Source organism: Eretmochelys imbricata, chromosome 1 (genome assembly GCF_965152235.1).
Source record: "Eretmochelys imbricata isolate rEreImb1 chromosome 1, rEreImb1.hap1, whole genome shotgun sequence".
Classification (NCBI taxonomy): Eukaryota; Metazoa; Chordata; order Testudines; family Cheloniidae; genus Eretmochelys; species Eretmochelys imbricata.
Window position 1 is genome coordinate 157,921,235 of NC_135572.1, and position 130,086 is coordinate 158,051,320.

The window sequence follows — 130,086 nt, forward strand, 5'->3', positions numbered from 1 at the left end:
CAGGCAGCCCCTTCTGACCTATGGGAAACCTGTGAATAGCTGGCACTTAGACCTCCACCAAAGTTTTAGCCACTTCCCTAGAAATCGTTTACTGAAGTGCTGCATCTAGTATAAAGGAGCCGCCCTGATGCTGGGAATTACTAGCGGATACTTTTAAAGAAACCCCAATTTCTAATTCCACATTTTGAACTCTAGGTAATCTGATCCATGGCTTTATCCAGTATGTTATCCTCCTTCCCCAGGAGGTTATGAAGTTCTCCCGCTAAACCATTTATAAACTAGTTTTTCACAGAGGATTCTCCCATGTCTTGCCATTGGGCATATGCCCTCTCTGCATTGCCAGTTCCAAATTCTGCTTCACTCAAGCCATCTTCCGGATAGGGCGGCACAGGGAAAGCCCCATCAAACAGTCTCCTTAATGAACAAAAATAACTATCCAGAGATTTCCATTCCTGCCTCCTCCTGGCTTGCCATTTCTTCTGGTATTTCAAGAGGGCTAATCCCCCCTCATAGCTGTCATATAAGTGTTTGCATAACTGTCTATAAAGACCCAAAACCTGCACTGGGAAGTAATGCTTTGGCATCACCATCCAAGCACACTGCTAGGTACTGGGCTGCTGTCTCATCAGTCCATTCATTCATAGAGAGCAACAGCCACTAGTTGCAGTATTGCACTTTTAGGATCACAAAGGTTTATTTGGACATTGCAATTACCAGCTCCAGAACACACCGGCAAGACTGAACTCCCCAGGTCAGATCCACAACTTAACACTAAGATAAGGATATAACACCATCTACTGGTGGAGGGGCTGTCTACAGTGAACATTACATGGATTTAAAATTTTTCTCCACTGATTTCCTGTCTATAAAAATTAGCACTTTGGTGCAGTGACAGATTACAGACCATAAGGCTCAAGGGGTTATCCCCCAGTGTATTGTTGGTACTATAGGGCCGTGACTGCCTCACTTTCAAGGGGACTGTTTGTAACAGAGTGCTCTAAACTTGTTTGGTCCCTGTGTGAAGGGAATGGGGTTTCCCTAGCTACCAAGAAAGTGAACCTTCTTCCCACAAACTCTCTTGATCTGACTACTGCTATTAGGCCTCATGCTCCCCTTCACTAGGAGATACAGGGGGGAGCAAAATGGATTATAAAAGCTGCTCCTACTTTCCATGGTTTGGGGGCAACTCCACCGTTAGCCTCCCTGCCCCCATGTCCAGAAATACAAAGGCCTCACCATTCCAGCTCTGTGGCTTTTGAGGGAATGAGCTGTGGCAAAGACAGAGGGCATCCACACATTAGGGGTGGTCTCCCAGCTAACTGGCATTTGCAAATGGAAACCAACTCTGTAGTTATTGCTGGCATCAGGGAGTAAAGAGGAACACACAGACCCGCCGCAAGGATCTGCAGATTTGTCCTTCCTTTCCCCTGGCATCCCCTATGTAAGCCCTTCACACTTATACCTAGGCCATACCCTTAGCCCCTTCCATTGTTACCACCAGATCCTTTCCTTCTTTGAGAGCAGAAACTCAATGGGTTGGATTCTGCTCTCAGTTTACACTAGTGTCAATCCAGAGTAACTCCAAAGTCGCACCACTTTTATACCAGTGTGACGGACAGCAGCAACTGGCCCAGGAAGTTTCAACTTGTGGAGTTTTCTACTGGATTTTGAACCCCCTGAAGGTTTCTCCCCAGCAGGGAAAGTAGAGTTGCCAGAGTTCCTTAATGCTAGGTCCCTGCAGACACTGGCATTTCTCCGAGTTCACTGTTGACCTTCAAAAGGGCTCTCGTACACCCTCGTGAACTAGCTTCTTCAAACAACATACAATACACAATCCTTACTTAGCATTCCACAGAGACAACAGTATCAATGTATATTTTATACATGCCGTCCTGCACAAATTTAATCTGGTACGGTGTGGGACAGTAGTTTTCAATTAATTAAAATGGCTCCTTGAAAAAGAGACATCTGAATACAAGGTATTGTACATTATTTAAAATTGTTACAGTTTAGAAATGAATGCTACTTTAAACATCTAACAAAAGAAAGTGTTTAAAATAAATGTTGTGTAGATTTCTGAGTTTCTTAGACGCCTACTGAAGTTAAACCCCCAAAGTCTCACCTCTAAGAGCCAGACTGCAGTATCTGAATTTTCACCTGTTTGTTTCTGCCAGATTTTAAAAGTATTGCCGTCTGTAGAGACAGGCCTTAGATGCAGAGTGCGGTACTGAATCCAGATCCTAAATTTCAGAGGGAAATTCAGATCCAGAATTTTGGTTCACCCCATGACAGAATTGCAGAGTTCAGATCTAGATCCAAAGTTGAGTGTTCAGATCCAGATTCTGGCTCGGGCCCAGACACAAGGCTTGATTATCTTGTCAGTTGTATTCATGCAACTCCGATTCACTTCAAATCCCTTCCCCAACCACACACACACACACACACACAATATGGACTTGTTCTTTCCACTTATATAGTTCTAGTCATTCAAAGACCTCAAAATGCAGGACACAGGAGATCAAGTATCAATATGCCCATTTTACAGATGGGGAAAACAGAGAGAAAGATTAAGTGACTTGCCCAAGATCACACAGTGAGTCAGTGGCAGAAATAGAATCCCCATCAACTGACCTTCAGACCTGTATCCTGTCCATTGGCCTATGCTGCTTCCCTTTCACTGAGCAAAGCTACATACATTCCAAAATACTGAACGAACACAAGTGCTTCAGCAACATTTTATCTTGATGGGGTAAGCAATGAAAGGCTTCTTATATTGAATCAGCATATTGGATAGCATTTCAGAACTGCTAATGTCTTCAGACACTATACTTTGCACACAATTTCAGATTAATTCTTGCATAATGAGGGACACAGCTGACCCTGTCTTAAACCATCAGCTGAGCCCTTAATGGAAGCAATCAAAACAATCTTATCCTTATGGCACAATATCAGGAGAAAGTTCACATGGAAATACCTTTGGCAATTATACTGTTAACTGTAAAATATAGTTTCCCTTGCTTCAGAAATGGTGCTGAAAATAAATGTGTAATGCAGCAGTATTCAGCCGAAGAGTCACTGAACATAGTAACCATGACTCCCAGAACACTTGCAGTGTGACAGCCTGACATTGCATTTTGACATGTGCACCTTTGCATCACAATAGATTATGATGACTGTAGGAGTGCGTGGCCATCCTTCCCCATCAAGCTCAGCAGGAGGCCATGCCCCCTTGCTCTCAGGTCCCTCTCTAGGCAAAGATTGTTGGGGGATTAGTAGTTTCTAAGACCCTAACCCTCTAAGCAGGGCCAAGTGGCAGGTAGTCCAGGGCCCTAACTACAGGCAGGCCAGAGCAACAGTCTAGGGGCTCAGGCCCTCAGGCAGGGCAGAGCACCTAACAGTCTCTCCTAGCTTTGGCAGATGGAAGACAAACTCAGGCCTCCTGGCCTAAGGTGGGGAGGCTGCCACCCCAGGGATAAGGTTGGCAGCAGCGGGTAGGGAACCCGGGCCTATCTTACTCCACCAGGTCCCAGCCCAAGGCCCTAACAGTGGTGGAGGTCTCTGCCACTGGGTCAGCGGGGATCCCACCACAAGACGCTGACCAGGGTTCAGACACCAACACAACACAACCTGGGCTACTTCCTATACTCCCCTCACAGTGTACCTGTAGCTCAGGGCCGTCCTCCATTTCCCTGGGGTACACTGCTAATTGCAGTCCTAGAAGCTCCTTGGCGTCCCTGAGGGCAGGCAGCTCAGGCAAGTCCTCAGCACTGCAGGGATCCTCTCTGGGCTCCAGCCCCAGCAGTGGGTGGGAGGGGTCTGTCTCCTCCGGCGGCTCCAGCCCAACAGAGCTGCAGTGCCCACCTTTTATACTTCCTGTCCCACCCTCTGCTTCTGGCGGGGAGGGCCTGGGTGTCCTGGCTCCATCCAGCAGGGGGTGGGTGGGGGTTCTTCACCATCAGTCTCAGAAGGAGGCCACGGTCCTCACTACAATGACATTTTATTCCATGTTAATGGAACATCGTGACACCTCTCCCACCTGACACCTGAAAGGGAGGAAGTCAGTCTAATTAAGCAATCAATTTGCGCAAACCTAGAAGATAAGGTGATACATGACAATCAGTATGGATTTATTGAGAACAAATCACGTCAAACCAACCTAATAGCGTTCTTTGACAGGGTAGCAAGCCTTATGGATAGGGGGAAAGCGGTAGACATGCTATATCTTTACTTTTGTATGGCTTTTCACCTGCACATCCAACAATGTGATATATGCCATCATGTGCCAGCAATGCCCCTCTGCCATGTACATTGGTCAAACTGGACAGTCTCTACATAAAAGAATAAATGGACACAAATCAGATGTCAAGAATTACAATATTCATAAACCAGTCGGAGAACACTTCAATCTCTCTGGTCACACGATTACAGACATGAAAGTTGCGATATTACAACAAAAAAACTTCAAATCCAGACTCCAGCGAGAGACTGTTGAATTGGAATTCATTTGCAACTTGGATACAATTAACTTAGGCTTGAATAGAGACTGGGAGTGGCTAAGTCATTATGCAAGGTAACCTATTTCCCCTTGTTTTTCCCTTCCCCCGCCCCTTCCTCAGACGCTCTTGTTAAACCCTGGATTTGTGCTGGAAATGGCCCACCTTGATTATCATACACATTGTAAGGAGAGTGGTCACTTTAGATAAGCTATTACCAACAGGAGAGTGGGTTTGTGTGGGGAGGGAGGGCAGAAAACCTGAATTTGTGCTGGAAATGGCCCAACTTGATTATCATACTTATTGTAAGGAGAGTGATCACTTTAGATAAGCTATTACCAGCAGGAGAGTGGGGTGGGGGGAGGTATTTTTTCATGCTTTGTGTGTATAAAAAGATCTTCTACACTTTCCACAGTACGCATCCGATGAAGTGAGCTGTAGCTCACGAAAGTTTATGCTCAAATAAATTGGTTAGTCTCTAAGGTGCCACAAGTACTCCTTTTCTTTTTGCGAATACAGACTAACACGGCTGTTACTCTGAAACCTGCTTTTGATATTGTCTCGCATGACCTTCTCAAACAAACTAGGGAAATGCAACCTAGATGGAGTTACTATAAGGGGGTGCATAACTGGTTGGAAAACCATTCCCAAAGAGTAGTTATCAGTGGTTCACAGTCAAGCTGGAAGAGCATATTGAATGGGGTCCCACAGGGATCAGTTCTCAGTCTGGTTCTGTTCAATGTCTTCATCAATTATTTAGATAATGGCATTGAAAGTACACTTATAAAGTTTGTGGATGAGATCGAGCTGGGAGAGGTTGCAAGTGTTTTAGAGGATAGGATTAAAATTCAAAATGATTGTGAGAAATTGGAAAAATGGTCTGAAAGAAATAGGATGAAATTCAATAAGGACAAATGCAAAGTACTCCATTTAGGAAGGAACAGTCAGTTTCATATATACAAAATGGGAAATGACTTCCTAGGAAGGAGTACTGCAGAAAGGGATCTGGGGGTCAGAGTGGACCACAAGCTAAATATGAGTCAACAGTGTAACACTGTTGCAAAAAAGCAAACATTGTTCTGGGATGTAGCAGGAGTGTTGTAAGCAAGACACTACAAGTAATTCTTCTGCTGTACTCCGCACTGTTGGTCCTCACCTGGAGTATTGAGTCCAATTCTGGGTGCCACATTTCAAGAAAGATGTGGACAAATTGGAGAAAGTCCAGAGAAGAGCAACAAAAATGATTAAAGGTTTAGAAAACACGACCTTTGAGGGAAGATTGAAAAAAAATGGGTTTGTTTAGTCTGGGGAAAAGAAGACAGAGGGGAATCATAACCTTTTATGTACTTGAAAACTGTTATTACAAGGAGGAGGGAGAAAAAAAATCTCTTAACCTCTGAGGATAGGACAAGAAGCAATGGGCTTAAACTGCAGCAAGGGAGGTTTAGGTTGGACATAAGGAAAAAATTCCTAACTGCCAGGGTGGTTAAGCTCTGGAATAAATTGTCTAGGGAGGTTGTGGAATCTCCATCATTGGAGATTTAAGAGCAGGTTGGACAAACACCTGTCAGGGATGGTCTAGATCAGTGGTTCTCAAAGCTGGTCCGCCGCTTGTTCAGGGAAAGCCCCTGGCGGGCCTGACCGGTTTACCTGCCACATCCACAGGTTCAGCCGATCGTGGCTCCCACTGGCCGTGGTTTGCCGCTGCAGGCCAATGGGGGCTGCAGGAAGCAGCGTGGGCCAAGGGACATGCTGGCCGCCCTTCCCGCAGCCCCCATTGGCCTGCAGCGGCAAGCCGCAGCCAGTGGGAGCCACGATCAGCCGAACCTGTGGACGCGGCAGGTAAACAAACCAGTCCGGCCTGCCAGGGGCTTTCCCTGAAAAAGCGGTGGACTGGCTTTGAGAACCACTGGTCTAGATAATACTTAGTCCTGCCATGAGTGCAGGGGAACGGATTAGATGTCCTCTCAAGGTCCCTTCCAGTCATATGATTCTATGATTCCTCCCTGCCTGTTGGAGGCTCCTTTACTCTTTTGCAGTGGCTCTCCCATGGGCTTGTTCATCGTGTCACAGTTTCAGGGTAACTGCACCTATATTCCTGTTCTGTGGTCTCTCAAAGACACTCTAAGGTTTCAAAGAGTCCATGGCACCTTATAGACTAACAGACGTATTGGAGCATAAGCTTTCGTGGGTGAATACCCACTTCGTCAGATGCATATCGTGGAAATTTCCAGAGGCAGTTATAAATATGCAAGCAAGAATCAGGCTAGGGATAACGAGGTTAGTTCAATCAGGGAGGATGAGGCCCTCTTCTAGCAGTTGAGGGGTGAACACAAAGGGACGAGAAACTGCTTTTGTAGTTGGCCAGCCATTCACAGTCGTCGTTTAATCCTGAGCTGATGGTGTCAAATTTGCAAATGAATTGAAGCTCAGCAGTTTCTCTTTGAAGTCTGGTCCTGAAGTTTTTTTGCTGCAGGATTGCTACCTTTAAATCTGCTATTGTGTGTCCAGCGAGATTGAAGTGTTCTCCTACAGGTGTTTGTATATTGCCATTCCTAATATCTGATTTGTATCCATTTATTCTTTTACGTAGGGACTGTCCAGTTTGGCCGATGTACATAGCAGAGGGGCATTGCTGGCACATGATGGCATATATTACATTGGTGGACGTGCAGGTGAATGAACCGGTGATGGTGTGGCTGATCTGGTTAGCTCCTGTGATGGTGTCGCTGGTGTAGATATGAGGGCAGAGTTGGCATCGACGTTTGTCGCATGGATTGGTTCCAGAACTAGAGTTACTATGGTGCGGTGTGTCGTTGCTGGTGAGAATATGCTTCAGGTTGGCGGGTTGTTTGTGGGCGAGGACTGGCCTGCCTCCCAAGGCCTGTGAAAGTGAGGGATCATTGTCAAGGATGGGTTGTAGATCACTGATGATGCATTGGAAAGGTTTTAGAGGAGGACTGTACGTGATGGCCAGGGGAGTTCTGTTGGTTTCTTTCTTGGCCTTGTCTCACAGCAGGTGGCTTCTGGGTACACATCTGGTTCTGTTGATCTGTTTCCTTATTTCCTCATGCGGGTATCGTAGTTTTGAGAATAACTGGTGAAGATCTTTTAGGTGTTGGTCTCTGTCTGAGGGCTTGGAGCAAATGCGGTTGTACCTCAGCGCTTGGCTGTAGACAATGGATTATGTGGTGTGTCTGGGATGGAAGCTGGAGGCATGAAAGTAGGCATAGTGATTGGTGGGTTTTCGGTATAGGATGGTACACCAGAAGTACTAAGAGAAGTTATTTTTATTCAGACTGATTAAAACACTCAAGTTTTGGTTTTTGCTAACACTTGGGAGAAAAGCTCAGTGAAGATTTCATATCTCTCTCATCAAGAAACAGGTAGAAGAGGATATAGTACATATCTGAGTCCTCCAAGATGATCAGCAGCAAAAAGAAGGGAAGACGAGATGTGACAATACTGATATTTTCTAATGTAAAACAAAAAGCATAGACAGAAAATCCTCCAAACCCCAAAACTTTTAGCTTTCTTCATGAATCATACAGAGTAAAAAGAGTACAAATACAGTGCTGTATATTTAACTCTGCAGGCTACCTAGCAGATCTTTCACATAGCTAGAGGGACCAATAAAGGCCAGAACCTGCTCTCACTGAAGCCAATGGTACAAATTCCATAAACTTCACTGGGAACAGAATCAGATCTTAAATAGAAACACAAGTACATTGTTGCCAACTCTCATTATTTTATGCAAGTCTTGTGATATTTGGCCTTTTCCTTAAAGCGCAGCTCCTGGTATCATGTGATTACATGAGAAACTCAGCTTTCATTTTTTAAAATAGTAAGTTTTCTAGCTCTGTGGCAAGTGACCCCCCTTTAAAGGCAGAAAAACCCCCTCAACACCTCAATGTATTATTTTTAAAAATCTCATGATTTTTAAACCAAACTCATGATTTTTGGGGCCTGACTCATGACTGTTGATACTACAAATGCCTACAAGGTAAAGCAGCAGCTTTGCATGGTAAAAGTGATTCATGTTCAAGATCAGCACAAAGGTATACTGTTCCATGAGTGCTCCCTAGAGTTCAGTGGGATACATCAGCCTCTTGCTGCACAGAGGAGTTCCTTTCAATGCCTTCTCCAAACAGAACATAGGGGAAGGCCATTAGTTCCCAGTTATGTTTATTCACTGAAATAGGCTCTGTGCAGAACATGATCAAAGCAAGAGACAGGAGGACATCCCCTCTGAGACAACTGAATCATGCCTCATTCGTATTAAAAAGGGAGACCTTCTTCTGAGAGAAAAATCTAGGTGCTGAATTATTGCCAGCAAAGTCAGAATGAGTGACGAGACAGAGAGCGACTTTTAAAGTGAGGAACAGTAGGAAAAAATGCTGCAATTATTGAACTGGAAAAAAATCATTTTTTTTCACCCAGGCCAATTAATATGTTGTGCAGCTGGAGTAGCACGAAGAAATAGTCCAATTTCCCTTCCACTTCCAGCTTTGGTCGGCTATTTATAGCATCTCTGTTTTCAAGAGCACACCAATTACATCCATTCTGCTGTGGCCTTTACATTTCAGAGCTCTGATGTAGGTGATTAGCCAAAATGGTGGTATAAAGAAGTTTGTATCTTTTTGTTTGACTCAGACTTACTAATAGAATAGCAGAGGTTAAAAGTGATGGGCCTATTTAAGTCAATACTTCTCCAGAATTAGACAGAAGCGACTATGCCTGATCCAAAGCCCAGTGAAAGCAGCGAGAGTCCTACCATCAGACCCTTTATGAATAGCCCTAGTTGTGCCATACTAGCAAATCTCACTGTTCCTAGCTGCAGAACATTGCCTATGCACAGGGAACTAACTCTGACATCATCAGTGCTGCTGCCAGCAGGGCAGGGCACCCCCACCCTCCAGGCTCTTAGTCTCACTTCCTGGACACCAGCATACCTGTCCCAAATTAGTAGCCCTTCCTGTTAGATCAGTTGAGAGGCATGTCTCCCAAACACTGTAGTCATGCTGGATGTTAAAGCACCTGCTGGGACTCTGAGCACTCAAAAGGTGCTTGGAAACAGTTCTTTTAAATAAACAACCTTTTTTAAAAAAAAGACTGATGCGAGTTTGGGGGTGCCAACCCCCCCAACAAGACCTTTGTGGTTTTTCTCTAACCCTCCCCAAAGCATTACTGAAAAGGCTCTGTGAAGAAAGCTGAAAACAAAGAGTTTATTTATTAAATGAATTGTCGCACACACACACTATGCAATTAACTCTGTAAGCATGTTTCTCCTTCAGACACAAAAAAGGTACATATGCAATATGCGCAAATAAAGGTTTCCTTGAGGACTTTTAACTTGTGTTTTTCCTGACTTTTGCATGCTTAAGACTGTAACCATAACAATACAGAAGGTAAGAAGTTGACTGCAGGACTGTTTGATATATATATATTTTTTTTAAACAGCAGAGACAATCCAGTAGTCACTTTTGTTAATTTTCACAGGGCCGGGACCCCTGCAGAGCTGACAGACTCCAGCAAGAGGTCCATGCAAGATTAAAAACTGCAGGTGGCTGAAAGCACTCTATTCTCCACATTCTGCTGTGTGAAAGACACAGTGTAAAAATATTCTGTCATTGAAAATATCTAATTGTACTCTCTCTCTCTCTCTCTATGTGTATGTCAAGAAAAACACAACCCTCCCGTCTCCAGCCTCCCTTCCCAATTATTAAAGCCTTTAAAAGAGTGACATTCATCCTCTGCTGCTGCTTGGGTTTGCCTTCCTTTTAAAGATGTGTTTGGTAAACCCCACCTCTGGATATTCTAACTTAAGATCATTCCCAAATCTACACTTAGCAGTATAATGAACAGCGTAAAGATAACCGTGTTGTATGTAGAATGCTGTCATAAATATAAAGAGAAGGGTAAACACCTTTAAAATCCCTCCTGGCCAGAGGAAAAACCCTTTCACCTGTAAAGGTTTAAGAAGCTAGGATAACCTCGCTGGCACCTGACCAAAATGACCCATGAGGAGATAAGATACTTTCAAAAGCTGGGGGGAGGGAGAAACAAAGCCTCTTTCTGTCTGTGTGATGCTTTTGCTGGGGACAGAACAGGAATGGAGTCTTAGAACTTAGTAAGTAATCTAGCTAGATATGCGTTAGATTCTGATTTCTTTAAATGGCTGAGAAAATAAGCTGTGCTGAATGGAATGTAGGTTCCTGTTTTTGCGTCTTTTTGTAACTTAAGATTTTGCCTAGAGGGATTCTCTATGTTTTGAATCTAATTACCCTGTAAGGTATTTACCATCCTGATTTTACAGAGGTGATTCTTTTACTTTTTCTTCAATCAAAATTCTTCTTTTAAGAATCTAATAGCTTTTTCATTGTTCTTAAGATCCAACGGTTTGGGTCTGTGTTCATCTACACAAATTGGTGAGGATTTTTATCAAGCCTTCCCCAGGAAAGGGGGTGTAGAGCTTGGGAGGATTTTGGGGGGGGAAGACGTTTCCAAGCGGGCTCTTTTCCAGTAATATACCTGTTAGACGTTTGGTGGTGGCAGCGATAAAGTCCAACGGCAAAAGGTAAAATAGTTTGTATCTTGGGGGAAGTTTTAACCTAAGCTGGTTAAAGTAAGCTTAGGAGGTTTTCATGCAGGTCCCCGCATCTGTACCCTAGAGTTCAGAGTTGGGAAGGAACCTTGACAAATGCGTTCTCCACTAGATGCTGGTCTGACATCTGGCATCCAACCCTATTAACATTCAGCCCTTTTCTGCCACAACAGGCTTTGAAAATTGTCTGCTTCTTCCAGGAATTAATTATTGATTTAATATAGCTTTGAATGTTCAGCCCATTCAGCATTTTGCATGCTATTTACTTTGAAATTATATTGTTCTGCAGCTGGCAGATTAAGGAGGATTGTATAGTCAAATAGTTTTGGATATTATGCCAAATTATTCTTGCTCTCTTTCTCCCCCCCCCATGTCCTTTCTGGATTGAAATTTGCTAGGAATGCACAGGTTGGGAGGATTTTTAATTTCACAATATATTGGAAAAATAAAAATGTCTTGGTATAAAAAACGAGTATATTACATCTCAGCATCACATGAAACAATACCTTTTATCATGCAACTTTTCATGCCAACCTCTGTGCATGGAGTGCCCACCACCATCCTGGTTCACCAAACTATCACCCCACTACATTCAAGTCCTTCCTAAAGACTCACTCCTTCTGCATGGTCATGCAGAGTAAGCCAAAAATAAATCAAACCTTCACAGTATTTCCTCTTCTAGGCTTTTCCAGTATGCTTTGTCTTCTCTCTGACTTCTACATCCCTCTATGCTTGGCATGTGTGCTTAACTCTGATGGAATGGATTGCACCTTAAAGTTAAGCACGTCTGGAAGGGTTTTCAGCGTGAGGGCCTTAGACTGTAAGGCCTTTGAGTTAGGCACTGTCTTAATTTGTGTCTTGTATGGAGTACTGAACATAGTATAATTTAAGAAATGTCAGTAAGTTGGGAATACAGCATCACGGCTCTCATCATGCTGAAAGGAACAAAGGGTTTAAAGGCAAGTTTTGAGTTAAAACCTTTTGACATGATTAGGCCTGATCCTCTGCTGGTGTCAATCAGCATAGCTCTATAGAAGAGAATGGAATTACCCAGATTTACACCTGCTGAGGAATTGGCCCTGTGTTGTTATGGGTTGGACCCCCCCGTCTGAGAGGCCACCTGATGTGCTGGATTTCCACTGCACCCACCGGTCCTACCAGCCTGGGTTTCCCCTGCACTGGGTTGCTGTGCCAGGCCCTCAAGCCCCTTTCCACTATACACCCAGGCAAGACTACACCTAGCTGCAGACACAGACTGAAACCAGCTCTGTGTAGGAGGATTCAGCTAGGGGAATGGCCAGCACTCTGGTGCGCACACCATCTGGAGGGTAAACCCCCAAATAATATGGTCTTGCAATGTATAGAAAGATCTGTATTACACAAGCTCAAAAAAAAAAAAAAAATCACTCTCCCCCTCAATGTGACGAGAGAGATGCACAGCTTCTTTCCCCTCCTCCTCCCCCCCCGCCCAATATGAATTGCACAATCTGGCTTATTTTATAAAAGTAGTAAGTTTATTAACTACAAAAAGTAAATTAAGTGATTATAAGGGATAGTAAACAGAACAAAGCAGATTACTGAGCAAATTAAACAAAACACATAAACTAAGCTTAATACACTAAAGAAACAAGTTACAAAATGTAATTTCTCACCCTAAATGTTGTTTTAGGCAAGTTGCAGAGTTTCTGTAGCTTAGAGTTCCAGTTATTTCTCTTTACAGACTAGACTCCTCTGTCTTAGTTGGGACTCAGCCCTTGCCTTTCCCTCAGCTCAGTTTTTCTTCCAAAACCTACATTTTATGTCAAACTTCAATACAGACAAAAATAATTTAAAAATGAACCAAACAAAAACACTTTGAACTTCCCAATTTAAAAAATTAAAGAATGGCAAAATTTCAATAGTTTGACAGCCCTGAAAACCGATGTTCTGATTATCCTCAAAACTGAGGCACATGGGCATTTTCCTGCCATGTAACTCAGTCTAGAGGTGGAGACCCCCATTCTCAGATCAATGGTAGTTCAGTGTAAAGCCTCCTCACACTTCTTTGCTGGCTACCTCTGTAGAATGACTGAAGCTAATTATGCAGTTTCTGTACTCCTGTGCTCCTTATGGGAGCTTGAGTCCCATCAATAGCCAGAGGAAGATTAAGGTCTCCTGGGGCCCTGGACTGGAGCAAGTTGGGGGTCCCTAGTGCCAGAACAGTGGCCCCACCCCAATCCTTCCATATGCAGCCCTGCCCTATTCTGCCCTGCCCCCATGGCTCTGTTCCCCCACTCACTCCTTCCCATCCTCCTCCCTGTAGCCCTGAGCCCACAGAAGCTCTGTGCCTCTGCCAAGGCCCATGGGCCCCATTGGGGAGCGAGAGCTCCTCCTGCTCAAGGCCACGGCAGGGGGAGATTTTTCCAGGGGTCCCAAATTGGCCGGGACCCGTGTGGTAACCCACCACTGTCAATAGCACCACCAGTTAGGAAACAGGGAGGGTAGTAGAGTTTTCCCACAATGCAACACATTCATAGGGCTAGAGTGTCAACATGGGGGAGTAGAGGGAGGAGCTCTAGGCACTCTGGGATAGGATTACTTTGACTCAGACCTGTGCATTGCAGTGTGGATGCCCGAGCCTAGGTTTGAGCACAGGTCAGGAAATCCTTAACCTAGGGTTAAAATGCAGTGTAGATACTGAAGGCCAGGGTTCCCACAGGTCTGCTGACTCAAGTCCCACTAAAACTTACACTGCTGTGTAGACATAACCTACATGGCTTGGGAGGGTTCACTCTTTAGTAAGAGTAGCTACAGGAGGCCCAAACCAGAGAACACACAGACATTTTGATGACATACATGCATGCAGCAGTGACACTTCTTCAAATAAAGTGACATACATTGCAATCTCTCATTTGAGAAAATTTGATGGCATGGGATGAAAAAAGCTGCAAATTAAAGAAAAAGCTTGATAATCTAAATGGAGGGGCAGATAAAAAGTGAAGTGAGGAAAAAGTAAAAGGGATCAAGCAATAAATGCGTCACTGACTTACACACATACACCCCAGCCAAGGGGGCAAGTCTGATGTAAGTGAGAAAAGGAAGCCATCCACTGCCACTTTTTCCTCTGACCAACGCAAATGAACTTACATGATTGATTATTATTAGCATTACAGTAGTGCCTAGAGGGTCCAACCTACATTGGAGCCCCATTGTGGTATGAGCTGTACAAATTATAGTTATAAGAGACTGTCCCTGCACAGAAAAGCCTATAGTCTAAATTGACAAGATGACAAAATGGTCAGAGAAAGGGACACAACACACAAGCTGGAAACTGAGTCAAAGAGAGTGATTGATTCGCCCAAGGTCACAAAGAGCGTGTGGCGGAACTGGGAATTGAATCCACATCTCCTGAGTTCCGGTCTGTTCCCTTAACCCCAGACCATCTTCCTTCCTTCTCTCCATTCAGAATAATATTGTATTGTACATACTGGAAGTGGCTCTTTCAACTATAATTTGGACACCTCTCCTACAGGCCATGCTCCAGCCCCTGGCAGGACACGGGCACTCAAATATTTGTGCCTTCCCAAGCCTTGGAAAATGTTGCCTTTAATCTCTCTTTGCTTCAGATCCCTCTGTTTAAAATGGGGATAACAATAATAATAAATAATTCTCTATCCCAGAGGGGTATTGTGAGGACAAATCCATTAGTGATTACGGGGCACTCAACTTGCCAGTGATGGGGCCACACAAGCCTGTTGGTACAATGCCCAGCACAATAGAGTGACCCTGTTCCATGACTGGAGCTCCTACATTTAATAATACAAATAATAATAGCAGCTATATAGAAAAGGGAAAAAAACCTGACTGTTTCTCTCTCAGTGGAGAGCCAATAAAAGATTGAAAAAGAGGAAACCACAAAGGAGTGAAGAGGGAGAGAATGAATGTTCCCTCAGCCCTTGCCAGCAATAATACCTCAGTATGAAATGCAAACAGCACTCAATATACACACAAGCACTTGCCATTCCTGTATGGACTCATACATTAAAAGGAAGCACCACATTTCATTGTAGTCCAATTCTGTTGTCAGTGGAACACACTATTCTCTCATTCAAACAATTTTTCTGCCATTTGTGAAAGGATGAATGAGTCAGTCTCCCTCCCTTGATAAGCTGGGTCACGTAGCAGATGGTGTGTGCTTTCAAGTGGCTGTTAAAAACAGAGAGAAAAGACATAAAAATATCTTCCCCGGGGCCCTTTTAACTAGAACATGCCAAATACCAGGTTAGGGTCCATGAACATGAGAAAGGACATTAATTTATTTCAGAAATCACTTATGGGAATTATTGAAGGATGTTGTCTTTGAGGCTTGTGCTGACACATTGATGAGAGGGAAATTTTGTGGATCTGTACCATTGGCTACAATAGTTACACAGTACAAGCTATACACAGTAGGAAAACTCCTGAGCCATTATCTTGGCTGACACTGCCTATGTCTGGTTATATCTATACTACAGCCAGACATCAATTGAACTTATCTTGATTTATTTATCTTAATGCAAGCTAATAGGAGGCAGTGTATCCACATTCAATTCACAATCCTGTGCGGCACAGTTGCTGTGACATCTTGCAGCCATGCTAGTGTTGTACTCCCTCGACAGCTGATCTTTCAATACTTGTCTGCAAAGGAAACCTTCTCACCACCTTCAAAAGGCAAGCTTGGGAGATTCAATTCATAAAACTTTTAGAGACTAAAAACCATGGATTTAACAGGGACACTGCTTTCATGGCTCCTTACAACAATTTGTAACAGACACCTGCCTATTAAGCTTAATGGCAGCTTCAACCCCCTTTTGCATAATAATCTAACCCTTATTGCCCACTCCTTTTCAAGTGGCCCTCTACAACAGACATTAGCCCTTATTCTTAACAATCTGTCCCAACTTGTATTTAAATCAGATACTCTGATTTCCTTCCCTTCCCCAGACCTGAAGAACTCTGTATAGTTCAAAATCTTGTACCTTCCACCAACAGAAGTTGGTCCAATAAAAGATAGGACCTTACCTCACCTGTCTTGTCTCTCCCAATGTCTTCTGGGCATCTATCTCAAGGTCCTATGCACTGCTGCAACCTGCAGCACTCTGGGTATGACTATGATGGGAATGCTGGAAGAATTATCCGAACCTTAGAAGAACTCCCACAAGGAATGCATGTAGGCTGTTGCTCGAAGCCATATTCCATATTTCATTTTTCACTCCGCCTCCCAGCCTGTGTCCATCCATGAAGTCTGCACTGGGCACTAATATGCTGCTATTAGCGGTAACTTCCATGGAAATCATGGTGTTTTGGCAAGAGTTGGCCGAAAGACTGTGGTAGGTGTTCTGGCAGTCGCTTGGAGAATGTTGAGGTGTGATGTAGAGGGGAGAATACACTGGCCGCATGTGGAACTGCACGAGAAGCCTGTGGACTGAACGGATGTAGCACCTCATGGTGAATGAAAGAGTCATTTTAGCAGTGGTTCTAGATCACAAGCACAGAGTGGTGGGATTATATGGTCATGGAGATGTGGGATGATCTGCAGTGGGCCCAGAACCACTGGGTGAGGAAGATGTGAGGAGCTCATGTTGACCTTGGAGAGCCATGACAAAAAGTACTAGTCCAGAATCATGTGCCTATCATCCTGTGGAAGCTGGCAGCCCCTAAGGGTTGCAGTTCTATTGGGAACCAGTTTGATGCTGGTAGGTCCACTGTTGGTGCTCTGCTGAGTTTGCAAGGCAATAATTGCTGGGCTGCAATCATGTGTTGTGAAGATGGCCAATGTACCAGAGAGAAATGCGAGCAGCCGGGTTTCCCAAACTGTGTCAGAGCCTTAGTTGGCACGCCTGTGCTTATGATCTGCCCTCTTTCCTCTGGGTCCAAGTCAGTACATCAACAGAAAGGGCTATTACTCCCTGAAACAGGGTTGCTGGAGGGCCTGGGACCACTGATCATTAGTGTGTTTACCTAAGGACTGAATAAATTAGACCCTAAGAAGGGGAATGTGTCAAATACTGTGGCGTGTGCAGTTCTTAAGGGGACCTGGATAGTAATACAGCTGGGAGGCTACAAAGTCACATCTGGCCATAAGTGAGTGCTCAGGAGGCAGCTGTCCTGTTTCACTTCTTTATGATGTAGACCTTGATAGGTCTCTGGGGGAGATTCATGACCACTCACCTAGAGACTCGGAAAGCTGTGACTGTGATGTATGTCAAAGCTGAATCATGAAGAAATTATTATTCCTGTGAATAATAGAAAAAAAATTTAAAATGTTCAGGTTACTGTCAAAAACCTGAGAACCAACTTTAAAAAAGGTTTAAATGGGAAACAAAAAAACTTTGGCCATCTCCAGACACTTCAGGAGCTACCAAACAGCTATGGATGATAGCAACTTTTGGTAAAATTACCGTACGTCCTGATTATTTTCATAGGATGTCCTGGGAATGTATTTTGGGACACTTGAAATGCTCCAGTTTTTCATTTCATCCATTAACCATTTGGCTCCTAAAAAAATAACTACAAAATGTTTGTTCAAGACACGTTGCTATGGCAAATATAATCAGTGCTGCCTTTACCTGGAACAACCCAGCTAGTGTGACAGAGTATTCAATGTGATAAACAATGCTTAAAGAGGAGAGTTAAAAATTGAATGAACCTAGACACCACCAAACCTAGTCTCCTGCTTGGAGTGAGAATTAGTAACACTTGAACACTGTTTCATGATCAGCTTATTCAGAACACTAAGTTACCACAAACTACCCTCCACTCCAAGAAATGAGCATTTGTTGCTGTTGAGTCAAAAGCTGTCAGTAAGGGTATTAGCACATATCTTAGAAACACAGGTTTCAGAGTAACAGCCATGTTAGTCTGTATTCACAAAAAGAAAAGGAATATTTGTGGCACCTTAGAGACTAACCAATTTATTTGAGCATAAGCTTTCGTGAGCTACAGCCGATGAAGTGAGCTATAGCTCACGAAAGCTTATGCTCAGATAAATTGGTTAGTCTCTAAGGTGCCACAAATACTCCTTTTCTTTCTTAGAAACACAGTCATTTATTCCTTTATATGAATACTTTGCCTCCCTGAAAAACATCCTGGTCTTTGATTTGGAAAATAGGGTCACCTTTGCTTTTGAACATAGCACATCCCTGGGCTGGATTTGAATCCACACCAAAGTTTTGAAAAGCTTTGTATCCCATTGCATCAGTGCATTTATAAGGTAGTTTAAAGTTATGACATCACCAGTATAATTCAAAGCACCGTCATCCCCCCTTTTATATACTTCTAGATGAAGACATGTCAAGGAGAACTACTCTATAGTTATATTGCCACACAGGTGTGTGGACGTCCCTGTGCATGGGTGCTCTGCCCACAGGCTCTCCCCCTGCAGAACAGCTGAGCCACAAGGCTTAAATTGGAGCAGCCAGCCTTGTGCAGATCCTCTGCACTAGATTGAATTTCCCACTCTACCCATATAAAACTTGATAATTTTATATCTGAAAATGTATGCAAAAAATCACATATGTTTTAATCAAAACATTAATCTGCACAGATCCCTGATGTACTTTGCATGAACTTAAGTCACAAGGGTGATTAACCAGTTTTCAGCTGAAAAGCTGACTGGCCACTAGGAGAGGGCTCCAAGTAACATTTTTCCACTGAGAATGCTTCCCCATCCACAGTTTGGGTATGGGCTTGGTTGGGGTTTCATGGGAATAATTTTGCCCTCGTTATATAAAAAAAGATGCCAACACTTTCCCCTCTAAATGTTTTGAGTTAGAAGTTCATTTATAGGAATGTATAAATACTAAATGTAAAAACTCAAAACATTATTGCAACTAACCTTAGCAATTGCATGATTCTGAAAAAATATGGAGACCTAACAAATATATAGACTTTTACGTAAATGTAATAGGGTTCGATAGAAGTTACCCAAAAATCCGACAGAATTTAAAAGATAATGATATTCTTTGTGTAAGTTTCTTTTCACCATCCTAATATAACAGGGATGTAATTCTTGATTAAATTTTATAGGACGCTTAAAAACCTATAGAAAGATTATCACTGTCTATTAAATTATTTCTCCCTTATGTTAAATACGAGTTTTCCACTATGGGACCTAGAGAGGATAGAAACATAAGACGACATTGTGGTCCCACTGAGTTCAATGGCAAAACTCCTATCAACTTTAATGGGGCCAGCATTTCATCCACAGACTGTCCAACCTGCAAAAAGCTAAACAGAACTATATTTTGGTTGGAGATTCAGTACTTGAAAACTCATATTTATTATTTGTATTACTGTAGCACCTAGGAGCCTAGTCATGGGCCAGGACCCCATTGTGCATATGTAATGAAAAAGACCTCAGAGCACTAATGCCCTACTAGTTATTTGCAGTGTAACATGGCAGTGAACAGTCAGTATCATTTGTGGACTGCATTTGAGGCCTGATTTTGCTGTACCACTAAAATCTTTGGGAGGCTTACCAGTAACTTCAGCGAGCACAGGATCAAGCTCCCTAGAAAGGAATCTTGTTACTAAACAAGAAAATGATGGCTGCACCTAACATATGGTGCACAGTTACGAGCCCTTTGATATCAGGAAGATATTGTCAAATGGGAGGGAATGTAAAGAAAGCAACAAAAAAGGATTAGCAGCTGGAAGGAGTGAATGGTGAGGAAATATTAAAACTAAGTACATGTAGCTTGGCTAACTGAAGACTCAGGAAAATATGAAACCCCACAAACACTTAATGTGTAAGCACCACTGAAAGAGGGGAAATTATTGGTTTTGCGCCAAAGGTGTATAATTAGGCATAGTACAGATTAAATTGACCAATGGAAAACTTACAGTAACAGTGAAGTCCCATAACACTCTCCCTAGGGAAGTTCTTAGCAGCTCCATTGTGTAGGAGGTATGCAAAACAGAAGTGGGCAAATGAATGGCAAATATGCATAGGTAACAATCTGTAGTGGCAGGGGGACATACTGAATGAGCTACCGAGGCTTTTCCTTGTCTGGTTATTATCCTATTGCTTTCTGCTGTTTACCTCATACTCTGTAGAACAGGATTTTTTTTTTTTTTTTTTTTTTTAAACAGCTAACATGCTGAGTGGTCTTTTTAAAGCAAGATGTCTGGAACTGGTTTTGAGCATGGTGCCCATGAGATTTCCTTATTAAAGATTGTCCTTGATCAAGGAATGGCAGGTCTAAAGATAAATTGTGTCCTATCATAAGGCCTCTGAAGATTTGTAGCTCTGTCTCTGTGATCAAGATACAGCTGAAAGGCAGAGTCTCTAAAGCTTATTGTTCGTAACTTGGCAGTAATTTGTGGTTTCTGGTAGGTAAACAAAACTCTTGCAGTTGGCAGCCCTCTATCAGGGCTGTGAAAGTAAGTGCTTTAAAAAAAACCCCCACTGTTTTCAGATCAGCCAAGAAAACAGTACTGCATTTGTAGACCAATTCCCACTAGCTCTGAGGTATGGAAAAGCTGCTTAAGAGTATCCTGAGAATGTCAGGATACGGAAAAATAAGAGTCTGGCTATAATTCTAAGGAAAGCTAATAGGAGTGGGTTGACTTCTCTGGAGGTGTCAGCCTACCACCATGAACAGTTTCTGTGGAGCTAGAACAAGATGAATGAGGGTATTATTGGAATTTAAAAATCTACAAAAGCCCTAAAAACTAGCTGAATTTGGTTGGAGCAACTTACAAAGGTGCTTAGCATTTTATATGGAGAGCAGCAAAAAAAATATTTCCATTTGATCACTTCATTTCAAGCTGATAGAGAAGTTACTCTTGCTAGTAAAGTTTGTTGAAACAGATTTTATGGAATTTGCCTTGGACATCTAGGTCCAATAAATTCCTTACAATCTGAGGAGATTTCCAGTGACCCTATAATTCCTCTGGTTTCCCCTCTCACTCTAAGCCCCAGCCTTCCTCTGGTGGCTAAGCTGTAAAGTCATCTGAACATACAATTCCGCCCCCCAATTTTTTTTTGTTCTGGTGGGAAAGGTTAGACAATTTCATTAACATTTGAAACTGTGGAAAACGTTGATCAGCTGTGCTGAGGGTGGACTGCTCAAAGACTGGTTATGATAATGGCACCTGTTAGCACTTGTCTTCAACAGGCTAGAGATGCTACTACTGAGAGATGTAGGACAATTATTTCCTCCTAAGAGCAGTGGGGCTGGAACAATTTTTATAATGGGGATACTAAAGGCAGAAACCATGTGTTTGGGTTGTTATTGCTCCTTCAAGCCAGGGGGTGCAACAGCACCCCCAGCAACCCCAGTTCCAGCACCTATGCCTAAGAGTGAACAGCATTGCTACTATATCACCCCTGGATCCTATTCTGCAACAGAGGGAAGGGTTGGATTGGAATCAGATGGCTGTGTACACGGTTCCCATTAGATCTTCAGGCAGGTCTAACTCACTTGTCTTTTAAGCAGAAGAGGCACTGGAAAGAATACATTTTCATACTCTAAAGAAAAAGGCTAGGTGCTCCCTTCAATACTTGTCCTCGAATGAAACTGATACACATGCATCAAAGGAAGAACAGACCTGTGCTTCCTTCCATGTTGATCACTATTTACTGATTAAAAGTGATTCCTTTCCCTCCATAATGGTGCACTGAAGGAAGGTTCTGTGCTAAATTAAATCTTGAGCTAAGTGATCATTAGAATGACATTAAAGTATGTCAGTAAAGTAGAATGTATTATGTCTAAATACATCACAGATGCACATTTGCATCATGGGAGGGATATATTATTTATTATGACACAAAGCGGTCATCTTACCCTTACAAACTTTCACTTTCTACTACGAGCACATTTAAATGGAAGGGGGAGATAAAGTTGGTGTTACAGATGCTGTTTATGACATGGACTGTGTTACATGCTCTTAAGTTTAGGTGAGATACAATATCTATTCAGATGTTCTTCTTTCTTTACCTGAAAGATCATGGACTACATTCTCAACTAGAGAGCAGTTTTGGTTTTTATCCTTTACACTACCCTTCCTTTGTCTGTTATCACTTGACGCTATATCTAAATGTAGACTGTAAGCTCCTCAAGGTGTGGCCCATATCTTATCTATGTTCTGTGAAGTGCAGAGTACACTTCACATACTGCTATGGAAACACCAGTCACAGTTCTATTGTCAAGATGGCATTGATTTTGTTTCCATTTAAAGTGGAAATTCAATCATTTATTTAAAAAAATAGCATCTCTCTCCAAAAATTAGTGCTTTGAGTGCACAATGAATTTTCTGGAAAAAAAACCCCTACAAATAAATGGCAGTTTGAGTTAAAATCTTTTAAGACATCAGTCTTCAAACTGTGGGGTATGCCTCTCGGGCGGGTGTGGGGGAAAAGCACAATGAGGTTATCCGGGGTGTATGTGCCCTAGGCCAGGATGGGTGAGAAGAGGCAGGTCCCAGGATCCCTGCCTCCTCTGGAGCCTCCATTGCCCCTCACTGTGTTGCCACCCTTCTGTCTGTGGGCACCAGTTTTTCCCCCACCCCCCAGCTGTGCGCTGCTCACACCAGGCACTCACCAGATAGTGTCTACCTGGTTGAAAACTGACTCAGCATCTTCCTGTGGGTCAGGCTGCCGGAAGTGACCTCATCTTCCAAGAGGGCATCCTGGGCACCCCCAGCTTTGAGGCCAGGCACAGCAAAGAGTGGGAGAATGGGGATCTGTGTATGGAAAAAATAGGCCAGCCAGGGGGAGCTGGGGGAACAGGGCCTGGGTAGGAAGAAGGAGAGGTTGGCACATGGTAGCACTGCTGGGGAGGAGTGAGGGCCGACAGAGAGGCAGTGGACTTCTGCTGCTGCCAATGGGACCCAGGCTGAGGGCTCCTGCCACAGAGAGGGGGCCTAGGCAGGGGGTTGCATCTGGCTGCCTGTTGAAGGGTCAGGCACTGGATTCACCTCCCCCAGTGGCTCTGGCCTCCCATGCATCCTAGGGAGTTCAGAAGCGGCTCTTGTGCTAAGAATGACCCCTCACCTAGAGTGAGCCCATGGAACCCACACACACAGGCTCCTCTCTCTTTCTGCCCAGGTGACTGAGCCTTCTCCATAGGGGAGGGACCCTGGATCTCTCTGGTGATATGGGGATTTCCTTCTCCACCCCCTCAAGTGTTCTGAACTTGGCACTATCTGGTTCCCCCCCTTCCCCCTGTGCCAAGAGGGGCGTGTGTGGGACATGACACTCCAAAGAGCACAGCCAGAGATGAAAGTAAGCCAGTATGCCCTGGTACGCCATACCGGTAAGAGCCAGTGTGCTGTATCAGGACCGGCTTTCCGAGAGGGCAATTTAAAGCCGTGGGGTAGCGGTGGCAGGGCTGTGGCGGGGATTTAAAGGGCCCCACAGCTCCAGCCACTGCTAACTCCTCCTCCCACCCCCCCCCCAAGCCCCTTTAAATCCCAGCCTGAGCCCTGCTGCCTGAGCCCTGGGGTAGCGGTGGCAGGGCTCTGGCAGGGATTTAAAGGGCCCCAGAGCTCCAGCCGCTGCTACTGCTCCAGGGCCCTTTAAATCCCTGCCTGAGCCCTGCTGCCGAAGCCCTGGGGTAATGGCGGCGGGCTCCAGAGGGGATTTAAAGGGCTGGGGCGGTAGCGGCAGCTCGAGCCCCAAGCCCTTTAAATCCCCGCCCAAGCCCTGCTGCCTGAGCCCTGGGGTAGGGGGGCTCTGGTGGGGATTTAAAGAACCCCGGGGCTCCAGCCACCGCTACTGCCCTGGCCCTTTAAATCCCCACCGGAGCCCTGCTGCCAAAGCCCTGGGGTAGTGGCGGTGGGGCTCCGGCGGGGATTTAAAGGGCCGGGGTGGTAGCGGCGGCTGGAGCCCCGGGGCTCTTTAAATCCCCATTGGAGCCCAGCTACTGCTACCGCAGGGCTCGGGCAGCAGGGCTCAGGTGGGGATTAAGGGCTCGGGGCTCCGGCAGCTGCTACCACAGCGGAGCCCCAGGACCTTTAAAGCTCTTCCAGAGCCCTGAGCCTTGGGGTAGCAGTGGCAGCCAGGAGCCCCCAGGGCTCCTCAGTGATTTAAAGGGCCGGGGCTCCGCTGTGGTAGCGGTAACTGGAGCCCTGGGCCCTTTAAATTGCCCCCGAGCTCCCAGCCGCCTCTGCAGCTGGGAACTTGGGGGTGATTTAAAGGGCCCCAGGCTCCCAGCCGCCACTGCTGCAACTGGAGCCCTGGCCCTTTAAATTAAGATTTAAAAGGCCCCGGGGATTTAAGGCCCTGCCTCTTCCGGTTGAGGCCATGCACCCTGCTCAGGACTCCGGCATACCGGTAAGTCCTCTAACTTAGTTTCACCCCTGAGCACAGCAAAAAAGTTTGGGAACCTCTATTTCAAGAAATTTGGGTATTTTATTGTCCTGAATTATCTCACTAACAGATGTATCACTCACCACTGAAACTCTCTGAATCCATTGCATTGGCTACATTTGGAGAATATTGTTAGGATTAATGGTCATGTTCTGCTGTGTTATCCTTTCTAGCTGAAAGGATCTTCTTCAGTAGAAGCTGATGAATAGTGTTCTTCTTCAGAGACATCTACAAAGCATTGTCCTTTTTGCAAGATGGCTGCCATCTTTTATTGCTTTTAATGGGACAGAAGCCTCAGGCTTCCCTGTGGGAAGATAGTGGTCCTTTTTTCAAAGTAGCCACTGCCTTCCCTTGGGAGCAATGGGAGAGAAGCCAAGCAGCTTCCCTCAGGGAAGACAGTGGCCTCTATGCTCTTAAGGCGTGTTTGTGTGTGTGGGCAGAGAAACGTGGAGGTCAGGAACTGGAGAAACTGGCCAGTATGGTCTGGCTGCTTTGTGCTACTTCAGAGTGAGGTAAAGCATCCAGGGTGTAGTGGCAAATCTGACTCTAAAAGTAAAAAACTTTAAAAAATTGTTTGACATTTCATATTTTCAATTCAGTAGAAATCTTATGGTAACATTCTCTGAGTGTCTTATTTAGTGTTCATGTATAAAAATTTAAAAAAATTAAGATGGAGTCCAAACTGAGAGTACATATTAGTAATTACAGGGATGTTGCATTATCGTTCTTCCTCCTGGGTTCAATTCCCAGTCCTGACACAGGAGGTCTGTGTCATCTTGGGCAAGTCACTGAGTCTCTCTGTGCTTCAGTTCCTCATCTGTAAAGTGAGGATAATAGCATTGCTGTACCTCACAGGAGTGTTATGAGGATAAACACACTAAAGATCGTGGGGGTATTCAGATACCATGATAATGGGGGTCCTATAAGTATTTAGGAAACAGGCACACAGTCATAACAATGTTATTTTATGCTGTTGCTACCAGGTGGTGTTAACTGTGCATTATCATACTGAAAATGTTGGAGTTTTTTTTTTTTCCAAGGTTACATTTATCTCTGAATGTCCTGGGTTTGTAATGTTTGGTTTAGGAATAATTACAAACAGCCCTATAATATATTTTACTTAAAGTACAATATGTACTCTCAACCTTAACTCCCTAGAACTTTAAAGTAATGATCAAAGTCTCTACAATTTTCAGTTATGTAACTATATTGCCTTGGGTAATTATTCAGGGTCCAAGGGGCTTTTTGCATTTGGGTGGTGGCAGCGTTTACCAAGCCAAGGTCAGAGAAAAGCTGTAACCTTGGGAGTTTAACACAAGCCTGGAGTGGCAAGTATCAATTTTTAAAATCCTTGCAGACCCTCACCTTCTGTACTCGAAGTGCCAGAGTGGGGGTTCAGGCTTGACAATACCTCTACCCAGAAAAGGAGTTGGGCACCCTTGACATAACAGGAAAGTAGTTGAATGGTGTTCTGTTCCGTTCTTTAGACTAAACCTTTTCTATCAAAAGAAAGATGTTGTACTTCCTGTCCAGGCTCCTGTTTTAAAGTCTCCTTGCCTGTACTGCTGGCAGGCTGCTTTTTTAAACACCCTCCCCCCCCCCCCCACACACACTTTATGAAATGCTTAGTACTTATTTAAAGAAATTAGATGGATAGCCCCTGAGCCAGAACAGGCTCAGCTGCAATGCAAGTTTCCCCACACACTGCCCCACCAACGTGCCTCGTCCCTGACCTGGAGAGACCACCTCTAAAGATGAGAGAGTAGTTCGGTGTCCAAGCCCATTTAATTCTTGGTCTCTCCACTAGGACTCCCCACAAGGGGATCAGTTAATGCCAGCTGTCTTGGGTGTGGCTTGTGATGTGGATACTTGCCAATTAGAACTGGACTGATGTGTTTTTCATGGCCATGAATTTGGTAGGGCCCTATCTATAGCACTTCAGTAGCAACACTGTGTTTTGCACACATATACAGAGATCTGTGCATTAGACTGATGATACATGCCCACACAATTTCTATCTACTTTATCTTCCTACCTACTGGCTTATAAAGAGACTTCAGGTTGATTCCAAATTCCTGAAGTGGAATAAGATTCAACAGAGAAGGGGCGGGGTGGAAGAAGGGAGAGAAAGCAGCAATTTAACAAAGCCTTAGGACAAAATTAGTTTGTACTGCTTGAGATCATGTGTTAACATCTTGAATTATGAGTCAATTCACCCTGAAAAGGGCCCCACCCCACTGTTCTTCCTTGTCCTTTTACATGCCCACACAACATATCACAATTAAACAATTAAAGCTGCACTCCTGAGGTGCAAAGAGGATCAAAAGGGCCTTTAAGAGGAAAGTTTTGTCTCTCTGCCAAATATTCTTATGTCTACAAACCAAATTGTGTTTTGACAAGGAGGCAGGCCTGTACAGTACCCTCAAGATCAGCTTCCCTTCACAGAGCTTTGAGACAAGCTACAGCATGGGAATGAATGTACTGTAAATATCTTGGCTGTGTAGCATTACTACTGAAATGTGTGCATTCTCAGAGTACCACAATAGGTCCCCGTCCGATAATGGGACTCACATACTGGAGATAACATAGATGCTGAATGCGTTGCTGGATTGGGGCCTTACAGCATAAACAGTTAAGTGTATATTTTAAGCATCAAGACAATCATTCTATATTATATATATAATCTTTGTCAAAACAAAGCTTACTCCTGTGCATCTCTTACAAAGGAAAGGAAGCTTTTTATCTTGTTCTAATTTTTCATTTATTTCCACCCTTCCCCACCTCTCCCCCCCAGATAACAATGACATTTTGCTATTTTTAGCCATGTTTGTCAGAATCTTGGACAATCTCTAGAGTCAGGTGTTTTGTATCTTCTGAGATTTCTATCTCTGGCTTTTAGGACTGACAGCAGATCTCCCAGGGGCCAAGAAAAATCTGTTATTCTTAAAGAGAAATGGTAATTTGTTTTCTCCTGTGAGAATATTTGAGATTTTGGACAAATTTCCAGCATAACTAGAAAACAGATTCATTTTAAAATGCTTTTATTACTCAACTTAGCCCTGCAAAATATGTAAATACTGCATCTTCTGTAGAGGGTTTTGTTTTGTGAAGAGCAGCCAAGTGGAACTTCAGTGAGCTAATTAAATGAACAGTTATGGAATAACCAAATGGATGAAATAGTGTCTAGCTCAGTCCACAACAGTTTCAAGACTAAATAAAGCATCTTCCAATAACAACCTTCCACATACAACCTCTAAAGGTTTTTACTTCACATTGCACTAAGGAGCCTGAGCTCCTTCTCTCTATACTGAAGTATCTGAGCATCTCAATCTTTAATTTATCATACCAACATCCTCATGTGCTATTAACTTCACATTGCAGATGGGGAACTGAGGCACAAAGAGGCTAGTGGCTTGCCCAAAGTCTCACAGGGAATCTGGAACAGAGCAGGGATCTGAACCAAGTCCCAAGCTAGCAACCTAACCACTGGACCCTCCTTTCTCTCAATGCAAAGACACCCATGGATTTCATTTGGAGGTGGCTCATGCCTGTTGAGTGCCCAGTTGAAGTCAAGGGGAATTTGCCTTTGTAGGAAATGAAGGAAAACTTAGTAATAACTTAAGAACTTGGCCCAAGAGGGGAACACTATACAGAATGAAGTTTCATTGGCAGCTTATTTTTGCCTTGCAGCAAACATGTGACTTTCCAACTCTGTCTTAAGGTCACATCTTCACTGGCAACGTTAAAGCGCTGCCACGGCAACGCTTTAATGTGGCTTGTGTAGTCGCGGCACCAGTGCTGGGGGAGCTCTCCCCCAGCGCTCTAAAAAAACCCACCTCCACGAGGGGAATAGCTATCCGCACCGGGTGTGCGACTCCCAGTGCTGGTGCATGATCTGCACTGGCCCTTTATAGCGCTGGACCTTTCAGCACTCGGGGAGGTGTTTTTTCACACCCCTAAGCAAGAAAGTTGCAGCACTGTAAAGTGCTGTGTAGACAAGCCCAATCTATCCCATACCAATCACCCTGGCATTTGAGCATCAGACAAAGCAATATAAATTCAGCATGCAAATTAGCTTTAGGTTCTATCCTGACATCACCAGCAGAGATGGAAAATTTCTCCCCACTTTTTCCTTCTCGTCTATTCCTTCTCCTCCTTCAGAGTTTCACTAATATGCTCTAATTTTACCACTTTCTTTTTACAGCTGTCGGGTATTGGGGAAAAAAAAACAAAACAATGGGAAATGATTAAAGGAACTTATGTTTTTCCAGTAATATTGTAAGACAGTGTTTGACAATCAGTGGAGGCTAGTGACATCTGAACAAGGATAGATAAAACAGACATGGAATGGTGTACAGTATTCAGAGCCATCTTAGCAGACAAAGAAAGATCATACTGTATAACAGCCTAAGAAAAGCCTGTCTTGAGGAGCTGCCACTGCTGATAGCTCTATGTGCTCACAGCTTGACAAAGTCTAATTGATAAATTGTTATAGAAGCTTTCTCTGTAATGACATTAGCCATGACTAATTCCTATCACTATGGATGTAATATAAAGTGATCAATTAAGTCCTAAATCACCAGTGGCAGATTAAACTGCCACACTAAGACCAAGGTTTTTCATTCATAGCTGGATTGTTGGTAAGTTTATATTATGAGATCACTTTAAAATAGATTAGGCCAGTGTTTCCCAACCTGAGATGAATCGGATGAGTTCATGGGGCAGAGGAGAGGATGAGTGAGGGTGGGGAATCCACTGGACCCCAAATCCATCCCAATGTTCTCCTCCCCATGCTGCCACATCTCTTTACCTATTTATAAAGGTCCCCATCACCAGCAAAGCTGAGGACCTCCCAAGCATTAACGAATTTATCTTCACAAACACGTCTACAAGGTACAGGGGGAGAACTTTGGCATGGACAGTTTTAAGTAATTTGCCTATGGTCCCACAGGAATTGTCTTCATGAGCAGACCCAGCAACTGAGCCCTGATCTCCCAAGTCCCAGTCCAGTGCTTTGACCACAAGGCTATTCTTCCTATCAGGTAAAGTGGCAGGGGGGTCCTGGACAGCCACTCCTGCTCCTTGCTCCCTGTCTGTCCCTTTCTGTAGCTGGCTGTGGGAACAGCTCATAACGTATAGGCCAGCAGACAGTAGCAGCTGCCTGCCAGCCCAATCGACTTTTCTGTGTTATGGTGCCAGAGAGCTCAGCCTTGTGTTGACCAATGTATGTCCTCTCCACCCAGCAGCATTTAGCCTTCTAGTGAGTGGGGGTTGGGAGGCAGGCACTGACCTGATAGAGAGGATGGGGTGGAGCAAGGGAAGAAGAAGAGGAAAAAAGAAATGAAGACTACCAGAACGAAAACAGAAAAGAGGGGCAGAAATTAGATGGCAAAAAAGAAAGATGGTGCCAGTTGTGTCAGGCTGTGGTACTAGCAAAAGAAGGCTGGGAACCACTGACAGAACTGGGTACTATTTATAGAATCCCAGTTCAATGACAGTAACTTTAAGAAATTCCTCTCATGGGAAGGGACCAAGATCTCTGCCGCTCTGACAGAAGTTGAAAAATCAGTGTGTCCGGCTACAGCTTAGATCCTGTAGACATGTACAGAACTATAAAGCCTGTATAATGGAAACCACTTCAAACCAGGGGGTGTGGCAGCACCCCCAGCACCTATGAAACCCACTTACATCAATGAGACTACTCATGTGTTTAAAGATTGCAGGACTGGGGTTTAAGAAAGCCATTTCTGCAATGGGAGGGTAAGGGTGGAGAGAGGGAGGGAGAGAAGGAAATGGCTATTACCTTATGTACATCTAACAAAGAGGAATGTGCCCTAGACGTGTTGAAAAACCAAACAGCACTGCCGCCAAGTGTCTAAAGTGAAAATATCTTGTTCATGGTAGTGAGAGAAATATGGATGAGAATTCCCAGTTCATATACACTTACAATGCTACAACTACATCCAGGGGAAATCACTTGGCTTAAAAGTACTTACGCTTCTCCTACATCCTTTATCATCAAAAGCCCTTAAAGAAATTACAGAGAGGGGGAACATTTTATTTTTTGAAAATGAAATTTGGACATTTCTGAAAAATGGCATTTTGGGGAAAATATTTTGATTTGAGATTTTCTTTAGGGGTTTTTTGTTTTGTTTTTTTGTTTTTGCAGGGACTTAGGCAGTAGCCCTGTTGGCTGCTTCAGCACCTAAGATGCTTGTACTGGCCGACTGCAGCAGTTCAGGAGTTACATGGAGATGGTTGGGATTGCAGGCCATAAAGTCTGAAAGCGAGTCTGTGCTTTCAGCTCTCACACAGAAGCTTTTTTTTGTGCTGCATTATTCAATATGTGTATATACATTATATATATTGATTCATCTTGAAGACAGTCGGAGGCATAATGGACACACACATATATATATATACAAAAAAGTAGCGTCCCTACCTAAGTGCCGGAATGTGTGCGTAAGTAACATCCACACAGTGCTTGAGTAGCATTGCTACACAATGAAGAGCCTATTTTTGTTGACAGGGACGCCCTCTAGTGTCTGTAAATAGAACAGTCCATAAAGGGTCATTTTAGTTAGCAACGAACAATCCCAGTAACCTTGTGGCATTAAAAATAGTAAAAGGCTACTCAGATTTCAGAACTGGGAGCTGAACTCTCTTCCTTCCCCAAGGAAGGTTTCTTTTCATCATCAGCTAAACAACTAAAATATTGCAACTACTAACCATTGCTCCCCACAGACTCCCTCTCAACACTTCCCTCTGACTCTGCTGGGTGGTGCAGTATTCATCTGCTTCAGGGTGAACAACAGAGGCAGGCTAAAGAAGATTCCCCGCCATTCATACATTAACAACACCACTTACCACCAGGCTCTGGGGCTATTTCTGTCTGTTTCTGGGGCCAGGCCCTTGTGGGCTGCTTCTGCGGGGGGTGTCATGAAACAGCTCCTCCAAGTATAGACACAGGACATGCTGCAGCTGCTCTGGCAGCAAAGCCTCCTCAGAGCAGTCTGAGCGCTAGCCTGATCCAGTGGCTGCTGGCTCCCCTCCAGCTGTATACTAGAAGGTCACCATCCCAGCTGACCAGGCTATCGTGAACCACTGAGGGCACAGTGCGTGGCGCAGTGCCCAGCACCCAGTCAGTATTTGTAAAAGAGGCAGGATGATAGGGAGATCTCAGAGCAGTGCTCATCCCTGGCTTTCCAGTAGTTGCTCTTGAGCCATGTAATCTGCTCCCTGCACTGGTCACTGGTCTATTGAATCCCCAATGCCATCAGCTCATCCACTATTTCTTGGGACACATTGTCATTCCTGGTACTTTTGCTGAAGTTAAACATCTTGCTCACCTCACACCAGAGATTGACCAGAATCTGACTGGGTCCTGTGACCAGGTAGCAGTGCTCATGGCAAAGGACTTCTTGTTGGTGGCCATAGCTAATGCAGGAGACGGTTCACTCTGTTTGCATCTCAGTGATCAGAATCAAATGGAAGGGTTAAACGCTGAGCAGCTGCACTTGAACCAGGGGGATTGTTTCTGTTTCCTGGAAGTTGATTGGGTAGACTTGGGATAGAAAGGCTAGAGACACTGTTCCAGGGGACCCTTGCTGGGTTGTAGGGCCAGCATCCAGAGGGCTTACTGACCCGAGTCAGATTTGTGTGGACAGAAGTAGGTGGGGTTTAGACTCAAGCCTGACTCTACACTGCAATGTAAGCCAGGGCTCAGACATACCCTTATTGTCATGTCTGACTGGAACTAGTGGCTGAAGGATATATTGCAACTAAAGCTGTCCAACATTTTTCGGGCAAATAGTTTATTTGCTGAAAAATGCAGGTTTGGGTCGACCAAAACTATTCACAAAGTTATGCTGAGTTCACCAAATTGTTTTGACTGAACCAAAAATGTCAAAACATTTTGGTAATGTCAAAGAGAAACACTGATGCAGACACAGCGGTGAAATGACAGACGCATGCAGGGAATTAAGCGGCAGGCTGCAACATTACTATTAAACTTTAACCCGGGGGAGGGGCAGTACCCGCACAACATCTGCGTTCTCCCCTACCTGGCATTTAATTGGTTCCACTGCAGGGGTTAGAGGGCTCCTTACCATACAACCCGTAACTTGGGGTGGCTCTCCTTAGCCTACCTGCCTCCCAGGACTCAACACTTTACGAGTCCTAGCACCCTCCCCCATCCCCTTTGAGGGGGACAGAGGGTGCAGCAGGGTGGGGACCTCTGTCCATGAGGGTCACAAGGTCTCACTCTAGCCCATGAGCCCAAGGCCCATCACCAAAATCCCAGGTCTTTGACCTCTGGAAACTGTTCCTTTTATCCTCTTAACTGCACTGGAAACCAGCCACAGGGAGGACCAGTGACTAGCTTGGTTGCTCTTCCCCAAGCCACACATCCTGGTGTCACAACTCCTGCCCAGTCAATTCCCTCACATTCTGTAGCCACGTGTCAACACCTTCATCTGACAAATATACGCCATCCTCCCTGAAAAATTCAGGCCAATTGTAATGGATGTCCCTATGCTGCATACTGAACCCTGTCTCCAGGGGTGTCTTGGTAAAACTTCCTTTCTAGCCTTGTCCACCTGAGCTGGGTCTGTGGCTCCCTGCCAAACCAGCCTTGTGGAGATTTCTGATCATACTAAACCTCACCTGTAGCCATGATTACCTGATCAAGCTAACATCCCTCTGGATTCTGTCCCCTAAATTGAGTCCTCTCCAGCCTCCAAGATCATTCTCCCCAAGGGAAATAACCAGGACATGAGGTGGGTCTATACCATTCATCAGAGATTGCAGAAGTAATATAAGCTGATCCAACTGTATGCCTCTTCTGCAGGCCCATCGGATGCAAACAGCTGTGGCCCTGATGCCCATCTGAGATCCAGCTGCCATCCTGGCAGTGATTAATCTGTGCCAGGGCTCAGCCCTGGCACCTCTGGGTTTGGCAGTTCATAGCCCAGGCACCTCTGGGCTTGCTGCATCAGTTATGAATGAAAAGAAGAAAAAAATGTGTTTGAGCCCCAGCACCTTTTTCATTACAAAGTAAGCACTACATCCTGGCCACCCTCTTGTGAAGCCTATACACGATAGTGCCCACAAATCCAACTCTCACATACGCTGTAGGCACCCTCTGAAACAAACAAGTGTATTGGGTTAGTTATGTTTTAAAGTTCCCTGCCATCTTTTCCTTGCTGCAGATGTAAGTCCTGTAACACCTTGATTTCCAGCATCCTATTGCCTGCACCCTGTCATGGGCCAAAACCCCCATTGCTATCCCAATCCTGAAAAAAAATGAGTACCAAATTTTCCTGGATCAAGACTGCAGCAGCTCGAGGTTTTGCTCAGCACCACACTGAATTGGTAGTATGTCAGGAAGCTGCCATCACTGTGTGCAAACTGCAGGTCTAGCTGCAGGTGCTGGGTTTAGTGTAAGGCTCTCGTGCCTTTAAGGGACACGAGTGCTTGTCTGTTCACTCCTTCAATGTCACGTAAGCCCCCCTTCATTCCTGATCTGTTTTTGCCTGGTCAGACATTTTGACAAAAGCAAAGGGTTCACAAAATGGCCAGAAGTGCGGGTGCCAGTGCTCCACTTGGGAGCTTTTGCCCAGCCATTAATCCACATCCCATGCGATGTGGGAGACCTGGTTTCACTTCCTCTGCCTGCCTGATGCAGAGAAGTGCTTTTAATTTGGGTCTACCATATTGCAGGAAAGAGGCGGAGCCACTGGGCTGTACTAGTATGGGACATCTCAATCTCTCTTCTTCAAGGTGTTCTGCTTAAATAGTCATTGGAACAGGTATTTGAACTTGGGTCTCCTATCTCCAGGTTAAGGACCCTGTCAGACTCTATAGTCTTTCTGGCTCACTTTCCCTGGTCAAATGACTATTCATTGTCATCATGAATGACTACATATTGCCCCTTTGAATAACTATGGATAGTCACCAGTCCAGGGCAAGAGCGCCTCATAATTAGCTATTCCATATTTTGTGCTTTATTCCGCTTAATAGGAAGTTAATTTAAACCAGGCATGCAATCAAATGCTAAACAGGGCTGCAATGGGGTCAGGACTCACCAACGCTGGCGCCTCCTTCTGGTTGCTCTGGGAATTAGCTCATCAGCTGTGGCACGGCCTCTGTGTGTGGTGTCTCATCCATTGTCTGCTCTGCTGATTTGGAAACCGCCTTGCTTCCTGCTCAGTGATGTCTGCTTCAGGACACTGCCCTCTGGCAGCACCCACTACTCCATTCTCACCCCCTTCCAGGGTGGGGAGGGTAATGACAGTCCTTCAGCTTGCACCTGCCACAGTGGCCAACCACAACCCCAAAGTCTAGCCCCTCACCTAAGGGGAAGTTGCAGTCTGTCTCAGCCACACTCCTCTGTGGCCAGGTGCAGTGCAAGTGGGGAAAGGAGGAACACAGGCCCACCCACTACTCTGGGTACCGACTCAGGGACCCTCTAGTGGTAGCCTCTCTCTCTCTGCCTATCTTCCCTGGGCCACTTCCCCTTTGGCCCTGTGCACCTTCTCAACCCTTTTTAGCAGGGGCCACAGCCTGGCAGGTAACTGGGCCAGAGCTCTCCTCTGCTCCCCCAAGCATGCCCAGCGCTACTCTGTCCAAGGTGCTACCTCCTTACCTCATGAGCCAGTCCTCCTCCATCACTAGTCAGAGAGAGACTGCCCTCTCTTTTGCTAGGCAGCCTTTATATAGGACCCAGCCCAGCCCTGATTGGCTGCCTCTTCCTGCCGTGATTGGTTCTCCACAGGCCTTTGTTGGTTGGCTGCTGGTTTGTGCAGCCTCTCTGGCCTGTTTCAGCCCTTTTTCTCAATGGAGTGGGGCAGGCGCCCCACTACAAAGGCACACAGAAGTACTTAAACCCAACATGCGCGCTCTGAGCTGTACCCATTCAGCCCTGGTAGGAGAGCAGTCCAAATGGACCTAGAACTGAGACTCTCATCTCTCCATGAATAAATGGTGGTTCTTGCATTTGAAAATAAGATAGCCCAGACACATCTGGCACTTATGAGCTGACTACTAGCTTGAAAGTTAAAAGGGGCCTCAGTCAAAACAGTGGATAAAATTTTTAAAAGATCCTAGGTCCCAGCTTATAATATGGACCTGACATCACGGAGATATACTTTCAGCAAGATGGCTCATGTGAGATATGATTGGAAAGGTAATGATTTACTGAACGTGATTATCCAATTTGTATGCCTGTATCATTTCTGTGTCTGAAGTAAGAATATTGACCATGCATCTGTATTTCAAATGTATTACTTTGGGTGTCATCCACAACCAGCCCTTCAGGTACAACAATGGAAACACCAGGCAGTGCTAATGGCCCATTTGCCGAGACAATGGACTGTAAAAGAGCTTAGTTTTCCTGTGGACGCTGGAGACAGCCTACGGGCAATGCAGAGACATGGGTCTGAGTCACCTTGTACTGGCTCCCCTTTTGGAATGCCAGTGGTTTTCCACTGGAAGACAAAGGGCTCCTGCCTTATACAAGAGCTGTAGAAGCAGAGGAGTGACATCATCATGGTTCTCTCCTCTGCCTTCCCACCCAAAGAGACACTGAAAAACACCTGGAAGCAAGAACTGAACTGGGGGAAGAAGAGTTGAGCTTGGCAAGCTGGAAGGGGGTTCAGCTTGTGAGTAACAATAATTGAGGTTTCAAGCTGCAGACTAGTGCATCTGCCTTTCAAGACTTTCTGTAATCTCCCTGAAACAATATCTAGGGTGAGAAATTACTATTAGTTACCAAATTTCTTTAGTGAAACAAGCTTAGTTTGTGTGCTTGATTTTATTTGCTTAGTAATCTGCTTTGTTCTGTTTACTATCTCTTTAACCACTTTAAATCCACCTTTTGTACTTAATAAACTTATTTCTTGTTTATAATATAACCCAGTTTGTGCAATTCATAATGGGGGGGGGAGGGGGACAAGAAGTTGTGCATATCTCTCTTCACATTGTATAGCTCATAAAATTCGCCCTCTTCCTCAGATATTTCTACACAGAGCAAGACATTATTATTTTGGGTTTGTCACCCAAAAAGGGGTGTGCACATGAGGGCTGGGGGAGTCCTCTCACACAGAGCTGACTTCAATTACATTGCTATAATTTATAATAATGTATTATATTATTACAATTTATAATATCATATTATTATATTCTAATATACTAAGCCCCAGACCTTCTTTAACATGCATGTGAGGTGAGCATTGGCCCCTCATTCTATTTTCCTCCTAGTGAGATTTGCATACAAAGGACTCCAGAGATAAATAGGTCATTAAAAAAGTCCAGGTAAGACGTTTAGCAAAAGAAACATTTTATTGAAAAAAAATTACATTTCACGTATACACCATGAAAATAATAATTTGTGTTTAATCTTCATAAGAAGAGGTTAAGACTTTCACAAAAATGTACACTCTGTATTACAGCATTACTCTATTTGATAACAGATTCTGGTGACCTCTGCCCTGTTCATTTACATGGGACAACAGTACAGCGGGACTAAATGTGCTACAAACAAAAGTCCTACACATTGGCCTCTTCCAGATGCTACCACCTTTTGTTAAGAAGAAAAAAAAATCACCAACTGGGTCAATATTTAAGGTTCATTTTATGTATTTTAAGTAAGGCCAAACTTTAGTTCTCCTTTTCAGAAATCAACAGCCTGGAGAAAACACCAATGGAAAACAATTCCAAACTCCCTTTTCTCCAGTGATTGAATAAGTGAAAAGCACAGTAAAATGGCATTTAGAAAATAATGTTTCTTCATTTTCCAAAGTGAAAGTGACATAAAAAGACTACATTTAAAATGGCGCCCACAGCAAATTGTAAGGTCACGATTCAATGGCATTAGAATATCCAGAACGTAAACCCTTCTATCACATCATCTCTCTCCTCTAATGACAAACCATACTACAGTTTCCCAATATACTAATAAGTCAGAAGAAAATATTGTTCAATCAGTATTGAACATTTCTTGTATAAATATCAATTCTGATGGAGCCACTTGGCACTTATGGACAAAGGCTTCAATCTAACAAAGTTAACTTTAAGCACATGAGTAGTATCACTGAAGTCAATGGAACGACTCACATGCTTAAAGTTAAGCTCATACTTAAGGGCTCTGCTAGACTATGTATATACATCTACAAGTGCTCTTTTACAATGGATCATTTATTAATAGGTTCTTCAGACAAAGTCGTATTCGGCTGACAGCTCACAATGACAACTAGTATTATACTGCCTATAAAACTAGGTCTTCTGGAACACCCTTCCTCATAGGGATACTAGTATTATTTTGGTTCAGGAAGTTTTTTTTTTTTTAATCTGTAAATAAACAACAATAAAAATACATATTAATGCCCCTTAGACTGGGAGACTTAAAAAAAGTAACCCATTAGATGCTGAAAAGTGCAGAACAATTCAAATCCAGCGTTTTCTACAGTGAACAGCAGGGTTTATTGGGTGCCTTAAATTTTTCTTGTGCAAAAACTATGAGTTCAGATAGTGTTTGCTGCAAGAACTACAATAATTTGTTCTACAGAAACAGCCTAATTTTTAAACAATTCTTGTCAGACCTGGATAACACTGACAATGTACAAGTACTGTGAAAACAGGCACTGTGAAAGCTACTTCACATTACTTTACCCACATAACTGTAGTTGTAAAAAGCAACCCGTATCCAGTTCTAGTGGATCTTCCAATGACAACGACAATCACTGTACTACAAATTGTGCAACTGTGTAGTGGTTTTGCAGTGGGAGAGAGGTACTCGGTTGAAACAATCAAACTGAATTCACTTGAGAGCACTGAGATTTCAATATTTGTTTGAAGTAGTTGCGTTTAAATACCAAAGTTCTTCATGAAATAAGTGGGGCCCACCACACCAGCTGGCAATTCAATATCAAGGGTATCAATTCTTTCAAAATGAGATAGCATTTGGGTGTGGAAGAGCAGATGATGCTAATTGTATCTTAGAGTGTTCTATTAGCCTCATACTTACTATTGTAAAAGTTAAGGAATAGAATTTAATACATTACATTACATCTTGCAAATGCATTCTTAACTTTTAATGCATGTGGATAGCCCCATTGACATCAATAGGACCTACTTGTGCATGTTAAAGGTTGAACATGCGCACGACTATTTGCAGGATCAGGGCCTAAAAGTTTTTGTTGCTCTTAGGAAAGCTGGGCAAAATCCTGCCCCAATTGTGTTATTGATTTCACTTTAGAAATATACAAAAAGAAGTGCAAATGATTGCTGTATGCAAGCACCTTCCATTTATTTCCCCTATGTGAATCTAAGGGCCCATGAAGACTATGTCATCGTTAGAAGTCTCATATGGCTAGAAAAACAGCAAGTGATCCATGAGGGCCCCAATACAGCAAAGCACATAAGCATGTGCTTTAATATCAAATGCATGATATGCTTAATCAGGCCCTGGGGGCTGTATTTGACAATAAAACCAAACAAACTTGGCACTCCCTGCCTTAAAGGATGTTGTCACTAAGTGAAAAGCATAGCCATGTACCTATACTCCTTGCTACCTTCCAAGAACTGCTGCATCTCCTCCTGAAGGTCAGTGCAGGTAGAGAAGTAAGTGCATTTTGATTCTGCCTCAGGGGCTCTATTCTTTCCTCAAGACTCATCACACATAAATTGTGCCCACAGATTCCAATGGGAGTCGGGTATGTGCACAGTAAAGCACAGAATAAAGCATACCCTCCTCTGTCCCGTGTCACATGATTAGATGCTCCATCAGGTTTTTTTAGTTCTTTGCTATCTCTACAAAGCCGAGTAGCACTTTGTCAGGCCTGGATACGAAAAAGCTCCCAAGAGAACACAGCTGATAAGTTCTTCCCCAGCTATTGCAAAAAGTGAGGAATTTATAAGTGTTTTTAGGAGACTGGACTCTTTCTTTAGAAAAATAAGAGAAGGGAAAGAAGACATTACTGTTTACTATTGTCAAATAATTTCTCCAACCCGTATGTATACATGGCTGGGATATGGATACAGCATCCAACATTGGACGCTAACCCAGTTTATCTGTGCAGGCAGCCCCTCGCCCTTGCATGGAGGCCCTGTAAAATAAATGTAAAAAAACCCCAAACCAGTTTCTTGATACTTAGAAGTGATTTGCTTTTCTCCTATTCTCCCACCCTGAAAATTAAACATAAAAAAAGTACATCAAGGTAAGAAATAATTGGTCTGATCTTCAAAGGTGCTGGAAACCCACAACTCCAACTGAATGAGATTTATTGGTAACTCAGCTCTTCTTAAAGTCAGGCCACATATTAAAAAACGTTCATAACACTTCAGATTACAACAACTTGCTGACCAAAAAAAACCCCTTCACTTTTCTCCATCCATACTGTTTGTCTATTTTTGCACTCCACTCAGCATGGGCAGCTAAACAAAGCCAGTCAACTTCACATTCAGTTTTAGTTTAGTCATGTTAACTTTGATTCTCTTGACTCATCTCCTCAGCACCTCCGAGACATGCTTAATTCAAAATCCATAAGTTTCTAACTTACCCCAGCTTTTTTTTATCGTTATTGTTAATGCAACTCAAAACTGAAATTTGGGACTACAGATGTTTAAAAAAAATCAATGCACAAATTACAGTGGGTAGGGCAGCAATATTTAGCCCTTTATCTACTGTACTACTGCTCCCCTCCACAATTAAGCATAAAAGCCTTTCTGTAGAAAGAACAAAATGCACGAGAGCCAACCAGAATATACACAAACACTATCAAAGCCGACATTTTCACCAGAAATTAAAACCATTACATAGCACTCTGTTTGTCTGGCATAGAATTCGTTTACTTATTTTATATGCCTCAAGGATGATCTTTAAGAGATCCAAACGTACAATAGGGTCATCTATTCAATACGAAACACCACACAAATGTCAAGTACATAGAAAGTTTACTTGTAAATATTTCTCTGTTTAACAATTTAGAACTAAAAAAATATTACTTCAAAGGCATATTTTATTTATTTGTAATCTGTCCAGGGCTGGTGGGGTTGTACTATCCCTACCATGTCGTAGCCACTTTCTGCTCTCCTCCCTCACAATGTTACGCTCCTGGAAGAGGCAGATATGATGTGACTGGGACCTGAAGCCACAGTGCTGTCTATAAAAATATAATTCGTAAGACTTTCTGCTCCCATTCTGAAGGCCTGCACAGCCAGCCCCCAAATTCTGCATTTTCCCGCCACTGCAACTAAAACGTTAACACATATACACAGTACATATGCTACATTCTTCTAGACACAGATTTTTCTAAATAGCAATGCAACAACAAAGGCAATATGTAATTTATACAGGTAATTTCAGTGATAACATATGGCACAGCCTTCAAATATTGTTGGTATTTTCTTCAATGTGCTACCTTATTCTCTACAAATTCATGGTTTTTTGCCTCAAGACCTGCAGCTGGTCCCGGAGGCACCAATTGAGGAATATGCATCCTTATTCAGGAAAGTATTTCAGACACATGCTTAACTGTACACGTATGTTTACATTCCATTTACTTAAAGACTCACTGAAGTTAAGCATGTAAGTGCTTTCCTGAATCAAGGCCAGAGGGAGCTTGGTAGCTGGAGCAACAAGTGCCAATTCATAGACTCTGTTTTTGGTGTCACTATCGAGGCTTGGGATTGGTTTCCTGGTTAACTGTATGGAAGTTGTGGGGCTGCTATACTGCTTATATGTTCTTCTCTCCTGGATAGTTTCTTTTTGACTCAATTTAAATGATGAGCAACTAGCTTGGGATCTCATTCTGAAGAAAACATATTAAAAACAACAGATTCCCTATGAGATCTGTGTTCAAGGCTCTTCTTTGGTAAAATAAGCACACACGTTTCACATTTCTGATAAGCATCGGGGCATCCTGTTTACCTTAAATCTTCTACTATAAATGTGCATAAACTCATTGATTTACCCAAATATTTAAAAGTAAGAGATTTCTAGTTTCAAAGCTTAACAACTATTGCAGACTTGAATGTTTAAGTTGCTGTGCATAGCATAATGTATTTCAGAATGCTATGGAATAGAAACTGTCCTTGAATGAAGGGTCTCATTTGTCAATAGTTAACACCAAGAGGAGAGGAGAAAGGTATTTTCAAAAGCCATTTTTCTTTTGAAAATATTCTACTCTAAATATTTAATTAATTATATCTGTTCCATTGACTCAAATAGGCATTTAAAGGTACTCCAACAATGAAAAGCTGCAATCTGATTTAAGAGAAATTATTTGTTTAATGTTTAAGCTTTGGTAAAGAAACATTTTGGTTTCCAAGTAGCTGGACTATGTGTTAGTTTTATACCAGCGTATAACTCAACTTTTTAAAGGGGTATAGGGGAGCCATTGTTTCATTTAATTAGGGGGCACCAATTTCATTTGGCTAAGTGACCAAAACAGCCTCTCTGACTGGCACAGGCATTTTGCAGAAGTGACTTCTTTAATAAAGGAACTCCCATGTTTCTCACTAGACTGGATGTCTGCCTTCTTCCACTCACAGAACGGCCGGAATGTGTAAATTATGCCATGTGGATATAGGCCAGGGGACCTGACCTGGCACTGCACTCCCTTCGATTTCACTGCTCAAGAAGCAGACCAAGGAATGAACTGTGGTTCTTGCTCTGGAGCCCCTGATCCCCAATGAGGGCAAAATACTCTCTCACCCTACGCCTTCAGTAACATGTATATGGGAATGGAGATGCAGAATGCCAGAGTCACTTTTCAATTGCAACATGTAGGTCTCTCATAGGCAGTTATGGAGCTAAACATCATGTATAAATCAGTCTAGCAACCTCAAATCACTAACTCCATCTCCTCTCCATTAGTGAGCTTTAACTCTTAACCTTCCAGCAAGTTTCTGCTGCTATGAAAGTTATTCAAAGAAATGCGCAGAAGATAAGCCTAGTATTGCCCCTCCCGCCCCCAATCCTGTGGTTTTATATTGGGATAATTTAGGTGTCCAAATGTGGGCTTTCCCCTTATCCACCCAATCTTTATATCAGCTACTAATAAAATCTTAACCAAATCCACATACTCAGGACCACTACCGAACTGTTCTTGTTTTGTTTAATTCTGAAATGGTCAACATATTCAAAACTAAGAGCTAACAATTTTTATGCACAATATATTAATGTAGACATTTTTATTACAATCTTTCTTGCCACATGTTGTAAAATAAAATAGACTATCACAATCACTGTAACAGTATCAGACAACGAATGAACATCGACCAATCCAGGTAGGTATGGGATACTCTTAACAAGGGTTTTAGCTAGAAACCTTGGTCCGCCAATTCTTTTGTATAGTATGTTGGTTATAGAGTTTTTGCATTTTAAATATAAATCAGCAAATGAACATCTCCATTACCAATTTTAATGCAGATTTTTTTAAAAAAGTGTACGTACGCCAAGCATGAATAAATTTCCACAACGCTTTTTTTTTTAAACTGCAAAGTGTTGTGATGTGTATATCTTCCAAGGAAGTCAGCAGAAATTTTACGCACAAAAAGGTTGGGTTCTGGCCCAGACGAGACGAGATAATTCATTTTAAAGAGAGTTTTGGTCCATTCTGCACAAGGGCTCCACAAATAAGTGAAACTATAATAATCAAAATGGCTGCCCACAAAGAAGTTCATCACAGAACATGGGGTCAAACACAAATGAATTAGCTCAAGTAACACCAGCCTTCCATTTTGTTGACCGATGAAAATCACTGAACAGAATGATTGAAACTGCTGTTCTCTGCCAAATTGCTTGTAGCTCTGCAGTCATTAGAGACATTCATTTTAGTTTGACAGCTTTTCTTTGTAGGAGGATCTGCCAGTGGATAAGACTTGACCTCTGTGATAGACTCATTTCCTTTAAAGGGATAATGAGCAACTGTGCTAAAGGCCAGAGTGAATACTGAAACGTTTCCTAGCTGCTCTGGAAGTACATGGAATTTCTGTATCAGTGGAACCTTCATGGATGTTACATCCAAGAGAAGAGAAGAGAAGGAGGAATAAAAGAATGATTGGATGGGATTGTTTTGAGTTTGTGCAGTGTGGCACACACAGTTTGTTCTAAAAACACTAGGAAAAAGTGCTACGTAACATTTCACTGCAAGTTACATGCATTGCTTTAACGTTGAAAAATACCTTTGTTCATATGTTGTGACCAGAATGTACATTGTTACAAGGTAACTACAATGTGCACTTACAGTCAGTTTCTCCATGCTTCTTCAATTATTAGACACTGAGCCTGATTCTGCAGCTGATGCATGGCCTGATCTAATTAAAGTCACAGAAATAATATAATTGACTTCAATGGGAGTTCATTCAGATATCATACGAGCATCTCCCACTGCCTTCAACAGAAGATGGTAGAATGCAGTGGCTGCAAATTGTGGCCAGTTCATAACTGAACTTCTCCAAGTTCAGTTCTGCATTTTCATGTCTTTATTTTCCCTCTGCTTTTTTGTGGGTATTGTGTCAATTCATCACAGATATTAAAACTAGAAGGGCATTAATGCAGGAGATGGGGGAAGAGGGGGGTCTCCCTTCCTCTGAAGCACCAGGCACAGGCCATTCCTAAGGTCTGAATATCTGATTTAGACCACAGGTCCAAGCTGCTATGGCAAGTCATAGGCGCCTCTTATTAGCTTGCCTCTGTTCTGCTTCATAGGAAAATTCATTTTGGCTAAGTTTTACAGATAAAAATTCTGTACTGAATTATTGTCATTTAATTTATTAACCACTTTCATGGAATCTATTATTCCATTTTCCATATTAACCCCTCCCTTTTCCTAGAAGCACAAACCAATGTATTTGCTCCTACGCACCAAAAGAGACTCCTTTTGTAGCATCTTATTGCAAGCTTGCCATCACTATGCTCTCTTGATGGCAAGAAGCTTGGATCTGTATGGTTACTGCTGCTTTTCAAAAAAGAAGAGGATTATGAACCTCTCTCTTTGACCCCCTGACATGAAGAACAGGAATTTCTCACTAAGCTATGGAAAAGTTGAAAATTCTGGATGGGTTAGTGCTAGAAGTTTAACACTGTGAGGATATTTAAAGAATCATTGAGTGAAGAGATGGAGCAATAGTCTGTTGATCAGAGCTTCCCAAGTCTATGGGAAGCACTGCAAATGTCAACATGAAATGTTATGAGTTTAAAAAAGTGAAACAAAAAAGGCTTATGCTTATAGTTATCTCTGGGGTGGGATACATGGCCACTAAGTGATTAGCACTTGGCAGTGGTAAAAATGTATTTGTGTTGAAAAATGAGTAGAAAGCCCTTGGAGTTGTATTACTGAAATATCATTTTTGTTTAAAAGCTACTATCTCTAATTTGAAAGTTGATTATGTTTCCCATGCAGCTTCCACAGCAAACATTGTATGTTAAAGAGGGCAGTTTTTAAAGTAATAAAGATCAGTTTTTAAACATATGGGAATTAGCAATTATCTAGAAGGAAAACAGCTTTAAACTGTTTAAAAATACAGTGCTGAGGACTTTGCTAACACTATGAATGTTGGACATCAGCCATAAGCTCATGCGCCAAAGGAGATTGCTATGCTTTATTCATATTACCAGAATTATTATTGCTAGGAAGTTATTTCATGGTGGAGGTTATTGTAAATTGTGGCAGTACAGTCAAGTTTACTAAGTAATTTCCAGATTCTTTTTTGTGTTTCCTATGTCAGCAGAGCAAATTTTTAAATTTTAATTGCTGAGTGCATTGGCGATGATAAAGGATTAGCCACTTAGAGCAAAAGCTGAGAGTTCTTCTCTTAAACTTATTGCAAAATGCATTAGTGTCTTATGGGTTATTTGCTTCAGAGATGCTGAAAAAGAGAGATTTAAGAAGTCTATTAGTTGGAAAACTTCCACTCTATTAAAAAGACAAAAATTAAATCTGTTTGGCCTAAAATTAGTGATACCTGGGTAAATTCTCTCCCTGGGTTCTGCAAGTCGAAACAAAATAGGGGCTCCAATGGCAGAAAGTCCACTCGGATAGTGGATGAACAAAGACTGCAGTGGCACAATCTACCTACAACCCAGGCACTGCTCAGGGACCTAGACCTAGCCAGTTGACCCAGCTTAGTAACTGGGCAGGGCTGGCCAGGAAGAAGTTTCTGGGAAGACACCCAGGAAACACACAGATCAAGTGCTTTTTCTTGGCAGCTTCAGAGCGTGGATGGAACTGAAACTGCCCTCCTTTTAGCATCTCCCTCCGTGCACAACTGCTTCCTGCTACTGCAAGAGGGTGCAATTTGTATCTCTGTGTGCCAGGATGAACAAATCAAGTTCACAGGCTGTTTTCAGGTTTGGGCACATAGAACACACTAAGACTCATTCTCAGAGGTGCAGAGAACTTGCAGTGCCTGTTGAAGTCAAGAGGAGCTGGAGGTGGTCAACATCTCTCAGGAATATCCCCAGTGCCTAATCAGCACCCAGAGTACAGAAGTTGTCAAGAAACCCATTCTGAGAACACTTCAGGGAACAGGATTCTGATACAAAAAGGGTTAACCAATAAAAATTCCTCAGCTGCCTCCATGGAAGGGAGGGGGGGAAAAAAAAAAAGAGACCAGGAGGAACTTTATACTGAAGTGCTTTGGTACTATGGAGGATAATAAGCAGTAGTATAGCTCCTTAGATACACTCTAACATCTTGCAACACACATTAAAAACAAAATCGCTATTTGTTTTGGAGAGGAAGCATAAAATAATTCAGTAAAATTCAGATCATGAAACTGTCTAAAGAGTGGCATTATAAACAAACGAATCTCTTTACTTATGTCTGCAGGCAAGGTAGGCAACTGTTCACTATTTAGTGCTTTACTGATGAACCTGTTGTACAGTGCTCATTTTTATTAAGCAGGTACATCCTCTAAGGTTTCCTAAATAGAACCATCCATAAAGGTTAAAATCCCCTCAACAAATAATGAATGTTGTCAGTATCCCAATGGCTTGCTATCCGTTGGAATACTAAGAGGGTTACTTTTACAAAAGGTAGCCATTTTATCTCCCTTTCTTAAAGAAGCTTTGTCTTGAAGTCTTAATAAAAAAAGGAATTAAATCTGGTTCCAGAGGTAGAATTATAAATTTCTATTTGGTGCTACTGGCTGGCTAATTAGATTAGTAACATTGGTCTTTTCTGGAGTGGAACATGGGGACAAAGTGATGTGGATACTTGTAGTCACAGGAAATAAAGGGATTAGCACCTATAGAAATTGGAATCACATATTCATTCATAGGCCAGAAACAGGAAAAGTTATTAACATGAAATGATACTTCAAGACCTCTGCAGAGCACCTAATGCTCAATATCTCCAAACTGCTCCCTATATGCAGCCTGAAGTTGTGTGCAGTTTCAACCCTACTGAATTTCATGGCAGTCAAGATAGTGAATACCACAATAAGCTCCCAAATGCCTTCAGTTAAGGGAGTAGGTAGCTAGTGAAATTGGCACTAGATGCTTTGCTACAGTATATATGCCAGTCAGTCAGTCATTCCACTAGCAAATTCATACCCAAAGTCTTTGGAGAGGCAGGAACCCGTGTATTCTCTTGCCTATGGTACACAGACTGAGTGAATGTGACAGCCATTTTGATACCTGTGAGTAAGTTTTACTACTCACTTTTTTTTTTTTTTTTTTTCCTTAAACCAAGCAAGGCCAGCACATATGTTTGATTGTGGATATCTGCCTACACAGGGAAGTCATGGAAGTCAGGTTTCTGTCACAGATCTAAGGCAAACATTACAATTTACAGGAAAGAAAAAGAGGACATCAATACATTGTGCGTTATTGGGAGACATACAAGCCTTTATAACTCAGTAGCTTTTATTATTATCTCCGGGTTTTCTATGTCCTTTTTGCTTTGGACCATTCTCAGTTCCAGCTGGGCTGGGCTAGGTTTGTTTCCTTTTCCAGCGTGTGCTAAAAGAAGATATTGAAGTGTCAATAATAAACAAACACCCAAGGAAAAAAAAAAGAATGAATATGTTTCTGTCCTGTCCCCATCATTACTTTTTTCCCCCTCTTCTCATCCACTGTGCTACCACTGCCCATTGCCTCCACCAGAGGGTATACAGCACATTGTTTTCCCTATCCGCCAGCTCAGGTACTTCTGCAGCTCCACCATTATTTAGAGACTGCTCCTGAGCAGTTCTGAGGGCCCTCAACTCCTCTTTGGATCTTACTGGGACTCGAGGGAGTTCAGCAACTTGTATTCTAGGTGACAGGGACCAGGCTGCATGGCAGTATAGTCAAACTAGATTACTTATGTGCTTCCAGCTGGTGTTTTTAATTCCCCTTCCCACGAGAAGACAGTTTGAAGAATAATTAATTCAGCTATCACAAGACAGAAATTCACCACTCATTAATAGTCGAGGAATCCATCCCAAGCCTAACATACACAGAAAAGGGTAACTGAGCCAGCTGGTGCATCCAAAATCGGAAAAAGGTGAGGCTCCCTTGTCCATTACATTCAGCATTTTCCTCAAATTCTCTCACTCTTGTTCTAATAGTAATGCAGTCCCACCGCAAATGCGGCACCTGTCGACTCACCAGCGCATTTTTACCACTGTCATCTAGAACAGAGTTAGAGGACACAGCAGTGAACACGCTGGTGCTAGAATTCCCTAGATTCTGTTTTGTGGGTGTAGTCTAATAATAGGCCACATTTAGTGCTGAAAACAACTTTCTAGAATGTTTGTTCTAATGAGGATGTGAACAGAGTAAATTCAGGAACAGGGTGTAAAATGATTACCCTTTGCACACTTGATGGTCCTTTGCAGAACATGCTGCATAGCAGATACTGTCTTTTCACATGCCACCTGAAATTAAATATACATATATGTTTAGGCTTACCAACATTCCAATCGCCCAAGTTAGTCGCAGTGCTTTTGACTAGAATGTTCAGAGGCCAACTTGATTGACCCGAAGGGTAACAAGAGTCAATGAGTTGTTTTTTCTCCACTCTATAAGGCACATACAAGTTGGCAGCTGAATTTAATGCATAGTGTAAAAAGCTGTAGAATCTTGCAATAACTAGGAGCAAAAGGATCCAAATTAAGGACACAGTCTCCAAAATTAATAAGTAAGAAAGAATCAGCGTGCAAAACACTTATTCTGATAACAAGCGCCACTACTGTAAAAATCAGTTATGAATCAAGGACAAAAAACAAATATTTTTAATGTATAGAGTATCTTTGATTTGGTAGAATCCCCAAATACTTTTACAGACTGTTCAGAGAAAGACCTCATCAGCCATCACTGAAATGCAATCACCAAAAATGAGTGGGTTTTTGTGGGGAGGGAACTATATCTATAGGGGACATTTTTAAGTTTGTATAATGTTAAGTGTCCCAGAGCTGAAATTTGGTCAGGGGAATAGCTCACACTCTTGCAAGAAGTAAAAACAAAAGGAGGACTTGTGGTACCTTAGAGACTAAATATTATTCTGTATTCCGGATATTGTCTCTCCAGCATTCTGTATCTATATTCTGAGGACTAACAATAATAAAATGAAAGAAGTCATTTATTAAAGCAGTTTCCTGCCAGAAAAAAAAAACACCACCTCTCTCACACACCTTAAGATTATTTGGATGTTTGTGTGTCCAGGCCAAGAGCATCGCAGCAAACAAGTCTCCAGTTCCAACGAAATCAGCATCCACTTTAGGAGACTCCATTCGAATTCTCTGGGTCACCTTGGTGCCATCTGCTCTAGCTGGAAGGCAGACATACACAGTTAAGAAATAGAACCTCTCCCTGCAATTAATACAATACTTACTAAAATTTAAAAGGCAGTTACCGTAGTGCTTGACACTTTAAGTCAGTAGTTCCTTAGGCAGATCTTTAAAAATTTGCAACTATATACAAGCTCTTTCAAACTATTTTTCTCCAAACTTTGCCCATTTGGGAGCCACATCTGCAGTGTGAGTGCTACACATAATTTGGAAGAGATAGCTAACACCATCATCTTCCATAAAGGAGTCCAAGCCAAGCATGCACAGGTCCCAGCATGTATTTCTCCATCTTGACCTATTGGCAGCTGGTTCAGTAAGTATGGTGAATCTGGAAGCTGCTCACACCAAGATAAGCATCATGTGCTGGAACACTTAGTATCTCTAGGTTGCACCTCGGTTTTAAATGTAAGGGCAGCCACAGGCCACAATGGAGAACACAGTCTGTACCTGACCCATGATTACAACAATAACGAAAAAACAGCTTATGGTCCATTTAGTACACTAGAATTTTTAGGTGGTGCCAAGGAACACCAATTGGTTCTAGATCAGGTTTGTATTTCTTAATTAGTAATCCAACTGTTTTTTTTTTGGCAGCCCAGCATGTAATCTCTACACTTACATCTCACTGGTAAAGAAGAAAGTGGGATTATTTGCCATCCTGCTCAACAGCACTCCTTTAATATGAGAGCATTCAACACCAATTTACCAAGCGTACACACAGTGCTTGGTGCTATCAGAAGGTGGGGGAGACGTGGAGAGAAAAAAGGCTTAGGAAAGAAACAAATTGTTCCTGTCCAGGTTGTTTACAATCTATTTTGTCAAGAAGACAGTGCAATTTTTCTTCTTCACTGACAAGCATCTTAAGTTTCCATCTTCCCACCCCACCATCACTGCAGGTGTCCGAATCCATATGATTGAGCTGTTCCCATGTACTCCAGGCGATTTTCATGGAGTGATTTATTTTTACAGCAACAGAAACAAATGGAGTGAGCTGTTCGATAAAACAAGACCATGACTTACTTTTCCTTTGGCTCCCTAGCGCAATTAGGAAGTCACTTCCTAGAGAACCCTGTAGGTCTGAGCTTGTGATCACCACTGTCTCTGGTCCCATAGCATGAAGCATATCCATTACCTTCCCATGCACAAAACAACAAGAACTGGTCATTATGTATTACTGATAAATGGTAGCAGTCACTGAGCACAGCTCCATTAATAATGCTGAAGAACAGTTTTGTGGAATACTTAAAAACTTCATTGCAACCCTCAGAAAGATTAAATAATTTCCCCTCAAACAACTAATTTAAAATATTAGCATTAGATTTAGAGATCTATAACATTAATGCACTTATTACAATATATTAAGTGTCTCTGTGTTATTTTCAGATCCTCTTCCTATACAGTCCAATACCATGAGTTCAACTGTACAGGCCTCCAAAGAGGAGAGTGAAACCATAAGTAATAAGAAATGTCTAATAATGTGGGGTGTGGGGCTCCCCTCACACAAAAAGTTCCGTGATTTAAGATCTTATTAGACAGGGGAGAGTGAATCCACATATACGTGTGTGAGCGCTAGTGTCTTGTAATAGTTAATAGGATTCTGATAACTTCTCCAGCAACTGAGGTATTAACACTGAACTATAAGGATAGAATGGCTTATATAGCCAACATCCTAAGAGAAAGTGAATAATAATAAATAATAATAATAATAATAATAATAAATTTAATAAGCCTCAAATAAAGGGAATTTATCTGAGCTTATCATGTAAATGTTTCTCAATCTCCTTCTCCTTTTGGAACCTAGGTACTGTATGTTTCAAAGGCATGTGTGTATCTGCAGAGGACGTGTACATGTCTAACATTATAGGTATATTCCCACCTCTACCATTTCTCACAAGAAGTCAAATCCCTATTTGTGACTCTACAATTGGCTGGTGTGGAAGTGATTTTGATTTTTACACAAAGAAAGGATGACTTCAGTACTGGATTTAGCATAAAAAGCAGATACAAAAATAAATTCCCCTAGAAGAAATCCTCTCGGCCTAGCTATGACTCATGAACAGCTGAATAATAAGGGCTTACTTCTCCTATTATTATTCTGTATCGCCTTCCTTTCTTGTCTGAGTTATTCAAAGTTATTTCTCAACTGTCAAACTTCCTAACACACACAGAGTTGGTCAAAATCAGTAACTCCACCCACTGTTGCCAGTGCAATGAATCTATGAGGTAATGGCAAGTCCATTTTCATTCCATATTAAATGTTTCACCAAGGTTTCTAATATTCTTGTACTATCTCAATCAAAACTTAAAAAATTGTGAAAAAACCTGAAAAGCCTCTCAAACAGAGACTTGGCTGTAGCCTATAAATAGATGCCCCTGCTCAGGAACCAGTCAATGGCATTACTGATGTTACCAGACCAGTACATACTGTGATCTCTCACGGTGCGCAACAATTCAGACACCATGGAATAGTAATTCTGAGAACTGGTTTATAAATGGTCTTTTAAAAGAGGAAAAGCAAGTGGATGGTATCTGTGGCAGAGCCGTTTCTAATAGAAACCTTCTTCATAATTTTCCATGAGGCATCCATTGTGCAATGCTTTTATTCAAGGTTATAACATGGTTCACTCCATGGTTTTCTAACAATCGTTAGTACACCGTTGCTAGCTGCATGGGTGTCCCGTTTCCACCCTACTTGGGCAACTCTTTATCTGATTGATGTAGCAGAGTAATAGAACAAAGATTTTTCTGTCTTTGAAGAATAAACGACCTAGCTTAGGGCCAGATCTTCACAACAAAGGAAGTCTCAACTATGCAGACCCAGCACAGTTAAACATTCAGGTTGGTGTTCTAGAGCAGAAGAGAGAATTCTGTTCCTAAGCCATGGCCCAGCCTCCAAATACAAGTGAATACAAGACTGTAGCATGGCCATGCCAAGGCAGGCTTATCTAAGACTCTAGCATGATTTATTCACCTCTACAATAACACCAGACCATGTATAATTGTGTTAGGGGATTACACAGTGTTGCAATTGATCTTGCTATTAGAGCTAGCTAGATAACATTAATTGCATTTTGGAAAAAGTTTCAAGATTTCAAAAAAAAAACCAAAAAAACAAACCTGTTTTCATTCTGCCTTTGAGCCTTGGGGGAAAAACATAAGACTCCTGCTCTGCTTTCCAGAATAGCAAATTGCCATGTGATTAAGGCACTCACTCAGCATGTGGGAGACTCAGGTTCAAGTCCCTACTCTACCTGATTTGAAACAGGGTGCCCTAATCACAAGGTATTTGGGGGTCACTCTCTTCCCTCCCCACCAACCTGAGAAACCTTTCCAACTCAATTTTCATGAAAATACACTTTTCACAAAAATGTTTCTTTTGATTAATTGGCATTTTCTAATGAAAAAACAAAACATTTGTCAAAAAATTCCCAACCAGCTCTACTTGCTCTGCACTTGAGGTAAAACCCTGGCCCTACTCTTGACTTTATTCCCATTGACTTGAGTGGGGCCAGAATTCCAGCCTTGGTCTTTGCTGTGCAGATGAGATCATGTGGAACAGACCCTGTATGCTGCAGGCAGCTGAGGAAAAACATGGCCAGAAGGAAAAGAAAATCCTACAAGAAACTAGTCTTCAAACGGGTAAGGTACATTTATTACCACATTGTCTCCTCCCTGGAGGAGACAAGATTTTTATCAGTAAATAAGGGTTAACATCCAGCAATCACACTGCTTGGTAGAGAATTCATTTGTAAAACAGTTACTCAGTAGCATATTATCACCATTCTTGTGTGGGACTGGAACGTACAAACTGAAAGCTAATGGCTTGTAAGCATGACTAGCAGCATAACCACTCCACTCTACTTAGGCTCTTGATTCCATTGATGAGAATAGCAAAGACACTGTTATAATTAGTGGTGAGTCACATGAGGGGTATTCCCTGGACAGGGCATGCTGGGGGATGCAAAACAGGAATAAAAATGGCTGAGATTTTTTGAGCTGCTTTCCACTGGGGAAAAAAAAACAAAACAATCAGCAAGCGACATTCAGATGGCTTTGCTGGAGGAAAAACTGCAAAGATCATGGCTGCTGTAGGTTCACTACTATCCTGGGTGTTAGCATGACCACTGGAATACAATTCTCAGATAAAACATTAAAAAAAGGTGAAAAATCAAATCAGGAGAAATAATTCCAGAGTCCTTTACTGAAGGAGTCAATTGTATTCACCAAAAGGAAGTGTGTGTTAGAACATAGAACTGAGCCCCTCAAGTCAACAATACATCAAATCCCTAGTTTTACACTTTACATTCCAACCCTGCAGACTTCAGCATATGTTCAGCTTGCGTAAGAACGAGAGGATTTAACCCTACAAGGACAAATCCTTACTGTAGAACAGGAAGTTTGTGAAACCTGCAGCTTCTGGCATTGTCAGATCATGATGCTAGCTTTCGCAGGACAAGGTTCAGGTTCCTCTGTGCCTACTATTTGGAAGTGCCTGAAGACCATAGTTGCAGCCTGGCTGCTAGTCCTCTGCACTTCTGGGGTGAGCACCACAAGCCCCATCCTGCTGACCAGCTCTCTGGATAGTAAGACACCCAGCCCCTCTAGAAGTTAAAGTTAAGAACCTTCCAGCTGCAGCTACCTACAGCAGAATAGGACCCTGAGCCCAACCCTTCCTGCACACACTTTCCTCAGTGCTGTTCCCTGCTGCACCGCAGAGCTTGCTGGTAACTTTTTCCTCTCTAGCAAGCCCTGTGGCAGAGTGAAAGCTGGCTGTGCTAGCCCTGCAGTCTCATCCTGGCAGCAGGGGGAGCAGCTAGCACACCACAACAGTCATTTGAATGAAGAGTATGGTTTTCATCCTAACTAGTGCATTTCTCCATGACTGGCAGTGTGATCATTTATAATATATGGGGGCTCCTTCACCCCCCACCCCATCCTTACATCTCAGTGGCATTAAGTCCACAGTGCTCTATTTAATATCATTGTTTTGGTTTTATTTAAGTCTTTTTAAAAGACTTTCCTTCAACAGTCCGACACTAACCATAAGAAGTTTTCTGTGCATGAAGTGTGACCTGAATCACTACAGCTTTGCAGAGACATTACAGAGAAGGTGACACGGGAGACAATATGCAAGCATTAAGGACACAAATTATAAACTGCAAAATTGCAGGCAAACCTCTGGACACACACACACCTACGTACCTCTAAAGCTTCTTTTTCTGTGTGAATCTTTCTGCCAGTGAGCAACCTAGCAGTCAAGAAAGAAGATTAAAAAGCATATATACTATGGACAATCACTGTTTGCTTTGCTCACCAGGATTAAATCTCTGAATATATGGTATCTTGTTTACAAGAGGGCTTGAGCAAACCATTGGCTATATTAAATAGCATGTGGTACCAGACTGTCTTTCAGTGTCTTTGCATACAATAGATAGAAATTTCTTATCTTATTGGCAACTGACTAAAATTTAAAAAGCTCTGTACGTGAAACCAATGGGTAGTCTAAGTTATGTTGCAGTGAATTGTCTGCATCACAAACATTTCCATCTCCCATGATGAACCAAAGACATGGGACTCCCTCAGTAAAAGAGGCAAGACCATGATGCATCATGGGAGATTTAAACTGATCTTTTGGGTAAGGATGTGGATAAATTGGAGAGAGTCCAGCGAAGGGCAACAAAAATGATTAGGGGTCTGGAACACATGACTTATGAGGAGAGGCTGAGGGAGCTGGGATTGTTTAGCCTGCAGAAGAGAAGAATGAGGGGGGATTTGATAGCTGCTTTCAACTACCTGAAAGGGGGTTCCAAAGAGGATGGCTCTAGACTGTTCTCAATGGTAGCAGATGACAGAACGAGGAGTAATGGTCTCAAGTTGCAGTGGGGGAGGTTTAGATTGGATATTAGGAAAAACTTTTTCACTAAGAGGGTGGTGAAACACTGGAATGCGTTACCTAGGGAGGTGGTAGAATCTCCTTCCTTAGAGGTTTTTAAGGTCAGGCTTGACAAAGCCCTGGCTGGGATGATTTAACTGGGAATTGGTCCTGCTTCAAGCAGGGGGTTGGACTAGATGACCTTCTGGGGTCCCTTCCAACCCTGATATTCTATGATCAGGGAACCCAGCCTAGGGGGGAGAAGGGAATCATGAGGTATTGCTATGGTATTTCCAAAGCCAACTATTTCAGTCTTCAGCCAGACTATTTGTGGGGAAAACAAAACAAAAATAAAAAACTGAAAAAAAAAGAATTATTTTTTTGCACTGGGAAGGTGGCGGGGGACAAATATTTTCCAACAAGCTCCAGAAATTACCTTTGGACACAGTCCATTAAAAGTAACTATAAAATTGAGATGTTTAAGAAAATGGGATATTTTTGGGAGTTATTTAAAAAGGTGAAATTCAAATAATATTTTTTTAAACAAGCAATCTTCAAGATTTACTAAGGAGCTCCATTTAAAAACAATAAAAAAAAAAAAACCACCAGTAACAAAACCCATAAACACAAACAAAAGCCAATTTACCGAATATAATGGGAGGAACAGAGTTCATTTGTTCCTCTTTTAGCCCCAGATTTACCAAGCGTACTTACTCAGCCTCAAACTGATTAGGAGTTATTATATCTGCAATGGGTACAACTTTGTCCCTGTAGACTGGGAGAAGATCCTTTGGCACATACTGAAAAACAATAGGAAAATGATAATGAACTCTGCCAGTAATTACTGTGGTAGTTACAGTGGTAATTTTCCTTCATTTAAATTTGATTTCCATACATTAACATACATTCTGTAACCTAGTGGACTACTCAGTTTCCAACCTGCAGGAATACTTAGAAGTTAGAGCAATAAATGGAGTCATAACTCCTGGCTTCTTTTCCTAGCTTTGCAACTGACTTGTTATGCGACTTTGGAAGAGTCCTTTAACCTCTCCGTGTCTCACTTTCTCGCCTCTGTTAAATGAGGAATTGTTCTCCAGCTGGCATGGTTGTTGTAAGAATAACTTCATTAATGTGGGCTGGGAGGGGACACCAAAGATTCCTGGCTCAAAACTACTCCCCCCCCCCCCCAAAAAAGTTACAACTGTTACTTTTTATCTTATACAGTGACTATTTGTCGTTGAGACGTGTTGCGCACATATACCTTCCACCGTAGCTGTTTGTGCACCCACTACGCTTGGCAGAGAGACTTTTAGTCAGCGGTCCTGTTGGGGTAGTGCACATGCCAGCTCATGTGTCCTTGTGCCTCCAACCAAGGGTATAAAGGGTGAGGGAACTCCAGCCTCCCTTCAGTTCCTTCTCACTGATAGCTTGGCAACATTAGCCTCCGAAGGAGCAAGGAAGAAGGGTGAGTCATGGGATATGTATGTGCATATCTCCAATAGTTACTGGACAGAGACGTAACCTTTTTTCCCTCCGAGTGGCTGTGCGCTTCAGGTGATTCCCAAGCACTGCTCCTTCAGGTGGTGGGAGTTTGGCGTCTACTTGAATAATGGACTGTAGAACGGAAGCTATTCAGACGGCATAGTGCTTAGCAAACGTGTCGGCAGATGACCACATTGCTGTTCCACAGAAGTCCACAATTGGGATGTTGGGAGGAAAGCCCGCCAGCCCCTCAGGTTAAGCGGTCAAACAGCATCAGTGCCACGGTCAGCACTGGAATTACTGACGGTATGAGGTCGGCATCAGCCAATGGAGCGGGTGTTGAGTGTGTCAGTTCAGACAGTACTGCGGAGCGGCCCGTGAGGCCACTCACTCTTCACTTGGTGCCAGACAGCTAGTGCAAGCCTGTACCAGATGAAATGCTGCAGCTGGAGTTCCTGTGTGAGCTCAAGGAGCCCTTCTTCCATCTTGATGCAGTCTTTACTTTCAGAAGGCTGGGAGTTATAGCAGCCTTGTAGTATAGCCTGGGAAAGGAGAATGACTTTTCTCTCTGGGGGTCTACAGGTCCCCCCCGTGAGAACTGGATGAAGATGGAAGAGCCAAAGCTGCCTGGAGGAGGAATACTCAGCTTTCTCAGTCCCAGAGGGGCCTGGCTCATAGGCTGGGAGCATGTTTATCCTTGAGGTACTTTGTACCTAAACAGACTAGTGTGTTCTCCTAGTCAAGGAGTTGCAGATGCTGCACTTGTCTGATATGCTGTTCATCATGTTGAATGAAGCAGCAAGTATGTCCATCGTTTACATTCATAACAGCTTCCCATGAAGGGCAGTATTTAAAACCTGGGGACAGGTAAAGCTAGTACCAGAGTATAACCCCAGGAGCAAGACAAACAGAAGTTATCCCTGCAGGGAGAAAAATCAAAGGAAACACTAAAACTACATATTTATACAAAGCCTAAACAAGTGGTCACCAACCGGTCAATCGCGATCGACTGGTCAATCCTGGAGACTTTCCCAGTCGATCGTGATCTGCAGTGGTGCAGCGGGGCTCCTGTTAAGGCAGACTCCCTGCCTGACCTGGCCCCACACTGCTCCCAGAAGTGGCCAGTACACCCCTGCAGCCCCAGGGAGGGGGGGCAAGGGTCTCCGCACACTGCTCCTGCCTGCGCGCACCACCCCCGCAACTCCCATTGGCTAGGAATGGCGAACTGTGGCCAATGGGAGCTGAGGGGGTGGTGCCCACAGAGAGGGACAGTGTGCAGAGCCATGTGTCACCCCCGAGGGGAAAGTTCTGGCTAATGGCTGTTGGGAAATCTATGTGAAATGAGTCACCCCAGATTAGTTGCTAGTGGGCAGGTGTTCAAATCACAACTGGCAGTTTTGTTGGCATTGTCAACGGAGAGGCCTTCGCAATGATAGATGGCTAATGCACTTTGAGTGGCATGGAGGAAATTTTTCCCTGACAGTCCGTATGCTAGTTGTTCTGTGGGTTGATAGGGGACCACCGTTCAAGGCTATCCATTTAGCACACTTCAGAAACACTAAGTTCATTGAAATAAAGTAAGAGCTCTATAAATGCGACACTGGAATTCAGACTCAAGTTTGAACAAGGTAGCTTTGTTCTGGTATAAGCAGCTTGTCAATCTAAATATGGTTCAAGCAGACAATTACCAACCATAGAGCCTTCTCCATTCCATTTGTCACCCATCACTGGATCACACACTGCAACAGAAAATAAGACCAACCTTAGAAACAGAGGACCCCTGCGTAGTCCCTGTGGGGAGATATACTTTTACCCAACAGTAGGAGACATGGTACAATACTGTCATTTTATAAACTTGTGTCATTTGACCCACTCTTGCAGTACATCGGAGCAGGAGTTTGTGATCCACGAAGGGAAAGGGTGGGAGGAGGATGTCAAAAACAGGTATCAGAGGGTTGTGACCACTCTGCCCTCTCCATATTGTTAAATTTTGGGGGCCGGATGTCCTGGTTAGAGGTGGAGGAGGGGGTGTTGTGAGATGGAAAATGCTGAGAACCACTGCCTCAGTTCAGAGCAATAAAAATTAGTGAAATCTGGGAAGAAAAGGGGAGGAGCTTATATTTATAGATTGTGTCACACAAAAGCCTTATTTTATTTTAATTAAGAAGGAAAACTCTTCTTCCAGAGCAGATTTTGTAGACACATACCAATCATGATAAAATTAGGATTAAGACAGACATTTATGGTGCAGTCTCAGGATCATCAATCACATTAATAGCCTATTCAGAGTGACCTTAAATTTCAAAATAAGAGTGGCAATAGTCCAGCAACTGGTGATGTGTTCTGGAACAGCAATGCTGTCCACAGTATTAAGAGAGTCACTGTCAAGATACAAATCATGGGACAAATCCCAAGGTTCTTATTCAATGTTCAGTCAGTCCTTGCTCAGGCAAATTTCTATTGGTGACAAAGGGAACATCTCAGAGAAACAACCTCGGCATTTGGCACCACATAAAGTTCTTAACCTCTCTTACCAGCACCAGTGTCACTCATTAATCTGAAAGAATTCTACAAATTAAGTTTATTTCCTGCTATTTTGCTGCCCACTTTTTATATTTCTTTCAGATGGTCAATGAACTACCATTAAGTGGATACATAATTGGTTAAACAACAGCAAATGATGAGTAACTAATAACTATTGATGGAATAATGTCAAATTGGAAGGAGGTCTCAAGTGGGGTTCCACAAGGATCTGTTCTGGGTCCACTGTTATTTAACATTGTTATTAATTATCTGGATGTAGGTATAGAAAGCATACTGATCAAATTTGCAGATGACACAAAGCTAGGGAGGGGTTGCAAACATTGTGGAGGATAGAGCTAAAATTCAATGGGGTCTTGATAAATTGGAGAAGTGGGTTATAGACAACAAAATGAAATTCAACAAAGACAAATATGAAGTGCTACACTTAGGGAGGAAAAACCAAAAGCACAAATACAGAATGGGGAATAACTGGCTTGGCAGCAGCACTGCTGAGAAGGATCTGGGAGCTGTGGTGGATCACAACCTCAACATGAGTCAGAAATGCAAATGCAATTTTTGGTTCCTTTAATAGAGGCATAGCATGCAAGTCCCGGAAGGTGATAGTATTGCTCTTCTTGGCTCTGGTTAGGCCTCAGCTGGAGTCCAGTGATCCAAATTGGGTATAGAAAGGATGCAGAGAAACTGGAAAGGATCCAGAGGTGAATGACAAAGATGATCAAAGGGATGGAATGCAAGCCATGTGAGCAAAGGCTAAAGGAACTGGGTATGTTTAGTTTGGAAAAGAGGAGAATGGGGGGGGGGGCACATGATAGTGGTCTTCAAATACTTGAAAGGCTGCCATAAAAAAGATGGAGAAAAGTTATTCTCGCCCTCTCTTATGGAGGGCAGGACAAGAGACAATGGGTTCAAATTACAGCATAGCAGATGTAGATTAAATCTCATGAAAAACTTCCTAACTGTAAGAACAGCAGGACAATGTAACAGACTGCCTAGGGAGGTCTTTGGAGGTTTTCAAAAGAAGGCTGGATAGCCATCTGTCTTGAATGGTTTAGACACAAGAAATGCTGCATCTTGGCAGTTAGGCTAGATGACCCTTGCGGTCCCTTTTAACCCTATAATTCTATAAAACTGAACTGGGTGGTTTCAGTTTCTGTTTATAGTCTATTTTCTGATTTCATGCTCTAGTACAAAGCTCTTGGGAGCTTCATAACATATCAGAGAAATATTTTCAATGAAGGTTTAAACAAAAAAAACCACCATCGCTCATGAAAAATATTTCTCTTCATATATGTTTCATACTTTTTTTTAAAAAACATAAAAAAGCCTGTTTGCTTTTAAAAAAAAAGTAAAGCATATATCCTGGGCCTAAATTTAAGTTGTGGTGTCTAACAAAAGACAGATTCAAATCACATTAGCCAGAGCCATGTTTAAACATTGTTCTTTGCTGTATAGTGCTGGCTTTAGGCCAGCTTACACAATAATTTTTACCACGTCAATACAGTGTTAGAATGACAGTCTTCCCAACCGTGTTATAACATGTTGCCTTGAAATGGTAGAAGCTGCTATGTAGACTGCTCCAAATCCTGGTATATATAGTACTAATCAGGTTACAAAATGGTTTTATAAAGCCATGGTACTGCCTGGCCCTCTTCTAGGCTATATAAACCAGTTCACAAAAACCACTGTAACACAATTAGACATTTATGCGGAGATTTGATACTATATAGGCATGTTGTTTCCATCATGAACTATTTAAACATGGTTTAATTGGAACTCCAGGATAGACAGTCTTTTAATGTCAGCAGAATTATTATGTATTTTGTGGTGTTCATAGAAGGTTGTTGATTTTAAAACTGTACCGCTGATGCTTTTATTTATTTCAACAGGAACTGTCTGCTACTTATAATACATTTGTAATGCCTACAAATCATGACTGAATGAGGCACTTATTTATGGGCTACTCTACACAAAACATCAAAGTGAATCTGAGTATTTTTCACCTAGAAGTTGTTGACATCACTGCTATGCTTTAGAATGGGGCGAACAGGAACCCCCTTCTTCTCTGCAATTTGGCACCCGGTGGACACCTGAGATTGGCCAACATAGGGTGGTTACAATTCTTCAGCTCTGCAGGCCAAAGTCAGTGACTGAAATCTAAGTGCTGCTGGCTCAAATGAGATGTACGCCAAAACCAATAAGAATTCTGTTAGCTAGAGGAACAGTTTAATAAATCCAGGATCTGAGTCATCTATTTCAACTGATAATTGCTTGTGAATCATTTGGGGAGTGTTCTGACCATGCAGCTCTACAGAATCTGAAGACCATTGGGTCAGGCCATCATTTGCAGTCCCTATTCATGGAAAGCTCCCACTGACTTGACTGTGCAACTTAAATAGGAGTTCTGCCTGATTAGGGTCTGTAGGATTTGACCATGGCCATTCAAAGTACCTACGGTGATCAAGGAACTGGATAACTCAGGGGACTAGTAATGGGAAATGCAGGTTTTCATCCCTTTATTGCTGGTTTGAGCCTGGCCAGCTATGGGCAGCAGAACATTACTGTCATCTGCCAGCCCTCATGAGTAATCTCAGAGACAGGTCCAGTACTAAATGGTCCTGGAGTCTGAACTGGCCTTTCAGAAATAAAAAGGCCAGGGTGCCACCTCCAGGATGTGACTGACACACCTTCACAGGACAACGTGGAGAAGTCTGTATCTGAGGATCAAGCGAAGACATCAGTTTCCAGTATTATCAGTACGTCTCACGCCCTCATTGCTAAGCAACAAACAGCAGCAACTAGATAGGATTTCACAGGACTTTGCTAGATAGAGAGGATCACTCCTTAAGGCATATCTTTCTTTGGCCGGCATGATGCAAGAAAAGCAGAAGAAGGCACAAAAGTAGAAAGAAAAAAAATAAATCACTTTAGCAACACTAAACTGACATTCCAATGGAGTCTCAGCAAGGTCAAAACAGGGCATTGTTGTGAAATTCAGAATAATGTCAGAGGACTGACTTCACCTGAAGGGATTTCAACATGTGCACAGAAAATATTGAGACTGAAAAACTTAAAAGCCATCAAGTCCTTACCGTACACTAGATCAGAGTTCTGTTGCTTCAACTCCTGAACGATATCAACCACCATTGCAAGGAATGATGCATCCCTCGTGTAACCTTTAGGCAGAAAAATAATTTTTAAGTTAATTTCAGAGAGCAACATTTTGTTTACATCAGACACATCTCTATGCAGAAAGGAATGCTGGTCATTTCCTCCCATTCCTGGAAAAAGAAGTGTTTAGAACTGAAGACTTCTTAATATTTTATTTAGGGATAAGCAGATACAGAACAAAGGCAAGATCAACACTTGCTAACTCACCCAATTAAACCTCTAAAAGAAAATAAGTCTTAGTAAATGAGTCTTTCATAGGAATTGCCCAATATGTGGTCTAAATGCTCAGAAATAAAAAAAAAATTTAAAAAAGAAAACACTCCCCTTTTGTTCAAAACACCAGTTTGAAAGTTCATAGTATAAACAGCATTGTTCAGGACGCAGCAAATGAGAAAGGGAAATATAAAGTTTTAAATTTCATTAGCATTTCTGAGACTTGTGCTGGAGGCAGCCTTCTTGTTGAAAACCAGTGTTATCTGTGAGGCTGCCAACGTCCTAACCTAACAGAAGAAAACGTAAACCCGGGTATGTCTACACGGCAATGACAGGGTAGGATTGCAGATTGTGTTCACATACCTAAGCTTTAATCCAACTAGTTTGGGGATGATGGGAGCAGTGAAGTCTAGGCAGTGCTGGCTGTACAGGCCGACCTGGAACCTTGAGTAATTACTTGCATGGATGGCTCACAATGACATGCAAATAATTATTCAGCTATGACATGCTGCCATAGCTTCACTGCTCCAGTACGCAAACTAGTTTGTGTGTGTTTACACAGGATGCAATCATACCCCATGACTGCAGTATAGACGTCACATGCACCCTGTCTCTAGCCTGTTTGGATAAAGGTTTAACCATAGAACTCATTTTTAATATATTGTACCTTAAGTTTTCTTCAGATGTTTAATACTAAAGCAAGTTGGAAGCTGATTTCATTTCATCCCACTGGGCTCTCATACTACTAGCATCACAAGTGATAGTGCTCTGTAGCAAAATGGTCTCCCCCAGCTTTTGGCTCAGAAATGCCAACAGTAACTAAATACTTAAGCACATTTCAGAGTTTTCATTAATTCATAGAAATGCTTCTTTCTTAGAAGCAGAGAAAAATGAGTGCAGTTTCCACATCCATGAAATCCGGTTTACTTCAGCAAGGAGGCACTGGTGTCAGATGGGAGAAGTGGATTTATAATGAGCAGCCATCATAAGCTGATCTCTGTAGATTATGCTAACAACTATTCACCTTCTCAGAGAGAGTGTGTTAGTAAATTATTGACACAAATATCTCAAGCATTCCACAGAACTGGGGCTAATTTTTCCCCTAAGGTATGTCTTGTCAAAGTAAGGTAACTGTGAAAAGATCTGGGAGCAACCTTTCACAGAAGCAAATGTAACACAATTTAGGTTCACACAGCAAACATAACACTAGCTCTTCTCCAGGTAAGCCAGCAAAACGAGGGATCCAAGTGACAGTCAGATCCATCTGCCCCCAAATTGACTTCATTTCACCGTTTGGTTTAATAGCAGGTGTGATCCAGGAAGCTCAAATAGCAGAGCAAGGCACAGAGTTTTAACAGGGGATTCCCTTGCTCAAGAATATGCACATTAAGTTTACCAAAGAGTGGCATGCGAGGTCCTTTCTACCAAGAGCCAACTGCCCACTGGTCATCACCATCATTGCAAAATGTATGGATGGATAATGTTTAAGAAATTATGTATCTGTACTGAAAATTCTGTTATTAAGGTCTGTGTGTTAAAGTAGGGCACCAGAAGGTGATAAATAAGGTTAAGATTCTGTCATGGGTATTTTTAGTAAAAGTCAGGGATAGGTTGCGGGCAATAAACAAAAATTCATGGAAGCCCGTGACCCGTCCCTGAGTCACAGAATCCTTGACCTCCATGACAGAATTGTATCCTCAGGGATAAACATGCACCTGTCAGCTATGAGGAAAGAGATGCTTATCTTTCTCCGGTAATGTGTGTATAGTGTATTGTCTGCTTCACAATGGAGGACTATTTGCATTACTGATCCTGGTGCTAATAGAGAGATTGTGAAATCACCAGAAATAAAAGCTGCAGGGGGGTGGGGAAAAAACATAACAGGGAGGATCATGTTTACAAGTAAAGACACAGATTGTAGGGGTATAACTGAGATATGGCCTGGCTCTTTCACTGAGGAGAGGAACTATCATTGTGTCCTGCCTTATGAAAGGAGGGTCACAGCCAACCTGGTTGGAAAATGCTGCAAAGACTTTCAGTGAACTAAACTTCATTAGACAAGAAAGTACCTTGTTAGTTAAGTCTAGGCTTTAGACTACAAGTTATAATCTCATTTTACTTGTAACCACGTGTTTCCAGTACTTAAACTATAGAGATTCAAGAAGTAGCAAGTCCATTAAACTTTTATCTGATTTCACTATAATCATATCTAAGTGCTGTGTGTGTGTGAAGCAAATCAGTGATCTGACGTGGACCTGGTAAGCGGTGGTGTACTGTTTCTTTGGGAGCAGCAAATCTGAAAATGCTGCGAGTGTTCAGTGAGCCAGGGCTTGACCGCTCTGGGGGTGCACTCAGAGGTTGGAGTGTGCCTCTAGCTAATCTGGAGAGAGAGTGTGAGGCCCTGCACAGGCCTGCAAGGTAGTGCTTGTGTTGCCCATGGCCAATGGAGATGGGGAGCTGACCCCCAGCAGACATAGACAAGGCTTCTTCATGTTAAAGGTTGGTGGTAGGGAGGTGCCTCACAACCCTGGGAATCTCAGGAAGTGTCACAGCAGGTTACTGCTAAAGACAGCAAAGCACCGCTACACTAGATAACCTAGTAACATCCAACTCCCTTCTTTGGGGGTAGCAGCCTCACTTATGGCCCTGGAAGATAAAAGGCTGAATTCCAAGCCCAGCCAGGAGTAGAGTGAGAACCTAGTGTTGAAATAGGGGTTCTTTATTTAGGAAGACATTAAACTAGTGTCTCTCTTCTGTCCATTTCTTTTATTTTTCTAAATGGGAATTGAGGCTCCCATGCAGAGCTGGCAAAAGAAAAAAAACCCACAGACCAAAGCCACAGATAAAACATTTGAAGTAGTTTCCAGAAAAATGACTAAAATTTCTAGTTTAGAAATTTTTTCCAATATTTGAATGAAATGTTTTAGCGTTGAAAATATGATTTTTCTTCTTCCTCCCTCCACCCATACCTTATGCCACCGAAAATGGGGAGAGGGAGAAGGAACACTAAACTTTTCAAGTTTTGTTGAAAAAAACAAACAAAAAAAAACCTTGAGCATTTTTGAAAATTTCAAAAAAACAAACAAACAAACATCCCAACCTTTTTGAAATTGTTTTTTTAAAAAAAGGTCAATTTTTTATTAAAATATTTTTCATTTGAGAATTTTTAACTAGCTCTAATCACAAGATACTGTTCGCAAAGAGCAAGGCAGAGATTCTCAAACTTGTCCATAGTGTGGTCCATACCTTATTAGACAGAGGACAGTCACATAGACCTCATTTCTAATTCACAATTGCAAAAATAGACTTGCTTACAGCAAAAAAAATAATACAAATGAGCAATATATTTTTATAGCTGCCTTTTAAGGTGATTTAGCACATGGGAAAGTTAGCATTGTCCAATCAACAAGCTCTCGCCTGACCATGAGCAAACACACTGCAGAGCACCATGTACCAACGTTTGGGAAGTTGTGGAGTTGTATGAGCCTCCAGTGACCTGGCCAACATTCCACTCTCAGAAAAAACAGGCTCTGCTGTCCACGGCTGGGAATGAATATATAAGCTAAATATACAACTGCTGCCATTTTTGCATATATACAGTCAGCACTGACAGGGCCAAATGGACTTGATGTAAGCAGGTGCAATCCCATTCACTTCAACAGAGTTGCACCCCACTTACTCTGAATTCGGCCCCAAGTATCCTACCTCATCACTCTGTAAAGTGCTGTCTGGAATACAAGAGGCACTGTTACCAATTTTTTAAAAAAAGTGTTTTACATGCTGCAGACACTCCTGTAATAAGGACATGCCTCCAGATTGTTTCATGTGCAGTAAAATGTACAAAGAATAATCTTCTGGAAAATCCTTCAGTACCTTCTGTTTTTCTGGGAAATTATTCTACATGGCTGCAGACTAACCCTTCACTCAGGAAAAAATAATACATACATGTGCCTCCCAACCAAATGGAACCCATTTACGCTGATATTCATTACCACATTAGTGTCACCTCATTCTGTGTCCTATTTAATATCTCCTTTACCTTGGAGAGCTCCATAGAAACAAGAGGGGAAATAATTCAGCAGACATGCAGTACCCTTCATGCTCGAGTGGTCTTTATGGGTCATAATCTCAGATCCATACAATTAAAGTCTCCTGTTATCTCTGGCTTTAAGAACACCTCCCTACATGTGGAAGTCATGTAATCAATCAATCAATCAGGCAATCAATTTCTGCTTGAGTTTTAGAAGCAACAGCTCACTGCTATAAGAAATACAGATAATGAAATTTAAAATAGATGCATGGCACTCAGTGAAGTGGAATGCCATTAATAATGCACCCTGAAAGAAACATGAGCACTTACCTGTGAGTACGTAGTCATAGTGGTTGACATTGTTCAGTTTAAGCCCTTCGTACAGTTCATGGAGCTCATCTGAGTTTAACACCTGGCCCTTCCAGTGAGCATAACCTGGAAAAGGAAAGCCAACTGGTTTATCAAAGCCCCATTTTATATTTAGGATCACATATTATACGTGCAGGAATTGGCTCCCCTTTCACCTCCAAAAATAGTGTTGCGGTCAAAAATTAGACAGGTGAATTGTTAACAGAACAATTACATTCTCAGCAGTCTCTTAACTTTCTGAAAAGGAACTGTTTGTTACAGGGGCCATCCTGACCACTCTAGAGACTCAAGTCCCACATGCATCAGCAAAGCAGGTAATGCACAAGCAGAGAATGCAAGCTTTCCCCTCTATAGCCTTCACCAACCAGCCCTGACCTGGAGGTCAGAGGTTAGTTTTAGTTTTCTTAGATTATGAATATAACTTATTTTATTTCATATTATACCAATGCAACCTGACAGCACCCAGACTGCTTGATAACAGACGTATTAGTGGAGAACAAACGCCGCACATTGCAGCCACTCAGAATTTAGCATGCGCGTGTGCACACACACACACACACACACACTATGTGCTAGGCCCCCTTTCCACTATAATGCAGTGAGGATAAGAGGTTCTCCGTATAGTTTAGCAAACAGGCTTATGTGCTTTAGTCTATCAGATCACAGCTATACGAAAGTCATACAGAGAGCAACTACTCCACTCCACCCCACATCAGATAAAATACCCTTCGTTTGGTACGTGTTAGGATATTCCTTCACCGTAGGATTTCAGCTATGACAGTGTTCCATTACAAGTAACTTTATTTCAAGTAGTAGGATGCTCTTCTCAGTGACAGTGCGTCTGTATTTTGGAATGACCCAGTGGGTTCAGTACGGCTTCAGGAACAACTATTATGAGCAAAGAAATAACTTTCCATGCACTCTTATCTCCAGAAAGGTCTAAGAGTTATAAGTATGTATTTGAGGCTTGGCTCAGCACCCATATCCGTCAATGGAAAGAGTTCAGTTGACTTCAGTGGACACCGATTCAGGCCTTTGGGATCTTTAAGGCAGCATGTACCCAGTATACAATGTCTATATGGCCTGGAACCTGTCTACAGAAGAAGCTGCCTCTCTCTACTGTCACAGAGCCCTCCCTCCCAAGCTGCAGCCCCACTTTGATACAAGAGATGGTGCTGCCTCCAGAGAATTCTGTGAGGGTCCCACCGCTTGCATACTTCCTACTGCCTTAGTCTGAACCTGCTGACCTACCAAGCTCATCATCTTATTGGGACTACGGAGTGCAGAATACTACTTGAGGCACCTTCCCCTGCCCTGCCCTCAAAGGAGAAAGGGTTTTTTAAAAAATTTTTGCTGTAGGGGTTAAATTTGCTCTGGCTTTTCTTTTTTATTCCAATTTCTGTTACTAGGATAGTCATCAAGGGTGGTCACTGCGTGACATAGGTACCTTTTTGTGTTTTTGCTCCTATAAACCCAAATACACACAGCGGGTGAACAGCTGCATTCTGTTTGTCTCCTCCTCTTACACATTCCAACCTCAAAAAATATTACTTCCAGCCAGCTGGCTGAAGGACAGTCACTCGATCTGCTGGCACTCTCTCAGTTAAATGTTGGGTTTGGGCAGAAGTGGACAAAATGAGGGTGTGGTTCTGCTCTAAGTAGTGACTAAATAAAAACAGCAAAGTCAGATGCCCTAATTAAGCAAAGTGCCTAAGCACATGCCTAACTTTAAGCAGGAGTCATACACTGAAGTCAAGTACCTCAAATACCTTGCTCAATCAGGGCCTTACTCAACAAATCAGCTCCCTGTGTTTGTTGGGAGTCATATCTGATGATGGCTTTAGTGATTCAAGAGTATTCTGCTTCTTTACTCCAGTTAGCTCTGCAGAGCCAACCCAGGTATGTAAGAATGAGCTGTGCAGTGTGCTTCCTTTTGCATATCAACAGAACTGTTTACCAAGTTCTAATCAGGTACACCTGTGTAAACCCAGATGGCACCAGGGTAGCACAGCTGTCACCAAGAGTCTAATTTGGTCAGCAAAACCTTGGTTACTGGCGGTGATGGCCAAAGTTGAAAGAACCCACTATGACCCTTACAGCCCAGGCTGAGTTTGCAGGGCTGGCGGCCAGAGAAAGAACAAACATCTTTTTACTTGTAAACTGAGTACATCCTATACAAAAATAAAAAATCACCCAAAAGACAGACATTATGCCATTTGTACAGTTACTTTTCAGGACAGAATTCAGGCTGCAGCTCCTGCCACAATGGAGCACAATTGAAGGCTGTATATATGGGGGTAGAGCCTCCAGTGAAGTGCAGCTGTAGAGCTGGCTTATCTAACCCTGGGAGGATTGTAACACTATTGTAACACAATCCTCAGTTAGCACAGAGGTACCTACACTAGCCCTCTCCCTGGTGCCTGTGCAGAGGGTATAGCTCGAGCAGGAGGATCTTGGCCAAGGTTCCCCTCTACCACATGGATCTCAGATTGCAGTTTTGGCCCTTGGGGGCCACTGGTTGCCACCATAAGTCAGAAGAGAAATCAGGCTGCTTTAGTTTACATCTAGGGACCAGCTTTGTACAGCCATCCCATGATTTAGGGATTATGCCTCCTGAGCTCCTCTCACGCCACATGATCCTATGCTTCAGGTGAGGATTTCATCTATGGACTGAAACACTATATACTGAAGGGGTCTGATATTAGTAGAGTTATAAAAGGGAACAAAATAGAATTCTGAATGTGCAGCCAAAAAGATACAGGATGCTGTTGTGATGTCCAGTTTTGGCAACAGCTGCTACGCTACTACTGAGCTTGTGCACAAGCCCGTAGACTCTGGTCTGCAGAAGGGTCAGGAGACAAAGTGCTGCTCATCTGGGATGTGACTGAAGGGAGGCTACTGGCCTCAGCCTTTTTTAGCAGAGCATGACATTTAAAAAAAAAAAAAAAAGCACTCACGCCTTAGGAGCAATCCTGGAAAGAGACACAAGCTTTTCCTCTGAAGAAAGAGACTCTAGGAAAAAAGCCAACTCCCTCAATGAAATAAAATAATAAGCTGTTAAATAGCCATGTGAACTGAGAATTTGGTCTGAAGAGGCAGCACCTGCAGGGACAAGAGTAAAAAGACTAGCACCACGTGCAAGACAAACCACAGAGGGGCTACCACCACCATCCGCCTAGCCAGGTTTGGACCAAGAAGCTAGCTAACGCTTTTTAAAAACACAGACTTAACGTATCTTAACTAATATTTTTAAACACCAGTACTGACAGGTGTAAGGCTACAGCTGATTCTTGCTTCTTTCTCCCCCTCAGCAAGGCCCCTTTAAGGACTCATCCAGTCCAAAAGAAACTCAAGACAGACCCAACAAGCAGTCCCATTTATTTACTCTTCTGGTTACGTATTGGTCCTCCAGTCTCTCACCCGACAGTCCAAAATAACAGCATCTTTGAGACACTAAACACAAACTTACATAGTGTCAACGGGGCACAGCCCCCCCTTTTCTGAGTGTCTGTCAGTCTCTCTCCTGCTTCTTGGGCAGGGTCTCTCCTAAGCCTCCCTGCCTCAGGTGCTTTCTCCTGCTTTTGTCAGGCTTCCTGACACCCCCAATTACTTTCTCCATCAGCCACATCCTGCAGTTTCCTGTTGCCTTTTATATTAAAACAACTGATTCAACCCAGGAGTGGCTCATCCTGTAATCAGGGCCAGCACAGTCCCTGGCTCTCCAGCTCATGAGGCAAGATGCCCTATTACAACAGGGTTTCAACATCTCTAAGAATGGATTAGCTGCTCATGGGAGGCAGGGGACAGGGAAACCTAGGTTTGCCCACAACCAGCTAACACATTTTAAAGTTACCAAACCCTGCACACACTAGTTACATTTTTAAACAGGACTATATTCCCCAATCTAGTCTAAAGATGCCCTTAGTGCAATTCTTCAATCAACCCTGTATTCAGTGCACTGCATATTGTATCCGTTTGGAAAACTCAGAGTCCTGGCTGAGGAAGTTGTGCTGATATCACCCTGACCACAAAATTTGATAAAAGTGACATTGTGACCCAAAGCTCAGGGTGCAAAATAGTGACCTTTTAATATGCCAATTCAAAAGGAAACTGTCAAATGGGCATAAGAATTTGTGTATGGTACATTCAAAATTAAGGGCCTATCTGAAACAAGTTGCTACAAGAAAACTGATTAAAACAATGTGTCTCGTCAGTCTCATTCAGGATTGGTTGCTAACTCCTATAGTCCATGGAGCAGATACTGTCATATTTGCTTGGTCCTAGTGGCAGAGACAATTTGCACTATATGCATGTGTTGGATCATATTAAAGAACTTCTGTATTAAAATCACAAATGAGTTTGATTCCCCATAGTTTAAATTCCAGGGTATTACTAATTAAGAGGTCTCTTGGTTTTTGGTACTGTTTCTCTCCCTCTATGTGTGAAACTTGCAAGCTGCTAATTGTGTTAGTACATTCTAAGACAGAGTCTGTTCTCAAAGCTATTCACAGAGAGAGAGACTCAGAGCAATACTCTAACAACAGAAACAGCACCCAGAGACTCCCCGCCCTTTTGTTGTATTAACAATTGTGATTAAAATAGAGACAGAGGATGTACGTGGATGGATGCTTGGTGTGGATAATAACTGAATGATCAGGGAGGTGCCAGCCTAAGAATCCAGTGTCCATCGGCTGAAGAAGGCGTCAAGTGGAAATAACCAGAGGACCCCCGGAGGGCAGACTGGAATCCACCCAACAGCCTCAAGAATGGGAGAACCAAAGAACAAGATAACAACTAGCAGCACGGAGCCGTCAGGAACGTGCTCTCTGCTGATTGATTCAGCAATAGCATGATGAAGCAATTCCCATAGACTGGCATAGGAAGAAATTCCTCTAAAAATAGACTCTAAAAAGTGAGAACTTTGGGGGTCTGATTCTGCAAACCAACTTCCAGGAGCATCAGATGAGCATCTGACAAGGCCCTGCTCCCTCCTCATGTCCAGGCCACCTAGCCAGTGGCTTGGCATGAGCAACTCTAAGGCTGGTAACTATGATAACAACCTTGCAGAACCTGTGTGTGTGTGTGTTTGTATGAATGAATGTGTGAATAAATATGAGATTGAATGGAATGTTATAGCTATAACTAACTGCTTACTATGATTCTTTCCGTATTCACAATAAATGTGGTACTTTGCCTTTTTCCCTTTAATAAGATCCTGCTGGTTTTTATGTTATTGGTATAACACATGCTTTGGACAGACCTGGTGCTTCGAGCAGGTAAAGTGATGAAGAGTTGCAGAGCTAAGCAAAATTACTCTGTGACTTTCTGATCTGCTACCTCAGGGAAAAGGAATTTTTTTCTGTCCATGTATTTCATCATGGCAATCAGGGTCTCCCTTGACCAGCCAGAAGGCCATTTCACGCCAGGGCAACTGAAGGCACAGATTTAGAATTAGATTTCATGCCTCATAAGGTTGGGATAATCAACTCATGGCAATCATTACCCTTATTATTGTTTCATTAACTATATTGAATATGTGGTGAACTGTAAAAGAAAGCAAAACCATTTATTTGTGTACATGCTGTAGTTCATCCACACACATGCCATAGCCCTACCATGACATAATATTTATATTTTGGCACTTAGCAATAAGAAAGTTCAAGATTGCACATTACTTGACTATTTATGCACTTTATATAAAAGGGAGCCAAGGAAGCTTAGATAATAAACAATTTGTACTTAGAAAAATGAATGCACAACACTAGGGCAGAATGCACTACACTGAGAACATCGGGGGGTGCTGGGTCAGCAGTGACTGGGTCAGTGTACTAACCTTTTATCTTTGTAAGCCAAATTCAATACCTGGCTTACATTCTCCAGAAAGGAAAACATGAGCCCTTTCATCCTATTTTCCTGTTGTTAATGTTACAAAACCACCACACAATTTTGCTTAATTAGAAGTCTCTGCTCAAGTCAAACCCAGGACTGGAACAGCAGAACATTTGCAGAGCTGTTTGGGGAAGTTTGCAGTACACTTCTCCAAATGGTATCCAGCTCAAGCCAATGGTATAAGTCTCTCTCATTCATGAACACTACATTCACTTTCAAGTTTTAGGGGTTTTCTTAAATGTAAAAGCAAAGTGCTTTTATAGCCTTTCCTTTCATCTGGGTGTGATTTCTTTTTGAAACTCCTTATATTCCAGATTTATTTTTAAGGCATAGAGGTATCTTGGTGTGTGACATCTCTTGACCTTCAATCCCCTATCATGATGTGTAAAGTCATGCCTCTCCAAGGAAGGGACCAGGTTAACCCATCTGGATTAAAAAGGGACTGTGCCTGTGAAGCTTTCGAACATTTTTTCTTCTGGGCTTTTCCCCTCCACCACTCTTTTTCTTCTTTAAAAACTTATTTATAAACTTGGGAATTGCATTATAACTCAAAACCAAACCATACCACACCCCACACCCTTCAGGGAGAACACAGTTTTTTCAGGGAAAAGACAGTTATAAATATATATGTCTTGCAAAGAGACATGTGAGTCTCTGACGTTTTTCCCCTTCTTTCCACCCCCACGCCTCATCCCACTCAACACACATTATTCTGAAGCCTGAGTTTCTCCTCTAATGCTCCCCAAAATTGTACTGAGTGGCTTGAGTGAAAGCAAGAATCTTTAAAAAGCCTCTAAGGAGGAAAGAAGATCTTGTGTTTATGACACATGGCAGGCAGGAGGTCTGAGTTTATTCCCAGCTCTGACACATAATTCATCAGGGAATTCTGTTGAGTCACTTAGGGCTCATCTACACAGCGAGTTATTGCGCAGCAAGCCAGGCTGTGAATGTTCAGCACACCTGTTAGCCACACAGTAACATCCCGTGTGGACACTGCTACAGTGCAGCGAAAGTCCCGGAGCGCGGTTTAGTGACTACGCTTTCAAACACCAGCACGCAAAGCCACACTCTGGGGTTTTCAGTATGCTGTTGTAGTGTCCACATGGGACACTACTGCGCGGCAAGCAGGCGTGCAGCAGTTTCGCGCCCTGGCTTGCCACACTATAATTCACAGTGTACACCCGGCCCAAAACTCTAGCACAGAGTTTCTCAGTCTGTAGCTGCATACGTGGAGGGATGCTGTGACACAGGGGAGAAAAAGATGGGCAAGGCACTATCATAATGTCTCACAGACCACAGCTACCAAGAAAACCACAGAGCCTAACTCCCTTACTATGGAAGTCAAAAGTTCCTTGCTTTTAAAATACAGGCCATTTCTCTGGAACAGTTTCAGGCATGGGATTCAGAATGACAAAAAAAACACATTCAGTACATTCTGCCAACTAATCTGCCAATCACTTCTCGAAAGGAAAGCAGCATACAAGGATTTTTTTTGAAAATGCTAAATAAAGCCCTCCAAACTAGATTTGCACTCTTACACGGGGCGGGGGTTGTTGGACCAAACAATTAAAAAAGAAAAGAAAAAAGAGAGAGTATCTTTGTAAGCCGTGTGACAGTTTCTGTTATGTGTGTATGAAGCACAATGTCGTTTGGAGGTGAGTCACTTCCTGTAACCATACAGTAACTGCTCCTCACCAGGCAACATGGCAAACTGCTTCCTGGGGTTTTTGATTAAAAACACTGCCTTGCATTTCAGGATCGCCAGAGACTATAGAAAGCTGCATTTTCTGAGCCGTAGTCGGCAATGATCATCTTTTGTTGTAGTGATTGAAAACAAGAACAAAAATGGCAAGGATGATTTAGAAGATCAGACCCATTAGTTGATAACAAAAGACAAAATACAAAGAGAGCTAACAAGACCAAGCTTAAAAGGAAAGGAAAGGAAAGGGTGGGAGAAAAAAGAGTGAGAGGGACTGAAAGAACACAGGATCCAAAATGTCACAGTGGACTTTTCCCCCTTTTACATATATAAATCTCTCTCTCTCTCTCTCCCCCCTCTGGGATGTAGCATTCCCTTATAACTTTACAAAAAAGCAGCTGAATGTCAGCTCTTCAACAGAAGTTCAGCCATTTGCCTTTCTCACAACAGTGCAACTGAATGGACTCTCATAAGATCTTTGCCTTTAAGAAAAGGCAACGCTGATCTTCCTCACTTCATTCAGTGCAACATTTGACTCTGGAAAATTGCTACAATATAAAAATAGTAATCTAACTTGGCAATCAGCGCTGCTTTCCCCACAACAACAACAAAGGCTGTGTGCACTTGGTTATCTGCATTTGTCTGTGTGCACATATTAGGTGACCAGACAGCAAATGTGAAAAATCAGGACAGGGGGTGGGGGGTAACAGGAGCCTATATAAGAAAAAGACCCCAAAATTGGGACTGTCCGTATAAAATCAGGACATCTGGTCACCCTAGCACATATATAGATGCATGGCACCAACACCAGAAGGCATATTAAAAGAACACAACATTTATTTTTTTAATAATCTCATGATTCTAAAGGCAGTTTCATCATTTTGAGCTCTTGGGATTGTCAGTACTTTGCCCTTTTAGAAAAAAGAATCACTAATTTGTTGCTCCTCCCACCATCACCAGTAGCTGCCAAACCTCCCACCCCCCCCGCTGGCAAACCTTTCCAAATCCCTTGGTGACACTATTAAAAAAACTAATATCCCTGCGTCCATTTCAAGAATCTGATCATCCTATTGATAATTTAATATGGTGGCCCTCAGAACAGCTTCCCTTTAACTTTATGGGCTAATTAAAATCTCTGACTCTCTTAACACTGCATAAAATTAATTTATTCTTGAAACAAAAGCAGTAAAAAAAAACCTAGATGAAATCCCCATCAATTATAAACATTTAGGTACCTATTGCAAGCAAATCTGTGACCACCTACATTTCTGGAACTTACAACAATTTTATCAAGTTATCAAAATACTGAAAAACATTATTGCACCAAAAGTGTGAAAGGAATTTAAATCAGCTCTACGGCTTTTGGACTCTAGCAATGTGAGAGCACTCTTGTACTGGTCAAAGGCAACCAGCCAACTAAGCAGCTTTTAGTCAGGGCCAAGTGTATGTCAAAGAAATGTTCTCTATGTTTAATTATTACTCTCTCCACGGCTTCCCCAGATGACCGGCATACTTTGGCTTCCTAAATGTCCTTGGGACATTCTTTCACCATCCTGACCTTGTGCCAAAGAGTGAACTCTTGGCTCCACTGAAGTCTATGGCAAAACTCCGCAGGACTTAACGAGGCCAGGATTTCACTCAATGCTTCCTAGCAACTTGACTTATCCTTCCTGAAATCAATGGATTACACAAGGTAAGAGAGCAGAATTTAGACCAGGGTCAAGATTTAATGAGAGAGACATGTTTCAGTGCTTGCTCTTGGAATTTCATTGGCAGTTAGTTGAGAGCACTGATTCTTGTTGCTCTAGAAGCCTTCTGCACATTGCTTCTAGCAGTGTTAAAAATATCCCAACTCATGCAATCTTTTGAAAGATGTTAAAACTAGGGCTGTCGATTAATCGCAGTTGTCAAGGTTCCTTCCCCACTCTGAACTCTAGGGTACAGATGTGGGGACCTGCATGAAAGACCCCCTAAACTTATTCTCACCAGCTTAGGTTAAAAACTTCCCCAAGGTACAAACTTTGCCTTGTCCTTGAACCGTATGCTGCCACCACCAAGCGTTTTAAACAAAGAACAGGGAAAGAGCCCACTTGAAGATGTCTTCCCCCAAAATATCCCCCCAAGCCCTACACCCCCTTTCCTGGGGAAGGCTTGATAAGAATCCTCACCAATTTGCATAGGTGAACACAGACTCAAACCCTTGGATCTTAGGAGCAATGAAAAATCTATCAGAAATTTAATTAAAGAAAAGGTAAAAGAATCACCATAAAATCAGGATGATAAATACCTTACAGGGTAATCAGATTCAAAACATAGAGAATCCCTCTAGGCAAAACCTTAAGTTACAAAAAGACACAAAACCAGGAATATACATTCCATCCAGCACAGCTTATTCTACCAGCCGTTAAACAAAAGGAAATCTAACGCCTTTCTAGCTAGATTCCTTACTAATTTAACAGGAGTTGTAAGGCTGCATTCCTGATCTGTTCCTGGCAAAAGCATCACACAGACAGAGAAACCCTTTGTCCCCCGTCCCCCTCACCGCCCCTCCAGATTTGAAAGCATCTTGTCCCCTCATTCGTCATTCTGGGTCAGGTGCCAGCGAGGTTATCTTAGCTTCTTAACCCTTTACAGATGAAAGGGTTTTGCCTCTGGCCAGGAGGGATTTTATAACACTGTATACAGAAAGGTGGTTACCCTTCCCTTTATATTTATGACAGCAGTTAACTCATGCAATTAACTAAAAAAATTAATAGCAATTAATTGCACTGTTAAACATAGAATCCCAATTGAAATTTATTAAATATTTTGGATGTTTTTCTACATTTTCAAACATATTGATTTCTATTACAACGCAGAATACGAAGTGTACAGTGTTCACTTTATATTATTATTTTTATTACAAATATTTTCACTGTAAAAATGATAAACAAAAGAAACCGTATTTTTCAGTTCACCTCATACAAGTGCTGTAGTGCAATCTCTTCATCGTGAAAGTGTAATTTACAAATGTAGATTTTTTTGTTAAATAACTGGATGCAAAAATAAAACAATGTAAAACTTCAGAGCCTACAAGTCCACTCAATCCTACTTCTCGTTCAGCCAATCGTGAACACAAACAAGTTTGTTTACATTGACGGGAGATACTGCTGCCTGCTTCTTATTTACAATGTCACCTGAAAGTGAGAACAGACATTCGCATGGCACTTTTGTAGCCGTCATTGTAAGGTATTTACATGCCAGATATGCTAAACATTCGCATGCCCCTTCGTGCTTCGGCCACCATTCCAGAGGACATGCTTCCATGCTCGTTAAAAAAATAATGCGTTAATTACATTTGTAACTGAACTCCTTGGGGGGAAATTGTATGTCTCCTGCTCTGTTTTACCTGCATTCTACCATATGTTTCATGTGATAGCCGTCTCGGATGATGACGCAGTACATGTTTGTTTTAAGAACACTTTCACAGCAGATTTGACAAAACACAAAGAAATGTGAGATTTCTAAAAATAGCTACAACACTCGCCCCAAGTTTTAAGAATCTGAAGTGCTTTCCAAAATCTGAGAGGGACGAGGTGTGGAGTATGCTTTCAGAAGTCTTAAAAGAGCAACACTCCGATGCGAAAACTACAGAACCCGAACCACCAAAAAAGAAAATCAACCTTCTACTGGTGGCATCTGATTCAAATGAACATGTGTCAGTCCACACTGCTTTGGATCGTTATTGAGCATAACCCATCATCAGCATGGACGCATGACCTCGGGAACGGTGGTTGAAGCATGAAGGGACATATGAATCTTTTGCGCATCTGGCACATAAATATCTCGTGATACTGACTACAACAGTGCCATTCATACGCCTGTTCTCACTTCCAGGTGACATTGTAAACAAGAAGTGGGCAGCATTATCTCCTGCAAATTGTAACCAAACTTGTTTGTGTGAGTGATTGACTGAAGTAGGACTGAGTGGACTGGAAGCTCTAAAGTTTTACATTGTTTTATTTTTGAATGCAGTTATTTTTTGTACATAATTCTATATTTGTAAGTTCAACTTCCACGATAAAGAGATTGCACTACGGTACTTGTATTAGGTGAATTGAAAAATACTATTTCTTTGGTTTTTTACAGTGCAAATATTTGTAATCAAAAATAAATATTAAGTGAGCACTGTACAATTTGTATTCTGTGTTGTAATAGAAATCAATATATTTGAAAATGTAGAAAATATCCTAAAATATTTAAATAAATGGTATTCTATTATTGTTTAACAGCGCGATTAATTGTGATTACTTATTTGAATTGCTTGACAGCCCTAGTTGAAACAGATAACTTTCTAAAAAAAAGCTAAGAATTCTCTTTGTCCATATTTTATACGCTCTTAAATGCTCTGATACCACCTGCAGTCGGTAGGGATTTTTCTACTAAATTATGCACGACAAAGCATAAAGAAAGGGAAACCTAAAGAGCCAGTGTTGCCAGCTCTCACAATTGTTATAGCAAGTCTCACAATACTGGTGTCTCTCTTCAAGCCCCAGTGACTGGAATCATTAGATTATGCGAGAATCTAAACTTTCATGTTTAAAAAGTTTCTAGCCCTCATGGATGCACAGAAAAGCTTGAAAATGTGTCAAAAATGCAACCAAAAGGCTCACCAACCAGAAAGCAAATATGAACCCAAACTGTATTACTTTAAAAAATAATACACGACTTTAAGCCATAAGTATTTTGGGGGGTCAGACTCAGGGTATTCGAAGTTTGAAGTTAGCAATAATGGAGTATTGACAAAAGAGGCAAGTGACTCACTGTACAAGTGCCACTGCCTCCACTCTCAGATACCCTGTGTTGGCGATGCAGTATATGTGTTCTATTTCACTGCCTAATGTCTCATATTGACATGATATCTCTCCTTATGCCGTTTTATTTCTTCTAAATTGGCTAAGAAAAAAAAATCCACCCTCCATGAAGCAGCAGAATGGAACGCATTACATTTAAGCTATGTCTACATTTAAAAACCTGCAGTTGTAGCGCTTCCGTGTAGCCATTTGCTGCAGCAACAAGACGGGTTCTCCCGTCGCCCTTGCAAATCCACCTCCCTGAGAGGCAGTAGCTAGGTCAATGGATGAATTCTTCTGTCAACCTAGCACTGTTTACACAGGGATTTAGGTCCGCTTAACTACGTGGCTCAGGGGTGCAGGCTTTTCACACCTCAGAGACATAGCTATGCAGACGTAACTTTTCACTTTAGAGCAGCCTTTAGATTTAGGCCTTTATTCAAAGCCTATTGAATTCAACGGGCTTTGGCTCAAGCCTTGAACGCTGTTGTCCTGTCTTGAATCCAAAAGGAGGAGATCACTGAATGACTGATCTTCTTTCCAATAACATGCAATCAGGCTGAATGAGTGTTTGGTAGGCCTAAAGTCACCACAGTGGATGCACAATAGTACTTTAAGAGTATGCGTGCGTATTTACCTGTGTGGTTTGAAAACTGGACAGAATTCACAGGATCAACTTCAAATCCCAGAACCTGCAACACAGAATAAAGGAACACTATTATTATTAAAACAGAACTTTCCTCAGAATGCCACTCAGATCATAAAATGGGAGGCAAAGGTTACCATGGTCTGTTACACATTTAGAAGCTTAGAATGTGATTTACAGTAAGAGCTGAGTAACCAGTGTTAAACATACAGTACTTTAGTAGAGGAAGAGGCATGGAGAGACACACACAGTGGACCCACCAGAAGAGTGGAGCTCCATATCTGAAAGAGAAGATTCGCCTGGAGGCCAGCAGGCAGAAGCTAGTAGAGCAGCATTCTTAGGGTCTGAAGTAAGTCTTGTCCAGGCAATGCCACTTCTACAATTCAAGGGGCCAAATGAACATAAAATCAGACGGGGTAATGGAGGGTGTGTGGGGGCGGGGGGGAACTTCTCATGGTTCTGAAAAAAAAACAAAAACTTTTTCATAGATTTCAAGGGCAGACAGGACTTCTGTGATCATCTAGTCTGATCTACTGTATAGCACAGGCCATAGAACTTCCCCAAAATAGTTTCTGTTTGTACTAGAGCAAATCTTTAAAAAATAAATAAGTCCAATCTGGCAATTTTTAAATCAAGTGACGGAGAATCACCACAAACCTTGGTAAATTGTTCCAATGGTCAGTTATCCTCTCTATTAAAAATCTATACCTTATTTCCAGTCTGAATATGTCTACCCTCAACTTCCAGCCATTGGATTTTGTTAGACTGAAGGGTTAGATTCTTCTTCTTCTAGCGTTTGCAGTGCTTGCTGACCCACCCAACAGCAGTTTCATCAGCACAATGAAGGGCCCGAAGGCCACCATGAAATCTAGTCAGTTGAGATTTATCGATAGCAAGCGCCATGGACTGACGGAGACCACAGTGACAAAGTGGGTCGTTGTGCAGACCCCAAGGGCTAGACTGAAATATTTGTTCCTCATACAGGTACCTAGATTGTAATCAATAGACCTCTTAACGTTCTCTTTCTAAGCAGATTGAGCTCCTTGTGTCTATCACTATAAGGCATGTTTTCTAAGCCTCTAATCATTCTCACGGCTCTTCTCTGAACCCTCTCCAATTTATCAATGCTCTTCTTGAATTGTGGGCATCAGAACTGGACACAGTATTCCAGCAGCAGTCGCACCAGTGCCAAATACAGAGATTGAATAACCTGTCTACTTTTACTCAAGATTTCCCTATTTATATCCAAGGATCACAAATTCCCCTATTTATATCACCTATCTATATCCAAGGATCACATTAGTCCTTTTGGCCATAGCATTGCACTGGGAGCTCACATTCAGCTGATTATCCACCATGATCCCCAAATCTTTTCCAGGGTCTTTTCAGGCAGGTGGGTGAACAAACACTGTTTGCCCCCAGATTTAGATTTCACAAGCTTTTATGAAACTCAAGACCATGAGAAATTATTATTTTTGAGATTTTATTTTGGTGGCAAAGTGTTAATTCAATGGAGGCATCTTAATAAAAAAAAACCCCAAACAAATAAATTTCCTTTGCAATATTTGCAATTCAAATATGTTCTGACTGCCTAAGGTGGGGGGGGGGAGGGGAGAGAAGCCCAAAGTAAACATTTATTTCCTCCCCCACCTCCCAGTTAAAAATAATCTATTGTGTTATTACTTAAAAAGACAAGGCCGGGGAGGTGGGCGGGGGGGGGGGTGGGGGAATCAGTGAAGATTTTTAACTTTGCACTGTCCATTTACTAGAAAGAGATAGCAATAACTATATATTTTTTAATCTGGTGTTCAAGCCATGCTACAGTTTGATCCACCACTAAAAAAAAATCTAATACAAATCTGACAACACATTGACATTTAGTATTTGTTTTCACATCCTCTTTGCTATGGATAAAATTTCTCCTCAGAAGAAGAGCTGCTATATATGGCTCTGTGAGTCATGGGAGACAACAGTAATGATGCAGAAATAATTGTGCATGATCCATTTTCAGGCAGTTTGCTAGGGGGTTAACTGAAGCTTTTGCCAGTCACACTCTTCACGGGGAGACACATCGTTTCCTTGTCATCAACAGCGTAATACCCTCATGCAAATCAAGACCACGTGAGCAAGTCATGCCAGCAATAAGACTATCTTAAACCCATACACACACACACACACACAAAACTGGCAGCAGGCCTGGAGCAACAAGAGGCTGGCGGAATCTGCTGCAGATGATGTTCCCTCCTCCCCTCAGATACTGTGCAGCTATAGTTTTACAGACCATGTTAGACTTCACATGGGGTCTCAGAATTGGTCTCATACAAAAAGGCAGGTGTTAGTTCGCAACCACAGGAAAAAAAGAATCCAATAATAATGCTAGACAGAAAGCTGGGTTACTGTACACTGGTTTGATTAAAAGTAGTGTCAGGTACTACACCTGCCCCAGAGTCCGTTTGTGGTTTTTTAGCTATGTATTTTTGTCTCCAATGTGTGCATCTCTCACACATCAACAGACAACACAGGAAACGGACTATAAAACAAAGTGTTATCAAATGTACAGAGTAAACAAACTAAAAATAGATACAGAAAGTTCCCTAATTTCTGTCAGATATCATTATTTGGACCATCCAAGGTAACAGCAGATAAATATTGTACAGGAATGCAAGATTTAAGAGAGGACCTGTGTAACACAGATAGGCCAAGGCAGGTATTAATACCTCTGCGCCTGACCATCTTCTCCATATTTCCCCAGCAGGGGTCAGCTGTGGTCTCTGCTGAAAGAGAAGAACTAGCTGATTGTCATGGTTACTGCGAGATGTTTGCACAGAAAACAACTTTTGAGTTTAGTGTAACATGTGCACTAGTATGATCCAGATCTGTTGGGAGTGAAACCTACCACCTTAGAAGGGGAAATCTGGGCGCTGACCCAATCAACGTGAGAACAATGAACATCTGTGGAGAAAGCCTATGTTTACTGTCTAGACTAGATACAGGGCCGAAATTTACAGAGAAAAAATGAACCCCAGGATGTCCAGAAGATTGTTACACTCATGTCCTGCGCCCTAAGCAGGGTGAAAACTGCTAGTCTGCAGGAGGAAAGAGCAGGGCTCATGGAGCCCGGAATGGAGCACCTGTGTTACCAGCAGCCAGTGGGTGAGGAGCATTTCCCCTGGTGGGCACAGAGAGGGCTCCCTCTCGTTGTAAGCCGGTGGTACCAATTCACCTCAGACACCCCTGAACAGCATCACAGCCTGTCTCTCACTGGAGCTGGAGGTATTATTTCAATCTTAAGAAGACATATCCATGCTAGCGCTGTGCTAGCATGCTAAAAATGGAAGTGTAACTATACCGGTGAAAGGTGCAGGAGGGGCTAGCTGTCCCAAGCACAATCCCATCTGAGATCCTAGGTACATACTTGGGTGTCGAGCCCCTCCTGCTGCACACACCGCTGTGGCTACGCTACCGTTTTTAGCATGCTAGCTCGATCAGATGTAGTGCAGGTATGTCTCTGCCAGCTGGAAATGACACTTTCCAGCGCCAGCCTAGGCATACTCTCACGCTTCTGGGTTCAGCACTTCTCATCAGAACCTGCTCTGTGTTAACAACAAAAGGCATCGGCAACTAGTGTTTTAGAGAGAGAAAGAGAAGGCACTAGCTCTCCTGGGGAAACAGAGCAATGGCTTTTCAGTGACGGAGCTGCAATTCAGACAAAGCCAGAAGCTGGTTAGTTTCAGTATGGTCATTACTGTCAGGCAGGATAAATAGTATTGTCCCCACCCCCGACAACATATAATGAAGTTCAACCTAGTTTGTCATGACTTCTAACTTGTCTTTCAGGGCTTTGTCCAAACTATTATTTAAAGAATGGTGTTAGCCTGCATTAGCTAATGCAGGCTAACATTACGCCTTTAAACCCTACTCTAGACAAGGCCAAGATGAGTACTAGGACTTAACTAATATTATGTTCCTATAGCGTTATGTTCCTATGTACGCATACAGAGAGCACAGAACTCTGTAGCAATGATTCATCTGAAACAATAAAACATTGCTACTCTGTTTAGAACAAGTTCTTTTTATAGAGACTCCCACCGGTACTAAAGATGTTACTCGTAGATCGGAGCAGAAAATGAGGCTCAAGAAAACGTCTCGCTACTACTCTGAACACAAATTCAGCTTAAAGTTTGAACATGAGACTCATGAAATTGGATCCATATGGCAGTTTCACACAGTTTAATCAAGGAAGAAAGTATTCAAGCTGGTAACTTTGTTATGGTTCACTGAAGCAGACAGAAACTAAAAGACTCTGCTTGACAAATATGGCACAGGCCACTCAAGTGCCACCCTGTCAATTGCCTAGTGGGGTTCCTGCAGTGTGATAAATGCCCTGAATATTTTACCTGTGACACAAATGGCTTTTTCCATTGCCTCCTGAACTTTGCTAGACATCACTTTATCTACAAAAAAAGTAGATATTAATAAACCATACACTATTTATATAACACAAATTATACAAAAAGAAAAGGAGTACTTGTGGCACCTTAGAGACTAACGAATTTATTTGAGCATGAGCTTTCGTGAGCGAAAGCTCATGCTCAAATAAATTCGTTAGTCTCTAAGGTGCCACAAGTACTCCTTTTCTTTTTGCGAATACAGACTAACACGGCTGTTACTCTGAAACAAATTATACACTGTCAGACTCACTGCTGAATGCAGCTCACTGCTGAATGCAGCAACAATACACAGCAATTTCTTCAGAAACCAGTTAAGAAGACTACTGTATCCAATTGGAAATGTGGAGGTTGGGAAACATTCACATGGGACCCAAGTTTAGATCTTAAGACCATGTCTTTGTATTTGTTCTACAATGCACCTTTTGATCTATGTATAAACAAATAATTTAAATAGAATACAATGAGCCAGCTTGGAATGTTGCCCACATTAGATCTAATAAGTCCTGAAACACTTTCCAACCTGGGGCTAGATTCACTACTAAAGGCACAGTGAATTTTAGGTTACTACTTTCCTATGCCAACCTCTGCTTGGGGTAGGGGTGTTACATGCACATGACCCTGCCCCATTTCCTCCGGCGAGATTGCTGCCCTTAGTTTGGAACGTGGATTATCGCTGGGGCTCCACAGGAGCAGGTCCTGCAAAGACTGTTGGAGGAATGCACAGAATCATTTTATCTCCCAGTTGCCCTGGCCATACCCTCTTCCAGGTTAGCATCATCTGCCCTTTGGACTGCAGTGGCCCTCTACACCCCCTTTGGCAGGGGGAAGTTCATGGATTCTGCCTCCTCTCCCCACCCCTAGCTACCTCTCTGCCTTGGACATACTCCACCAATAGAATCACAGATCCTGGGTGAATCTAAGCCAAACCCAGTTTGTGTTTGGGGGTGGGGGTGGGAGATAATTCAGTTAATCCCAAAATAGAGACTGCAAGGTGTCCTCAGACTAGGCTCAATTCAAGCAGAGTTCTTCTGAAGAGCCAAATGAAGGCTGCTCACATTCATCTCATACAATACAACTGACCGCTACAGAAATCTTGGTCAGAGGAACTGGAGGTGTTTATTAAAACAAATCTCTGAAGAGTTGAATGCTACCATAGACAGATGAGTCTGATAAGCAGAAGACATGACTGGCGGATCCCTACTATCTCCTTCAGCTAACTTTTGAAAAACTAAATAAAAACCTTCACGCTCATTGAATCAGGATACAATAAAAATATGACCAACTATGAAACATGGGATACAACTTTACAAATGAGTTCAACTTAGCTTTAAACCTTCCCCCACAAAGACAGAAGGGAAAGAGACTGACACTGTCCTGCTCTGCCTGCAATGCAGAGGTCACTATCCTGGACTGGGGGTGGGAATGTGAGTCACCCATGGAGAAATGGACATTTAAAAGATACTTAAAGGACTTTTACTAACAAAGTTTGCCTTTTTTTTTTTTTTTAAAAGAGACTGATAGCCTATCTTTCCTGACCACAAACAGGAAAGCAGAAGCTTAACTGAACTTCAGATGCAACCATCCTCCAAAACTTCAGGTTAGACTATGACCCTAGATCAGGATCCTAGAATCTATAGTGAACCAGTCTAAAACTCTACATCCAATAATACCTCTGAGGTTTGATATCCAGATCTGTACTGCACAGCTCTGGCTCATGTCTAAATGAAAATTTATTGTTTTTGTCTATGGTGTTTAAGTGTTCTTGGGATAATTATCATTTTGTTTAAAATTTGCTTTTTCCTCTCCCCCCAGAAGGTATTCAAGTTATATATTTCTGTTATTGATGCAGGATATTTCTTCACCCCAGCTCCACCATTCCCAATGGAGAACAACCAGCTTAAAATCACCCCTTGTTTGAGAAAGTTTGCCCAGTTGTTGTTAAGATTAGCACCTATGCTTAGTAGAAATGGAAGATTTAGAAAAAAATATTTTTATCATGTTCAGTTTAATTTGTGTTGTTGTTGTGACCCTAGGCACCCCTGTATTCATACCCTACACACAACTGCTATGGAATATGTACAAAATATGCCTTGTGAGGCATCTTTTGAAAAATACCACCACATTGGTGAATATCACTGTGAAATGCATGGGGCAATACTGTGTATGGAATTAGGGATACTCACTGATATTATACTTTAAAGCCTGTGACTAAAAGGTCTTTAAACTAGGCATGTCAGCAGGAACTGATAAGCAAGTTCTCTGAAGACAAAGAAAAGAGACCAAAACCTCCAACCCAGTGTGGCAAAGTTCAATGGTTATTCATTTGTTTTGAGGTTGCAGGTAGAACATTTAGCTTGTAAAATGGCAGCAGAAAGCACAACATGGAACACACCAGGAGACACCTTAATCAAAATAGAGTTAGCCTCCCAAGAGAGACAGGAGACCAAACTGACCATTGAAACAAAGGCAGATCTTGAGATATAAGGACACACAGAAAGAGTCTGAATTATCCTTCATCTGAGGAGTCAAGGAAAACCAGTAGCTTGGACTATGTGGGGATAGTCAGCCAGCTCTTGCTGGGAAAGGAAGACTGGTGAGGAAACTACCTTGAACAAAAACTGAATCTTGCTAAGTTAATTCTTAGCCATTAGAAAGTATATTTGTCCTTTTGTTTGTGTGTAACCATTTCCATCTTTATTTCTTCCACACAGTATCACTTAACCCAGGGGTGGCCAACCTGAGCCTGAGAAGGAGCCAGAATTTACAGATGTACATTGCCAAAGAGCCATAGTAATACGTTGTCAGCCCCCAATCAGCTCCCCCACCCCACTCCCAGCGCCTCCCCTTCCCTCCCAATCAGCTGTTCATGGCATGCAGGAGGCTCTGGGGGGTGGGGGGAAGGGGTGAGGAGCGAGGGCACTGCAGGCTCAGGGGAGAGGACAGAAAGGGGTGGAGTGGGGGCAGGGCCCACGGCAGAGCCAGGGGTTGAGCAGCGAGCCCCCCCCTGGCACATTGGAAAGTTGACGCCTGTAGCTCCAGCCCCAGAGTTGGTGCCTGTACAAGGAGCCGCATATTAACTTCTGAAGAGCCGCACGTGGCTCCGGAGCCACAGGTTGGCCACCCCTTACTTAACCCATGTCCTTGTGTTAACAAACTTGTTTTATTCTTATTATCAATCAGCTCAGTGCTGTGTTTGAGGGAAGGATGTGTTTACCCCAGTTAAATTAATAAGCTGTCATGTACTGAATCTTTAACAGAGCAGGAAACTTAATGCCTTCTGTGAATGCACAGTGATATGGGCTGTGCATTGCAGAGACAGAGCTCTGAAGAGCTCAGGGGCTGGAGTTCAATGATTGTTACCTGCTACGCAAGGTTCGGGCTGGGAGAGCCTTGAGGAGTTTGCCAGTGAGGAAGACAGACTGCGGTGGCAAAGAGCTGACGCACAGTCTAACCTCCAGCAAAGTTCACTCTTGCTGACAGTGGCTCACAGCTCTCAGTATCCCCAGCAGAGTGTTACATTAGGCAATTTCACTTTGCCTGTTTGGGTGGTGTATACGCAACAAAAGGGGAGAGAGACACATTTTCAAATACAGGAAAATGTAACTAACACTCCCGAAATTAGCAGGGGACTTAGAGGCAGATGTAATACCTGAAATTTACTCATTTTTTTGAAGTTGCATATACTTTGAGTTGATATCACTGTATGCAACATTACACCATGCTCCTGAGACAGATAAGGGATGCAAAATTTTAAACCCCTGATACTAATATTTCCTAGTTGAAAGTTAACAGTTTGAGACAAAAAACCTTTAGCTCTGAAGATTAGTTCTGCATGAAAAGTAAGTTCCCATTAATAGTTCTGTAATGTACTGTTTAGGATAAAGTATATGTTTATTCTAAGGAATGCTGAAAGCTATTCCTGTACTTGCTTTTGCGTAAAAAAATTATTTCTTTTTTTTTTTTTTTACTGTTGTTCCTCTAAAAATAAAAGTGTAAAGTTAGCTTGCTACAGGGCATGGAAGCAACATTTAATTTCACTCTAAAGAGGTGTTCATCAAGCAACAAATCTGTTAAACTCAAACTCCATCCAGTTTAGAAAAAAGAAGCACTGGCAATTGCATTAGGTTCTAAACTGCACTGAACTTAGGGCTGCCAATTTTGGTTGGACGTATTTCCTGGAGGTTTCATCACATGAGAATCTTTAATTTAAGATTAATCTTTAATTCCTGGAAACTCCAGGACAATCCTGGAGGTCTGACAACCCTAAATGAACTAGTTTTGCCTGCTACTTCTTATTTGTATTACCATAGCACTGAGATGCGCCTATATATGCACCTCATGGACCAGGACGCCACTGTGCTAGGCGCTGTATAAGCACAGAACGAAAAGATGGTGTGTTTAAAAGACAGCATGCTGTGCTTCATCACTAGAAACAAGTCGAGTGAACTATTTGTAATGTCTAATAGATATAGATTGCCAGACAAGAAAACCATGGCTTTTAGTGGTTGTAAAACTGCAAGTATAAAGTTACATAATATATCTGTATTTGCCTCCAATTCAAAAGATTTCTGAACACCACAACAAAAATTACGGGTGTGGCCAACCTACTTTTAATACCTACTAACTTCATTAATTTTGCTCGAAGAGATAATATGCTTGCACAAATTTAACTATAAAACCTGCCATGACAGTTAAACAGGTATATTGATAGAATCTTATGGAAAAAAGGATCTAGTTTTGTTAGAGTGAAATTCAGTTAAATACAGTTTTCTTTTCAGATGCCCTTTTGTCTTTTGTAGCTAGGACAATGCAGCATCTTGCCCTCTCTGTGGGTCTTGTGTTCCTGAAGCCAGCTGGCATTTTAATGTGTGGTTCAGATAAATATAAATGCTGTGCAGATATACAGTAATGCAACCCAAGCCATTGTAAGGCTGAGGCAAAAAGATCTGAAGCAATGAGATGAAACGAGGAGGAAGGAGAGCAGAGGAGCAGGAAGGTAGAGTTGAGGAAGAAAAGAAAAATGATCTTGGAAAAAAGAAGGTAAATTGGATACAGGATTTTTCCTTCTCTCTGAATGAAGACTGAATATTTATTGTTATTCCTTGTAGCGGGGTGGCTACCCTGTTCCTAAAATAGAAGGGGTTAAAAGCAGCCCTGGAGAGGGCTATGGCTGGGGATGGCTGACTGGGAAGCAGCTGCAGCTAGGCCACACCCCAAATAGGCCCCAGCTGGCCTGTATAAAAAGGCTGTGAGCCAGCAGCCCAAGGAGGTTCTCTCCAGTCTTGGAGGGAGCAGGGCCTGGCTGTCTGCAGAAAGGGTACTGGGAGTGAAGCAGGGCTGAGGAAAGGCCAGGGGAGCTCCAGGCTGGCAACTTCCCAGGCTGCAGGGCCTGGTCCTAGGCCCACAGAGGTACTGGGTAGTAGAGGAAGCCAGCTGGTCCAAACCCCCTCTTGCCTATGATGAGTGGCTTTTACACTGCAGTCTGCCCCAGGGAGTGGGGGCTTGATGATGACTGGCAATAGCCCAGACTGAGACAAGGTGAGGATTAGAGGGTTGGGGGTTCCCCAGAGGTGGAGTGTGGGGGTATTGCCAGGGGGCAGCACCCCAGATAAAAGGGCACCAGGGTCTGGGAGGGACACAGGGCCAGGGGACAGCAAGACGCCAGCCGGCAGAGGGCGTTCTCTGCTGGAAAGAGCTAATTCCCTGACGACTAGCAGGAGGTGCCACAGGAGTGAGTCATCATGCTGCTACATTCCTATATTTTGGCCTGGGACACGAAACTTTATTGATATTTGCAAGGGAGAGGTGTGATATGCTTCTATATAGATGTTTTCAGTTTACCTACAATACAGTTTAGAACTTCCTGTAATCATGAGACTAATGTGAACTTTTTATTTGCACGTTAATGAGATTTAATGAAAGTGTTTAAATGAACTCAACAAGTGGGAGTAACTTGAGAATTACGGACCAAATCTTGCACTCTTTACTCTGTTCCAGTTTGTGGATGTCAGTGGGTGTTTTACCTGAGTAATGAATGCAGGATTCAGCCTTGGGTGACTACTTACATTCCTAGGAACAAAAGAGGACCATTCCATGACAAATAAGAGAACAAAGCTTATTTTGAAAGGATATCACTCCATTATGTTCTTCCTGGTATGAAGTTATTCATCTGAGTCATAATGTATAATCCTCTGCAAGGTGACTTGAAAAAAATACTTTAAGGGATCCAGAAGTCTTTAAAAGCTCCCAGTTGAATATGTGCTACAGGACATTAGACACAAAATAAAGGACATCCTTTGGAATACAGAATGGGTAATTATCCTAATTTGGCTTTATAGAAGATTCTTGAGTGTTGCCATTCTATTGCCTTAAAAAAAATTCACTCCTAGGAAATTCCCTGAAGGCCTAGTAAAGAAGAGGTGTGGGTTAGCCTAAAGACTGCAGAGAGCGCTTCGAAGTTGAAAGGTACCTAACCACTGCAACCACACTTCTAACTTCACACTTAGATTTGACCCTAGATTGGGGCACACGCTTTGAAAATCTGGCTCTGTAACTTGTGCGTTCATCTCTTTCAAAAGATTTGTCCTGAAGGCAGCCACCGTATGAGGAGATGCTAAGGAGAAAGAAAGTTACTGCTACCTCTAGAACAGAGGTGGGCAAACTACAGCCTGCAGGACCAGCCTCTGAGCCTCCCAGCTGGGGAGGCTAGCCCCTCTCCCCCACAGCCTCAGCGCACTGTGCCGCCAGCACTCTGGCCTGCCGCTCCTGCCAGGCAGCACGGGTGGCATGGCTGGCTCCAGGGGGGCTGCAAGCTCCTACTGCTCTGAGCAGCAGAGTAAGGGGGAGAGGGGAGGTTGGCTAAGGGGCAGGGAGCTGTTGGATGGGGTGGAGGTTCTGGGGAGGGTATTCAGGGGATGGGAGTGTAGATAGGTGATGCGGAACAGGGAGGATTGGATAGGGGTGGGGGCGGTCAGGGGACAAGGAGTAGAGAGTGGTTGGATGGGTCAGGGGTTCTGAGGGGGGCAGTCAGGGGACAAGGAGCAGGGGGTTGGAGGGATCAGGGGTTCTGGGAGGGGGTGGATAGGGGGCGGGGGCCAGGCTGTTTGGAGAGGCACAGCCTTCCCTACCTGGCCCTCCACACAGTCTCTCAACACCGATGTGGCCCTCAAGCCAAAAGGTTTGCCCACCCCTGCTCTAGAAGATGATAAACTTTTAGATTCTAGTTTTGAAATGAATCTCTCTAATATTTTGGCTACTTTGCTTTCTATTTCCCCAGAAATAAGTGCAGCATGTTATTTTATTATTTTTTTCATTTTTAACTTTTTCTACTGTATAACAAAATTCTCATTTTAGAACAGTTTACAAAGCTGCGATGACATGGTTATATTTAAGGGGGAACAAACCATCAGGTACCCTCATTCAGACTGGAAGAGGGTTACAGATTGACAACACAACATTTACTGCTACTCTTCCCTAAGAGCAAAGGGACAGTGGGTTAACATGGACCTTCTCATTAGGCCAAAGATATCCATGAACAGCCTAGAACAGGGGTTTTCAAGCTTTTTCTTTCTGAGACACCTCCGCCCCCAACATGCAATAAAAACTCCACAGCCCAGCTGTGTCACAACAACTGTTTTTCTGCCTATAAAAGCCAGGGCCAACATTAAGGAGTAGGAAGCAGGCAGTTGCTTGGGCCCCCACATCACAGGGGGCACCGCAAAGTTAAGTTGTTCAGGCTTCAGTTTTGGGTGGTGGAGCTCAGGGTCCTGGGCTGCAGTCCCTTGCTGTGCGGCTTTGGCTTTCTACCCTGGCCCCTAGAGAGTCTAATGCCCTCCATGCTTGGCAGCCCCACAGGGGGCCCCAGGCCCCTGTTTGAGAACCACTGGCCTAGAAGGCACTGTGGTTTAGTGGATTGAAGAGTAAGCCAAGGATTTAATCTCCTCTCTACCATGGATTTGTTTTATGATCTTAAGCAAGTCACTTCAGCCAAAGTTTAAATAATTTGGGTGGCCTTAATTTCAGATGCCTAATTTAGGACACCTTGGGCTGATTTGCAAAAAGACTGCACGCACATAGCTCCTATCACCTTCACTTTGAGCCAATGGTCAGGCTTATCTTCACTGCAGAAGTAACACAGGTGTTGCCCCTAATCCGGTTCCCGTCCACCCACAATCCCTCTCACCTGAATTTGGCAGTGCTTTAAATCCAGGCTACCGAGTGTGGCCGATAGCCCTGGTGCTGCTGTCACTTGGCTGGTAACCTGCCCACTTTGCAGTCAGGATGCAGGCTCAGACAGTCCTCCAGTGCCTTCCCACAATCCCCCCTGCCCATGTGCCCAGAAGGATAGACAGGTTCTCCCACAATTCACTGGAAAATAGAGTGGTTTAGTTTATTGCAGCAGAAAAAATCATGGGATATACTTCCCAAAAGTGCTAGTGCCTCACAGGGGTGAGTAAAACACAAGTGAGACCCCAGTAATTTGAATATGGCTGCTCACACGGAGGCAAGGTTAACCAGGCTGCTGATCACCAGAATCACCTCAGCAGTGAAGAAAGAATCCTTAATAGGAGGGAGAGGGATGCAGAACAGCCCAAGTGCCACTTGGTTTTGTTTTGTTTTGATTTGTTTAAGTGAGGGAGCAGCATAGCTGGGCCACTACAGTTATCATGATTTGGGGGAGGGAGAGGGAGAGGGAGAGGGAGAGGGAATAGATCAGCCCAGGTGTGGGAGGAAGAGCCCAAGTGCCTGAAGACTTCTTGTATACCTAGAAGAGGAGCAAGGACAGCCACAGTTGAGCCCAGCAGAGTGGGAGTTAACTAATTCTGCTTGTTCCAAAGTCAGTTGATAGAGCAGAATTTTTTGGGAGGTAGGTAATGTTATACCACTCATAGGGGACAGGACTGATTTAAACATGCATGGACTGGGGGGGAAGCAAATTATATTTTCACCCAGGGCTAGTAAATTTAGCACTTGAGAGACAGTGTCAAAATTTCCAAGCCCTACAACTAGCCCCTGTACGTGGAAGTGAAATATACTGCTAAGCAAAGAAATGGAAAAAGAGGCAAAGCATGGCAACCCAATCCAGCATCCAGACACTTACTACTGGCAATAAGGCATCTAAATACCCCCTCTGTTCATTTAATTACCTGTCCGAATACCAGGGGCTCCCTAACTATAGTACAGAATTATTCGGACTGAGGGCTGCAAGTGGCTCTTTAATGTGTCTCCCACAGCTCTTTGCAGAACATGATATTAAAGCAATGTGTGATTTTAATTATTAAGCAATCTAAGTTATTAACCAATCAGGATGCTTTTACTATGTTATTAGCCAACTGAAGAATACTTGGTCAGTCATTTTGCTGTGAGAATAATTCTAGATATATAGAAATAGAAAATGAAACAATGAATTTACACTACTGTGGCTCTTTTGAGTAATGTTTATCGCTAATTTGGCTCCTGAACCACTGAGGTCTGAGTATCACTACTGTAGCACTTATGTTTGAAAACAGACCCCTGGTCTCTTCTGCTTCTCTCCCCTAGTTCAGAATCAGGCATCAGCACCCTCTGCTTTCAATTTAAAGTGAAAATTAAGAGTATGCCGTTAAGCCAGCTTCCAAGTCAGTTTCTTATGCCCAGGGTCTCCTTCCAAACTCCTTGCTGCATGCTTGCCATACTGGCTTGGCTGGTGAGACCAAGCCAATTTCACAACAACTAACTGCTCCTGCTGTCTCACATGTCTTTACTCAAGTGGCTGAACTCTTGACGGATATTCAAGTTTTAAACTGCTTTGGGATCCTACTGGAAGAAAGCCAGTCTAATTGCCAAAGCATTGCAAGTTTCCCAATACAGTACTGTCCAATAGCTGTATTATCAATTTGACAAGGAGCAGTTGAGGGAAAACCTTCACTGAAGCTGTATGTCATTCTGCACACAGCCTTACAGTGGATTTCAAGGCAGAAGCTGCCTCTGATTGCTTTCTGCAACTTAGTTTTCTGCATCTTAGAGCATTACAAAAATACAGTAACTCCTCACTTAAAGTTGTACCCATTAACATTGTTTCATTGCTGATCAATTAGGGAACATGCTCGTTTAAAGTTGCGCAATGCTCCCTTATAACCTTGTTTGGCAGCCACCTTCTTTGTCCACTGCTTGCAGAAAGAGCAGTCTGTTGGAGCTAGCTGGTGGGGGCTTGGAACCTGGGTGGACTGGAAGCCCCCCGATCAGCTCCCCTAAGTTCCCTGTGCAGCAGCTGCCCAGTAGGCTATCAATTGCTGGGCAGTTCAGCTGTCCCTCCCCCTACTGCTGTGTTTTGCTCCTGCCCTCTGCCTTGGAGCTGCTCCCAGGAGCCTCCTTTTCGCTGTGTGGGGAAGGAGGGATGCTAATGTCCAGGTGTCCCCCTCCCCCACACTCCTTTACCCCATCTCCACTGGTCTTTATGAGGCACAGTGATAAATTTTGTGCTTGTGGCAAGAGAATTTTATCAGAAAACTGATACGCAGAAGACATATGTCCCTCTGTAAAAATGGTGTGCTTATAGTGATAACAATATGTTATTACCCAGATCTTAAATAAAACAAAAAAGTCTTACTAGACATATCAGTAGCAGGAGCTCACATTGGAATGATGAAGCATTTTCTGCCAGCAAAGCCTTTCCTGATGTGGCACTATCTATAAATGAACTATTCTTTTTGCAAGTTGGCTTCTTTGACATCTGAACAAAGTATTGCAAATCAGGTGTTGCTACTGCCATCTCTTTTCCCTTTAGAGAAAAGATCAGAACAGTCTAACTGCACTGATGGGACCAAGGGATATAAACCAGACTTTATTTAAAATACAGTCTGAACTTTATCCAAGACTACATACACTACTGGCTTATTTTTATTTTTTAATATAAAAGGTAGTGGTATCTATTTTGGACACCAGAAGATTTCCATATTTTCCCTTTAACCAAAGAGTAATACAGCAAGTCCTTCCCTGGGGACTGCACCTTGACAGGGAAGGAAGGCTCATGTGTGTCAAGACCCCCAAGAGCTATGCCAGCAGGAGTTTTAACTCCTGACAGGGTCACCCACACTGGACAGGTCAAAGGATCGGGACTGGACAAGACGCAGTTCATTAGCCCTTCCGAATGGGGTTAAGCAACCTATGCTCATCTTTAAAAAAATTATAGCAAAGCAAACAGCATGATAGTCAGGGATGGTGAACCTTTGTTCATGCTCTAAGTGACATCTAATGGTGAGGGAAGGATTCAGATTAGGCTACATCAAGTACAGGAATTTCATGCAAATAAGACTATTCATCCTTTTAGCCAGACTTCCTGCTCTCCAGCTAGCTCAATACATGATGCTTCAGAGGAGAGTGTGGGGGAAGATTACTACAAAAACATTACTATAGCTTCCTGACCTGGCCCTCACAAAAAGTACCACAGAAGCAGAAGGATCAATGAAGAGGTAGGCTATGTTAACTGGCTGGAAGGACAGAGGGCTGGTCTACACTGAAAAACATACAGCTCCATAGCTATGTCTTTCAAGGGTGTGAAAACTCCACACCCCTGAGATGTAGCTGGGCTGACCTAACCCCAGTGTAGACAGCGCTAGGTCAATGACAGAAGAATTCTTCCATCAACCTAGCTACTGCCTCTCAGGGAAGTTGATTAACTACAGTAACAAGAGAACCCCTCCTGTTGATGTAGTGAGGGTCTACACTGAAGCACTACTAAAGTACAGCCGTGCCACTGTAGTGTTTTAAGCATAACCATAGCCCCTGCATTACTGTTTATGGCTAGCTGCACATTTGACCCCTTGTCTGCACCAAGCCAGAGTATAGAACTTAGCATGATCAGAAGTAACTTCAAAGGGAATGACAGCTGCATTGTCAAAGGACATCTGAACTGACTGTCCACTTTCCTGCTTGTCGCAGTTAGCTCCTTGCTAGAATTAATCCTGTTTAATTGTATAATAAAAACACAGTAACAATCAAATGGATAAATCCATTCTAAAGACAGCTTCTATGTCTTTCACACACTGTTTCTGTGCTACTCTGGAAATAAAACTAGCTGAAGTGTGGAAAAGAGCACTTAATAATGGATAGGCAGATATTGATTTGAAAGTGCAAGAAGTTTAAGATGGGGTGGCAGGGAGTGGTTCTTTTTGTACCATCCAGCCATGACCCTAGGAAATCACTTGGAAAAATGTCTGGCCCACTAAACTAATTCCTTTGCATGGTCTTGATCTGTGCGGAGAACTATTCTTCCCAGGTGTGCTATTTTGTTCTTATATTAAAGCTCCTCTTTTAACAAGCCTCTCATACTATCTAGATCAGGGGTGGGCAAACTATGGCCAGCAGGCCACATCCAGCCTGCTAACTGATTTAATCCGGCCCCTCCTTTAATCAGGGGCCACTCCTCATGGGTGCACTGTGGCTCTTCATGGCTCCCGGAAGCAGTGGCATGTCCCCACTCCGGGTCCTAGGTTTAGGCGCAGCCAGGGGGCTCCGTGTGGTGCCCATACCCCAAGCACCAGGTCTGCAGCTCCCATTGGTGGGAAACTGCGGCCAATGGGAGCTGCAGGGGCAGCACCTGAGGATGGGGCAGCATGCAGACCCGCCTGGCTGTGCCTCTGCATAGGAGCCAGAGGCAGGACATGCCGCTGCTTCCAGGAGCTTCTTGAGGTAAGCTTCTCCCATGCCCCAACCCCCTGCCCTGGCCCTGATCCCCCCCTCCCACCCTCCAAACACCTCGATCCCAGCCCAGAGCACCCTCCTACATGTCAAACCACTCATCCCCAGCCCCATCCCAGAGCCTGCACCCCCAGCCAGAGTCCTCACCCTCTCTTATACCCCAACCCCAATTTCATGAGCATTCATGGCCCGCCATACAATTTCCATACCCAGATGTGGCCCTCGGGTCAAAAAGTTTGCCCACCCCTGATCTAGATACTGCCTTTTATATCTATTGTATAACTAGGCTTGGCAGAATTCAAATGTTTAATATAATTGTAATGGATAATATTTAAGCTTTTTTACTTGTATCAATAAAATGTTCACAGTTGTGGGAAATTAGGGATGGGGTCAGACTATGAAACAGTAGATGTTGAAATTAAAATTTTTTATAACTATTACAACAAAACTGTCAATATAACGTATCAATATACACAATGTACATATCCTTAAATTAAACTCTAATGGTCTCAAGCAGCACTTTTGTTCTTCTTTTGCTAATCTGTAAATATCCTCATCAATGGAAATATTTTTTCATCAGTGTGTGTGTGTCTGTACACACACACAGTGAAGTCAATGTTTACCAACATTTACTGCTAAAAATTGAATCCTTCCAAGCCTAGGTATAAGCATCTGTATTTACTATACTTCAGAGTTGTGTATCTGTCAACTTTTCCCTCAAGGTCACAAATACAGTATGTTGAATAGTGCTATTCCCTCTCCTGAACCGGTCCACTTGACATCCTTCCAGTCTGATGCATTACTGATAACTCTTAGTTTTCTATTTCCAAGTTTCATTAAGATATTGGAGATACAGTGAATAGTTTTCTGTGCAGTGCAGTACATTGTCAAATGCTTTACTAAACTATATTAGGTCTACTGCATTATCATTATCCACTTGGGGTGCTAGCATTAAAAATCCAGAACAAGACAGAGACTGGGCTAGTTGGGAACAGCTTCAACTCACTTTATTGACCCATGCTGGCAATTATGCAATTCTTTGCTCGTTGCCCCATCTGATCTTCTAAAGTAATTTACTACTGTATAAGTAGTGATATGATGGGTGGTTCTTTTACCTTACTGAACCAAATTACCCTTCCACCAATCCACAGCCACTCTACAGATTTCAGTTTTGTCAAACACGGTTATTGTTACAGGTTCCACTATACTCTACATTCAAGATCCTGTCTGCTCCAGGAGACTACATTTTTAGGGTTTGTGTGTTCATGCCTTATTGTGAATATGGTACTTGTGCTGGATTTGATATCCTTGGAGAATGAAGCTTTCTGTTTATGAGATTGTTGTTGCTCTTGCTGTATTCAGGGCAAACACCTTTGCCCTATCAGTGTGTCTCAACTTGACCTGGAAGGATCTCCTCTGTTAGTGAAAGGATAGCTCAGTCTCCTTGGCCTCTCCACCAGGTGTCAGTTTGTGGTGTCCCCTATCCCCCTCATCCCCTTCATGAGGGCCCCTGTCCAGCAATAAATGGACTGAAGGCCAAATGGACTGAGTGCCTAACTACCACTGAAACCAATGGCTGTTAGGCAAATAGCCTGCTTGGATAGCTTTGAAAATCCCACTGGGCTCCCATATGCATCTTTATGCACCTAGATGCCTTTAAAAATTTGTCCCCGAGACCATAAACTCACTTCATACAGCCCCCGAACCATTGTCAGGTAGGGTGACCAGATGTCCTGATTTTATAGGGACAGTCCCGCTATTTGGGGATTTTTCTTATATAGGTGATTATTAACCCCCACACTCTGTCCCGATTTTTCATACTTGTTATCTGGTCACCCTACTGTTGGGAGACACTTTTCTTACTTAAACGTAGCTAGACCTTTTAAAATGTCACTCAATAGGGTGCTGCCTCTCACTTGGAAAGATCTAGTCCCAGAAAAGCAAAATGCAAGACCTATTAAGAGTTTGTCCTAAGAGCTGCAAAGCTAAGGAGTAGGGAGGGGCCTAATCTGTCAGTTCTCACTGAGGCATAATTTCCACTGATATCAATGGAAGTTCTTCTTGAGTAAGGACCTCAAAGTGACACAGTTGTGTTAATCTTGGAGAGGGCTGGGATCTAATTTCTCGCTGATCATAAAAATTTCCATTCAAGTTAAAGAAAGGAGAGGGATGTGTACTGAGTGAAGAACAGACCCTGTGAAATGTAGGTCTCCTGTTAATTTTTGAAAGGGGCATGCCTAACTTAAGAATCTTTCAAGACATAACTTTAAAAAAAATGCACGTTTAGTATGCAACATTTAGCTCTTGGATGTTGCTGTATGTCAGCTGTCCCTAGTTAGATTTGTTCCTACATCAAGTGATAAAGGTCAATAGTAAAATTAACACTACGTTTACAATAAGTTATGTTGAGTGACGTAATGAGCTCTTGCCTTTCTAAACTGAATTTTAGTATCTTGGGGTTAATATACAATTGCTATTTATACAGAAGACCCAGAGGGCCAAGCTCTGTCCTCAGTTAAACCTGTGAAGCCTCTGACTCAAACAAGGGTGTAACTGAGGACAGAATTTTGGCTCCACGGTCACAGGAAAACATGACATCCACCGCTGAGAGATCTGACTTAGGGATTTGACCTACCACAAGATATTTACACATTTAGATGCAATTTCTTTTATCTTTCACGTTTTTAATTTGAAGACTGTTAACCTGTAAAGGAAGAAGTCCGTATTTATATTCTATTCCCATGTGATCCTGCAAGAAATCCATGGTGCCTAATTTGTGGCAACAGGCTAGTGTTCTAAATCCAAGATTATTATTATTGCTGCTGCAGGATCAAACAAAGCAAAAGATGGGTGCAAGATATAAACTTGTTTGCAAACACCAAAAGGCATGATCATATTTAAGGCAATACAGACATGACTCAGGAAATTGCTTATATAAAATCCCTTCCCTTCCTCCTCTGCCCATGTTCAGCAGATATGGACGTTCGCCTTTTTGATGGATGTTTGTTTTGAAGCCAACATAATTGCTTTCATGATGTTTACTGGGACAGCTGTGACAATTCCATAAGCCAATCTTGTTACCCATTTGTGCTGGCTTTTGATGAGGCAGAGTTGGTCAGGTGTTTGGAGGTGATGGGAAAGGGACTTATTTCTACATCATAAGATCTTGGATATACTGGAGCAAATTCAGTTCAGTGGCATCTGTGCAATCCCAGTTATTTTACTATTTGTGTCTTTGTCGTGAGTTTCTCACCTAGCCATTACATTCTCCAATGTTTCACTGCTGAAAAATAACTGTTTACTTAGACTCGTGTATGTGGATTGTCTGTTAACAACAATATGGTCTAGGATGGTTTTTACATTAGGATGGGAATGTTTTCTTCAAGAAAACAGTCTAAAGAGTTAATGCATCTCTCCTTGCCATTGAAAGTTTGTGTGTTGCTGTATTGGTCGGATAAAGTCACTGTAAAGTTTGCCACATCTGAGGCAGCCAGCTGGGACTTCTGTGTCCATTTGCCCCTTTTTTGACCTGAGCAGCTAGTTAAAGTTCAGAGTCCTGAGGATGTTCCAGCTGGGGGCAGAAATTAACAATGGAGTCTGGTATTTTCTTTGATGTACTCTTGATTGTTTACAAGCAGACAACCCATGCCTGCCAATAATCGGGGGGCACAATGCAAAGGGGGAAGCTACATGACTGCCCCATGTGTCGCCTCTGGGAGGAAATTTCCAGCCCCACCTCCCTGGGCCACGGCAGCCAATCCTGCTGGCACCTGCGGGGCTGAGGCCATAGGAGCAGGAAGCATGTGCCTCTGGACCGGGCCGGGGCCAGCTCCAGCCTGTGGAGTCTCACAGCACAAGTGTCTCCCCAGAGCTCCCATGCCCTCATGGACACCTCAGCAGGGGGAGGGGTGCGGGCAGTTCCCCTACATCCAGCTGAGCAGGGGGACCTTGCTTTCAGCACCTTCCCCAGCAACATCCCACTCTGTGTCTGGTCCGGGACCGCTGCACTGTCCCTGCAAGGGGGTGAGGTGGGACGCTCTGTCCTTCTCCTGCTGCACCTCCCCCCGGCACATTTCCAGCTTGCTCGGCCTCTGCCCTGGCAGCCAGGCCTAGGCAGGGAGTGGAGGGAGCAGGCCACCACCGTCTCCCCCAGCCAGGCTCTCTTGCAGACTGCGACCCTGAGCGGAGTCAGCCAGTGTGAGAAGCATCACCCCCTCAGCTCCCCACCCGGGCCTGGCTGCTGGGGAGAGGGGCTGAGCAATCTGGAAGTGATCTAGGAAGAGCTCAGCAGGAAAAAGACAGAGTACCCCTCCCTTGTTGACAGGCCAAGCAGAGCAAGTTCTGCAATGGCAGCTCAGCACTCTCAGAAAACTAGGAGGGCACATGACCCCACATGTCCCATCCCCACCCTACTCCCTGAGGAAGTCTCTGTGATTACAAGGAACATACAAAGTCCTGCTTCTCTGAATGCAGGAGGAACCAAAACAAAAAGGACAGGTGTTTTTTTGCTTGCTGCCCCTAGCTTGTTTAGCCAACACCAAACCCAAACAAACACACTCCCTAGCTTTTTCTAGGGTCATACACACAGGTGGTGGAAGTAGGGGTGCTGCTGCACCCTCTAACTTGAAGTGGTTATTATATACAGGGTTTACAGTTTGGTTCAATGGCTCGCAACAACCCCACTATAAAAACTGTTCCAGCGGCCCTGGTCACATACTGTTCTTACAGGCTGCTGCTGTGACTACTAAGGCCTGGTTGACACTAGAAAATTAAGTTGGCATAACTATGTCACTCAGGGGGTGCCAAAAATCTGTAGAAAGCCACTAATCTGTGGGAGCAGAGCCTATTTTGCCAACTTTGCCAGCGATCTGAAATGTAGTTGTGTTTGCTTGCTGTGGCGCTAGTGTCATGATCTATTGGCCTTGAAGAGAAGCAGAATAGTGAACATATGTAGCGCAATGGAGAATTAGAACAGTAGCGCTTAAATTCCTTGGGCAGTTCGCTTGTTCTGATGTTAGAGAAAGCTAGGCTCGGGAAGCCAGTCAATTGACTGGCCAAGTAATGTCAGCTGGCTGGTAGTTTTATTCTTTGTTACCTTTACTATTCTAATAAATTAGTGCTTTAAAATGTCAACAATGGTCAACTGTTCAATATTTGACTGGAAGCCCAAATGCCCAACCCTAGTTAATGGCTAATTTTAGTTAATAGTGTGCAGAAAAGGATTATATTTTATACCAGTAAGTACAATATAGATGGTGTACATTTGCCAGCGACATTCCTATGACAAGTTTATCTATGTGCATTATTGCATAACTTTGAACTTTGTAAGCATTGTAAGCATTGAGAAGCATTGTAAAAATAGTTGAACAGAGTCAGCGAGTGCATTCGTGCTACAACATTGCTTAAAGCCATGATTTGAACACATTTTGAAACCCTAAGAGAGTTGGCATGTGCTCACACCAAACAAAGGCAACTTCTTGGGTTTTTTTTTTAAAAAGCTCTAATGCCAAATGTGGCATTGCTACAGTTAGAAATGTGTTACTGCAGACTATAAGCTGTGAGCAGACTAGTATAGCACACTTCACACAAGCCTCAGCTACAGTCTTTTAAAACTGATTTCCATTCCTTTAAGAGTTTGTAAATAAGTAGGAAACTGAGGAGCAAAGTATTTAAAGAAGATCAGAGAGATTTATTACATAACAGTACTTTGTGATCCCTGGACTAAAGTAATATAGAAGTGCAAAGTAGACTCAGAATTTTTTTACTGGAATCGTTTTTCAATGAAAAATTCCGTTTTTGCAGAATTTGTCTAAAATTTTTAATATTCCATCAGGAACCACTGACATGATACTTCCCCAGCAGCCATTGCGGGGACAGAGGGAAAGACTAAGCACCCCAGCTCTCTTCTCTACAGCAGCAGGGTTTGCGGGGAGGCTGAGAGTTGGGCTCACAGCCTTCCTAGAAGCCCAGCTGGAAGGCTCTTGTCAATGACAAAGTGAAATTGACCGCCTTCCAGGTAGGCAGCCAGCAATACCAAAAAATAAAAAAAATTAAAAAATCCATTTTACTTTTCTCAGGAATCCCTTCCCAGGAAAGTTTCATAGTTTGGACTTGTCCCAATTCGGGAAAAAATTGTTTAACAGTAAAAAAAATTTCACAGGAAGGGATTTCCATTTTCTGGCAAGCTGTAGCAGAGTGCTTTATAAGTACAGTATTATATAAACTTCACACTACTCTGTGCCATTTAGTACATAACCCATGTTCTATAAAATATATGGTTAAACTGGAGCAGGCAAACAGATTAAGCAGCTTGCCAGTGTCACAAGATCAGCCTGCCCAATTTTAATGCTATCTGAACTCTTACCTAAGCCTACCTGAGAATGTTTGACAGGAGAATACTGTACCATTTTAACTTAAAACTTACAATTTAAGAGCAGCTTATTTCAGTTTAGCTTATACCAATTCCTAATTGACTTACTGAAATAAACCTGGTTTAAACTGAAATAAGAAAATCCACACAGACTTTTGCACCCATTTAACAAAATCTATAACATTAATTAAAAACAAAAAAAAAACCCCACACATATTTGCTCTCTCTGGAACACTGCCAAGCAAAGTTATTTTGATTAAAACAATCTATATGAGCTATCTACACTGTTCCGGAGCAATTGCTAGCGGTCACAAAGTAGTATGGTATCTTAAGGGAGACTAAGCAGCAGTGTTTCAGAGTAACAGCCGTGTTAGTCTGTATTCGCAAAAAGAAAAGGAGTACTTGTGGCACCTTAGAGACTAACCAATTTATTTGAGCATGAGCTTTCGTGAGCTACAGCTCACTTCATCGGATGCAGACCGTGGAAACTGCAGCAGACTTTATATATACACAGAGAATATGAAACAATACCTCCTCCCACCCCACTGTCCTGCTGGTAATAGCTTATCTAAAGTGAGCATCAGGTTAGGCCATTTCCAGCACAAATCCAGGTTTTCTCACCCTGCACCCCCCCACACAAATTCACTCTCCTGCTGGTGATAGCCCATCCAAAGTGACAACTCTTTACACAATGTGCATGATAATCAAGTTAGGCCATTTGATAATTGCTGTAGTTACAAGGGCTCTGGCATGGAGCATACTAGACTATCTGTCCCCAAATGGTTCCACAGAAAGGGTGGCTAAAGCCACCCACACATGGGGAAAGATTAATTAGCTGGAGGGTACCAAATAAATCAGTGGCCAAGCCAAGAACTGGTCCCAGGAGTAGAGTCCAAGTCACTCTGCTCCAATCACGTGACTGTAGTCACCGGGTATAAAAACAAAACTAAAATATTTGTGATCGTGTACAGGCACACCCATTTTCAGGTTTCACAAACAGCTCTCTCTATTTTACATTGCACAAGGCGGCTAATGTTGTAAGAACAAAGCCTCTCTCTTGACAGAGAACTGCAGTTTTTTTCAGCTTGCTGTGGATTGGCTGACCTGACTGTAATATAATGGCTGTCAAAGGAAAGAAAGACTACAGCAGCTTCCTTTGAAGCACAGAGAATTTGCTCTCATGTCAGTTTCTAATTCTCTGCTTTCCTCTGAGAAAGCTCACACATAAGCGAATGTCTCTAATAAACAGCCAAATTCAAGGGAAGGCTAATGCATTTTTAAAGATGTTCCTTCAAATCAACCTTCAAGCCACAGCACAAATATGATCAAATCATTCCATTTTGTATTTCTCCTCTGACAGACTAATATTATTCAATTCAAGACACAAAGAACACGCAGTGCAAGCCTCTATCAGATTTCCCTGAAAGCCATTTCTTTCAGCACACTAACTTCTCTCATCCTGTGCCATGTACATTTTTTCCAAAAAACATCCTCCTGTGTCTGGATGACGCACACAGCAATCAGCTTCTCTCCCTGCGTCATACAGTTCAGTTCTGTATCAATCCAATGAACAATGACAGAAGTTTTTAGCATAGCTTCTTCGCTAATCTCTGATTGAGCATACATTTGACATGGTATTAAATGATGGAATTGTATAGGCATTGACTTATTAGGGGAATGGGAAGACAAGGAAATCTCAGCATCTACTTCCCCCTTCACTCTTACTCAAAGCAAACAAAAGCCGCCCTGTTCTTCATCTCTAAAGGTACATCTCGAAATGTAAGCTTCCTAGCCAGGGAATGTATTTTCCCTTCCTCTACAAGTGAGGGATTGGACTCTGCTCCAGGCATAGCAAATAGGAGTTTTGCTGTTAACTCTGCAGGGAGCAGACTCAGCTTATGTATTTTGTGATATGCATTATAAGCTGCTAGATAGGACATGCTGTTTGCCTCAGTCCACAGATTTGAGGTGTTCTTGCTGCTTCCACCCACATCAAGGAATTCCACAAACTGATCCATAACTATAGCTAAGTAGAGTCATGCGCAACACTGTGCAACTAGGTTTACAAGTACATATTAGCAGAGATGGGCCTTCACCAGAGCATCAGATCTGAATGTTCAGCTCTAGATCCAAACATCATGGCTCTGGCCTATTTCTATGTATCAGATAGCACAAGAAGGAAAAAGTATTAACAAACAATTATCAAGTTATGTATAAAAACATCCATACAAATTATAAAGCTCTGGGTTCTTTTCAAAAGCATACTGCTCTTATAGATGTTTGGGTATGTAGCTGTCTGTATGTCTTACCATTGGTATGGTCCTTAGCACTGTTCTTTTGCGCAAGTCAGAGTGCTCTGGGTGGGTCTGTTCTTTAAGAAAGAGACTGTCCTATTGAGAATAGTCAATCTTCTCCCAGGCAGAGAGGTGATAAATGGATCACACTCTAACCCATTATAGTTTCTGAGATTTCAGCTCTCTAAAAAGAGAACAGTATAAACCTACATCAAGGAGGGAGACTCCTAAGACCAGAAAAAGAACAGCCAAATACTTCATGGAGGCCAGTAGGCAGAGACCTTGCTTTGCCAATGGGAGGTGCTCAGATACTAAAGGTGATGGATGCCAATGCAAAACTTTAAGATAGACAGCTACTCAGCTGTGTTTGGTAACTACTGTGTGAATGACCAAAGGCCTGATTCTGTTTCCAATGACTACAATGGAAGCTGAAACAGGCCACAAGTGAGAGTTGGTTATTCTAACATATTGTATACCTCAGTGCACTTGACTACCAAATTATGAAGGGAGTAGTCTACAGGGACTGGCTGAGCAGCAAGAGTCAGGACTTCCAAGTTCTATTCCCAGCTCTAACACCAACCTTCTTGTGACTTTAAGCAACCCGCAGCTCACTCAAGCATAAAAGGAGTGAAATACGCACCTCTCTCACTGAGGTGTTATATGGCTTCAACCAAAGGATACTGAACTTGAGGTCTAATCAAGGAAAGTCATCTCAGGCTCCACACCTATCCCTGAGCTCTCCTGTCCATTTGAGTTTATAATCACATTTTCCCATTTTAAAATAATTACTACCCCCCCCCGACCCTCCATGCTGTCTTTTCCCCACACAAACAGGGGGGAGGGGGAAATTACCACCAATACAGGTGAAGCCATGAAACTTACTATACACCTGGCAGAGACAAGTTTAAACTGAAAAAAGTCCCCTCCCCTCCCCGTCCCCCCGAACTCTGTTTTAGTCATCTTAGGCATTAGCAGATAAGTCACACCTTTGTCTGAAGATTTTTTAAGTTGAGTGTTCCTTTGTTCTTTGGAAAATCAAAAGCTCAGATTTAAAGCATGAAGTAGTGAAGGATGAAGTAGCACGAAGGATAATGCTAGATCTTTAGATGTCTGGAATATGAAAGGGCACAATACAGGAGTGCTGCAGACACAATGGGATTTACAAATAGAGGAACGGAATCCTTTGGATTTGGAAAGTGTGTGGTGTTTGGTTGTGGAGTTTTTCTTCACCACCAGTGCAGCCTCACTAGTGGTAGCACTAATGCAGACGGACCAACGTAGTGTTTTCATCACTGTGACAGATTAGACAACGTTGTGATAAAAACGTCTTTGCCTTGTCTACACTAGCACACCCTCGAGGCATTGTTACCACCACTCTGGTAGTGCAACACTGTAAACCACACCAAAGGCATCTAACACCATATGCCAAACAGAGTTACGTTAAAAGCAACAGCGCATACTCACTGATTTCTCTGGTTTTTCAATCTCTTCTGTTCACCTCCCCATGATTGCAGGGGGTGTTTTTTATCTGGAGAGTGTGAAAGTAGAATGAATTATATTGAAATTATAATTCATTAAAGAAATGCTACTTGAAGGGTTTGTTGAAATATAGTTGTCAAGAAGGGAAACATTAAGGCGTGTGAGACAATGGGTCCTCAAACTAATTAACTTAGAGCTCCTACTGAGCTAGGAGATTGGTAAACGTTAGTATGCAAATAAGATATGTATGTATATTTGTCAGTTTCTGCTTTTTTTGTCTCTTATGTTAAATTGGCTTTGGCTTAGCTGTATAAATTAGTTATCTTGAACCTCAGAGAAGGGCTCACATCTGGGTGCATTAGCAAGGGGCTTTACTAATAAACAGAGTTGTCTGTTTGCATCCGATGAAGTGAGCTGTAGCTCACGAAAGCTTATGCTCAAATAAATTGGTTAGTCTCTAAGGTGCCACAAGTACTCCTTTTCTTTCTGACAAATTATGTGTGTCCTGAATCTGACTTTGACAATTGGAGGTTCCACCCTGTCTTCACTGGGGCCGTGTGACTCCTGACTGTTCTTAGGACGGCCGTGGCAAGCTGGCTTCTGGGCATTTGGCCCGAGCGGTCCTCCACCAGGATGGAAGGGTGCATGACCACAGTGAAGTCTATGCCATCAAACCTGTTGGTTCCCACTCTGTTCTGGTAGGGATCCCGGGATCTGACATCAGGAATCTGGTCAGGTAATTATTTCTATGTTTTGTCCAGACTGAGGCCTATCTTGTCTCTATGTCTATCCCTCCTCCCTGTGGTGTGTTTGAGTCTGGGCGCCGTCTCCGTCTGGGGATCGGCTGACCAAAGGGTTCCTGTCCCCACGGTCTGAGTCAGTGAAATCTGCACAATTGCAGCCGCACTGCGCCTTGGGTAAAACCCTTGTGTGAAAGCAAGGGCGATTGAGGCAGTAGCCTGTGGGCTCCTTTTGTGTGTTGCACCGGGCATCGCTCTGATGAACCCAACTTTCCTTCTTGTGTGATTGGTGTGTAAAGTCCTCCTGTATGGGTAACCAGACATCTAAGTCGGGACAGTTCCCTAAAGGAACGCCGGCTCAGGTTATGTATTTTAGGAAGAGTCTGGACTCCTGTAAATTTCTGGAAAAATGGTCTAGGCTAAGGGAGTCAGGTAGAGTGACTACTACCAGCACTACGCTACTGTCCCCAGAAGCCTTTACAGCTATTCTGAGGGAAAATGGGCCCTTTTCCCACAGAAATGATCTATAAGGGACTGCTGCAGGCAGCAGGCAGAGAGAGAATCTGATCAAAATTGTCTGACTATTGGGTAATGTAATCAAAATCACTAAAGGATGTAAGGGTGTTCTATTGGAACTTAACTGCCTCAAATGTATAAAGGGATTGTAAGATGTAAAAAAAACAGAGCAGTGTGAAAGGAATGTTAAGGGAAAGAAAATGTGTATGTATCTGTGTGTGTGTGTAAATATGTAAAGTTCTAAGGACCAGTTGGTTGTTTTTGTTTTAAATAATGCCACTAAAAATCCATTTGACTCTTTAATTCAAAGTTGCAAAACTGACAGACTTTTTTGCTAGACACAGGTAATTAGTGTTGTTTGGCTTTGGGATTTGGCATTTAACCCTTAAAAGGTAACAATGCTTTACAAAATTTAAAATGTTTTTAAGTTGTGGCTGCAGCAGGGCAGTAAAATCAGGAGAATATATAAAAAAAATTCTGGATTCTTTTTGTTTGTTTTTTGTTTGTTTGTTTTTGTAACAAAATAGCAGATGAGAGCTGTAGTAAAATAAATAAATAAATAAAAAAGACAGTGCCCTTCTGAAGCAACAGCAGGGGTGAAGTGCACAAAACAAAAAAAAACAATGTTAGAAACACTGGGTCTTAAAATGGCTCTGAGTAATCAGACTGTCACTTTGATAAAGGTACATGAAAACTCTGTAAGCAAAAAAAGAAATAGTTACACCTTATGTAAAAATGGATCTGGGTAATGTTATAGAAGTTAAACTATGGAAGGAATATTCATTTGCCCCAGAACATGTGCAGGGTATATTGTAGAAGGAGCAAAAGAAATGCAAACATACCATGCTACTTAATTAAAATGCTATTAGGGCTCCAAAGGGAGCCACAATAGGTTGGGTTTTCTTTTTCAGATTGCTATGTGTTTTGGAAGCAGAAGTTAAAAGTAATCAAAACTCTGGTGAAAGTTGATTGTGTTCCTTTTAAGATAGAGTCTCTGAGCTGCTGATTTTAAATCCAAAAGCAGGAAGTGCCTGTGAAAATGCAAATTACCTAAATGATAAAGGAAGGAAAGAACTAGCAGCACAAAGGAGCAGATAAAGGACATACCTGGTCAGCAAACAAATTGTCTAAATAAAAGGCATGGTATAACAAGATAATTTTAATAAATTTAATGATAATAAGTATCCCTGTAACAACATATAGTGTGTATGATTTTTGGAAAAACCCTTTAAGGTCGTATGGTAATGATGCTTCTCAGTTATTACCTGTAAATAAAACTTAAAGCTTAACACAGCAGGAAAAACATTATAAACTTGGTCTGCTGTATAAGAAGGAAAACTCAGGGATTTAATGGCTAAAACAGTGGGATAATTTCCCCATAACCCTTAAAAGATAAAAGCCATTGAAACCTGGCCTGCCTATAGAACAAAAACAGGAAAATGTGGGGGCAATTCCTCTGTTTTTCCTGCAATTAGCAAGGAAATTTGTAAAAGAAAGTGGTATTATTATTAAGCAATAATTTGTCCCCACCAGGGGGGTGGAAATTGTTTCTTTTGTTTTTAGACTCTACAAGCAAGCTGGCGCCAGCGGAAGAATAATTCAGAATACCATGGATCTATGTTTTGTGTTGTTTGTCTGTGGTGTTTGTCTTGTTGCTAGCATTGTTGTGTTTTAATGAACAGAAAACCTCATGGCATGGGTGGGGGATGGCTTCAAAAGGCTGACCTTGTGGGGAGGGAGGGAGGGAAGATGTGTACGGGAATGCAAAAGGCTAACTCAGGAGAATCCCAAAATTCAGTGGCCACTGTTAGGATCTTGGGACAAAGACCGAGTAGACGTCTTAAAAGACAAACTCAGCCAACCTAAAACTAAATTGGCAAAAGGATAGGTTGATTGTTTCATGCAGTGGTGGGAAGAGGCAAATCATAGGTGGACAGAATCAAAACTTGCCTCTCTCAAAGATTCTGGCTTCTATCCCACCAGATACAACTCATTTTACTGTTGTTGATTTGTGCTCTGCTTTCTTTTCTGTCCTGGTTCACCCTGACTCCCAGTTTCTGTTTGCCTTTTCTTACAAGGGGCAACAGTACATATGGACCACACTGCCCCAGGGGTATACTGAAAGCCCGTCATATTTTTCCCAGACATTAGCCAGAGACCTTGCTGACCTTGTTTTCCTGTCCAGGTCCACACTAGTCCAATATGTAGATGATCTACTCCTCTGTTCCCCTTCATTGTCTGCCTCTGAAACTGACTCTTTAGTGCTCCTTACTGCCCTAGCAAATACGGGTCACAAAGCTTCTCGCTCTAAAACTACAACTCTGTCACGCTTCTGTCACATACCTCGGCTTTCTCCTCTCCCAGGGTTCCCGTGCACTTTCTCTCACCCGCATCCAAGCTATCCTTAGCTTTCCCCGACCCCGCTCCCCACGCGAGGTCTGGAAGTTTTTAGGCATGGCTGGATTTTGCAGACAATGGATTCCCCAATATGCCTCCCTTGCAAAACCTCTCCAGGAACTCACTCAATTTTCTGTGCCTGACCCCATGCCGTGGCCCCCTGAGGCCAATTCTGCCTTTGTTTCCCTCAAACAGGGTTTGGCTTCTGTCCCTGCCTTAGGGCTGCCTGACTATTCTAAGCCTTTTACCCTTTTCTGCCACGAAAAATCTGGGTGTGCGCTTGGAGTTCTCACTCAGATGCATGGAGAAAAGAACCGCCCAGTGGCTTATTTCTCTGCCACTTTAGACCCTGTTTCCCAAGGCTTATCCCCCTGCCTGCGTGCTGTGGCTGCTGCAGCACACCTAGTCAAAATGTCTGATTCCCTTGTTCTCCGCTCTCCTCTTACCCTCCTGGTCCCTCACTGACCTCGCCCTGCTCCAAGACTCTGCCCCAGAAACCGAGAAAGAATCCTGGGTTGCCCAAGGTTGCTCTCTACATCCCGATTCTCTTTGGCGCTCGTCTACTGGTGCCTTTGTAGCCCCCTTTTCACTCTACCCGTCTCTGGCCACCCTGCTACACGGTGTTTCACATGTCGAAAAGGAGGGGATGGTCTCTGCTGTAACTAAGACAGGATGGTGGGCCCCCCATTTTGGCTCTTTTGCAGCCTGTACCATTTGCCAAAGCCATAATATTGGTAAACCTGTAAAAGTGGCCCAGGGGTTCCGGGGCCTGCCTCAAGCACCGTTCTTGCACAAATGCCTAAACGTCAACAATATGAATTTATATTGGTTATGGTATGTTTATTCTCCGGTTGGATTGAAGCCTTCCCTTGTTGCAAGCCTGACTCACTGTCTGTTGCCAAATGTTCGTTAAATCATATTATGCCTGCCAAGGGAATTCCTGCTACTCTGTCCAGTGATCGGGGTACACATTTTACTGGACAACTTGTTCAACACCTGGACCGTATATTGCATATCAAACACCTGTTGCACTGTTCCTACCACCCACAGAGTGCAGGTGCAGTTGAAAGACGAAATGGTGTACTTAAGAATAAGCTTGCTAAAATTTGTGACTCTACAGGATTAAGCTGGCCAGTAGCCTTACCATTAGCCCTTATGGACATGAGATCCACTCCATCCCAAAGGCATAAATTAAGTCCCTTTGAAATTGTTATGGAACGCCCTATGCGAGCTATGACTACTATTACTCCTGTTCCAGATTTGAACTTGACTCACAGTGCGCTCCTTCAGTATTGCAAGGGACTAATACAAGCTGTAAGTCACTTCCATTCACAGGTTCGAATCGCCTGGCCCATGGAACCCACCTCCAATGCTTGCCACAACCTCGAGCTAGGTGACTGGGTCTACATACGGCGCCATCATCGAAAGCACACCTTGAAGCCCCGGTGGAAGGGCCCTCATCAGGTACTGCTTACTACACAGACTGCTGTTAAACTATCTGGTATCGCAGCGTGGATACATGCTTCACAGTGTAAGAAGGCACCATCCCCAGAGAACCAATCGTCACCTCAGGACAACGCAGAGTCAATTTTGACTCCAGAAGATGACGTAGAGGAACAGTCTGCAATACCTTACAATCTACGCTCTCGTAAGGGTTGCCAGAAGCAGATGACGAACAAAACAAAACAAAAAAGCAGTAGCGAGCCTAGCGCCTACTGCCTGGTGAGCGTAAAACCGTGACTGTGGTTCCCTCAGTTGAGGTAGTCAGAACCAGAAGAGCCTTGCCTCCAACATGCGCCTCTGCCCGTTCCTCGGCTGCTGGTATCTTACGGTCTGGGGAGACCACGATGACAATTCTTTTATCCAGCAGCAGGTGTGGATAGCTCAGACCCTTAATATTTCTCATTGCTGGGTCTGCAGCCACATCCCAGCCCACTCTCAAACTGGTGTTCCTGTCCTGGCTATCCCACTCAAGTCCCCAGACCTCACTGGAGGATCTCGTCTGTTTAACAAAATACGGATCAGCAATTACACTTGGGAAGTGGTGGGAATAAATGCAACTAAATGGATAAGTGTGGTGGAGGGAAAAGGTCATTGGTGTTGGGTGTGTAATGGGACAGGGCTGGATCAGGGGAAAAGCCGTTGCCTTCAGCATATTGTGGCCAATGATGTATGGGATTATTCAAACAAAACTAAAAAGTGGCGTGCCGGGTATAGAGATATGAATTTTTCTCAACCTGGGATCAAACAGAGAAATCATCACTCTCATGTTCCCCCTACAGTAACCTTAGTGAAAACAATACAATCTTTCAATGTCATGCAAATAATACCACTCCTAGTAAGGAGAATTACCCTGTACCCTTTGGGGGATACTACTCCTCCTTCGCAAACACCTATATGACAAATGGGTGCAATCGACCCTTCCTGGCCTTAATAGGCCATCACTGGGTGTGTGGGACCAGAGCTTATACCGCACTACCAGCTAATTGGTCAGGAATCTGTTATCACGCCCGACTCTTCCCACAATTCTGAGTGCTAGGAACCTTCCCTCGAACGCCTCCGCAATTTCAGGCGAAAAAGAAGGGACTTAACAGATGCCCAATGGTATGTAAATAACATAAGCCCCTTAACCTGGGAAGAGGCCATTGGCGGTTCCTTCATACCATTGGGGGAGTAATACACCATGCAAAAAGGCTCCTAAGGTTACAAGCAGTAGTTGAAATAATGGCAAATGAAACCAGAGAAAGTTTAAGAGCCCTGGTCAAAGGAACAGGGGCAATCCGACAGATGGCCCTCCAAAACAGTCAGGCATTGGACATAGTGCTGGCAGCAAAAGGAGGGACTTGTGCTCTCATTGGAAAAGACTGCTGTGTGTATATACCAGACAACACCAATGAGGTAATAGATCGTGCTAGCCACTTAGAACAAATCACATATCTTCCCCACGAAGAGCCAAGTTCTTTATGGAAGTGGCTAAGTAACCTTTTCAATTTCTCTGGCATAGGAAACTGGTTGTTTCAGGGAGCCCTAACTCTCCTGTTTGGAATCCTAATAATTTTTGTATGTTTTCAGTTACTTTCCTGTTGTATCCAAAATTGTGTCAGGCATGCTACACAGATAGCTGCCCCAAACCAGAGTGCTAATTTGATGATTTTAAATATCACTGATGAACAAAAAGATAAAGAACGCTTGATATGTGGAACCCAGTCATTGTTGGTCATTGTGTAGCTTGACCAAAAGGAGGGATTGTGAAAGTAGAATGAATTATATTGAAATTATAATTCATTAAAGAAATGCTACTTGAAGGGTTTGTTCAAATATAGTTGTCAGGAAGAGAAACATTAAGGCGTGTTTCAGAGTAACAGCCGTGTTAGTCTGTATTCGCAAAAAGAAAAGGAGTACTTGTGGCACCTTAGAGACTAACCAATTTATTTGAGCATGAGCTTTCGTGAGCTATAGCTCACTTCATCGGATGCAGACCGTGGAAACTGCAGCAGACTTTATAATATACACAGAGAATATGAAACAATACCTCCTCCCACCCCACTGTCCTGCTGGTAATAGCTTATCTAAAGTGATCAACAGGTTAGGCCATTTCCAGCACAAATCCAGGTTTTCTCACCCTCCACCCCCCCACACAAATTCACTCTCCTGCTGGTGATAGCCCATCCAAAGTGACAACTCTTTACACAATGTGAGACAATGGGTGTGAGACAATGGGTCCTCAGACTAATTAACTTAGAGCTCCTACTGAGCTAGGAGATTGGTAAACATTAGTATGCAAATAAGATATGTACGTATATTTGTCAGTTTCTGCTTTCTTTTGTCTCTTATGTTAAATTGGCCTTGGCTTAGCTGTATAAAAAAGTTATCTTGAACCTCAGAGAAGGGCTTACATCTGGGTGCATTAGCAAGGCGCTTTGCTAACAAACAGAGTGGTCTGACAAATTGTGAGTCCTGAATCTGACTTTGACAAGAGAAACCACCGGGTGACTATATTTTAAATTTGTGTGTGAAGAATGTGCATCACTGTACTCATCCAGATTAAAAAAAAGACTGTGTCCTAAGAGGAAACCATAAAGTTCAGAAAATGCTGCAAAAAACAGGCCTATATACTTACAGCTTGCTTGCTTTAGGTGGAGCCTACTGAAACTAATAATTGTTAAGACTTTGCTGTTCACTTAAACAAGATCTGCAACAAAAACAAATCTTTTAAATTAAGATCTGTTCTTTTCACAGGTCCTGAATGTTTTACCTTTTGATGCAGTAGGTATTTGGTAGAGAAAAGGAAGGTTGGCTTCTTGAAACAGACTACTTCTGTTAATTGTACACGATTCACTTGCTATCTATGGAAGCATAGTTTACAAATATTAAAGGATCAGACCTGTTTAAAAAAAAACACAGCATTTTGTGTAGCAAGGTTGTATCTGCAATTGGCTTCTACTGTTCTGAAGTAATTACAGCTGGGAAAGATGCTCATAACCTTTAGACCCATCCAGAGATAAAATTACACTTGTTTGTTCTTTGAACGTATGTACTTTGAGACATGGCAGATTTGCTAACAAACCACAGGTGAAAGGTCTCCTGTCTTGATCTCTCCCCCCACGTAGAAATGAGGATCTCATGGGAGTCATCCCTCTCAACATCTGCATTATTCCTTATTAAACTTTTTTAAACAGTTTCCGCTGACACAGTTGTGCTGCTGGTAGTGTGCGGGGAGGGAAGAGGAGGGGGAGTAATTTTGCTGAACTGGCTTTTTAAAAAGCTGTTCTCAAGATAGCCTTGAATGCTTTCTAAAAGTGGTCTTAGAGCTAATTTGGCTGCACAACTGTGCTAGTAAAAAAAAACACCCCCAAAAAACACCAATGCTGCCAGATTTGTAATATGGGAAGGACATTGACCTGCAGAGTCTCCATTGTACACGTATGTTTTCATGCGGTAAAGGTTATTCACACTTTACGGTGGGCTGTCATGGCTCATGCAATACTACATTCAGCTGATAACCTAAGTTTCCACAAGCTATTTTCCCACCATAATTTAACTTTTTACTGTATGTCTGCTCTTCCTTTGAAGCATCCCCTCATTTCTAAAAGTTAAAACAAAGCTAGTGCTACTGAAATGTGTAGTACTGATAGCTCTGGAGACTGAAGTCCTTTAACCACAGCAAAGCAGTTGCCCTGCTGCATCTGCTCTGAAGTATCCTAACCTTGATCTAAGAGACTGTCTATAGGGTTTGAATTATATCTAGGGTTCCTATACTGTGCCCATCACTCTGGTATCTGAACACCTGAAAAAACAGTGGACAAGTCCCTTCTAGGAATAGACTAGAAAAGTACAAGCTATCTTCACATAAGCCATCAGAGTACATTTGGTACCTGCCAGATTGGTCTGCATTCAGACCTACAACCTAGAAGTGTGACCGACTTTATATTTCATTACTGAAAAGCCACCTAGTCACCTGTAAGTTAGTGTTGGACAATATTTCAAACACGGTTTTAAGCTGAATTTTTCATCCTTACTTCACTTTTGATAACGTTGAGTTCACATGATGATTCCCTCCCATCCTTGCTCTCCTGAAATATGGGGGAATCTCCTCTGTGTTTTCACAGCTGCTCTAATAGAGTCAAGACATCTGTATGAGGGAGCTAAAAGCACTGACAAAAATACCAACACTTTGATCTAGATAATGAGATTGTTCATGGTGGGTTATAATTTAGAGACAAACCTCCCTATTGTGGAACAAAAGGCCTTTTGAAATCTGTTCAGCGTAGGCTTCTCCGCTGAATGGAATGAGCTGTCTGCTCAAGCAATAAAGAAGACAGGTGATGCTCATTCTTCTTAGCTCTTTCAGGGATTCTTTTCCATATACTAAAAAAAAAAAAAAGGGGGGGGGTATATTTCCAGTCCCCCTGGAAGTCTGAAAGAGGTAAAAATATTGAACTCTCAAAAAAGGACATTTCTGTGTTATTTAGAAATGGGCCCAAGCCACAGTCTTCAAGTATAGGTATGAACTTCCCTCAAGTTTGTGCGTGTTCAGATCTGAAGTTTTGGTCTGAACCAATCTCTAATGCTAATCTTTGTGCTGGGCAAAACAGTTACGGGGTTTGCTTTTATTCTGACCTGTTGCAGTATAGTCAAAATAGGCTAGGTGCTGTACAGGTGTATAGAAAGGCACAGAACTTGTCTTGTTCTTACCACCTAAAATGACAGAGAAAGGGCTGGGAAAAGGGGTGCAACATATAGTTACTTTATCTAGGATGTTGGGTCTCCGAGGAAAAAACTTTGCTGCCTTTAACACTCCATGGCAAGTGTTTGCAGGCTAATATCTTGCTTTGAATTCTAGGAAGAATTTGTGATCACATTCCTCTACTTTTCATTCAGTCAGGTGATGACTGAGCCCAGAGCCTCAGCTGGTGTAAATTGGCATAGCTTCACTGACTTCAAAGAAAAATAGGGCAGATCTTCACCTTGAGCTGTTTCACTTAACCAGAGAGAATTGGGAGATTGGAGTCAGTGGAGATTTTTTGCATCACTTTATAAACACACTTCACTCATGTTCTTTGGAATCCTTCAACTAAAGAGGCATGGCAGAAAGGCCTGCTCTAGTTTGTTCTGCCATATGAAGAGGAGATTTGAGGCTGGTGGAGCAAGGTTAATTTTGGGGAAACATGAGATCTGGTAAACAAAAGGTGTCCACCTCCAGGAGAGAGAGACATGATGCAATGTAGCAACCTACATAAACGGATCAAGAATGGATACCTATTGATAAGTATGGTAAAACATCAAACACTGTGAAAGCCCTGTCTTGGCAGACTGTTCTTACCTCTGACCACTACCAGAGGAGCCTTTACATTTTGGCAACACTGGTATAGTTTGTCATATCAATATAAATATTAAATTAAACTGAAATTCTTATACTGCTCTAGGTGATGTCCTGCAAGTTTTAATTCAACCTTGAATGTTGATGTGAATTCAACTGTGACTTCCTTGCCATTTGGAGCAATTGCGAATAGAGTAAAAGGAGGCGTAGAAGGTATAGATATTCTGTTTGCTAGCATCCTAAATGGTACACTGAAATCCATCATGTTTGGAGGGCTGTTCTTAAAAATAGGAAAACTGAAAGACTCCAGATCCCTTGAGGATGTGACCTCTCCATGTTGGGGAAAGCAAAAAAAAAAAAAAAAAAATTTTCTTATCAGAGGATAATTTTTGCACACCACTGTCGGAACAGATGTCAGAAAATGCCTGTCTCCTCTGAAGGGGTTTAGAAGCTGTGGAGGTAACTTCTGGTCTGTCATGGTAGCTGTTTGAAGGCAGAAGTAAGTGGTCTTCCTGAACAGCAGAACCTCTCCAAGCTACATTAGTCTGAATCAGAACTGAATAGTGCTCCAACATTCTGACTCACTGACGTTTCAACTCTGATAACAGGATATGAAAGCTATTCAAAAATCAAAACTAATCTGCAGTAAAGATGACAGCTGTCCATACTTGCAGCAGGGTGAGCAAAATCAAATCATAAATTTTTTAAAAAAACCCAGTGCTTTCATTTGGCAACCATGGTTTATAGTTCAGAGATCAGAGTCCTTGCAGTGTCTGAGAAATGAATTGCTGGGCAGTCTCACAAAGGCAATGTTCAGTGTTTTTTCCTTTCTCCTCCTCACCTTGGCTAGGACAAGTTTATTTTGCTGAGTGTTAAAGAGTTTATTAGAATTGGGTATATTTCTTTGTGGTTTGACTTTATGTACTGCTCACCAAAAACTATTGTCTGAATCTCGCTGTTTTTCTCTTATGACTGACTGACCAAAACGTAGAGACTGTTTTTGCTATTGTCCTTCATTCAGAAGAGGAAAGAAAAGTAGGGTAGCATTTAATAGAAAAATCTATAGCTAGTTAGAACTTCAAAGTTGTACATCATTATTACAAAATGGTAAATTCCTTTATGGTGGTATCATTAGTAAAGCTAGGCCTAAATGCTGGTAAAATCAACTTTCTGCATTTCTTTTTTCAAAAGTAGCATTATCTTCCCTCAAACTTTTGAAAGTGTGATGACTAATGGTCTCTCAGGAGCTTTCTTTAGTTTCCATGTACCAAAGCTCTCAGTTTCTCTCTTTTAGCCAAAAGTTAACAGCTTTGTTATACTAACTTATTACTATTAGCATCCTACAGAACCTAAGGAGAAATAAGATCCATTTCTGACCACAATCTCAAGACTTCTTGACAGCCATCTCCAATTGTAATGACCTTTTATACGTGAAAGCCTGGAATAGTCTAACAGCAATTGTTTTGTAGTCTTTGTGCATACTTTTCTGAAGCTAGAAGAGTACATAAGCTGGAAACCTCATTACAAGTACCTTATGTAAGAGTCAGTGGAGTAAGAAAACAGTTTAACAAAGGAGATCTGAAAAACAAACTGTGGTGAGAATGGTTATGTGTAGATCCAAGTTGCTATCAGCACTTGGACCAGGTTTTCAGGACCAGGATCCACTGACAAGTTTTCAATAAAAATGTAAAAATATAACTAGATGTAATATTTTCACTGAAGACAAAGAGATACACTATATACCAAAAATGGAGGTAGTCTAAAAATAGCCATACATGGCCTGCCTAGCAGATTAATAGTATTTCACCCTTCCAATACAAAAATCCATCCAAGTTTGACTTCTGTCACTGGGCTGCCAGTACTTTGTCCTTTACTAAGTTAAAAAAAAAAACTTCCTCAATCTGCAGACATCTCATTTAACCACACTCCAGAACTATCAACTCTGCTGTAAGGAGCCACATTTAACCCTCTTTGATTCAGCTGATATGAGACAAGAGGGGGAAAAAATTGGGGGGTGGGGAGATTTGAAGGGGGCACATTTGAAGGGAGCATAAAGGGTACAGAACAAATCCCCAAGCCTGACACTGTCCCCTATTTAAATAAAGGATTCTTATTATAATTCCATCTCACAGTTCTGATGACTAATAAGATACCCAAATGTCACTAGAGCAATTTGCTTCCTTCCCTTCATGTTTCATCAGCCCAGCTTTGCACAACCTTCAAATATAATGATAGGCATATTTATTAGCAGTTTGCTATAAACAATTCTTATGGTTCTGGGAGGTAGCCCACAGGTGTAATAATTCCTTCCAGCACTAGCTTTTATCCTACGCCATGGCACTGAGGAACTTTAAAAACTTATATTGTATGACTTCTGTAAATAGCATCCACTGCTACTTCAGTAGGTATTTTTAAAATTAAAAATACTTCAGTGCCTTCCATCCAAAAGCACTTTGCAAGCATTAAAGTTTGCCTCAAGTGGGTCATGAGATTATGGGTTATATTTCCATTTTACTGATGAGAAAACTGGGATACACAGAGGTTAAGTGACTTGACCAAGACATAAAGGAAGTCTGATACAGTGGGGCTAGAACCCAGGTATTCAACTCCCAAGCCTGCACTTAAGCCACAAGGCAAAAACTTATCACCAGACAACCTTAGGCCCATCTCCCCCCATATCTATAATTAAAGAAAGATTATTCCTTATCTTATTCTTGTCAAACTCTGGACTATGTTCATTCTCCTGGTTACAATGTCCTTATGACTTCATTACACTTACATTTGTTTTATTGTGGATCATAGTTACACAAGTACATAGAATTTGCCATTTAGCACACCAGATTATTGGTTAATCAAATCTGGCTTCCTGCCTCCATCAGCGGCCAATACAGGATACTGACCAAGGTGAAAAGAAAAGGAGTACTTGTGGCACCTTAGAGACTAACCAATTTATTTGAGCATAAGCTTTCGTGAGCTACAGCTCACTTCATCGGATGCAAGGTTTCTGTACCTCTGAAACCTGACCAAGGTGAGAACACCCACAATGCTTATGACTGTGTAGTGCTCTACATAGGGTGACCATAGCTCCCTGAACCAGCAGTAATGAGATGAGAGCATGAAACATGATATCTGATTAAGTATGCTTTCTAAAATAGGGTAGTCAGTGTTTGTAATAGGCTTTGAGAATTTAAAGCACTAGGCATTATCATTTAAAAAACGAACAGTCACAAGCATTTCCAGTCGCTCTTTAAACCCACCTACCACAGTATTCAACTCCATGCATTTTTTTTTAAAAGCCAAACCCCATTTACAAGATGAAAAATTGGTATAGTACTCAGTATACTACAGATGATTGTATAGCTATCAAATAAAGAAGCATCCTGCTTTAAACCCCTCCGCACAAGCGTAAGGAATAGCTGGCTACCGACATGTACCTGTTTTGTGAATCTTAGCCAGTCTGTATTAACCGAGAACAGCGCCGATCAAGGACGTGTCTCTCTCACCCACACACACTCCGGAGCCTTCCCTGCCCGGGCACCGGCGTCGCGCCCGCCTGGCAGCGGGAAAGCACCGCGCCCGGGCAGCCTCCCCCCCCAGGCGCCCGGCCCGGCTCACCTGCAGCGGGAAGCTCGCCGCCTTGTTGCCCACGTAGCCGCGCACGACATGGCTCTGGATGGAGAGCACCCGGCACCGCGCCTCCGCCTCCTCCATGCCGCCCGCGCGCCCTGCCCCCGCTGCACGCGGCCGGGGCCGGAGCCTCCCCGGGCAGCGCGGAGCTGCCGAGCCGCCGCCGGGCGCACAGGGAGAGCGGGGCCGGCCAGCCCAGGCGGCGGAGTCAGGCGATCGGCGCAGACACCTAAGCCCCGGCTTACATCCGCCAGCCCAGCGCCGGAGTGAGCCGCCAGCGCCCGCCAGCGCCATTTAAAGGCACCGCCGCCGCCCCCCCCCCCCGCGGCACCCACACCACAGTCCCCCTGCCCCCACAGTCCCATTGCACATCCAGTGCCGCCCACACCCAATGCCGCCCCCCTGCCCCCCACAGTCCCATTGCACATCCAGTGCCGCCCACACCCCCACGGCTCCTCACCCCCCCCCCCACACCTAGTGCCGCCCACACTTCCACTGCCCCTCACACAAAGTGCCGCCCCCTGCCCCTCCCCCCACACCAAGTGCCGCCCCCCTGCCCCAACACCTAGTGCCGCCCACACTCCCACTGCCCCCCACACCAAGTGACACCCCGCTGCCCCCACAGTCCCATTACGCATCTAGTGCTGCCCACACTCCCACTGCCCCTCACCCCCCCACACCAAGTGCCACCCCCCTGCCCCAACACCTAGTGCCGCCCACACTCCCACTGCCCCTCACCCCCTCACATGAAGTGCTGCCCCCCCTGCCCCCACTGCACATCCAGTGCCACCCACCCTCCCACTGCTCCTCACCCCCCACACCAAGTGCCACCTCCCTGCCCCAACACCTAGTGCCGCCCACACCCCCTGTGCCCCCAAACCAAGTGACACCCCCCGTGCCCCCACAGTCCCATTACACATCTAGTGCTGCCCACACTCCCACTGCCCCTCACCCCCCGCACCAAGTGCCACCCCCTTGCGCCCCACAGTCCCATTGCACATCCAGTGCCGTCCACACTCCCACTGCCCCATACCCCCCCACACCAAGTGCCACCCCCTTGCACCCCCACAGTCCCACTGCACATCCAGTGCCGCCCACTCCCACTGCCCCAGACCTAGTGCCACCCCCGTCCCCCCAAGTCCCATTGCACATCCAGTGCTGCCCACCCTCCCACTGCCCCCACCCCTCCACACCTAGTGCCACCCTCGCTCCCCCTGTCCCATACCCCCACATACCTAGTGCCACGCCCTGCCCCCAGTCCTATTGCGCATCCACTGCCACCCACACTCCCACTGCACATCCAGTGCCACTCCCACTGCCCCATACTCCCACACACTTAGTGTCAGACTGTTACATCCCATCCCTGGCCCACAATCATATATAAACCATTAATTTAATACAAGAGACTGTGAAGCTAAGAACAGCCATATTGGGTCAGACCAAAGGTCCATCTAGCCCAGTATCCTGTCTTCCGACAGCGGCCAATGCCAGGTACCCCAGAGGGAATGAACAGAACAGATAATCAAGTGATCCATCCCCCATCATCCACTCCCAGCTTCTGGCAAATAGAGGCTAGGGACACCATCCCTGCCCATCCTGGCTAATAGCCATTGATGGACCTATCCACCATGAACTTATCTAGTTTTTTTTTTTAACACTGTTATAGTCTTGGCTTTCACAACATCCTCTGGCAAAGAGTTCCATTGGTTGAATGTGTGTTGTGTGAAAAAGTGCTTCTTTTTGTTTTAAGCCTGCTGCCTATTAATTTCATTTGGTGACCCCTAGTTTGTGAGTTATGACAATGAGTAAATAACACTTCCTTATTTACTTTCTCCACACCAGTCATGATTTTATAGATCTCTATCATATCCTTGTTTAGTCATCTCTTTTCAAGCTGAAAAGTCCCAATCTTATTAGTTGCTTCTCATACAGAAGCTGTTCCATACCCCTAATAATTTTTGTTGCCCTTTTCTGAACCCTTTCAAATTCCAGTATACCTTTTTGGAGATGGGGCAACTACATCTGCATGCAGTATTCAAGATGTGGGTGTACCATAGTTTTAGAGAGAAGCACTGAGATATCCTCTGTCTTATTCTCGGTCCCTTTCTTAAAGATTCCCAACTTTGTTTTTTTGACTGCCACTGCACATTGACTGGATATTTTCAGAAAACTATCCACAATGACTCCAAGATCTTTCTTGAGCGGTGGTAACTAATTTAGACCCCATCATTTTATATGCATAGTTGGGATTATGTTTTCCAATCTGCATTACTTTGCATTTATCAACATTGAATTTAATCTGCCATTTTGTTGCCCAGTCACCCAGTTTTGTAAGATTCTTTTGTAGCTCTTCACAGTCTGCCTGGGACTTCGCTATCTTGAGTAGTTTTGTATCATCTGCAAATTTTGCCACCTCACTGTTTACCCCCTTTTCCAGATCATTTATATGTTGAATAGGACTGGTCCCAGTACAGACCCCTGGGGGACACCACTATTTACCTCTCTTCATTCTGAAAGCAGACCATTTATTCCTACCCTGTGTTTCCTTCTTTTATCCAGTTACCAATCCATGAGAGGACCTTCCCTCTTATCCCATGATTGCTTACTTTGCTTAAGAGCCTTTGGTGAAAGATCTTGTCAAAGGCTTTCTGAAAATCTAAGCCCACTATATCCACTGGATCCCCCTTTGTCCACATGCTTGTTGACCCCCTCAAAGAATTCTTAATTAAATAAAGTCTTCCACTCATAAGGTAATTGCTGTATCTGTCACACACACTCCTCCCCCTCCCCACATTACCACCTCCACACACACACACCCTTATACATCAGTGTACCCATTGCTCATCCCTGTACACATCACCTCCTACTATACCCCACACACTCAGATGTCACCACCTTCCCATCCTCTCACCACATAATGCAAACAATGCCACCCCCCACATCCATGAAACTCCCCAGCACCCAGTGCACTCACATCCAAATACTAGACTGTACACCTACCATTAGCTCTTGCAATACCCACCCACTGCAGCCACCCTAAACACTCTCCCACACACAGTGCATCTGACAGCCCCCAACCACCATCTACCCCATGCCCACTCCCTACTGCCACCTCTGTTACCCACTCACCGTGGCAGCTACTCAAACATACATACCACACAGTCCATTATTGACTGCCTAGACATGGCAACTTTGAGAGCTAGGCACTGAGCTACATAGTGCCATTCAATGCACCCACTGACACTTCTGATGGACACCAATGCAGAGCTGCCCACTGAAAACCATCATATATGCACAGTCCCAGAGAGAGAGAACACACCAGAATTACATCATACAGCCATCACACTCTCACACACATACTTAGCCACCTCTCCCCATACATATGGAACATGCAGTGAACCCACACGCTATGGGCAATTCAACCACTGATATCATACATAGGCAAAGAATGTACAATACACCCTCTGGTACCACAAGAGCACACACTGCACACACTGACACTGCCCATACATGGCATACACAAAGCAATTTTTAATTGAGTTCAATGGTATTTTGGCATAACCAGCTACAAGAGTAAAGATAGAAATCTTGTGTCTGTCAGAGATACAATACATTAAGCTGCAGCCCAGGATAGGACTTCACAGCATGTTTGTGGATTTAATCCTCCTGTCCATTTGTCACTATTGACCATTCCTGATTCAGTCAAAGATTGACTCATAGCATGAAGTCCTCTCAGCGGTCTCATCTTTCTCCTACTAATGTGCAGGTTTTAGTCAACGTTTTAAATAGTGGTCTTATTTCTGGTAATTTGAGGCACTATGTTCCTTATACTACTTCATACTTTGAACAATCAAGTAGAAAATGCCTCTCTTTCACTCCCTTTCCTGCCACGTCAGTTGCAGAGTTGTTTCTCTCTGCATTTGCACTTCACTTTATTGCCTTCATTTTCCACCTGTAGTTTATGGTCTCATATTCTGTGTTTGGTAAGAGCCTACCATAGAGTTTTTCACCTTTTGCTATGGTGATTTGTGTAGGGAGCTGTATACCGTTTAGCATATTCTGACGTTTTCTGCCCAACGCACCATACTTTGACGTTTTAGCTTTTGGTTCAGTGTCTTGGATACATTCAGTTTTGGAGAGGTTTGCTCCTCAGGTCAGGAGGTTAATGGTGCTGAGGCCTTGGATAACATCATATAGGAGTGGATTATGTTCTTGTTTGGATTTATCATTTGATTCTCTAGTGCTTTGTGATAGAGGGAGTGACTGCTGCTTTGCTTGAGATTGTTAAACTGCCGGTACTTACAGAAAAAGAATACTAATTAGGAAGAGAATTGTTCCAGATCTGCTCTGCAGCCATTGGTTATGGAGTTTCTCAATACCCAAATTTATTTGCATAGCTGTAGGTATAGGGTTTTAATGAAATTTTGTCTCAGATGGCTATTTAAGCAGGCTTTAGGCTTGAGATTTCACTCCTATCTAGTAGATGGAATTGAATTGTATTGTCGTAGAGTTTTAGTCAGAAGGTTGTATTTATGCACACAATGAAATTACACACACTCACAGCATGTAAAAAATGCACCTATTGACACTACACACAAACTCCATACACTACTCACAAGTGATACCCAATTACATAGCCTGCACAACATATAGTTACATATTACACACAAAAAAAAACACATTAAAACTTTAAAGTTGCAAAATCAAGCACTCAAAAGTTAGGAAATAGAATTAAGATTGCCCATGCACCCTTTATTCAGCCCTTTATGTGTATTCATTATACTACAGTCTAATTATATGATCATGCGGTTTTTTCCCCATGGGACCGGGACATATCAGGGTACAATCCAAACTAATGAGTAGCTGTTTCACCCCTGCCCTCTAACCTACAATCCTTTGCTGATATAGTCTCCAGCCTGGACTGCTCACAAAGCCTCCAGCATATAAATCACCAGCCTTGGTTATATTGCATCGTGACCCTAACACACCTCCAGTCTTAGATTTCCCCCCACAGATGCACGTCCTGTACAGTCTAACCTTCTCCTGGACAATACAAGTCCATTTTTTCTGTTATATAAATAATATACACACAGCTTGCCACCTCAAATGGAGTTTCCCAGATACTTCAATTCATGCACACTGGATTAGATAAAACAAAAACAAGTATATTCGCTACAGAGAGATAGATTTTAAGGAAGTTCAAGTAATGAAGCATGAGCATCAGAAATAATTACAAGAAAAAGATAAAATGCTATTGGTGCCTACTTAAACAATGTTCAATTCAAGGCACAGTTCTCGCACCACATGCTTTCAGCAGTCTTAGTGACCAAACTTTTTAGGTCAGGACCCCTCCCCTCATCCATCAGCTGCTTACTTTGGCCCTTCAAGTGCAGTAAATCAATGGGGAGGGGAGTACCTTACGGTGTTTGTCCCCCTCTTGAAAAACATTTCCAGCTGGGTATTAGGAAACAAAGTCTATGGGGAAGGATGTTCTCTGCTGCATTCTCTCTCACCTGTTTGAGTTTCCTTGTTTCCCTTGCTGCTTGAGGACTCTATTTACTGCCTAAATGCAATTTAAGCAGAGCATACATTCTTTTGTTTGAGACAGACCTGTTTGTCAACCTCAGTTTGGAACATGTTAATACCACCATACAATGGAATCTTATAGCTTCACATAGTGTTGTCCTGATAAAATGTGTGGCAATAGTCATCAGCACATTTGAGTTTTCAAATAATACCTCACAAGGCATATTTGGCACAAAAATTTCTACAGTAGTGTGTACAGTGTGAATACAGGGATACATTCTATCAGAGGGACCCTTACCTCATTTAGTGCACGAAGCTACTATTTTGTTTTATCCTCATTGAGCAGAGTGCAGTAAATAAGGCCTGAACAAACACTGCTATGGAAACAGAATTATTGATTTCCTCTAGAGCTTTCTTGTGGCGTTTCTCATAATAGTATCTAAGTGCTTCAAACAGTTTATTTTCACAACTCTCCTGTGCCGTGAACTAGCATTATAGTCACCATTTTACAGACAGGAAACAGAGAGGAAGGTCAAAAATATCCACTAATTTTGGGTGCCCCATTTGAGATATCTACAACCTGATATTTCAGATTACTTAGCATTATATTGTATTTTGTGTGTTCAAAGCACAGCTTACATGGAGTTCATTCACATCTGTGAGTGCTCAGCTTTTATGCAAATCAGACCACATGCTCTCAAGTCAGGCACCCAAAACATGAGGAACACAATTAGCAACCACCTATGACAAGTTTGATTTAAATGTCTCGACCAGCATCACATCAGAACTTGATAGGACAGGAAGAGGATAGAATCGAGTTCTCCAGGACCATGTTCCACTGCCTTACCCATGAGACCTTCCTTTCCCTCCCTGCTTCACTCACCACAGCCCTTCCGCATTCTGAAACAAATGAAACAGGGATCTTACAGACAACATTCCCCTTCATTACACAACCCTGATTCATCTCCAGAGCAGTCTATCCTGTGCAGCAAATGAGGCAGAGGGCCTTTGAAAAAAAAAATACCATAGCTAAAGCATCCAGGAAAAAATAATTAGAGGGTGCTTAGCCCCACACCAGCAGCCAAGCTCCCCCCACCCCCTTTCCCCTCCAATCAACTCCTCCTCCTCCCTGCAGTGCCTCCAACCCACTGGCCAGCCTGCTGATCAACTCCTCCTCCTCATGCACACCACAGAACAGCTGTTCAACAGCATGCAGGAGGCACTGGGAGGGAAGGGGATGGGGCACAGGCAGGGAGGGGGCAGGGCCTTGGGCAGAGCAGGGACAGGAAGAGAAGTTGAGCACTCCCCAGCTAGAATGAAAGTTATCAGTTCTGTGCACAAGTAACCTTCATTTTAGCATTTCCTAACTTGAGTGCTTGGCTTTGCAATCTTAATGTACTTTTAAGATGTGCATGTCAGAGGATGTGCCTGCCTCAGTTTCTTCTCACCAGCTTCCCAGAAATACGCCACAAACGCTTTCTGTCCAATAGCTCCCTTTTTTTTTTTTTTGGGGGGGGGGGGGGGGGAGGAGAAGGAGGAGTGTCTGCATTTATTAACAAAAACAATCAAAGTATAAATCTCAAAATAAGCCCCTCCCAGTCCTTTCTAGATTGCTACAGGACTCTGCATTCCTTATCCAACTCTCTGGCTCCAAGAAGTCAGCAGGCAAACTGTACTTTTGGCCTTGCCCTGATTTCTCAGAGGGCTTCACTGGAATCCTTCATCACCTCAGCCCTCTCCAGGCTTAGCTATTTCAATCTTCCAGGCTTAGGACTAGAGCACTGACTCCCAAGCTATTTTACCTGTTTCTTCCAACCCCGCTTTCATAACCTGCCACAGAAACCCACCTTGTTCCCTGTGGTTCCTCCTCCAAACTGCCTTTTCTGCCCTTTTATAAAGCCCAGCTGTCTCAGGCGATCACCTGATCTTAATCCTTGCCCTTTTGGCTAAAATGCAGTTAATTAGCAGCACACCTGGGACTGATGGAACAGCGTTGGCTAGTTCTAGGCCTCCTATGTGTGTGAATGTGTGTGTAATTTCACAGGTTTTTTTAAGAAAGCAAACTGAAAAAAACAGAAATTTCATCATGAAGCATCATATTGACACCCTTAGAACCTTCTGATCCACCACACAGACCTCTGTCACTTGTGCTAACAGAGTAACTGAAAGCAGTAGAAAGAAAAGGAGTACTTGTGGCACCTTAGAGACTAACCAATTTATTTGAGCATGAGCTTTCGTGAGCTACAGCTCACTTCATCGGATGCATACCGTGGAAACTGCAGAAGACATTATATACACACAGAGACCATGAAACAATACCTCCTCCCACCCCACTCTCCTGCTGGTAATAGCTTATCTAAAGTGATCATCAAGTTGGGCCATTTCCAGCACAAATCCAGGTTTTCTCACCCTCCGCCCCCCGCCCCCCCCAACTCACTCTCCTGCTGGTAATAGCCCATCCAAAGTGACCACTCTCTTCACAATGTGTATGATAATCAAGGTGGGCCATTTCCTGCATAAATCCAGGTTCTCTCACTCCCTCACCCCCCTCCAAAAACCACACACACAAACTCACTCTCCTGCTGGTAATAGCTTATCCAAAGTGACCACTCTCCCTACAATGTGCATGATTATCAAGGTGGGCCATTTTGATTATCATGCACATTGTAGGGAGAGTGGTCACTTTGGATAAGCTATTACCAGCAGGAGAGTGAGTTTGTGTGTGTGGTTTTTGGAGGGGGGTGAGGGAGTGAGAGAACCTGGATTTATGCAGGAAATGGCCCACCTTGATTATCATACACATTGTGAAGAGAGTGGTCACTTTGGATGGGCTATTACCAGCAGGAGAGTGAGTTGGGGGGGGGGGCGGGGGGCGGAGGGTGAGAAAACCTGGATTTGTGCTGGAAATGGCCCAACTTGATGATCACTTTAGATAAGCTATTACCAGCAGGAGAGTGGGGTGGGAGGAGGTATTGTTTCATGGTCTCTGTGTGTATATAATGTCTTCTGCAGTTTCCACGGTATGCATCCGATGAAGTGAGCTGTAGCTCACGAAAGCTCATGCTCAAATAAATTGGTTAGTCTCTAAGGTGCCACAAGTACTCCTTTTCTTTTTGCGAATACAGACTAACACGGCTGTTACTCTGAAACCTGAAAGCAGTAGGATGTTGCTATTCTCTATGTGGGCCAGCATTAGAGGGCAATGGGACACTTTGCCAGTGAGTTTCACAGCTAATT

The 130,086-nt window shown here is 43.0% G+C and overlaps 1 protein-coding gene across 1 annotated transcript; it reads right to left on the reverse strand.

The window, feature by feature from the left end:
- Window positions 1–36,750: 36,750 nt before the first annotated feature.
- Window positions 36,751–121,429, reverse strand: PDXK (pyridoxal kinase). The gene is made up of 11 exons (XM_077817815.1): window positions 121,312–121,429; window positions 79,943–79,997; window positions 66,847–66,951; window positions 62,195–62,278; window positions 58,254–58,300; window positions 55,794–55,879; window positions 54,410–54,455; window positions 50,228–50,339; window positions 49,052–49,188; window positions 48,229–48,295; window positions 36,751–47,396 (listed from the first exon to the last, which is right to left on the reverse strand). The coding sequence occupies exons 1-11, from the start codon at window positions 121,405–121,407 to the stop codon at window positions 47,284–47,286; spliced, it is 948 nt and encodes a 315-aa protein (XP_077673941.1). The 5' UTR covers window positions 121,408–121,429; the 3' UTR covers window positions 36,751–47,283.
- Between the last annotated feature and the right edge of the window lie 8,657 nt (window positions 121,430–130,086).

Coding starts and splice junctions, on each gene's coding strand:
- PDXK (XM_077817815.1), bottom strand. CDS start 121,407: ATGGAGGAGGCGGAGGCGCGGTGCCGGGTGCTCTCCATCCAGAGCCAT. Junction 49,189..50,227: donor GCTAGGGAGCCAAAGGAAAA/GTAAGTCATGGT, acceptor TCTGCCTTCCAG/CTAGAGCAGATGGCACCAAG. Junction 47,397..48,228: donor GACCATCAAGTGTGCAAAGG/GTAATCATTTTA, acceptor ATCTTCTTTTAG/CACACGCTGGAAAAGGAAAC.